The following is a 141,680-nucleotide window of genomic DNA, read 5'->3' as shown; positions in this document are numbered from 1 at the left end:
TGCGCTCCACCCCGTAATCTGAAGGAGGAGGGTACGGACCCGAGTATTTTAAACGGTCCCGCGAGCTGAATTTGTGAGGAAAAAATCCCTTGGATTTGTCCTCGAAGCCTAAAGCTTTGGGCATAGCGCTGAGACGCATGGTGAGAAAAGAAAGCGAGTCTATGAATTTGAGAAGGAAATCGGATTCTGTGAAACATGTAATTTTATTGCCTTGCATGATGAGAGAGGGCGTCATCCCACCCCCCACCAGGTGACTTAGAATTAAATAGCTGTCAAACCCTTTCGCGTTGTGCGCAACGAACGTGGTCTCTCTATATCTTTTCCTTCTGTATCTTTGGAGAAACTTTTCAACACAGTCTACACCGTAAGCGTGCCACTCTTCTCCTTCTAGAGATTTTGTGCACACTAGGTAAGGGACGTGCGCCCCCTCCCTGTCTGGGAAGGTTTCAAAGTCATAAAAGATTATGGAAGCGTTATCAGAGTTTTCATGTTTCAAAGGTTGGATGTAACACAGGTGTTGATCGTTGTCGGGAGGAAGCTCCGCGCGACAGATTTTACATCTGGCGGCTGTGCACCTGTGCATTCCGCGACGGGAGAGGTGCTTGCAGTCCGGACATTTATACAATTGTTGACAAACGCTGAGGTCTGAACCGGAGTGAATTCTAGGTTGTTTGTGCTTTAAATAACACGCACGTGTGCGACATGATCTGTTACAATCCGTACAGATTACAGAGTCCAGAAAGTGAGAGGGGCATGCGGGGTCAAAACAGAGGTTGCAGCGGTTTTGACAAAAGTGTTCCTCTCTTTTATAATACCCGCGGTGACACTCCTCGCAAATGTACTGGATTCCTAAAAATGTTTTTAGATTTTTTATCCCGTAATAGTGATGGTGGAATAAGAATAAGTACAGCGGGTGAAAGAGTTCTGTCCTCGGGCGGGCGGTAAAACACGACGATTTTACGTTTTAGTATTTGTTCGAATTTACCTATGTCGGTGAGAGTTACCTGAGTGCGATCGCTCAACCCCGCTAAACGCTGCAGCTCTCTGCCGCGTTCCAGGGCCTGTTTATCTGTGAAATGAGGTTGAGTGAGGTGAATCAGGTTGATGGCAAAACACAGATTATCGTTTTTGTTTTTTACCACGTACAGACAGCGACGCTTTTTGACTAGAATTTCATCATCTAACATTTTTTGAATCTTTTTACGCGGGTCATTACTGCCACCGCCTCTAGGATTTCTAATTACTTGCACAACAATTTCTAGGGGAGAGCCTGCGACGATCGCTCCGTTTGATTGTATCAGCCTGGCTAGCAGGTCCTCAAAAACCGGTACAATGTTTTCAGCGCTTTCGTCGTCGACGTTAAAAACAGAGTGATTTCGCGCGTGCTCGCTGATGATCTCCAGTTGAACCCGGTCGTTACGACTAACTTCCGGTCTGACCCTATCCGCTAGATCTACAAAATTATCCCTGACGTCGAGGTAAAATTGAGCGAGGTCGCTCGCTTCATCCGGAGAGGGAATGTTAAATACTCGCCTTATTTCGAAATTATTAAAATGTTCGCGGCGAGTCACCGCATCGTTCTGTACCCGAGATCCTCCTCCTTGTTGATGCTCCGCAGGCCGGTCCTCCTCCTCCCTGGGCTGCTGATGATGATGCTGCTCCACCTGCACCTGCTGCACCTGCTCCTCCCCCTGCTGCTGGTCGTAGAGCTGAAGAGCATTTTCTATCGGCTGCAGAGGGTCAAAGTTCAGTAGACCGGCAAGCCGTTCGTTTTCAATGTTTTGAAGGAGGACCTGCAATGCGTTTTCTAAAGGTTGTAGTGGATCGTTTGGTGGTGGGGCTATATTGTTTTCTATCGGTGGGGCTAAATGTTCATCGTTTCTGTTTAATTCTGCCACGGCTTCCAACAAAGCCTCAGGAATGCTGTGTTCTTCCGACATGATTTTCTTTATTTCTTAATTCACAGACTTTTACATGCTTTTACTTTACAGGTCCTTGTGTCTGTATATCGATGCATATGTGCGAACTGTTATGGCGTACATGAAAGCGAGGTTTTCAAGGATTCTCTTCTTATGAAGCATCCGTCGAGCTGTAAGAAAAGACGGACAGAATGTATTTTTAAACCTTACATTTTTTATTTTTATAGAGCAGAGAAGTTTAATAGGATCGATTCATCCCCCCCGTCAATTACCTCTCAGTCTCCTGAGAGGAGCTCTCAGTCTCCTGAGAGGAGGAGGAGCTCTGGACGGTTCCTCCTCCTCCTCCTCAGCCTGATTTTCTTCCGCCTGATTTTCTGTATCGGTCTCTGTCGGTGGGAAATAAAACAGAAGAGATTTAAGAAAACAATCTCCTCCTTCCTATTTTTTGAGAATGAAAAAACTTTTTATTTACCTCGCTCCTCCGCCCGATTGTCTGTAGCGGGGGATTGGTTAGGTATATCCGCAATCTCGGCTGCCGAGAAATAAAACAGAAGAGATTTAAGAAAACAACCTCCTCCTTCCTATTTTTCGAGAATGAAAAAACTTTTTATTTACCTCGCTCCTCCGCGCGATTGTCTGTAGCGGCGGGGGTTTGTATAGGTATATCCGCAATCTCGGCTGCCGAGAAATAAAACAAAAAGAGAAAGATTTAATAAATAAAAACTTTCTAGCACGCTTTATACCACTCCAAGTCGGGAGGGGCGGTATAGCACACTCGGATTACTCCGCCACATCCTGATATTTATCGAAATGACGGATATTGCATCATATTGTTTACCTTTTGGTTTAAAAGGTATTTTCCTGCAGTTCTCCCGGTATGCGTTGACGAAAATAACATCGTCGTCTTCTTCTTCTTTTCGCTGCGGCGGGGTCTGTATATTCTCGATTACCTCTGTCGAGAAATAAAGCAAAACTTTTTTAAAAATCTGCTCCGGGTCGGGAGGGGCGGTATAGCACACTCGGATTACTCCGTCACATCCTGTTATTCAACAAAATGGCGGATAATGCATCATATTGTTTACCTTCGATTTTAAAACTTTTTTCTCCGCGGTTCTCCCGGTATGCGGAGACGAAAATAGCGCCGTCTTCTCGTTCTTCTCTTCGACGCGGCGGCAGCGGAGGTTCTGCGGGGGATATGGCTTCTAATTCGCCGCGGAAAACGGCCGGATTTTCGCTGTTACTCACTGCACTATCAATTGCTTCTGTAAGTATCAGAGCATGGTTAAATCAAGTCTATCTAAACTTATTTAAAAAATGGTATATACTTATTTAAACGTACCGTAGTCCACTTGCGTGAAATCATTGATGTAGAAATCTAAAAGAAAGTAATCAAATTATTGACATCTCTGTTGATATATAATTTAAAGTCGTAAAGAAAAAAACTTACCGGGGTGAGGTATGAACAGTTCTGGCGAGATGGCCCTGGCGCTCTGATCGGCGGTGTTGTTTGAACGGAATGCTGACATAATATTCACGGATTCTTCCTCGCGATTGGTAGAACTGTCACAGTAGGGGCTGAGCAGATAACGACTCCCCTCCCGTTTCTTCTCTCATTTTATCCTAGTCTAGCGAAGCATCTGTTTTTCGCATCTTTCTCTTGACAATACCGATAGTTAGAGAGGGTTGTTTTTTTTTGATTGCCTTCTTGCGAACGCCGTCTGTTTTCCACATTCTGCAACGGTAAAATATGGCTTTGAGACGGGTATTTGTTTTACCAAATGGACAATTGCTGTTGACAAAACTCGCCTCATGGTTGACTCTTTCCCCTCTAAAATATGACTTTGAGACGGGTATTTGTTTTACCAAATGGACAATTGCTGTCTGACCTTGTTCTTGCTGTTGACAAAACTCGCCTCATGGTTGACTCTTTCCCACAGAGGGGGGTGCTTTAATAAACTTATTCGAATATGAGATTTTTTCCACTAAGACTTGTTTTATGGGGAGATGTACGAAATTATTTACCGGGTTACAAGCAATGATAATATCGGATGTTGACTCCTCAGCGTCATCATTTTCTATCTATTGAGAAAACTTATTGTTAAAGTATTGAAGAAAAAAACTCCTCCTTGGCCCGCGGGGTGTGTGTGTGTGTGTGTGTGTGTGTGTGTGTGTGTGTGTGTGTGTGTGTGTGTGTGTGCCTTCTTGCGAACGCCGTCTGTTTTCCGCATTCTGCAACGGTAAAATACGACTTTGAGACGGATATTTGTTTTACCAAATGGACAATTGCTGTTGACAAAACTCGCCTCATGGTTGACTCTTTCCCACAGAGGGGGGTGCTTTAATAAACTTATTCGAATATGAGCTTTTTTTTCCGCTAAGGCTTATTTTAGGGGAGGAGATGTACGAAATTATTTACCGGGTTACAAGCAATGATAATATCGGCTGTTGACTCCTCAACGTCATCATTTTCTATCTATTGAGAAAACCCATTGTAAAAGTACCCGCGGTGTGTGTGTGTGTGTGTGTGTGTGTGTGTGTGTGTGTGTGTGTGAAACAAGATCGCCTGTCGCGGCAATTATGGTTTGTTTTTTCAGTCTCTTGTAAAAAGGACTCTCAAAAGGAAAAGTAGTATTCAATTTTTTACACATAGGCAGCCTGTAGGTTACAAGCGGATAGAAAGTTCTTCTTTTCATCACAAGCTATGGTGTATCTTAAAGGTTTTTTTTTTTTTTTTTTTTACAGCGTCTGTATTATAGGAAAATAAAATACTATTGAAATCTCTACAGGAAGTCACTCTTTATTTCCATTACAAACGCCGGTGCAGCTTAAGAAAGTAAAATTACATCCGCTCTGTCTCTCTATACATCACAGAATCATCTGCTGCATCACCGCTGTGCTTAGGGAACATGACGCAACAGGTCTGAAAATGACTAGACACTTCCGGAGTATTTCCGGTAGGGTCATAAGGTCCGGATCGATGCCTTCCATAGTAAATATGCTGTATTTGAATATGTCATATTCAAAGCCTTCTTCTTTGGGAGAGCAGATCTCATCGGACACAGGACCGCTGTGGGGCTGCAGAAGGAAATCCATCTTGTGTCTGTGCCTTAGAAATTGTGACGGACTCCACCTCTCTGCTTTTTTATTCCCCTCCAACAGATGGCGCGCTTCCGGAGGTTCACCCCTCCTTTCTCAGGATGCGATTCGACACGGTTAGCAACAGATGGCGCGCTTCCGGGGTTCACCCCCCTTTCTCAGGATGCGATTCGTCACGCGGGGGGTTTCCCACCCCCCTTCTCCGGATGCGATTCGTCACGCTCATTACACGCTTCCGGGGGGGAGGGGCGGGAGGTCAAAAGGTCGTGATTAGGGCCATCAATCACTTCGGATCAAATTTTGTCATAAGCTGTATGGGATTATCTCTCTCACACGTGACAGAGATGCCTGTAAGCCAAATTGCAGGGCATCGATCACACAGTCGTTATAAAAACCTGTGAGTCAAAGCGCAGGGCACAGGATTCTGGGGCACAGGATTCTGGGACACAGCTGCAGAGAGGAGGCGGGAAAACAGCGGCAGCAGAAGGAGGAGGGGTGGATCGCGGATTGGCGATGTGACGGGTCAGCGGCACCAAGTGTAACCGGTGTGATTCTGCGTTGTGTCTGATAAAAAAGGTAAAAGAAAGAAAGACCTCCAAGTAAATAATTTGCCCACTCCAGCTCCTCTCCCACAGGGGAATTGTAGAAAAAGGGCTGGCATTTATTTTTTACATTAAACATAAAATATGCATTTACACGTAACATATTTGACATAAGATAAAACAAAAACAACAACATGAAATCCGACATACCTGATAAAAAAGGTAAAAGAAAGAAAGACCTCCAAGTAAATAATTTGCCCACTCCAGCTCCTAGACCAAATACAAACAGTGGGGAAGAGGGTTAGCTCAACCCACCACAGCTCCCAAGCTAGCAAGGAGTATATATTCATGCTAGCATTTATGGCGCCTAAAACACATTTATGATACACACATACTACACACTTATAACATCTTACAAAAACAGGCTTAATAATGACAATAACTGAACTAACATCGCAATCATAAACATCAGGGTGGCTAAATATGAATTATGTGTGTTTCAAGGTGTTGGAAAGAAATGACACCCACCTCTCCCACAGGGGAATTGTAGGAAAAGGGGAGAGGCAAAAGGGGTACACTGTATTTATAGTATTGCACCAAAGAAGAAGAAGAAAAGAATGAGGAGGGGCTCTAACTGATAATGAACACAACTACAGGCTTGGAGGTCCTAAAAGTCCGGTATAAAAGGAGCAGTTTGGGGGTTTAGAACACATTTTGTGTAATTATAACAATGTGATTTATGACTCTGTTACATTAACACATTTCTAAACTCTAAAATAAGCTAAAAACTCCTACAAATCCCCCTTTTTATCTGCCCTATGGCAGATAAAACTAAACTAAATCTCTCACCATAATGTTTTCATACTGTGACTCCCCATTTCCCAAAAGTGGCATCATGGTGTCGGCCTTTGTATCAGATTCTCCCACAGCACGATTGATGAGTCTTACGAACAAGGCTCTGATACAAGGCACACAACAACACCCACATGTCACTAATACTGCAATAAAAACAAACAAAGAAACCATAATTGACATAATGAAACATTTCCATTGCCCAAAGACAGAGGTCATCCACGCTTCCAGCGGGTCATCTAATCCCGAATGCTCCTACATTGCGGTGGACAACGTCTTCAGGCCTTCCAGAACTCGGGTCACAGAGCCGTCAGGAACTGTTATTTGGAATGAAAGTACAATACATATCCCCAAACATCGCGCAAACGCCCCCTTTTTCTCCCAACAACATATCTAACGCCATCCGATTTTGTACTGCCATTAAAAATGTTGGACTCAACTGTTCAGCAAGCCCTTGAATTTAATGACAGCACAAAGATCAAATGTATACCAGATTGTGGACCCTTTAACGTAGTCCAACTCTATACCGCCATAATAATCAAAACACTCATCTGATTTACCTGTTTCACTACGTTTGGTTCGCTTCACCGTGGCCTGTGATGGTGGAGTCGCTGGAATGGATTCAGGTCTGTCTCTGGGCAATTCACTTATAAGAAAAATCACAGTTACAATAACAACAGTCACACCTAACACTACCGTTTCTCTCCAATTCCCCCTCAACCAGCCTAGAGAAGTTAACATAAATTAAATGTAGATAAAAAGGCTCGTCTGTTTACATCTCTCCCTCGCAGAAGGCTTCTCTGCAGAGCATCAAATCTGCATGGCAAAGTGACACACTTTAGGTGATCTTCATCCTTGGGAAAAGTGGTGTCAACTATTTCCCAGTCTCCTAGTATTTGTGCCTTACACAGAATCACAATTCCATCGCTGGACTTCCTCTGCGCTGTCACTTTTGGAGCTTGGCACGCTCTCTCCATCCCTCAGGTTCTCATGTTCCAACGCTGCTGAAGATTTAAGGCAGAGCACGTCGTACACCTTAGTTGTCTTCCTCAGCGTCAACATTGAATCTTTCATTTTATTTAAAATCTTGCTGTTTGAAGTCTCCTCTTGATCTCCTGGAAGCTCAGTAGCACAGCTCTCTGTGTGATGTCTGCTGTGCTGAAGATGATCTCTGATCCTCCTGAAGCCTCTCTCCTGGCCTCAGCTCCCATCTTGTGGACGATCCTCTCAGCCACTCCTTCTCGTCATGGCACCTCATGACATCTACAGATTAAAAAATGACACTCCTCTCGCCACACGGCTTTCACCATGTGTCAACTCCCCAATGAGACATGTACAAGAATGTTGCACATTCTCTCTAAAACAATCTCCAGGGTTTCCCACTTGGAGCAGCCATACTCCAACCTGTAACCCTGTGTAAAAACATTAACCAGCAGTCACATGTTAAGCTTGTTTAACTCCCAGCTCCACCTGGAGCCTGTAACCTGGAAGACAAATCTGTTAAATCAAACTTCACATTTGCAACCAACTATAGATCATGAGAGTGATAAAGTACTCAGCATAACAGACAAGTATCATGTGCAGGTTTTCTCCAATCATTAAATCACTATTATTACCATAATTTGTCCCAAATCATGAATCATCCCAATTTATTCCACAATTTAATCTGTGACTTCCCTTAAGCAATGTCACTCCACCCGTTTTATCACTATGAGTTCAATAGTGGCCAGCTAATGAGCCCATCTTCAACTATTCCATAAACACTGCATCCCTTATTTGTTTTTCTCATGTCACTTGTCTGCTTCTGCTGAATCCTCCACAATGCACTCTTAAAGAAAACAAACATTAGCAACACATGGATCGTGTGGTGGGCAGGCGTCGGCCATCCACATTCCAGAGGTGCCGTAAAAGGCCATAAAATTAAGCCTGCTGTAAAAAGAATGACACTGGTTTCAACACAGGAAATTTCTCACGTTATTCACATCGTCAAAGTAACCTTCAACATTTTCCCAACAACACAGTGTAACAGCATCACCAACTCATAACCTGTAGTAGAGAAACAAACATCCACCGATTGTTCTGTTAGAAATCACATCATCAAATCACATGAAGAACTGTAATGCTGTAGAAAAGAGAATGCAAATGTTAGCGCTGCGCAGGTGTGTACACACTTTCTCACAGTTTCCTCTGTGAGCAACACAAGGTAGTGAATAACACCCCTGGTAGATGCACAGACACAGAAAGTGGCACTTAAAAGGTTAAATCGTCACGCAACCTCGAATGTTGCTGTCATCTTTCTGCTCCTGTAAAAGGAAACACATAAATTCATCCACCCTTTTGTCCTGTCTAGGTGGAGGTTAACCTTGAGTTGTGGTCAAGTCTTGTCAGCTTTTACCAGTCAGTCAGTTTGTTTTTATTTCCATTTCATTCATTCATCCATTCTTTCTTTCTTTGCTGATAGTGGAACTCATCGTCGCATTTAGTTTCCACTCTCAGCAAAATGACGTCATTTCAAAAAGAAAAAGAAGAACTTTAGATCGGATTACATCGCTGAATCCTTTTTAGGCAGGGACTCTCATTTTCTAATTGTCCCAGATAAGTGGCTTTCTCCTGAGCCCATTTTAATGTGGAGAAACTCACTTGCAACAATTTTCTTGACGACGTGTAGCACTTTTAATTCCCGACGTGCAGATCTGCTTAAAGAAAAGAAATTCCCAAACAGAAATCAGTGCACTGTTCAAAAATAAAAATAAAATGACAAATGACAAATAAAACTGAAAAACAAAAGAAAATAAAAAATACAGAAGCCCGGTCTTAGGACTTGTCACAGAATATTCTTTCTCTCATAGGTGAGAAAACACCAAATCTAAAACTTGGTGCCATGGTAAAACCTCCCCCATACTTCAGAAACAAAAACAAAACAAAAAACAAAACAAAAACAAAAAATCTGCTAGTTTCACTCATTCAAACTCTGGCTGCAGGATTCTGTTCACCCCTGCTATCATGTTCCCCAAAATAATACTAATTCAGTCGTCTATGTATCAGTTCTCAACCCACTCAATAAACCAGACAGGATGATGGTAACAGCATTACCTACTTAAAATTGTGTTTGATCTTCATTACGTGTGTGTGTGTGTGTGTTAGTCGGGTTAATACATTTTCTGTTTTTATGTATCCTTTTATGTACCTTCCCCCCTTTTTTCTGAAACAAAACTCCGTTCACTCCAAATTTTGTTTCAGAAACATCTAAATGAAAAACTCTGTCATAGTCAGGCACAGCTAAACCCCAAATGCTTGCAGGTTACCATAGGCAACCACGCTGTGTGTTGTCAACCCCTTCTACAAATGCCCTCTTTTAATGTGTAACACTTTGTGTATGATTTTTTGTTATCTCTGGTGCATATTATCTGCATGTGTGGTGTCACCTTTCCATTTTTCTAACGTGTCACCTTTCCATTTTTCTAACAGTACACTTGCATACCTCAGAGCTTGTCTTCCTCCCCCTTTTGTGGTGGTCTGGACACTGTGTCAATCCTCCACTTCCAGGCAGTCGTTTGTCTCCCCAGATTCCTTAACCTAATTTGATTCCCCACACTAAAGCAGCAGCCTCAGTCCTCTTCTGCTCCTTTTCTTCTCTCCCACTTTTCAGTCCAATGGCAGTCAGTTTTCTTCAGCTTTGTCTCGTGTATCTCTTTGTCCCACTGTCTCTTTCATTGCCATCTCGCTCCAAACATGGCAAATGTCAAGCTCAGACAGTCTTCTCAAAAGTCCTTCACACACAGTGAGGTTGCAGCTTGCTGGAAACGCATCTCCATCCATCCAATCTAGATGGTGGTTCTTCTCTTTCTGATGCCGTTTGCCCACAGTGCTGCTGGACCTCTCTGCTCAGAACTCTGGTATTGTCTCTTGGACTCCTGTCCACTGTTGATGTTCATGCTCGTGCTTCTGAAACTGCACTCGGTGTCTTCAGGGAGAGATCAGCTTCCTTGGAGCTTGCTTGTTCAGGACGAGGACGAGAAGCTGCAAAGCAATTCAGCCAAAAATTCTGGCTGGGTGTTTCTATTTTTTCTAATGATTTTAACCTATAATTTTCTCCCGACTGCTGCCCATGGAGAATTGATCCAGGTCCGTTCCCCACCTGTAATCGACAGACTGAGAGACTTTCATTATTCACTGTGACTGCATATGTTTTCATCACTCCTAAAGCAACACATCTCTACTTATTTTGTTTTGTTCTCTACTGACTTTAAACCCCAAAAATGATATTTCTATTTGGTCTTAACCGCAAACACAAAAATCTTCTTGATGTTGTTGTTAATTATTTTCATCCACAATACTCCAAATTATGTTTTCTTTTGTGTCCAGCAGGGGAAGAAGATGACCTGTAGCGTCACTGCTTCCCCCAGTTGGAGACAATTTCCCACTCACGCTTCCACACTTTTTATTTTCTTTGTTTTCATCATTTTCTTTCTCTCTTTTTTATATATCTGTTTCACATCCCTGAGTCTGTGTTGGTAGTTCAATCTGTGGGTTCCAGTTTTACTTTGAAGGTCTGCGTCTCGTCTTGTTAATTAGGATCAGCTGTGCCTCCCTCTGGTTTGCCATTTTGTGCTCCTCTGTGTGTGTATTTATAGTGTGGGTTGCCTTTACTGGTTGCCTTTTACTGTTGTTTCTCTATGTCTCACTGATTTTCGTTTCAGGTTTGTTCTTTAGTTTTCCCCAGTCTAAGTTTTGGTAGCTCCCCATTCCTCATTTGCTGTTTTTGCCGCTTTGCCACCCCTGTAAATAAATGCTCACTCGCATTACAGCATTTGCCTGCATTTTGGGTCCTTCCTTCACAAACAACACACGAGGTATGTACCAGCTCACTCCCGGTGGCTACCTGGCGGGGCCTGGCACCTGTTGCTCGGTCAGGCCTCCTCCGGGGTGCGGGGGGCCCTCGGGCCTCCGGGCCTGCGGCTCGGTTCACTCTGGCACAGCTGGCTGCTGGCAGAGCCGGCGGGCACGCCGGTGCAGCCCCCTCTAGCTTCTGCTCGGTGACTCCTGGGTGACGCCTTGTCTGGGGATCCTCAGCCCTTCCCATGAGGGTGGCACGGATGCCCCTCCGGTGGTCCTCCTTGGGCTCTTGCACTCTGGGGCCTCTGGATGTCTGGGGCCTGGATCTCCTCCATGCCTGCTTCATGCCCTGGGGGATGGGGCTATGGCTCGCTACATCCTCTTGCAGACCATTACATGTGGAAACCATTTGAATACAAGCGCGCTGATCCACACAGGTGTGCACACGGGTGTTCACTGTTTGTAGACTTAAATTACACCTTTCTTGGCTGCTACTTCAAAGCACATTGTGCGCTGTCTGTCCTGCGTGCTGCACAACAACATTCAATATTTAGTATTTACTGCTGTTTACACTTAGCTAGATTAATGTGATGGTGTTGTGTTTAGTATGTTGCTTTGGGTTTTTTTTGCTTGTTTTCTATTCTTCTTCTCTCAACAGGTGATCCAGGAGATTTTTTTTTCTCCCCCCCTCTCTCACTGTCCCTCTCCCCTTCTGTTTTTCTTTTCCTTCCTCTTTCTTTCTCCCTTTCCTATCCCTCACTCATGTCTGTCCCGTGTGTAACAACTGAAAATAAAATAAAATAAATAATAAAAACAAAGGTCGATCAAGTGTATTTATAGTTGGTGTCTGCCTGTGCTTCTCGTCGCGTCGTCTGTGTTTCTCTGTGAATCTCCCGTGTAGTCTGCATTATTCCATGTTTCTTCGTGTCTCTCTGCTCCTCGCTCCATGTCCTCCATTTTGTATTAGTTTTCCCAGTTTAGGTTTATGTTCGGTTCTGCCCACACCTTGGTTTTGTGCACTGTAAATAAAACCCACTTGCACCTCCGCCATTGTCTGCTATTGGATCCTCCTTTCTCACCCTCCACACGACTGCCACCCCAGCCGTGACAGTTTGTCCCGGACTTCAGCTACAATGAAAAAGACACAAAGCTGGATTTATTCTGTGTCTTTGCTGCACAGCTGCCTCTTCTCCTCTCATCCTCTCCCCCTCCCTCTCCTGTTTCTACTTCAATCATGAATCTGATCAATGATCAGCTGATCGGCTCTCTTGTTTGTTTATTGCTCACTTTGCGCCAGAAAGAGGAAACCAGCGGATGTCGCGCTAAACAACAGCAGCACGTTTAAGCTTGATCAGCTGTTGTTAGAATTTATTTAATATTACTTTCTAGTATCAGCTGATGTTTGCTGGAGCCACAGCTGTAAAGCTGCTGGTCATGATGTCGGTTTGGTTATGTGGTGAGAGGGAAACATGAAGATGAAACCAGGAGATGTCCTTACTGAATCATCAGAGCTGAACAGGTGATGGAGAAACAGGTTTACCTTTTAGGTGACATGAATGAGTTGAAGGGAAGTTATGAACTGTTTCTGAGAGACATAACACCAGGATCCTTTTTTAAGTAGCTGACAGCTGGTAACTGTGCAGGTGCGGATCTAGCAAAGTGTTGCCAGGGGTCCATGCAGGGCATTAAAAGGAAGAGGGGGGCACAAAGAAATACTTTCTTATTCTCATTTAAAATGTCTCACTTTTAAAAAAATAATTATCTGAATCTTACAACAAACGATTGATAGATTGATGCATATATACCATCAGAACAGTGTACATCACTGTCACAACGGCGTTTATTTTCATTCAAAGGCTTTATGATTTTTCCTATAATGGCGGCCGGTCTCTAGTCAAATTCCCCGGGACGATTTTTTTTGTCCCAGTCCAGCCCTGTATGCAGCTCATCTGCAGTCTGGTGTTACCTACATCTTCCTATTCAGAAGGCAGAATTTCAGAGTTCTGAGTACAATCGAAAGCACCACGACTGCAGTTTTTGTGTTGGATGTAAAAAGCAGGCTAGGATAGAATCAGGCGTGGGATTTCTCTCGTGGAAATGTGCACATTATTTTTTCCTTTCTATTGGTAGGTGGCACAGTGCACTTGTGGCAAGTAAGCAAGCTAGAAGACTGGCAATCTTGCTGGGTATCCAGTTATGGAAGCAACACATTAACAAGAGAATTCTGAGTAAAACCAAAGTTACTTTCCCTAGTAACTAGTTACTCTGAAAGTAACGAGTAACTTGAAGTAACTGAGTTACTTTTGATAGAAGTAACCAGTAATGTAACTAAGTTACTAATTTAAAGTAACTTACCCAACACTGGTCTCCACAGTGGTCTCCATTGTAGCTAAACATTTAATAAGTAAAGCAACATTTTGAAACCCCAATTTCCAAGCATGAGTTTTACTTTTACATGTACTGTGACAGAATACGTAAAGATGGATTTGTTGTACAGTGTGTTGCAGACAAGTGAGGTGCAATTCATGGCACTTCTAGTAAGGGCATATATAACTGGAAACATCCTCCTAGGATTTTACGACTGTGTCCCTTTGTTTCGAATTTTGAAAAAGTCTCAAAGTTTGATGTTGTATTATAAAATGAAAATCTTTGGTAAAAAAAAATCACATTTCCTTTTTAGTTTTTTTTTTTTATAAGAACTTTGACATTGAAAATATTTTAAAGAAAATGAAATAATGTCCACAAGAGAGCATCCTGGAGTAATTTATCCACTGCTCTATGAGCGGAGTTCAAACACACTTTAAAACGGCTTGGCTATGTGTTGACTTTGCCATCTTTGACCTGTACATTCCCGCATTAGAAGTTTCTGGTTTGTAACTTCCAGGCATCTCTTTGTCTTTCTGTTCTTCAGTTCTTTGCCCTTGGAAAGAAAACACAAAGAGTTATAAATTCAGCCATTTTATTTAATTTTTTATTCATTTATTTTTTTTGCCTGCCCTGTCAAGATCTGTAACAATCAGAATTATTGTCTGAAGGACAAGAAAAATGCCCAACAGATTTATTTTCCCAAGTGGATCATTATGACTTTTGCTCTACTGTACCACTTGATTGTCATAGTTTATTCAATCTTTATTATTCATTTATTTTTTTTACTTTTAACTCATTACAATCAGAGCGGATAGGACCGGGGGATGGAAAAGAGAAAGAAGAAGAAAAGTCGGGAAGACAATTAACAAAAGGAGAGAGAAAGACAAATAGAGGAGAAGAGAGAGAGAGGAAAAAGACACTAAAAACTAGTTAGATAACCTAGTAAGAATAAGAAAAAACAAAACAGCACAGTAGGGAAATCACGGCAACAACCAACATAAGCATGAGTAACAGTAAATAATAAGTACTGAATGTTACCGAGCAGCATACAAGACTGATAATGCATGATATGTTTAGGGGCAGCAGCCAACCAAGATAGTATGTGTCTGTGAGTACCTGTTTGTACACAGGCAGGTACTCAGGTGTGAGCACCTGTGTTTGTAAGCCCGCTTGTATTCCTATTCCATGGTTCTCAATGTAACTTACAGTTTGTTTAGTTAGGAGACAAACAGTGTTCATTCAACCTCTTCTGAGAAATAGTAAACCATAACTGTGCTCCACATATCCCGACTTTAAAAAAACATGGGTTAAAAAAACTTCATTATGTGGTACCTGAGTGAAGTCCCAGTATATCCCCATTCCTTTCTGCACAGCCTCCTTACAGTTGTACAGGCCAGGCTCAGTTTCTTCTGTGCCTATGTCAGCTAAACAGCGGTTGTCATTGTACTTATGTGCCTTGATGCCACCAATGTAGAGCTCACCCGTTCCACGATAATATGCCAACTTAAAAGATAAAAGAGACAAAGGTCAAAATGATATCAAGATGTAAAAAAGTTAAACAAATGACACAGACAACAGGGTTTCAGACCACAAGGGATGATCATAAGCATGTGTAACTTATGTATGTCTTTTAATATACATAATAAATACACCTAATCTGAATTTGGCTCCGCCCTCCTTGCTTCCAGCAGGACTGCAAAATTAAACATCACTCTCTGGAAGTCCCATTCATTTGTTTTACATTTGTGCCTTTGTGATGGTTCTTGAGCTCAACCAGTGTGTAGCAAAGAAGGAACTTCAGTTTAAGCAACTTTGTGTTTCTGTGGACAAGAAATTATCTTAATGCCACTGCACATACACAAATGCATGTGCTTGGAGTGGGACATCCTGTGCGTGATTTAAAAATACCAGCCGCACTGGAAGCAGTCTCAGGTTGAACAAAGGTTTAAAATGGTTGACTTTTGTTGGTGTTTTTTGTTAGTTTGTTTGTTTTTATCTTAACTTTACGAATGCACCTCTGTTACTCATGATTCTGGACAAACATGTCACTACTTCACTTACTTGAGAAACATAATAGTGGCAGTTGTAGGCAATAGGTGTGTGACCTGGTACTGGACCTTGGTCTAGGCACATGTCAGCATCAAGGTTCTTCATCTGTCAATATGATGGATAAAAGCAAATCATGGAAAAACACAGATTCCCACAAATCCCGCAGGACTCGACTGTAACAAACTTACTAAGCAACAGAGAAGAGTCAACTTACTCCTCCGTATGCGAGGAGGTCGTCCCAGGGATCCAGCTTAGGATACACATTATCCAGGTACCATTTGAAAGGTTTACAGTTCAGCCTTTCTCTGAGTTTCTTCCTCTCTGAAATGTCGCCTATGTCAATTCCATGATTCTGCAGGAACAAAGAAAAAGATGTGAATCGATTCATAGATTGTGACTGAGGAAGAATTTGAAGAAAGATTTTCGTTAAATGTCGATGCTGAAAACACAAAGAGCTCTCAAAGGCCTCATGACTCTATGAACAGGAGAATGAAATATCCTTTAGAGAAAACATAATTTGCTGTTTGTGTCAGTGCCACAAAACACCTCAAATGGGATGTTCCAAGCCAAGTTAACGTTGTGCTTGTATTCATCCATCCAGATCTCTGCAACTCTGAGGGCATTTCTCTTCATGGCAGGACCCAGGTCAGGCATGTAGGGCTTGTGGGCCCTCTCGATGTGGGCGATCTTGGAACATGGAACAACTTCAACACTGCCTCCACATGTCCATACCTACATGAAAAAAAAGTGCACCTTAAAAACAAATACATATTTCATCACTCATGACTGCTCCACAACTCTTCTTTAAAATCATTATTATGAAAGAAAATTTATAACCATGTGGTCTTTACTCACACGAATTCCCAGCTCAACATTTTCTCCACCATACACTTTCATTCCTTCATCAAGGACTCCAATTTCCCCCAGAAACTTTCTATCAGCAACCAGGATCCCCATGACAGATGGACTCCTAAAGTCAAAGAAGAGAACTCCATTTTAACTATTGTACATTGATATTAGATCATAATGATAGAGTTAATATGGCTGTTATATTGTTAAACATTGATTTCACTTGAACTTACTTGCCAGGCAGTGAACCGTCATTAAGTTTGTAATACTCGGGTGTAAAACTCTCATACATGCACCACAGAGCCCAGTCGAAGGCGTGTGCACTGGGATGATATGTAGTAACCTTGAGATCATCAAAGCTGACTTTATCAAACACCGGGGAAACCACCACAGTTCGGTCAGCTTTAATCTGTGTCAGCAGAGGTTCAGCCCTGTATGAAGGAGGGGAAAAAATGATGGTTCAAAAAATGTTACATAATAAGTGGAAGTCACACCCTTAAAGACTTCAGTGGAAGCACACACCCAGCTGTCGCATTTAATGGTCACTTCACTTGATCTCTTTTATTTTTCAAAAGATACACCCACCTGTCAACTTTTAACTGATGCACAGGGTTGGGATGCTGTGACAGTTTGTTCTTTTAAAAATAATTCTTTAACAAAAAGATTGTCTAAGCAGCATCTGCGTCATCACCACCAGCACCATAACACAAGTTAATTACTGTCTCAGTAAATCTGCTCAATGGTTTGAAGACCATAGTGTAGTTGTACAGAGATCACTGCTCAGTGGGTTACTGGGAAGTTGCAACTGTGTGTAACGCTTGTGTGTTTAAGAAGGTAAACATGTTAATCTCAGCAAGTTTATTCTGAAACTATGGCACCAGCCAGCTATCCCATGTGGAAAAGATATATATAAATCTTATAAAGTTTGTATCTGTCTTGTGTGAAACTTGTATGAAAAGCATACAAGAGTGAAAACTAGGGATGGACATAAACGGTAGTAACCAGACCGAAAAGCAGCGCACATTTCGGTGCTTTATTTCCTGAGCTGTGATACACTTTAGATTCTAGCCAATCATTTTACGTTTCCGAGGATAGTAGGCGGGCCCAGGTACGTACGTTCTTTTAGAGCAGAGCTACAGATTAAAAATGCCCAAGGCAAAGTGGTCAAAGTCTGGCTGTACTTCACAGCAAAATATGCAAACTCAGCAGCAACAAGTGCTTTAAGCTGATACTGTGATACTGTCAAAGGAGGTAACACCTCGAATCTGGTGAAACACCTGGCGACGCATAGCGTTTTTTCTAAAAGCTGAGAAATGCGCCGTATTTGATAGCTTGCTGCGAGACCTCACACCGAGCACATCTACTGCGGGTGTGGTGCCTGTTATCAGACCCGGAGTTAGCAACATCCCCCAAAAACACGAAGAGGAGAGTCCTGGCCCCTAGCCCTGCCAGTGTAGCAGAAATGATGATGATGATGATGCAGCAGCAGCCGTTCTTCTCTGCGTGAGTAGCTTAATGTTGTTCGTGTGTAATTTACGTTGAGTAGGCTAACCACGTTATTACATTAATGCATGTAAGGTGAACTAGCAAACATCATCATAGCTACATGCGGCTGTCTTCTTGTTTGATGGCAGATACTCCCTTCACCCTGGCCAAAAAGGCTAAAATGACCAAAGAAAAAGTGGGAAACAGCTGAACATGAGAGGTTTTTGGACAAAGTTTGTGTTTTTTCCATTGTTTAAGCACTGCTTCCAGCCAAGAGTGATACCATATATGCCCCATAGCTGCAGAAAAGGCTAACATTGTTATCTTTTTACAAAAAAACAGCTGAATATGAGAGGTTTTTGGACAAAGTTTGTGTTTTCCATTCTTTAAGCACCGGTTTGAGCACCGTTTAAGCACCGGCACAGTTTCAAAAGTACCGATTTGGCACCGGTATCGGATAAAACCTAAACGATACCCATCCCTAGTGAAAACAGATATAAGATCCCATGAAAAATTATATAAATGAAACTTGTATGTTTTGGATAGTTACTAAAACAATATATGAAAGTAGCCACTTTCATTAGCAAATCATATGAGCCTTATTCACTATATGAAGTAGGCCAAATCTGATGCAAGTCTTTTATAAGTTTTTTTCTATTTCTTTTCCGTATGGGATGGCCTCAAGTCAGTGGTAGAAGTTTGTGATTGGTAAAGATATTTATGTCATAAATATCATATATAAATGTGTTCTATACTGCAATGTTGTAATATAATTAAAGAAACTATTAGAAATATCCTAATAACAGAAAATAAAACACCTAAACAAGTGAATGAAAGCATATATTTCTGCCATGTTCCTACCACATCTCATGGACTTCAATGTGTGCGTCCAGGATGGCCACCACGTCAGCAGTAGCAGCCCTCCACCCGGATACTCTGGCATGAGCGAGACCTCTCTGCTCACTGTGCCTCACTCTCACAATACGGAGATTAGGGTTCTCCTGCTCAAGCGACTTCACATAAACGTCAAGGTCACCCTTCAGATTGTCTGAATGGAAAAGAGAAAATTATTCGTTGTTTTTTTGTTTTTTGTTTTTAGTTTGTTTTTTGTTTTGCTTTTCCCTGAATTTTCGGCTGGGTCAGTCATACTATAGTCAGTGATTTCTATCTCTGCCCTGCAACAGACAGGCGACATGTTCAGGGTGTAAACTGTCTTTAGCTGTATGAAAGTTGGGAGAGGCTTCGGAAGCTTCAACCAAGCACGAAAACTGGTTTGACTACAAACATGCATGACATGCTTGTGAATGATTACAAGTGTTTTGTACATCTAACAAATAATCTTTATTTAGCTTCCAATGATTAATTTGAACTGGTAGACATATACAGGAAAGGAATGTGAGAGGCGTGTACATAAGACAACAGCTACATTGTCAGTCTGCACTCATTGGCAGTAATTTGCATGGCCAATAATTAGAGTTGTTTTTTAAAATAACCAATTTACCATTAGAACTATGGTCATCCACCATTATTATCTCCTTCAGCAGGTTTTCAGGGGTGCGGTCGATGATGCTGCACAGGGCTCTTTGGAGAACAGACAGGGCTTCATCCAGGTAGATGAGCACCACACTGAGACTCGGCAGGTCCTTGGGGTAACTCTTTTTCAGACACCTATTTATTAAAAAGGATTATATGAAATGCCACTGTATTTGTTCAGAAATATGAAATATTTAGCAAGCGATAATCTGGGTGGACTTAGTTATTTGGATTTTCTTTTCTTTGCACGTACACGAGAGAGAATGAAAGATTAAAATCATGAAAAATGAAAGTTGTACCGAGGATCTCTGGTATCTGGAAGAGGTCGATCCAGAGGGAGGCGATCGCTCAGAAAAACATTGTACCCATACTTCTCATACAGGCTCTGAGCCTTTCTTTGGTCATCCTCAGAGAGATCTTCCCCCCATGTCTTGAACAAGTATGACTTAGGGAACAGTTTCTTAGGCTTTTTCATTTGGGCTGCCTTGGTTTGGGCTTGGATATTTGGATCACATTCCTTTTGCTTCTCTGCTTGCTGTTGGACCTCTGCTGATTTTCTGTGTCTGTGGCTGTCTTCTTCTAGCATCTTCTGCATGACATCCTGCTTTTTCTCAAAACGTCTGAGTGCATCGTCTTCGGTAGAAAACAACATCAGCAAAAACATGATCAAGGAAATGGAACAGTTAATATTCCTACTAAACAAAACAAACACTGCACAAAATAATGTGAAAATTACAACATAAAACACATTTATAGTAAAGGTACAAACACCTGTTATAATTTGACCTCATCTGTCGTTAATAACAAAAGTTCAGCTAAAAGCCATTTATTTATTTATTTTAATAACTGTACATACTCTTGTTCCATGACTGCCTTTTGTATTTTTTCTTTCTTTTTATTAATAAATATTCTAAAAACTTGTCACATCTTCAGTACATGTGTAGCCAATACCCTTTACTGCCTCTCAACTTATTTTTAAGATTTCAACTCCTTTTACTACTGGATCTCTTTTTTATTTGTGGTGCAAGTAATATAGGTACCATGAAATCATAATTAATATTAATATGTGACAGAACTCACTTAGATTGCTGATGCTTGCCTCCAGGTTGGATAAACTTTTGATCATATGCAGTGTGTCCAAATCTTTATGGGTATCCACACCAGGTTGGCATCTGTTCTTCAGAAACATGCCTAAAAACAAGAGGCCCACTATGGTCCCCAGTAAAAAGAATGGCCGCTTTGTCCACGCTCCCCTCATAGTGATAATACATAGAATGCCTAACAAGGAAATAACACCTCAGAGAACACGTACAGCAAAGCTCAGCTACTGACCTGACGGGATCGACTAGCTTGTACCTACTTTGCATTGTATAAAACGGTTGGGTTAACTCTACATGGGCAGACTCTTTGGCATCCCTGCCCACCCATTCAAGACACAGGTGATCCTTGTGTGCGCTGATGTCACTGCTCCTTTAATAAAACACCTGAAGTTCCATGTCACACCCTCATTTTTAACATACTGCTCAATGAGTAATAATAATAATAATAATGGATTAGATTTATATAGCGCTTTTCAAGGCACCCAAAGCGCTTTACAATGCCACTATTCATTCACTCTCACGTTCACACACCGGTGGAGGCAGCTACAGTTGTAGCCACAGCTGCCCTGGGGCAGACTGACCGAAGCGAGGCTGCCATATCGCGCCAACACCAGTAGGCAGTAGGTGAAGTGTCTTGCCCAACGACACAACGACCAGGACAGAGAGCCCAGGGATCGAACCGGCGATCTTCCGGTTACAGATGCACTTCCCAACCCCCTGAGCCACGGTCGCCCTGAATAGACAACTGTTGTGAACATACACTTTGAATATATTGTAATTTTCATTTTACTGGCTGTTGATTGCTTGGGTAACATGCAACGTCTGTTGTCTCTGGCCCTACCAGATGGCTGGCCACACCTGAAGATCATGCCACGCACCTGCAGCTGATCGTCGGGGGAGCTATTTAAGACTGCATCGGTAATACCTATTAAAATACTGGAAACGCACGTCCCTCAAACTTGTACCAGACAGAACAAATGTCTAATTAAAATACCCCCCCCCCCCCCCCCCCCCCCCCAAAAAAAAAAAAAAGTTGTATGATCTGTGTTGGAACTGAAACTGAGTAAGAAAAGAACAACATTTTAAAACTGCGATATTCAAGCATGATTTTACTATTATGTGTGTACTGGGACAGAATATGTGAAGGTGTATTTGTGGAAAACAGATTTGCTGTACAGTGTGTGGCTGCATGAGATATGCTGTTGTATTGAAAGGCAATGTAATTCATGCCACTACTAGTAAGGGCATAGGTAATTGGAAACATCCTGCTAGGATTTCAAATGCGTCACTTTGTTTCTAATTTTGAAAAAGTCTCAAAGTTTGCTGCTCTATCATGGACGAAAAATCTTTGGCACAAAATAATTAAATTTTTAGGATATTTCTTTAAAATAACAAATTTGACATTAATTCATTTTGTATAAACTATTTTCAATTTTTCACATTTCATTTTTAGATTTTTTTATGAGAACTCTGACATTGAAAATATTTTAGGGAAAATGAAATAATGTCCACATGAGGGCATCCTGGTTTAATCTTTCCACTGCTCTATGAGCAGAGCTCAACCACACTTTCAAAGGGTTTGATTGTGTTTTGATTTTGCCATCTTTGACATGTACATTCCTGTAATAGAAGTTTCTGGTTTATAATTTCCAGGTATCTATTTGTCTGTCTGTCTGTAGCCATGTAGCCACACTCAGGTCATTCAACCTCTTCTGAGAAGCAGTAAACCATAACTGTGGTCCACATATCATGACTTTAAAAAAACCTCACTTAAAAAAACAAAACTTCATTATGTGGTACCTGAGTGAAGTCCCAGTATATCCCCATTCCTTTCTGCACAGCCTCCTTACAGTTGTACAGGCCAGGCTCAGTTCCTTCTGTGCCTATGTCAGCTAAACAGCGGTTGTCATTGTACTTATGTGCCTTGCTGCCACCAATGTAGAGCTCACCCGTTCCACGATAATATGCCAACTTAAAAGATAAAAGAGACAAAGGTCAAAATGATATCAAGATGTAAAAAAGTTAAACAAATGACACAGACAACAGGGTTTCAGACCACAAGGGATGATCATAAGCATGTGTAACTTATGTATGTATGTGTTTTAATATACATAATAAATACACCTAATCTGAATTTGGCTCCGCCCTCCTTGCTTCCAGCAGGACTGCAAAATTAAACATCACTCTCTGGAAGTCCCATTCATTTGTTTTACATTTGTGCCTTTGCGATGGTTCTTGAGCTCAACCAGTGTGTAGCAAAGAAGGAACTTCAGTTTAAGCAACTTTGTGTTTCTGTGGACAAGAAATTATCTTAATGCCACTGCACATACACAAATGCATGTGCTTGGAGTGGGACATCCTGTGTGTGATTTAAAAATACCAGCCGCACTGGAAGCAGTCTCAGGTTGAACAAAGGTTTAAAATGGTTGACTTTTGTTGGTGTTTTTTGTTTGTTTGTTTTTATCTTAACTTTATGAATGCACCTCTGTTACTCATGATTCTGGACAAACATGTCACTACTTCACTTACTTGAGAAACATAATAGTGGCAGTTGTAGGCAATAGGTGTGTGACCTGGTACTGGACCTTGGTCTAGGCACATGTCAGCATCAAGGTTCTTCATCTGTCAATATGATGGATAAAAGCAAATCATGGAAAAACACAGATTCCCACAAATCCCGCAGGACTCGACTGTAACAAACTTACTAAGCAACAGAGAAGAGTCAACTTACTCCTCCGTATGCGAGGAGGTCGTCCCAGGGATCCAGCTTAGGATACACATTATCCAGGTACCATTTGAAAGGTTTACAGTTCAGCCTTTCTCTGAGTTTCTTCCTCTCTGAAATGTCGCCTATGTCAATTCCATGATTCTGCAGGAACAAAGAAAAAGATGTGAATCGATTCATAGATTGTGACTGAGGAAGAATTTGAAGAAAGATTTTCGTTAAATGTCGATGCTGAAAACACAAAGAGCTCTCAAAGGCCTCATGACTCTATGAACAGGAGAATGAAATATCCTTTAGAGAAAACATAATTTGCTGTTTGTGTCAGTGCCACAAAACACCTCAAATGGGATGTTCCAAGCCAAGTTAACGTTGTGCTTGTATTCATCCATCCAGATCTCTGCAACTCTGAGGGCATTTCTCTTCATGGCAGGACCCAGGTCAGGCATGTAGGGCTTGTGGGCCCTCTCGATGTGGGCGATCTTGGAACATGGAACAACTTCAACACTGCCTCCACATGTCCATACCTACATGAAAAAAAAGTGCACCTTAAAACAAATACATATTTCATCACTCATGACTGCTCCACAACTCCTCTTTAAAATCATTATTATGAAAGAGAATTTTATGACTCTGTGATCTTTACTCACACGAATTCCCAGCTCAACATTTTCTCCACCATACACCTTCATTCCTTCATCAAGGACTCCAATTTCCCCCAGAAACTTTCTATCAGCAACCAGGATCCCCATGACAGATGGACTCCTAAAGTCAAAGAAGAGAAATTATTTTACAACTACTGTATATTGCTGTTATAATAAAAAATAAATTGAAATATAATGAGAGATAATAAGGCTGTTATGTTGGTTACACTGATTTCACTTGAACTTACTTGCCAGGCAGTGAACCGTCATTAAGTTTGTAATACTCGGGTGTAAAACTCTCATACATGCACCACAGAGCCCAGTCGAAGGCGTGTGCACTGGGATGATATGTAGTAACCTTGAGATCATCAAAGCTGACTTTATCAAACACCGGGGAAACCACCACAGTTCGGTCAGCTTTAATCTGTGTCAGCAGAGGTTCAGCCCTGTATGAAGGAGGGGAAAAAATGATGGTTCAAAAAATGTTACATAATAAGTGGAAGTCACACCCTTAAAGACTTCAGTGGAAGCACACACCCAGCTGTCGCATTTAATGGTCACTTCACGTGATCTCTTTTATTTTTCAAAAGATACACCCACCTGTCAACTTTTAACTGATGCACAGGGTTGGGATGCTGTGACAGTTTGTTCTTTTAAAAATAATTCTTTAACAAAAAGATTGTCTAAGCAGCATCTGCGTCATCACCACCAGCACCATAACACAAGTTAATTACTGTCTCAGTAAATCTGCTCAATGGTTTGAAGACCATAGTGTGGTTGTACAGAGATCACTGCTCAGTGGGTTACTGGGAAGTTGCAACTGTGTGTAACGCTTGTGTGTGTTTAAGAAGGTAAACATGTTAATCTCAGCAAGTTTATTCTGAAACCGTGACACCAGCCAGCTATGGCCTCAAATCAGTGGAATGAACAAGTGAATGAAAACATGCACTTTTGCCATGTTCCTACCACATCTCATGGACTTCAATGTGTGCGTCCAGGATGGCCGCCACGTCAGCAGTAGCAGCCCTGCACCCGGATGCTCTGGGGTTCTCCTGCTCAAGCGACTTCATGTACCTATCAAGGTCACCCTTCAGATTTTCTGAATTGTATAAAGAAAAAGATCCTTCGTAGAACTTTTTGTTTGTTTTTTTGTTTTCCCAGGGTTTTTGGGTGGGTCATTGACACTACAGTCAGTGAGTCATACTTTGGCACTGCAACAGACAGGCGACTGTGGCGGGGCGTGGTCTGCGATGCTGCTGCAGGTGAGATGGACGCACCTGCATGGCATCTACTATCATGCCTCGCCAACTTAGAAGTCTTTGCTCAGTTTGAGTTGTTGTGTTGGTGATGTGTGCGGCTGGCAGCAGGAAAGCTGTGCCGGTTCGTGTGTGTTTAACACCACCAGGGTGCAGAGGAGGCTACCCCCCCCCCCCCCCCTGTCCCCTTCTGGCTGCCTCTGCCTCAATTTTATCCCACAACTTAGACATTCACATTATTCACACTCTCATTACACATACATATAGGATCTTGGGGGTGGGCACAATCACGGAGTCCAAATTACCATCAGGGTGTACACCTCACCCCTGGCGTCGTTGCCCACCTCTCAATTTTAAACACACTTAGACATTGAGAGCTATCAGGAGGGACTATGCGCTTACCTGCTGCTCCTTGGCAGGTAGCTCCATGCCCTCCTGGGTTTTAATTGCACCTTAGAACACACATGCATCTACACTACAATGAGCGGGTGGAGGGAGGTTTGGAGTCTTCTCCCACCCCCATTCTCTGAGGCCTGCTGGAGCGGGGGGGCTAGGAGGAGGAGTTGGCCGTCCGACTGCGGTCTGGAGTGTGGGGCCTCCCTGCTGCTGCGGAGTCGGGGCGGTCTGCCTCCCCCCACCGCAGGGAAAAGGGTAACACCACCTGGGTCTGGGTGCAGTTCCCCCCTCCAGGGGCGGGGGCACCTAGACCCGGTTTGTAGAGTACGCTTGGGGAGTGTGATCGTGTGTACAGCGTCTCTTTATGTCTGTCTCCACGTTGGTTGAGTGTGGAGTAAGTGCATATGAGAACATGAGGGTGGGAATGGATGTTTGTGTCTGTGTGTGCCTGTATGTCTGTGTCTATATGTCAGGTTGGGTATCAGACGCCACCTCTCTGGGGACACCTCAGGCCCTCCAAGGTTTGGAGGCCTATCTCCACCCACCACCACTTCCCCTGCCAGTGGCGGACTCCCTCAGGTGTCGGTGCGTTGGTGGTTCTTTGTGTCTGGGGGTGGGCGTCCGGGTACACACCGGCTCACTCCTTGGCGGCCGCTTATCGGGGCCTGGAGCCTGGGGCTCGCTCGGGCCCCTTCGGAGGTGGGGTGCCCCCGGCCTCTCGGCCTGGGGCTCGGTCACTCAGGCACGGCTGGCGGCCGGCGGAGCTCACGGGCGCGTCACTGCAACTCCCCCTGGCTTCTGCTCCGCGGTTGCTGAGTGAGCCCTCATCTGGGACTCTCCTCAGCTCTTTCTGGGACAGTGGCGCGGCTGCCCCTCTGTTGGTCTTCCTTGGTCTCTTGTGTTCTGGGGGCCTCTGGATGTCTGGAGTTTTGATCTCCTCCATACCTGCTTCACACCCTGGAGGACGGGGCTGCGGCCCCCCCACACTCCCTAGCAGATCGTTACATGGAGAAACCTTTGGAATGCAAGCATGCTGATCCACACAGGTATGCACACGGGTGTTCACTGCTCGTAGACCCAAATTACACCTTTCTTGGCTGCTACTTCGAAGCACATCTGTCCTGCGTGCTGCACAACAACATTGAATATTTAGTATTTACTGCTGTTTACACTTAGCTAGATTAATGCGATGGTGTTGTGTTTAGTATGTTGCTTTGTTTTTTGTTTTTTTTTGTCTTTTTTGCTTGTTTTCTATTCTTCTCTCAACAGGTGATCCAGGAGATTTTTATTTTTTTTCTCCCCCCCTTTCTCACTGTCCCTCCCCCCTTCTGTTTTTCCTTTCCTTCCTCTTTCTTTCTCCCTTTCCTATCCCTCACTCATGTCTGTCCCGTCTGTAACATCTGAAAATAAAATATAATAAATAATAAAAACAAAGATCGACCAAATGGACCAATACGGCAATGCCACGATGATCCATTTGGCAAAGTAAATCCATTGGGTATCCTTGTTGGTCTTCAGACAACAATTCTGATGGCTAAAGAACCAAATGGGACAGGCAGAAAAAAAAAATGTTGCCCGGTCTGCCGTGGTTTATCACAGCAGACCTATTCAGAGTGTACACTGTCTCTTGCTGTATGACAGGTGGGAGAGGCTTCAGCCCTCTCATGAAACTGAACTGGATAAGCAAACAAAACTGAATGGCTAACTGGCTGGATTGGTGGATCATTTTAAATGAACCAAGCAAGAAAACTAGTTTGACCACAAACGTGTGACATGTCACAGCTTCTGCAGGAAAAGTGTATTTGCAAAACCACTGTTTTAAAGGTTAACTGATTAGAGAGACCAAGTATGATTCAGTGTTTTGTAATTATCTGTTTGTAAATATATTGTGAATGATTAGAAGTGTATTGTGCATCTAACAGATAATCTTCAGTTACCTTTTGATGATTAGCTTGAACTAGTAGACATAAACAGGAAAGGAATGTGATAGGCATGTAGGGGAGACCGGGGACAGTTGTGACATTTCTGTCTGTATCTTGGAGATCTTTTAAGGTAGTGGATTCAAAATACAATGCAAAGTATTTACATGTCTCTGCTATTAAATAGTGGAGCTATTCTCTCTGCAACGCAGTTGATAATCGCATGGCATCGTCTCAAACACAAAGAGTGAAATGTTACAATTAACCCTATAGTCTGGATTAGTTGTAACATACCCTGGGGTGAGATGTAACACAATGAAACAAGGGTACTGACAAAATCTTAACATGTAATCTTTTTTATTCAACACCTGAATGCACTTATAAACATTTATGTAGCTCTCTCTCTCTCTCTCTCTCTGTGTGTGTGTGTGTGTGTGTGTGTGTGTGTGTGTAGGAGTGTTTGACAGAGTGCAGAAATATAGCTTTTGAACATATTCTAACAAAAAAAGGCAACTTTTCACCGACTGAATATTTCAATCATTTTGTTTGGCCTTCATTGTGTCTGGCCTCATTGGCTCAGTGGGCATTATAACCTACAACTCTTGCACTAACATTTGAACATAATAATGAAGCTGAAAAAAATGTAGCTTTGGACCAGCTTCATCAACTGATCTGCATGTGTTTTTGTCAAGTTTTTAATCACCATCAGATTAATCACCATACATCTGTCACAGTGGTGACAGATGTATGGCACTCCTGGAGTGCAGGCCTCATGAGCCCACAGAGTACAGGCCAGGCATTTAACCCAAGCTTCTTCTGGCTTTGAGTTATCCATGCACACAATACAGAAATTCTCAACAGCATCTGAGGAATCTGTGTTGTCCTGTTCAGTGTTATTCATTTTTAGATTTTTCTTTCGTGATGTGGAAAGCTTGGATTGTTTTAGATTTGTGGAAGTGGATTTGCCTTGTTTCTGGCACAGCCTCTTCTTTGGGAAACTTATTTTCCTTCTCTGGTCTGCTTCAAGGGCCATCTTAACTGGTGTATCGGTGAGTATTGCTGTTTGTTTCCTTTTTCTTCCCGTTAAAAGGGTTTTTCTAGATCCAGCTTTTGGTAAGGGTCGCACATCTCCTGGGTTAAAGCCCAAGAAGGTCTGTGGGTTTTCATCACAGCCTGATGAGGGAGCAGCTTGGAGGTCAGTTAGAAGACTGGAGATGTGAGCATCTGGAGGAGTGGTCATGTCGTCAGCTGTAGGACTGGTGAGATGAGCAGCAAGAAGAGCGGACTGTTGGTCAGCTGGAGAAATGTCCATATGGACTGTTGGAGAACGACAATCTGTGACCTGTGATGGAGCAAAGTCACTTTCCTCAAATATGTTTGGATTGTATGGCCAAATTCCACAGCACTGGAATTCAGCCTGTATATTCTTTGGCGTAGCTGCTGCTGGAAGTGCCATCCTGACGAGACCTGGTATTTCATATATTGTCATGGTCTTTCCTGGATTCATTCTCATCCAGGAATCACTTGCACTGTTCACCATCTTTTTCAGTGGGCCATAAACACTCCTGTCGAGTGGTTGGAGTTTGTGACGCCAGTGAGGGGGAACTGTGAGCATCACAATTCCATTGCTCTTGCAGAAGTCAATGGCTGCAACTGACAGGTGTGAACTGTGGTTATCCATGAGAGGAAACACTTTTTTTCATGGCGGACCTTGGTGTGGTTTGCAAAGTGCTTCAGAAAGATGAGGAACTCTTCTTCTTGCATCCATCCTTATTGATTTCCACTGCCAATACTTGCTACTGGCCCATCTCTGACAAAGTGGTCTGCATAACGTATGTGTGGGAAACATTGGAGGAATTGTGTTGCCAGTGGCATTGACTGCACATACAAGGGTGACCAGTGAACCTCTCTCTGTTGATGTCATTGCCCCAACTTGTTTAGTGCCACGTTTTGCAATCACTCTGTCATTTGCAGTTAAGTTGTGTCTCTTTAGCAATTCATCAAATTTTTTGAAAAACATTGCTACATTGTCCATCCATCCATCCATCCTCATCCGCTTTGTCCGGGGCCAGGTCGCGGGGGCAGCAGCCTAAGCAAAGAGGCCCAGACCTCCCTCTCCCCAGCCACCTCCTCCAGCTTATCCGGGGGAATACCAAGGCGTTCCCAGGCCAGCCGAGAGATATAATCTCTCCAGCGTGTCCTGGGTCTGCCCCGGGGCCTCCTCCCGGTGGGACATGCCTGGAACACCTCACCCAGGAGGCGCCCAGGGGGCATCCTTGTCAGATGCCCGAACCACCTCAGCTGGCTCCTTTCGATGTGGAGCAGCAGCTGCTCTACTCTGAGCCCCTCCCGGATGGCCGAACTTCTCACCCTATCTCTAAGGGAGAGGCCAGCCACCCTTCGGAGGAAGCTCATTTCTGCCGCTTGTATCCGCGATCTCGTTCTTTCAGTCACTACCCACAGCTCGTGGCCATAGGTGAGGGTAGGGACGTAGACCGACCGGTAAATTGAGAGCTTCGCTTTTACACTCAGCTCCCTCTTCACCACGACGGACCGGTGCAGCGTCCGCATTACTGCAGCTGCAGCCCCAATCCGTCTGTCGATCTCCGGCTCCCTACTCCCATCACTCGCGAACAAGACCCCGAGATACTTGAACTCCTCCACTTGGGGCAGGAACTCATCCCCGACCCGGAGTGGACACTCCACCCTTTTCCGGCTGAGAACCATGGCCTCAGATTTGGAGGTGCTGATCCTCATTCCCGCTGCTTCACACTCGGTTGCGAACCGTTCCAGTGCGAGCTGGAGGCCCTCACCCGATGAAGCCAACAGAACCACATCATCTGCAAAAATAAGAGATGAGATTCTGAGGCCACCAAAGCGAAAGCCCTCCGCCACTTGGCTGCGCCTAGAAATCCTGTCCATAAAAATTATGAACAGAACCGGTGACAAAGGGCAGCCCTGGCGGAGCCCATCACCCACCGGGAATGAGTCCGACTTATTGCCGGCAATGCGAACCAAGCTCTTGCAACGGTTGTATAGGGATCGAATGGCCCGTAGCAATGGGCCAGACACCCCATATTCCCGCAACACCTCCCACAGGACACCCCGAGGGACACGGTCGAATGCCTTCTCCAAGTCCACAAAACACATGTAGACTGGTTGGGCAAACTCCCATGCACCCTCAAGTATCCTGGAGAGGATAAAGAGCTGGTCCAGTGTTCCGCGACCAGGACGAAAACCGCATTGTTCCTCCTGTATCCGAGGTTCGACTAACGGACGAACTCTCCTTTCCAGCACCCTGGCATAGACTTTCCCAGGGAGGCTGAGGAGTGTGATCCCCCTGTAGTTGGAACACACCCTCCGGTCCCCTTTCTTAAAGATGGGGACCACCACCCCGGTCTGCCAGTCCACAGGTACTGCCCCTGATCTCCACGCAACATTGCAGAGGCGTGTCAACCAGGACAGCCCTACAACGTCCAGAGCCTTCAGGAACTCGGGCGGACCTCATCAACACCAGGGGCTCTGCCACCAAGGAGTTGTTTAACTGCCTCAGTGACCTCGCCCCCGGAAATTGGCGGGTCATTCCCCTCATCCCCAGACTCTGCTTCCTCCTCGGAAGACGTGTCAGTGGGATTAAGGAGGTCCTCGAAGTATTCCTTCCACCGCCTGACAATTTTCTCAGTCGACGTCAGCAGCGCTCCGCCAGCACTATACACAGTGCAGGTAGAGCACCGCTTTCCCCTCCTGAGACGTCTGACAGTTTGCCAGAATCTCTTCGAGGCAGTCCGAAAGTCTTTTTCCATGGCCTCTCCGAACTCCTCCCACACCCGAGTTTTTGCTTCAGCCACTGCCCGAGCCGCATTCCGCTTGGCCTGTCGATACCTGTCGGCTGCCTCCGGAGTCCCACAGGCTAACCAAGCCCGATAGGACTCCTTCTTCAGCCTAGTGGCTCCCTTCACCTCTGGTGTCCACCATTTGGTTCGGGGATTACCACCACGGCAGGCACCAACCACCTTGCGGCCGCAGCTCAATGCAGCAGCTTCGGCAATGGAGACGCTGAACATGGTCCATTCGGACTCAATGTCCCCAGCCTCCCTCGGAATGCTGTTGAAGCTCTGCCGGAGGTGTGCGTTGAAGATCTCGCGGACTGGGGCCTCTGCTAGACGTTCAGCGTCTTCCCCCGCCACCTGATCCAACTCACCACCAGGTGGTGATCAGTTGACAGCTCAGCCCCTCTCTTTACCAGAGTGTCCAGAACATATGGTCGCAGGTCTGCTGATACGATTACAAAATCGATCATCGACCTACGGCCTAGAGCGTCCTGGTGCCACGTGCACTTATGGACACTCTTATGTTCGAACAGGGTGTTCGTTATGGCCAAACTGTGATTAGCACAGAAGTCCAATAACAGAGCACCGCTCGGGTTCAGATCAGGGAGGCCGTTCCTCCCAATCACGCCCCTCCAGGTCTGGCTGTCGTTACCCACGTGAGCATTGAAGTCTCCCAGCAGGACAACAGAGTCTCCAGGTGGAGCACCCTCCAGCACCCCCCCCCCCCCCCCCCCAGGGACTCTAAGAAGGCTGGGTACTCTGAACTGCCACTCGGCGCATAAGCGCAGATGACAGTCAGGACCCGTTCCCCGACCCTAAGGTGCAGGGAACAAACCCTCTCGTCCACCGGGAAAAACCCCAACGTACCGGCAGCAAGCCGAGGGGATATTAGGATACCCACCCCAGCCCGCCGCCTCTCACCAAGGGCAACTCCAGACTGAGACAGAGTCCAGCCCCTCTCCAGGAGACTGGTTCCAGAGCCCAAGCCATGTGTAGAGGTGAGCCCGACTATATCTAGCCGGTACCTCTCAACCTCACGCACTAACTCAGGCTCCTTCCCCACCAGAGAGGTGACATTCCATGTCCCTATTGCCAGTCTTGGCAGCCGGGGGTCAGTCCGCCAGGGCCTCCGCTCCTGGCCGCCACCCGGCACACAATGCACCCGACCCCTATGGCGCCTCCTGCGGGTGGTGGGCCTGCGGGAGGATGGGCCCATGTCTCCTCTTCGGGCTGTGCCCGGCCGGGCCCCATGGACTAAGGCCCGGCCACCAGACGCTCGCCCTCGGGCACCCTCCCCGGGCCTGGCTCCAGGGCGAGGCCCCGGTAACCCTATCCCGGGCAGGGTAAACTGTTCCCTCGGTGTCCTTTTCATAAGGGTCTTATGCTACCCTACACATTGCTACATTGTGTTTATTAAAACTGGTGGCCCGTGCCAGACTTGTAGCCTCTGCACTTCTAATGGACAAAGTTGGGTTTAGTTTCATGTAGGCTGAGAATTAAGCTTTATCATCACTTTACAGTTTCTGGTCCAAGTTGCTTGGATTTTTTTTTCCTTCCGTAATATGCGAGCTTGTCTGGCGATGTCTGCATTCTTTTTTGTAAGATGTTCATTCAAGTATACTCCGCTTCCTCTCAGCTGTCTGGACTGCCTCAGTAAGTCAGTTTTGTGTTTTCGATTTACAAATCTCATTACCATCGCTGGAGGTGCTTTAACATTCTTTCTGGGAAGGGTATAGCATGCTGCAATGTTGTTACTGTGCAGGTGTAACAGGGTCATAAATCACATTGTTATAATTACACAAAATGTGTTCTAAACCCCCAAACTGCTCCTTTTATACCTGACTTTTAGGACCTCCAAGCCTGTAGTTGTGTTCATTATCAGTTAGAGCCCCTCCTCAATCTTTTCTTCTTCTTCTTTGGTGCAATACTATAAATACAGTGTACCCCTTTTGCCTCTCCCCTTTTTCTACAATTCCCCTGTGGGAGAGGTGGGTGTAATTTCTTTCCAACACCTTGAAACACACATAATTCATATTTAGCCACCCTGATGTTTATGATTGCGATGTTAGTTCAGTTATTGTCATTATTAAGCCTGTTTTTGTAAGATGTTATAAGTGTGTAGTATGTGTGTATCATAAATGTGTTTTAGGCGCCATAAATGCTAGCATGAATATATACTCCTTGCTAGCTTGGGAGCTGTGGTGGGTTGAGCTAACCCTCTTCCCCACTGTTTGCATTTGGTCTAGGAGCTGGAGTGGGCAAATTATTTACTTGGAGGTCTTTCTTTCTTTTACCTTTTTTATCAGGTATGTCGGATTTCATGTTGTTGTTTTTGTTTTATCTTATGTCAAATATGTTACGTGTAAATGCATATTTTATGTTTAATGTAAAAATAAATGCCACGCCTTTTTCTACAATTCCCCTGTGGGAGAGGAGCTGGAGTGGGCAAATTATTTACTTGGAGGTCTTTCTTTCTTTTACCTTTTTTATCAGACACAACGCAGAATCACACCGGTTACACTTGGTGCCGTGACCCGTCACATCGCCAATCCGCGATCCACCCCTCCTCCTTCTGCTGCCGCTGTTTTCCCGCCTCCTCTCTGCAGCTGTGTCCCAGAATCCTGTGCCCTGCGCTTTGACTCACAGGTTTTTATAACGACTGTGTGATCGATGCCCCGCAATTTGGCTTGCAGGCATCTCTGTCACGTGTGAATTTAAAGGGCAAATACGTAGGTGATCATTTCTGTCACTGTTTCATATTGTTGCTTCAAATTATACAGGCACGGATTGTAATTTATTTATTTTTTCTATTGATATTGGCTTTTACAGCCTGTTTTAAATGAGAGGAGAAAACATTTGATTTTATTTTCTATGGTGTTTTGATTCCTTGATGTTTTTTTTCTTCTCCCCACATTTCATTGTTTTGTGAAGTTTTGCATAATTGTGTGTGGGGGTTAGGCTCGTTTTTTTTTTGCTGTTAAACAGTGATATCTCACTTGGGCCAACATGTTAAGTGAGGAAACTGTGGATAGCGCTTTGCCTGATCTGTTCTCTGCGGGGAGTAATATGACCTTTGGTTTGGGGAGGGGTCATCAGATTGCTCCAAAGTGTTTTGGCCAGTAGTCCCGGGTATTGGTGCCCGCACTGTAGACCAGTCAGTGATGCACTCACCATTAACGCCAGCAGCTAGCTCCACACCAGCTGCTTGCGAACGCCAAACACACACCCAGGCTGTCACTAGTGACATGTTAAGCAGCTTGATCACTGACTTAGCAAAGCAAATTGGGGAAAATATCATATCCTCTCTTAACTCTATGCACCAGCCAGCCCCCACCCAGCCACAGTCTCCCCAGAATGTGTCCTCGAGCTGCAATGACCAGTCCCAGCTGAAGGTTGTTGTTCAGTCAGACACCAAAGCTCCACCATACTTCAAGGGTGACAACACAGATCTATTTCCCATCGGTGAATGGGAGGACATGATGAGATGTTATCTGCACAGAATCAGCTGTGACACAGATGAAGAAATGTTTGCCATATTAATGTCTAGACTGACTGGCAAAGCCAGAGATGTGGTCAAGGTGTCACTTCGTTGCCGCCCTGAGTTGAATCGGAATGATCCTATTACTGCTGTGTTTGACATACTGAGGTCTAACTTCAGCGACTTGACATATTCCAGCCTGCCCATGAAAGATTTCTACAGTACTGTGCCACGTCCAGGTGAGAATGCCATGGATTACTGGATCCGGTTGAACAAGTCTATTGACGCTGCTGATGAGTGTCTCCGCAGGCGCGGCAAGCTGGTAGAGGACCCCAGTAGTGAGGTTGTTTCGATGTTCATTAATCACTGTCCTGACCACAGTCTTGCGTTGTCTTTTCAACTGAAGGCTCCTGAGGAGTGGACTGCAGCTGAGGTTCAGAGCCGTCTGGACAACTATGTGAGGAAAATGAGACAGTCTAGTGTTTTGTCTCATAATACAGCATGTCTGTCCATCCCACATCAGAGCCCTGTTGCTGTTAACAGCCAGCCCCACTCCAGCGGTGCTCAAGCAGTCCCAGTAACACATGAGCCAGCCTCGTATCCTATGCCCTCTGTTCCTTCTGCAGCCACATGTCAGCCTCTCTCTTCTGATGGCATGGTAAGTGTGCAGCAGCCCTCTACTTGTCCTCCTTTGACTCCTCATGTCATGCCCCCATCTTTGCCAGTTTCCGGCCCTCCTCCAGCTGAGCCAGGTGTTCAACAGATGGTAGCACTGTTTGACAAGGTTCTGTCCATTGGCACTGCATCACTAGACACTGGTCCTAGGTGCCCACAACCCACAGGTCATTCCCATGGGCACCGCAGTGCTCACTGTGCTTCGTGCAGAGTGTGTGGCTCACATGAACACACAACCCATGTGCATTGTAGGCTGTACAAGCTATGCCACAGCTGCTTTGACCCTGGACACATGAGGCGTGAATGCCCACAGTTGAGCCAGAAACCAAGCATTTCAGTCCCTCCTTCCACCAATGCTGCTTTAAACTAGCCAGCCCATGTAACGAGAGGGGTAGCATGGGCAGTGTTGATGAAACCCTCACAAATGCAACAGACCCAGAAGCCATATATGTTAACTGCTGTAGTAGCCTCTCTGATGAGAAGACTGTTATTATGGGTTCACAAAGAGTTGGCAGGGCTAGTGAGTTGTTTTACACTCCAGTGTCGGTCAGTGGCCGGTGTTCCCTGACAGGCATGCTTGATTCAGGAAGTATGTCATGCACACTAAGTGAAGAGGCTGATAGCAAGCTAAGAGCCGCTGGTGTTGTGTGGCCTTCTCACACAACCGAAATGCATCTATGATTTGGACATTGAAGTATATGGGACTAGGTTTCTTGTACCAACATTTGTGGTTCCTGGGAAAAAAGATGAGCTCATCGTGGGGAGCAATGTGATCCGGCCCATCATTCAGAAGATGAAGGCTGATACAAAGTATTGGGAGCTTATTAACTCCAATTACACTGGCACTGATTGTGAAGACTTCCTGCAGTTGCTGAGCTGTATCTCACGGTGGTCTGCTCCTGTGTTGCCAGATAAAGTAGGTACAGTCAGGTTGTGGAAGAGTGTCACTCTCCTGCCACAAAAAGAACATGTAGTTTGGGGAAAGCTGCCACCTTCTGCCCTTGTGTCTCCAGGAAGTACTGTTGTTGTGGAACCCACGTCAGCCCGTTCCACTCCAAAGAACATAATGGTGTGGCGCATTATAACACCCATGTGGGGAGATCGTTGGGTCCCTGTGAAAGTCCTTAACCCAACAGAGAGCCCTGTGACACTTCGTCGCAATGCTAAGATTGCGGATGTCTTTCCTTGTATTGCTGTAGAGGACCTGCCCATCACTCAAGGTCTCTGCGAGACTCTGACCGACCAGCATACCAGTTTTCCCCCCTCATCGGACTCTGTGCCTGACTCTGCACAGCTACTCAAAGACGCTGGGTTGGCTGATATTGACATTGAGGGCTGTGAAGTGTCAGATGGGTGGAAGAGGAAATTGGTGGAGCTTGTGTTGACTTACCAAGATGTGTTCTCTAGAGACAAACTGGACTGCGGTGAGGTGAAAGACTTTGTCCATCGTATCCACCTCACTGACGACCGCCCTTTCAGGCTTCCCTATCGCAGAGTACCCCCGGCTCACTATCATAAGTTGCGAGAGGTGCTGTCAGACATGGAGATGAAAGGCATCATCAGTAAGTCCACCAGCGAATACGCCTCGCCACTGGTAATGGTTTGGAAGAAGTCAGGTGACTTGAGGATATGCACTGACTTCCGCTGGCTCAATGCCAAAACCATTAAGGATGCTCACCCACTGCCCCATCAGGCTGACTGTCTTGCTGCCCTTGGTGGGAATGCTTTCTTCAGCACCATGGACCTCACATCCGGGTTCTACAACGTTCCCCTCCATGAGTCTGACAGACGGTACACGGCTTTCACTACACCTCTTGGCCTGTATGAGTACAACAGACTTCCCCAGGGTCTATGCAACAGCCCAGCATCTTTCATGCGGATGATGCTCAGCATCTTTGGTGACTTGAACTTTTCCAGCCTCCTGTGTTATCTTGATGACCTGCTGGTGTTTGCGCCTTCAGAAGAGGAGGCCCTAAAACGTCTTGAGATTGTTTTCTCTCGCCTGAGGACCAGCAATCTGAAGCTGGCGCAGAAAAAATGTCACTTTCTCAGACGCTCTGTGAGGTTTTTGGGTCATGTGGTGGATGCTGGTGGTGTCTCGGTTGATCAGGATAAAGTGAGGGTTATCGCCAATTTTCAGAAGACTGACCTTATGGATGGTGACGGTTGCACCCCTTCTCAGAGGAAAGTGAGATCCTTCCTTGGCATGGTGATGTTTTACCAGCATTTCATTCCAGGGTGCTCTCGTATTGCGAAGCCACTCTTTGCTCTAACTGCCGGTCAGAAGAGGACTAAAGGCTGCCATGGGAGTCGGAAACCTGGAACTTTTCGCAAGCTCACCCCTCAAGACTGGACTCCTGCTTGCGAGAAGGCATTTGAGGGACTCAAAGGTGCACTCCTCAGCTGTGCGGTGCTGGCACATCCTGATTTTGAGAGGCCATTCAGCCTTTCAACTGACGCTTCCATGGATGGGCTGGGTGCTGTCTTATCCCAGGTGCCAGCTGGTGAGGAGAGAGCAAGACCTATAGCCTTTGCTAGTAAGTCTCTCAGCCGCAGTCAGGCCAAATACCCAGCACACCGGCTTGAATTTTTGGCTCTGAAGTGGGCTGTGTGTGATAAGTTCAGCCACTGGCTCAAAGGTCATCGGTTCACTGTCTGGACTGATAACAATCCTCTCACATACATTCTGACTAAGCCAAAGCTGGATGCCTGTGAACAGCGTTGGGTCTCTAAGCTTGCACCATACTGCTTTGAGATCAAGTATGTTCCTGGAAAGCTGAACATCGTGGCAGACACCCTGAGCAGGGAACCGTTTGTGAGGCTGTTGGCCCAGCGCCTCCTGTCGGAGCACTACTTTGAGCTGCTAGAGCAAGTCAGTGATGTGAAAGATGCCAGTGTCCAAGATGCCTTCCGTTTGACCTGTCAACCTCAATCGATACGCAGTGCTCCACCCTCCGCTGTGCTTGATGTGTCTCTGTCAACTGATGACGTGTCTTCTCTCATGTCTTCCCTCTGTGAGTGGGAGTCTGCTTCTCGCCAGCGTGCAACATCCCTCGCTGGTCACCTAACCTCCATTAGTCCACCTGACTGTGATGTTACTTATGCGCTGTCCCGTGCTGATCTCCTGTCTCATCAAACAGGGGATCCTGTGATCTCCAGAGTAGCCCGCTATGTTGAGCGTAAGCGCAGACCCTCCAGACGTGAGCGCTGTCATGAGAACCAACATACGTTGCGGCTCCTGAAACAATGGGATAAGCTCACATTCCTCGATGGTGTCCTCTACAGAGTTGTGAGGGACCCACTGACCAAACACAAGAGATTCCAGTTTGTGGTACCTGACTCCCTAAAACAAGTGGTGCTGTCTGGCATACACGACAATGCTGGTCATCAAGGTCAACCTCGCACACTCTCCTTGGCTCGTCAGCGTTTCTTCTGGTATGATATGGAGAAGGATGTGTGCGATCATGTGAGAAATTGCCGCAGGTGTGTTCTCAGCAAGACCCCAGACCCAGCAGCTAGGGCCCCGTTGGAAAGCATTAAGACCTGTGCTCCACTGGAACTTGTGTGCATTGACTTCTGGTCAGCTGAGGACAGCAACAACAAGTCTGTGGATGTCCTGGTGATTACTGACCACTTCACAAAATTAGCACATGCATTCCAATGCCCGGATCAGACAGCTAAGAGAGTTGCTAAAAAGCTCTGGGATGGATTCTTCTGTGTGTATGGCTTCCCTCAGCACATTCACTCTGACCAGGGAGCTAGTTTTGAGAGTGAGCTGCTTGCAGAGCTTCTGGTTTTGGGTGGCGTTGCCAAATCCCACACTTCACCATACCACCCCATGGGTAATGGTACCACGGAGAGATTTAATCGCACCCTTGGAAACATGTTACGGTCCCTCCCCCCCAGATGTAAGCAGAAATGGCCGCAGATGATACAGTCCATGACGTTTGTGTATAACTGTACGGCACACGAGACCACCGGCTTTGCGCCATTCTACCTGATGTTTGGGAGGGTGCCAAGGTTGCCAGTTGACCTCATGTTTCGGGATGTCCTTCATGATGACACCATTTGTGACTATGATACCTATGTCAAGTCACTGATGGATGACCTGCGCTCTGCCATGCTCTGAGCCCAGGAACACAGCACAATGGAGCAGAGACACCAGTCTGACCAGTACAACAGAAAGGTGAAGGGTCTGCCTCTTTCACTAGGGGACCAGGTGTTGTTGGCAAACAAGGGAGTCAGAGGAAAAAGGAAGCTCTCTGACAAATGGGAACCTGTTGTGTACATGGTAGTTGACTTGGATCCTGCTCTTCACATCTGCCGTATCAGAGACAAAGAAGGTCATGAGCGTGTGGTGCATCGCAACCTGCTCCTTCAAGTTAACTTTTTGCCCTTGGACACAACACTGAGTGACAATGCTGCACATCCTGCTGTGAGCGTTGTCAGTGGCCCCGCTGAGTCTGACCTGGATGGGCCTGTGACATCTTTTGGGGGCACAGGAGCTGTACCTCCTGCCACCCGTACTGTGGATTCCGTCTCCAGCATTGGCGAGTGTGATGACCGCACACTATCATGGATCCATCAGCAATCCGCCGCTGACCCGGTCGAAGATGGCGTTCATGAGACCCCTCCTATAATGGGTGTTCCTGATCTTGGTGGGCTGGCTGGTGATGGAGCCTCCCCAGGCTCCCCTGCTGCTTTCCCATCCCACACTTTTCATTCTCTTGAACCCAAAAATGTGGACGTGGATCAAGGACTTACCACACGTTTTGGTAGAATCATTAAACCAGTTCGTCGCTTGATTGAATCAATGGCTCAACTTGAAACACTCCTTGGTGTTGAACCTGTTCAAGCAGCGGTTATTGATGTGTGAATTTGTTTATTTCTGTATGTTTTTCATTGCTATTGTTTTTGGAAAAGAATAATACAAGCACAGAGTTCATTGTATTTTGTCAGTCTGTGCAGTCTGATAGTGATGCCCATAGATATTATGGCCTGTTTTGTGTGGTGTAAATGGCACCTCATTTTGTCTATAGTGTGTCCTGGGATCTTGCTAGGCGCCGAGCGGGTCTCAAGTCTCTTATCCTCCTTGGAGGAAGCTATGTTGCTGATCTAATTCATTGTATATGTAATGTGAATTTGTTTGAGGCCACTGTATCTGTTATTGTGGGTTTATACTTTTTTTTTTTTTTGGTATACTCTTTAAGATTTTGTGTAATTCTTGGGGGGTGAATGTAACAGGGTCATAAATCACATTGTTATAATTACACAAAATGTGTTCTAAACCCCCAAACTGCTCCTTTTATACCTGACTTTTAGGACCTCCAAGCCTGTAGTTGTGTTCATTATCAGTTAGAGCCCCTCCTCAATCTTTTCTTCTTCTTCTTTGGTGCAATACTATAAATACAGTGTACCCCTTTTGCCTCTCCTCTTTTTCTACAATTCCCCTGTGGGAGAGGTGGGTGTCATTTCTTTCCAACATCCTTTGTTCATTCATTTGCCTTTGTTACTATTACCTAATTCCAGGCAGGATCTATACTTAGAATTACATAAAATTAATTACACTCACCAAACAATTTCACCACGCCACCCGCCTGTAGCTGCGCCCGCCATCTATGCCCAGCCGATGCTCTCTCCAAAATACTGAGAGGCACCCCTCGGTCAGTCTTTCTTTTCCATGACCTAGGCATACTGTAATTCAAAGAAAACAAAAAAAAAAAAATTAGTTAAATTAATAGTGGGGTTAGTTGTAACATGGTTGTCACAACTAACCCAGACTGTTGTTGTTACAACTGACCCAGACTCTTATAGCCACAATCTAACTAACATTACAGCTAACGGCTAAAACATTAGCACTAAAGACATGCACAGAATATATCCCCACAGACATACAAATAACATAATTTAAGTTTGATGAGTTTAACTGCAAAGCAAATAATGCTATTAGAAATAAAGTCAAAAAACTACTCTTTGGCTTACAAATTAGTTTTTTTTTCTTCTTAAACTGTCTGTATTTGTCAAAGGCTGCTGATTTTTCACAAGTGATAGAATAATTGAATTGGGCATGTACAGAATGAATCACGTGATTTAAAACTTAGCCCTGACTGGAGAAATTAGAAGTGTTACAACTGACCCACGTTACTATTAGGGGTGGGGGGAAAAATCGATACTGTGTAGTATCGTGATATTTTGTTTGCTAATAATGTATCGATACAGGGACAGCAGAAATCAATATTTTGTTACTAAAAAGGTTTTTGTGCTCAGAGCATGTTGATCCTTTTTCTTGCCTCACAGCAAGAAGGTCCTGAGTTCAATTCCACCATCAGGCCAGGGTCTTTCTGTGTGGAGTTTGCATGTTCTCTCCGTGTTTGCGTGGGTTCTCTCCGGGTACTCCGGCTTCCTCCCACCGTCCAAAGACATGCAGCTTGTGGGGATAGGTTAATTGGATAATCCAAATTGTCACTAGGTGTGAATGTGCGAGTGAATGTGAGTGCGAATGGTTGTCTGTCCCTATGTGTTGGCCCTGCGACAGACTGGCGACCTGTCCAGGGTGTACCCCGCCTTTCGCCCCATGACAGCTGGGATAGGCTCCAGCGCCCCCCGCGACCCTGAAAAGGATAAGCGGAAGCGAATGGATGGATAAAACTTTTTTATTTAATGTAAATTTATATTTTGTTTTAATTTACCTTCAAATTCTTCAGTTGCTGAATGGGCTGCATAGTTTTCATAAATTGCTTAGTTCAGAATAGCTATAATTGTACCAGATGGTTGCATTCAGTTAAGTTGGACTAGACTGTAATACAAACCGTTCAGTTTGTCAACAATAAAACTGACTGAAATGAGAGAAAGACTGAGTGCGAGACTTTGATATTAGATAAAATGAATATTGATAAAGTTTACCTTTATGTACAGAATCTGAATATTGCAAAAAAAAATTTTTTTTAAAAATCGCAATAATATCGTATCGTGCGTTAAGTATTGTGATAATATCGTATCGTGGGATGTATGGTGATTCCCACCTCTAGTTTCTATCCCGGTCTCCCCTACATAAGGCAACAGGTACACAGCAAATTCAAAAGTGTTGGTGGTTGGTGTTAGTAGTCTTCTTGCAAAAGTAGAGTTAATTTTACTCTAAGTAGAGTCACATTCTTTTAATGTAACTCTGAGGTGTAAAATGATAGTAGTTAAAATCGAGTGTTAAAAATGAGTGTTTCTCTGTCAAATCTCGAGGTGTTACAATGGAAACATTAACTCTTGACCTCTTAACTCTGAACTCCTACAGGGGCTATGACACCAATAGGGTAAATTCACAGACTCCGCCCCCAGCACCATAGGCTCCAATCGAAGCTGAAGTGAAGCCGTTTCAGAACATTTTGCTCTACATATTTGAGTTGTTTGCCATGCTTGGTAAGTCATTTTTTTCAAAGATTGTTTCAATTATTATTATTAGCTTTTACTTCTGTGGCTTTTTGGAGTTGAGACAAAGCTGTGTGAAAGGCATTAGCCATGTTGCTCGCTGATAGCATAATATTCTGTTTTAGCTAGCTGAAAGGTATTGTTTGCTGGCAAATAGTACAGCCTTGAAAAAAAGCTTGCATGTGAATTTTCAGTCAAACCTTTGGTCAAATACACCTAAAACAATGTCTAGAATGTGAAATGTTGGTATAATGGTGCTGCTTGAAGCCTGAAAACGATCTCCCATAAAAAACTGTCATGGTCCTGGGTCGGTGACCCAGCGCTTTAAGTTTATTATTATCATTTTCCAATTTATTATCATGATTATTATTGTTGTTTGAGTTCTACGTGTTATATTCGGTCTGCCTCTGAGTCTGCGTCTGTATCTGTCTGTCTATGGTGTCACCCCTTCTGTTTGTGAATCTGTCTGTTTAGTTCAATGTCTTGTCTGGTTCCATGTGTCTGAGTTTCCTGTTTTATTGTGAAGGTCTGTGTCGTATGTGAGTGTGCTCAGTTTACGTTTCCCCTGTCTCGTCAGCTGTGATTTCTCCCAGGTGTGTTCCCCTCCTGTCTCTCATCCCTTGATTACTGCTATCTGTGTATTTAAGCCCTGTGTTTCTTTGTGTCAGTGTCGCGTCGTACCCTCAACTTGCTGTGTGTTTGTAATGTCCTGTCCTCCAGCACCTCGGTTTAGAGTTTTGTTTTTGTAAGTTTTATTTCGTGAATCTTTCCTCCAGCAATAAAGCTGCGTTTTCAGTTTATTCCCATCTCCAAGAGTCCTGCAATTTTGGGTCCACCACTTCTGCTTGCCTGCCACACAGCCAACCATGACAGAACGACACGACCAGTACATGGACCCAGCGGACTCATCCCGGGAGCGCGATCCCGCCCGCGTCATGGCCCTAATGAAGCGGATTTCCCACACAAAGGATACTAAGGCGATGGCGATCGGATTAAACGCTATCGGAACAATCCTCGAGGGGAATCCACATCTCTGCCAACTCAAGGGATTCATGAGCTTAATTGACGAGATGCACGAAGCCCAGGAGGTTCTTCAGGCTCGGGAGCTAGCGGCCTTTGCTCGTTCGCAGTACTCCACTCCGAGGCCTCCGCAGCAACAGCAGCAGCGGACAGAGCGCGCCGCGAAGCAGCAGCCGAACACGGAGCCTTCTGCGACACCACAGCGATCGCCGCGGCAGGATATCAACCCCTTGCCGCTGCCACCGAGTGAACTACCGACTCCGGTCTGCTCCGACTGTCGCTCGCTAGCCTCTTTCCTTGCGGCCATGTGGGCGCAGGATGAGGAGTCGGTCTCTCAGCCATCGCCATTCTCCTCTGCAATTTCCACTCCCACTTCCAGGAGGAAACGGCACCGGCACCATCACCATTCCTCGCTACAGCCGCACTCCAGCCCCTTCCCAGAGCAATCAGCAGCTGTGAGTAACCACGACAGTTTTTCCCGCACTCCTTCTGGGAATGTCAATAAAAAGGACTATGTTTCTTCTGCTCCATCTGACCCTGTTAACCCCGTATCAGCTAAAGCTGCGGCTTCCACCCCGGAGACAATTAACCTCAGCTCTGAGAACATTAAGACTGTTTTATTCTCTGAACTGCCACCTCAAGAGACTGTTCAGTGTGCGCCCGAATGTTTCGTTTCTTGGGCTACTGGCACTCGTTTAAAGACTTCAAGCGGTAATGTTGTAGATATTGACACAATCTCCAGGGCCTCCCCAGAGTCTGCGTGTCCTCCCTCAGCAGACTCTGGACCGCTAGAGGCTGAAGAGCCAGCATTTCCCGAGTCTTTTAAAAACTCCACTGAGGTAGTGCAGTCAGCTGCCCAGCAGTCATCACACTTCGCAATCCAGCAGCCCTCAGTTCGCTTAGCTGCCCAGCCAGCTCCGGTTTCAGCCTCGTCTGGTCCAGCCGCAGTGGCTTCTTCCACACCAGGTCCGGCTTCAGCATCTGGTCCTGCCTCGTCTGGTCCTGCCTCGTCTGGTCCTGCGGTTGCCACACCATCATCAGTTCCAGCTCGTCCTGTTCCACCTCGTCTCTGCCGGCCACTTTCCTGGCCTCTACACTCTAAAAAAAGATCTGCTGGCTTAACGTAAAAAAATTAAGGTAACAATTTGCATGGATCTTTTTAAGTTACTTCAGCTTAGCCACTATAGCGTAAATGCCACAAGAGTTCTCTAGTTAGGCAAACTCTATTCCTTACGTACAAACAACATGATTTGCTTTGTCCTCTACAAGCTTAATTAAGTTGAACCAACTTAATTTTAATTGTTTAAAAAATTACTCCATTTAGTTATTAAAACTTATTTTTTAACTTTTATTCTACTCAGAAATATCCATGCAAATTGTTACCTTAATTTTTTTGAGTACTAGTAACTTACAATAACTTATAACTTACAATTATACAATAAATTACACATTGAAATTCCAGTTTTATGATCAAACTGTTTATTAGAACACCAGTCCACCATTCCAGACTCATTGACATTTCAATAGCAGACAAAATTGTTGTCTCCATAAAATAAATGACATAAAACACCCCTGTAAATCTGTCTCAAAAAGACTGAACATTTTGACAGTCATGCTCTGATTCAAGTTTGTTTGTGTTAAAGTGATAGTTTAGGTTTTTTTAAGTATGAAGTACATTGTGAGTGTATTACACACAGTAGACAGCAGTCAGCACATTCCTGCCACCAACACGCACGATAGGCTCAGTTTGTTTGTGTGACTTTGGTAAATCTGAACTAACCCGAACTAACACCAAAGTCACCAAATAACACAATTACACTTACTGATCAAGGCAGCAGGAGACCAGCAACTCCTGTGTGCTGTCAGGTAAAATTGCTGTTTTTGTCCATGGACGCTGGTGGGCCAGAGCGATTGAAACAACAAGCAGTAGAACTTCTCTTTCCTCACAGAAAAGGCTGTCTGATAGCAAAATAAAGCAGTAAACATATTCTTGATATAATGTACATTTAAACTGACATCAGTTTTATTAGGATGGAGGCTCATCTTGCGTGCCGGTGGCCCCGTCTGCTTCTCCGTAGGTGGAGCTTACTGACTGCCATCTACTGTGTGTAATACACTCACAATACATATGTACCTCATATACAGCCTCACTTCAAAAGACCCGAGCTATCCTTTTAAAGTGCATTATTTTTAACTAGGTGTACTTAATGCTCAACGCTCAACTTTACACCTACTGCCTACTGTAAAGTATGTAACACAACACATTGCAAACAACAGTGGAACATTTCCCGTTTAATTTGAGGATAGCCTCACTCTTCACATTTTTTTAGTACAACAGTTTACTTTTTAGTGACATTACCTTAGGACTGGCTTTCAGATCATCCAGCTCGAGGAATATCTTTTGAAACACTTCAAAAGTGTTTTTCAAAAGTGTTTTTCAGTTCTTTTGGGTAGCTGAGGTTGAGTGCATATATCAGCCCCATTAGCAAGGCACAGGCTCTGGGTACATCCAGGTCTGCTAGGACTTCTGTTCCTTCAAGTATGATCCTTGCGCTGGCTGGATCAGACGTTGTGGCACCTCTGGTTACAATCTTCATCACTTCATTGGTAATATCCCCGCCACCATCCTGGTAGATCAGAATCAATATAAATGTTTTAAGTAATCATACTTATACATGAGAGTAACACAAAATAGGGCTGCAACTAACAATTTTCTCGATTATCTGATTATGTCTGTGAAGGTTCTCTTTGCAAGCTCCTTTGACGATTATCTGATTAGTTGTTTGGTCCAGAAAATGTCAGAAAATGGTGAAAAATGTCAATGTTTCTCAGAGCCCAATATGATGACCTCAAATGTCAAACATATTCAGTTTGCTGTCATAGAGGAGTAAAGAAACCAGAAACGATTCACATTTATGAAGCTGAAACCAGAGAATTTGGACTTCTTTTTCTAAAATAATTACTTAAACCGATCAATCAATTATCAAAATAGTTGCCGATTAATTTAGAAATCAATTAATAATAGATTAGATCGTACCTCTAATACAAAGTATAGTCATGTCTGATTTACCTGCTCTTTGAAGAGATCCTCCTCCTTTTCCCTGAGATACACCACTAAGCCACGGATAGCGACCTCTCGCCTTCTCTCCACAGAATCGTCCTGTGAATAAGAAAAAGAATGTCGAACTGTTCTTCGAGGAGGATGGGTTTTTGATAATTACATCCAAAAAAAAAAAAAAAAAAAGGATTGACTTTATATGGCCTGAACTGTACCAATTATAGATTTCCAGTGATAATCAAAATAATGAATTGATCATTTCTCTGAAATGATCAATTCATGAACTTGAAAAATCCAGGTAACAAATAGAAAAACTGCAAAATCTTGCAAATTACTCTGCCAATCATGATCCACATCACCTATAATTTGTTTTATTATTAAGTATTTATAGTTTTAATTGATATTTGTGCCTCAAGCTCTAAACAATAATTTGACATAGTTGAGTTGTAAACAGCTACCTTTTAAGACTCAATATCACCTATTGGAAAAAAAAGTGGATTATCCTATTTGAAATAAACTACATTTCATTCATTCATACCTCTAGCAGCATGTTCTGGATGCGCCGAATGCGCATTTTTGCAGCCCCTCCTCTTGAGGACAGCAAGGACATTATTTTCTGAGAGTACTGGTCCAGCTTTGCCATGAATGTTGTCTCCAGGTTAACAGTGGTGATCCTTCTGAATTCTTGGTTTATCTGTATAAAAAAAAGGCACAAATAGGCACAACATGTTAATGTATACAATTTACTTTAAAAGAATACATACTGCAAATTATCTTATGGAAAAATATTTACCTGAACTGCATCAAAAAGAGCAGGCCATCTTTCTTTCAGGTCATTGATTTTTGGTGCTTGATTGACAACTTCCTGCCTGCGAATGGAGAATGTTATGTTATGTTTCCAAATCAAAGATATTTTTTCTTAAGTGATACAACTGCGCTTATGTATCTGCAGTTAACACCCAAAAGAGCAAAATTATATTTTATGTGCTAATGCACACTCAATGTAATGTCATTAAAACAACTAGTTTATGAATGTTACTTAAGATCTTTCCTGTGGCGTTTCTACAACATGGCGTTCGCTTCCTCGCCCGCGTTTTTTGACTGAACTTTGACACAGGCTGTTCTTCAGCTAGGGCTCAATTAACAAACTTCAATCTCACATAAAAATAACTCTAGGACTTAAACATCAAAATGCATCGATGTTAAACCGAATGTATACTCAGTAACCTACATTTGTTTAGTCATGAATGTAAAACGGCCCAGCCTTTTGCTGGTCAAACCTTCATCAACGCTGCAACGATTTCAAAGTAGAAAGAAGAAAAACATGTATTACCCTGTCTTTGCAGAGTTAAAACTACTGCTACAGAAGCTCAGTGTCAATTAACACCATTTGGCTGCCACCGTAAAACAAAACTTAACAAAGACTAATGTTACGGTCGAATTACTTCACAAGTTAGCCAGAAGTGTAAGGTTACTAGCTTATCACCACCACTCGCCGAGGAAGAGTTTAGTGTTGTGTAAAAAGGATTTCTTGCAGTGCGTGTTGATAGAGTTAAACTTAGAGTTATTAGCTGCTGTGAATAAAACAAGGCAAAAAATTGTACTCACCACAAAGCTTTAACGTTTGATAATGTTCCGTACAAAATGCCGCTTCTCTGCTTTCTCTCTTTGCCTCCGTTTCTTTCGATCAGTGGTCTGAGAGCACAACATGTCCGGGCAAGTCAGCCTTGTACTCAGCTTTTAAAGGACGCTTACGAGATTTTTAAGTTGTATTAACTGAATACACTTTCATGTTAAGTTAACACAGAAATGTCTGTTCAAAATCGATATATTACTGAGCTAAGACTGTTTTCTTTATTTTCATTTCGACCAACTCATTAAATTAAGTTATCAACTGATTACAATGTGTACATGCAATAAACTTAATTTTTTATGCAGAAAAAGCTATTAATTTTAAGCTTTACTTACTAACCCCATGAATCATTTTTTAGAGTGTAGTTGGGCGTCGTCGCCGCTGTGGACGACCTCCTGAACGGCACCACTGCCTTGCGTCTTTTTAGTAAATGTTTATTTCCAAAAGAAATTTCTAGAAGTTCAGAACAGGAAAATTCCCGCTTTTTAGAATTAATTAGAAGATAACTCTTACGCAGTTAAACTAAAATACTCTTTGAGAGTTAATATATAAACTCTTAACACCTAGTAAGTGTTAAATTATCAACTCCAGACAGATTTGGTGTTTAACACTAAATCAGAGTTAACGTACCAACTCTCCAAAAAGAGCTAAATTAACACTCTCTGGTGTGGACCCATATAGACACTTTAATAGTGGTGAAATCAAGCATGTCCACATTGTTAATGTGGACATGCTGGATTTGCTGTGTACATTATCAGTCTGCACTCTATAATTAGAGTTTGTTTTTAAAATAACCAACTTAGAAACTAAGAAAAGACCAGAAATGGAGATTCAGGGAAACTACACACAAAATGCAGGGAAATACACAGACGAACCAGCAACGCACACAAGAAAACACAGGGCTTAAATACACACAGGGCAATCAGGGAATGGGAGACAGGAGGACATGGCACTGCCAAAATAAAACAGGAAGTGACATGAACACAGAGACACAAAACTAAGACAGTACAGAAGGAACACAGAACCCAAACCTTCAAACTAGCAAATCTTAATCAGAATTAAATCAAAACAAAAGATAATAACAATCAAAACAAAACCACTGACCCCACAGACTCAGGACCATGAAAGTCTTCTTCTAACATCTTCTGCATGACATCCTGTTTTTATTCAGAACATCTGAGTGCATCATCTTCAGTAGAAAACAACACGAGTAAAAAAACACAATCAAGGAATTTCAATAGTTAATGTTCCTACTCAACAAAAGAAACACTGCACAAGAAAATACTGAAAACTAGAGCATAAAAAGCACATTTATAGAAAAGGGATAAACACTTGTGTTATAATTTGACCTCGTATGTCATTAACAAATTGCAAAAGTTCAGTTAAAAGCCATTTCTTTCTTTCATAACTACACATACTGTTCTTCCATGAATGTTTTTGTTTGTTTGTTTGTTTTATCACACCTTATTGTCATGTATTCAATACATGTGCAGGCAATACCCTTTACTGTGTCAACTTGTTTTTACGATTTAAACTCCTTTTATTACTTGATCTCTTTCCCTTTCATGGTACCCAAATACTATGGGTACCATGAAATCATAATTAATATGTGACTGAACTCACTTAGATAGGTTGGAAAAACTCCTGATCATATGCGGTGTTTCCAAATCTTTATTGGTATCCACACCATGTTTGTATCCGTTCTTCAGAAACATGCCCAAAAAGGGGATGACCAGTATGGTCCCCAGTAAAAAAAAAAGGCCTTGTCCACATTCCCCTGATGGTGGTAACACACTGACCTCCTAGTCAGATAATAAAACTTCAGAGACACTAAGCTACTGAACTGCTGAGATCGAGTAGTTTGTACAGACTGGGGTTCATGTAAATTCAACTGAAAATGACCCCAATGACCCCCAAGAAAGAACAATAGCCGGTTTACCCATGAAACCCTTACAGTGACAGCTGATAGAATGCCTAAAAAGATAATAACACCTCAGAGGACACACACGGAAAACTCACCTACTGACCTGACAACATCTACTAGTTTGTACCTGTTTTGCATAGCATAAAACCTCTGGGTTACATTGACATAGGCAGAGTCTTTGACATCCCTGCCCGCTCATTACAGGCACAGGTGTTCCTCGTGTGTGTTGATGTCATGGCTCATTTAACAAAATACCTGAAATTATTACTAGTAATTATTATTAAGATTGCTATTATAATCTTCAGTTTACTGGCTGTTAATTGTCAATCGTGTGGGTAACATGTAACTTCTGTTGTCTCAGTACTTGATGTCTGAGAAACTTAGGTGCAGAGCAGTAATGTAGAGCTAACCATAGCTGTCTAAAACATTTATGTTAAACTCATCCAATATCATAGTTCACGGACAGGACGTGTATGCAACAAAGCTATGTAAGGACATTTCACATCACTCTTTTCACACCCTACATGATCTGTCATCAGTTGACATCCTGTAGGACAGCCATTCCCAAAGTCAAGCTCTTCAGAATAAAAGTAAAAGAAATGTTTATTAAAGGGTAAGTGTGTTCAGATATCTGTTTGTCACAGTTAATTTGGAGTGAAGTCACATCTGAAACTCTGAGAATGTTATTACCCCTTCTAAAGTCCATGTTAAGCTACCTGAGTTTACCCAACCTTAAAAATGTGTACAAATGGATTTGTTTAACCCTATAAGACCCAACCCATCAAAAAATAGCCAGAAATTCAGATTTTTTGGAACTGAGATGTTTATTAACCTTTATAACAAAATCCTTCAAATTTTCTGCTATATTATGCAATATATAACATATATTTATTATATATTTTTTGTATTGCATTGGGAACATTGCGTGTGTTTTTGAAACTTTTTGCTAACAACAACAATGTTAATTTTAGACTAGCAAAAGAGTTTTGTCCATAACATTTTGAAATTATGGCAAATATTGATCATGTTGATGAGATAGAGGTCTCAGAAACTCATGTATCAAATCAATCATCTACGATACAAAGGGCATTAAATGTATATAATATTGATGTAAATGTTTCACAGCAGAAGCTATGCGGACCAATCTCTTGCAACGGTTGTAGAAGGATCGAATGGCCAGCAGCAATGCGCCAGACACCCCATACTCCCAAGCACCTCCCACAGGAAACTCTGAGGGACATGGTGAAATGCCTTCTACAGGTCCACAAAACACATGTAGACTGGTTGGTCAAACTCCTATGAACCCTCAAGTATCCTCAAGAGGATAAAGAGCTGGTCCAGTGTTCCATGACCAGGACAAAAACCGCATTGTTCCTCCTGTATCCGAGGCTCGACTAATGGACGGACTCTCCTTTCCAGTACCCTGGCAAAGACTTTCACAGGGAGGCTGAGGAGCGTGATCCCCCTATATTTAGAACACACCCTCCGGTCCCCCTTGGGTGGTACCTCTGCCAATCCTGAAGTGCCAGAATCTCTTCGAGGCAGTCCGAAAGTCTTTTTCCATGGCCTCTCGGAACTCCTCCCACACCTGATTACCGTCATGACAGGCACAAACTATCTTGTGGCTGCAGCTCAATGCAGCAGCTTTGGCAATGCGACCTAGGGTGTCCTGGCGCCACGTGCACTTATGAACACCCTTATGTTCAAACATGGTGTTTGCTATGGACCAACGGTGATTTGCACAGAAATCCAACAACAAAACACCACTCTGGATCAGATCCGGTAGGCCTTTCCTCCCAATCACGCCCCTCCAGGTCTCACTGTCATTGCCCATATGAGGGCAAAGCACAGACGACCTTTTCCCCGATCCAAAGTTGCAGGGAACAAACCCTCTCGTCCACCAGGAGAAACCACAAAGGACAGGCAGCAAGCCAAGGAGATACCCTTGTCTTCCGCATCTCACCAATAGCAACTCCAGACTGAGACAGAGTCCAGCGCCTCTCCAGGAGACTGGTTCCAGAGCCCAAGCTGTGCGTTGAGGTGAGCTCGACTATATCTAGCTGGCACCTCTCAACCTCATGCACTAACTCAGGCTCCGTCCCCACAAGAGATGTGAAATTCTATATCCCAGTTGTGAGTCTTGTTAGACGGAGATCGGTCCACCAGAGCCCCTGCTCCTGGCAGCTGCATGACACACATTGTACCCGACCCCTATGGCAGCTCCTGCGGGTGGTGGACCTAAAGGAGGATGGGCCCATGTCCAGTCTGTGCCCAACGGGGAACAAAGACCCAGCCACCAGACGCTTGCCGTCGGGCACCCTCCTCAGGCCTGTCTCCTGGGGGGGGGCCCCGGTCACCCTATCCTGGGCAGGGTAAACTGTTCCCTTAATTGTATAATCATACGGGTCTTTTGAATTGCTGTTCGTCTGGTCTCTCACCCAGGACCAATTTGCCATGGGGGCAAAAGCCCCCCCCCGACAATATAGCCCCTGGGATCCCTGGGACACACAAGGTAGCGATTCACGGAGGGGGGAATGTTGTCTGTCTGTCTACTGTAGAAAGTTTTTGATTTAAAATTGAAACAGGCAATGTGGAGTCGGTATGAACAGTGTAATGGAGCACCTTTAACCGAATGGGATCTGCTTAAAAGTAATGGGAATCAGTTACACTGAAGCATTAGGAAAAAATAAATGAGCAGTTTTATTCAGGACTGTGTGTTTGTATTAGTTTTTCATTATGATGCACTACATTCCAGAGAACTCTACAAAATAGTCAGACATCTGTTCCCTTTTAGGCATGCATCCTGATGTTAGTCATGTTTAAATTAAATATTTAAATTATATTATATTTCAGTTGAATGATATTCCGTCATAGGTCTTTACCACATTTATTTTTCATTAGTAACATAACAGACATAAGATCTATAAAATACATTTCAAAATCTTTTAACTACCCACTAGTGCCAACAGGACTGTGATGGACTGAGTTGAAAAACAGGAGGAGTCCCAGGAATTATTAGAAAAATATAGTTTCCATTTATTTAACCCCCCAAAATTATATTTACAAGAATAATAAATGTTGAGCTCATAAAAGGAGGTCAAAGAAACAAAACTGAACTCAGGCAAAGACTGCAAACGTGTCAGCGGTTGGGTGGAGGCGAGGAAGAAGGAACCCAAACGCAGGACTCGCAGGTAGGTGACGATTTATTATAAGGAGTGGATGAACAGAACAAAGGGAGAAAATGGCTGGCTGGACGACTGACTGAAGCACTGACTGACTAACTGAACATACAGATGGAGAGACAACATCACAATAACATCAATGACACGACATTGGACTGGTTGAACTGAGGGACATAAATACACAGGCTGAGTGATGAGAGATTAGAACCTGGTGAGTACACAGCTGAACATAATGAACTAATGATAAACTGGAAGAGGACGGAACATAATGCACATGGACCAAGGCTAACACAATAAAACAGGAAGTGGAACAGGCAGAAGATAAACAGAACGTGAACTGAAAATACTGGGTCACCGACCCAGGAACCCTGACAGTACCCCCCCCTCCAAAGGCCGGCACCCGACGGCCAAAAGAGAAAGAAAAAAAAAAAAAAAACCCAGAACAGGGCGGGCGGAGGGGGCCCAGGACGGAGGGACGGAGTCCACACCGAGACAGTTCAGGTGGGCGCCCCCGTGGCCCGTGGCCGAGACGAGACAGTGCAGGTGGGCGTCCACGCGGCCCGTGGCCGAGACGAGACAGTGCAGGGGGCCGACCGTGCGGACGGCAACGGCGACAGCACTGGTCCGGGGGCCGACCGCGCGGAAGGCAACGGCGGCGACGTGGACACAGTTCGGGAGGCCGGCCGTGCGGAAGGCAACGGCGGCCACTCAGGCGAAGGCGGTCCGGGGGCCGGCCGTGCGGAAGGCAACGGCGGCGGCGAAGGAGACGACGGAGCAGTTCAGGGGGCCGACCGCGCGGAAGGCAGCGGCGGCTCTCCAGTGTTAGGCGTGCTGGCCATGGCCTGGTGGGCACAGGACCAGACGAGGCAGGACCAGGCGACGGCGGGGCCGGGCCAGGCGAAGCACAGGCTGGAGCTGCAGCAGGCGAAACAAAAGCCGAAGACTCTGAGGCTGGGCCAGACGAGGACGAAGACAGGCGGAGCAGCAGCAGAGGCCGACGCCAGACCGGGCGACGTTGAAGGCGATGCAGAGGCCGGACCGGGCGTGGGTGCAGCTGAGGCAGAGGCCTGACCAGGCGAAGCAGGCGCAGAGGCCGGACCGGGCGTGGATGCAGCTGAGGCAGAGGCCTGACCAGGCGAAGCAGGCGCAGAGGCCGGACCGGGCGTGGATGCAGCTGAGGCAGAGGCCTGACCAGGCGAAGCAGGCGCGGAGGCCTCTGGCTGGAGACAGGCAGGGCCAGTGGGCGCGGAAACCCCTGGCTGAGGAGCAGGAAGGCTCACAGCTGGCTCTGGGTGCTGTGGCTGCAGGTCCGGGAACTGAACAGGATGGTAGACCGGCGACTGGGAAACAGGGGGCGACTGGACTGACTGGAGGACAGGAGGAGACTGGAGGACAGGAGGAGACTGGAGGACAGGAGGAGACTGGAGGACAGGAGGAGACTGAGCTACAGGAGGAGACTGAGCTACAGGAGGAGACTGAGCTACAGCAGGTGAGGGAACTGACTGGAGGGAAAGCTGAACAGCAGGTGAGGGAACTGACTGGAGGGAAAGCTGAACAGCAGGTGAGGGAACTGACTGGAGGGAAAGCTGAACAGCAGGTGAGGGAACTGACTGGAGGGAAAGCTGAACAGCAGGTGAGGGAACTGACTGGAGGGAAAGCTGAACAGCAGGTGAGGGAACTGACTGGAGGGAAAGCTGAACAGCAGGTGAGGGAACTGACTGGAGTGGAGATGCTAAGGGAGGAACAGAGGCAGGCGTGGCTGCTGGCTGAGCTACAGATTGAGCTAGTGACGGAGATAAAATTACGGCTTGGGCTCGTAAGGCTGGTGCCTGGGCAGGGGACAGTTCAGCTAATCCAACTAGGGATAGTGCGAGGGCGTGAAAGGCTGGGTCAGGAGGTGGATGAAGTGGTGAAGTAGCAGGTGGACCGGTTAGCTCCTCCAAGCCTCCAGGGAGGTCAAGCTGGGTTCTGGTTGCCCTCAACCTGGGCGCTGGGACGGGCACGGAAGGTGGCTGGACACCAGTCACCCCCACCTGAGAAACAGAAGCGGGTGTGGAGGTAGACCGGGTCGCAGCTGCCCTCCTCCTGGGAGCTGGCACTGGTGTGGGCGTAGACTGGGCCCCTGTGCTGGTGGGAAATGGCTGAATACTGGGTGTGGAAATAGTGACGGTGTGTGTGTTACTGGCAGGTTTATTGGAGATTGTTCTGATTTTTCTGCCACCACTATTTACAGTCTTTGGGGGAGCAGAGCAGAACAAATCTTCCCAGTCCACAGAATCCTCCAGGAGGGAAACATCCCATGAATGAGAGATGGGTTTATTGTGCGTTTTAAGTGAATAATCAGATGGTGAGTGCGAAAAACAGTCACTGGAGCTCACCATCGGGAGTGGCTGAAAGTAGTCCATTCTATGGCGGCGTGTGCGCCGCTTTCTCTGGGAAGCGGAAGCGGCCGGGGAAAACAGCAGAGCCTCTGGCGCGGTAGCCTCCGTTGAGCCGAGGTGGGAGGCGTAGCCGTTGTGCCGCGGCGATGGTGGAGGTCCGGCGGATGAGGCGGCGGGTGTGGGAGCGAGGAGCGGAGTGGCGAGAGAGGGAGTGGCCGAAGCGCGGCGTGGAACGTCCACTCTCCACGGCAAATGCTCCGGTACAGGTGAGGCAGCAGGTGGGGGAACGCGGCGTCTCCGAGGCCCGCCCAGAGCCAAGCGAGTGCCCTCGAAGACGTGCTCTCGCTCCGCGAAGAGCCGCTGTCTCTCCTTGAGCTTTTCCGCCCACAAGGAGAGCGCTACCTCCTGCCGCTCGTAGAGGTCCGAGTCCGCTGGGTTCCAAACGTGTCTTCGTGGCACGGGTCGTGTCATTCTGTCAGCGGTTGGGTGGAGGCGAGGAAGAAGGAACCCAAACGCAGGACTCGCAGGTAGGTGACGATTTATTATAAGGAGTGGATGAACAGAACAAAGGGAGAAAATGGCTGGCTGGACGACTGACTGAAGCACTGACTGACTAACTGAACATACAGACGGAGAGACAACATCACAATAACATCAATGACACGACATTGGACTGGTTGAACTGAGGGACATAAATACACAGGCTGAGTGATGAGAGATTAGAACCTGGTGAGTACACAGCTGAACATAATGAACTAATGATAAACTGGAAGAGGACGGAACATAATGCACATGGACCAAGGCTAACACAATAAAACAGGAAGTGGAACAGGCAGAAGATAAACAGAGAACGTGAACTGAAAATACTGAGTCACTGACCCAGGAACCCTGACAAAACGTAACAAACCAAATGACTGCTGCAAACATACATAATTGACCTAAACATGAAATGACATACAAGGGTACATATAATGGCTGATCAGACCATTGTGACACATGAGGGGTAACAAACAAAACACAATCATAAATCACAAACGATGCAGTACAATCTAGTTTGTTAATAAACTAAATACTAAAGAAGAAAATCAAAAACCCCATTAAACCCTAAACTCAAATATTTAATTAAATACAAATACTTTGTTTTTAAAGTAAAGAAAACACACATTCTCCCCTTCAGCAGGAAGTGGTGGTGTGGTCCAATTATCTTCCTTTGCATTTAATGGTTTCAAACCCTGGCTACCATCTTTTGTCCAGCAACTCCCAGGGATTATGGCAGGTAAGAAATAAAAAGACAAAGGTTAGTCAGAAAGCAAAGAAATGAAGTAGTATGAATACATAAGTAAACTAAATGTGCGCGCTTACAAATAGAACAAATGTATCCAAACCAATCAATAAAGTTATTGGAAACTAAAATGTATTACTATGTTCAAATGAAGAATGAAAATACAAAAGTTACCAACTTTAGAGTGTGGCCACGGGTTTGGCCATCACAAGGACAGATATGAATTATAGATTTTGCTATGGTAACTACCGTTAAAATACTGGAAACTCAAGTCCTTCAAACTTTTAACAGACAGAGCAAATGTGTTATTAAAAGATATTATTTTATGGTCTCCATTGTAGCTGAAGCTTAATAAGTAAAGCATCACTTTAAAACTGCAATTACCAAGCATGAGTTTTACTGGGACAGAATATGTGAACATGGATTTGCTGCAATTCATGTCAACTCTTGTACAGACATATAATTGGCAACACCCTGCTAGGATTTCACAACTGTGTAACTTTGTCTTGAATGTTGAAAAGACTCAAAGTTTGTTGTGCTACTCTAGACTGAAAATCTTTGATACAAAACCTATTTAATATCTAAGGTATTTTTACAAATATCTTGGCTTTAAAATCTGTAATACACACACACTCACATTAAAAGTATTGGAAGCAAAAGTAAATGTATTGTCCTCAATAGAGCACCCAGGTGTAACTTATCCACTGCCCAATGAGCAGAGCTCAAACACACTTTAAAAGGGTTTGATTATGTGTTGAATTGTCCATCTTTGACCTGTACATTCCTGTATTATAAGTTTCTTGTTTATAATTTCCAGGCATCTCTTTGTCTGTCTGTTCTTCAGTTCTTCGCCCTGGGAAAGAAAGCAAAGTGTTAAAAAAAAGGCAGCTAGTTTGTTCAGTTTTAAGACTAACAGTGCTCATTCAACCTGTTCTGAGATGCAGCAAACAACTTTGTAGTACCTGAGTGAAGTCCCAGTATATCCCCATTCCTTTCTGCATAGCCTCTTTACAGTTGTACAGGCCAGGCTCAGTTTCTTTTGTGCCCGTGTCAGCTAAACATCGGTTGTCATTGTACTTATGTGACTTCATGCCACCAATGTAGAGCTCACCCGTTCCACGATAATATGTGAACTTAGAAAGGAAGAAAGAGAAAGAGACAGAGAGATACAGAGGGCAAAATGATATTAGGATGTTAAAAATGCTAACAACAGACAATAAGGAACAATAATTAACTTCTTCGATCTCTGTGGACTGTGACATTCATTTCAGATGGAATTGCACGCACAAATGCTTGTGTTTTGAAAGAGACATCCTGGGTGCGATCTAAAAATACCAGCTGCACTGTCAACAATCCTGAGCTTAACAAAGAGACAAGCTTAAAGACAAAATTACTCAGTTGTAACCCTTTAAAGCTTGAACCATGAAATAATTGCAAGAAAGGTTTTGAAAATAGAAAATAGAGTGTTTACCATTAAAAATTTTAAAAATATGAGTTCCAAATTTATTTTTTCTTCATTTTTTGCTTAAACTTGTGTTGTGCAATTTGTTGAGGTTGTTTGGGGGGGAGGGGGGGAGTCTGAAAAACTCCCAAATTTGTATCAAATATGATACAGTATGCGTTAAAAGATTTAATCAATTTATAGTGTTTTTCGTTTTGATTTTTGTTTTTTACAACTGCACTGCCTTATAATCATGATTATCAACATAATTACAAGGTGCTTCACTTACTTGAGGTCCATAGTAGTAGCAATTGTAGGCTATCGGTGTGTGACCTGGTACTGGACCTTGGTCTAGGCACATGTCAGCATCAAGGTTCTTCATCTGTCATCAGGAGAACATTATGAATATTACAAATGGAAACAGGCAAATCATCAAACACAGATTCCCACACATTGTGCAGGACCTCTCTGTACCAAACATACTAAGCATCAGAGAAAAGTAAACGTACTCCTCCGTATGCGAGGAGGTCGTCCCAGGGATCCAGCTTAGGATACACATTATCCAGGTACCATTTGAAAGGTTTACAGTTCAGCCTTTCTCTGAGTTTCTTCCTCTCTGAAATGTCGCCTATGTCAATTCCATGATTCTGCAAAAAGCAAAATAAGGTGTTAATCAGCTTATAGTTTCATGTGACTGAGGAAGAATCTAAAGAGAGGTTTCCTTTGAATGTCAATGTAGAAAAAGCTAAGAGCACTCAAAGTCTCATAAAGTTGTTAATTAACCAATGTTTTTTTGCGTCATGTAAGTAAACAAATGAAATATCCCTTAAAGAAAGTGTCATTTGCTGTTTGTGTCAGTGCCACAAACACCATGCCACAAAGTTTCTTCCTCTCTGAAATGTCGCCTGTGTCAATTCTATGATTCTGCAGGAACTAAGAAGAAGATGTGAATCGATTCACAGATTGTGACTGAGGAAGAATCTGAAGAAAGATTTTCCTTAAATGTCAATGCAAAAAAAGCTAAAACTCAAACACACAAAGAGCACTCAAAGCCTAATATGTACCCATAACTCATCTCCTCATGACTCTATGAACAGGAGAATGAAATATCCTTTAGAGAAAACATAATTTGCTGTTTGTGTCAGTGCCACAAAACACCTCAAATGGGATGTTCCAAGCCAAGTTAACGTTGTGCTTGTATTCATCCATCCAGATCTCTGCAACTCTGAGGGCATTTCTCTTCATGGCAGGACCCAGGTCAGGCATGTAGGGCTTGTGGGCCCTCTCGATGTGGGCGATCTTGGAACATGGAACAACTTCAACACTGCCTCCACATGTCCATACCTACATGAAAAAAAAAAGCACAATAAAACTCAGTCACTATTCTTTCCATGGCTAAGATATAACTTTGGACCTCATCTCCTTGTTTGTATTACATAATTCATTTACTTGCTACCTGCACCTTCAGTTTCTATGGTATGTTTATAGCCATTTTAAATGATCTGCAGATTCGGACACCTGTGGTGATTATAACAAAATCCAGAAGGTCCATCTGCACAAATATTCTATATAATCTGATGGCAAAGACACTTATGTTTGCTTTACTATGGAAGAGAATTTATAACCATGTGGTCTTTACTCACACGAATTCCCAGCTCAACATTTTCTCCACCATACACTTTCATTCCTTCATCAAGGACTCCAATTTCCCCCAGAAACTTTCTATCAGCAACCATGATCCCCATGACAGATGGACTCCTAAAGTCAAAGAAGAGAACTCTATTTTAACTATTGTACATTGATATTAGATCATAATGATAGAGTTAATATGGCTGTTATATTGTTAAACATTGATTTCACTTGAACTTACTTGCCAGGCAGTGAACCGTCATTAAGTTTGTAATACTCGGGTGTAAAACTCTCATACATGCACCACAGAGCCCAGTCGAAGGCGTGTGCATTGGGATGATATGTAGTAACCTTGAGATCATCAAAGTTGACTCTATCAAACACCGGGGAAACCACCACAGTTCTGTCAGCTTTAATCTGTGTCAGCAGAGGTTCAGCCCTGCATGAAGGAGGGGAACAAAGAAAAGGTGGAAAAGTTAGTCAACTAATGTGTACATTTCATTAATTGCTGACATGTCTGGGTCAACACTCTTCAATCACACTATGCAGCATGACTATGGCAACTGGTATAAACTGGAATTATGTGTCACAGTCTGGCTGGCAGACCGTGGGGATGTGGGGAAAGGAGGACCAGATCACCAGACATGTAAAGTGTTTGTATGTGAGAAAGAAAAACGTATTACTCTCAGCAAATCTGTCGTGAAACTTTGACACATCCATGGCCTCAAAAAATCACTGATGGCAATTTATATTTGGTAAACTTGTAGCTAATCTCATGAAGACAGCATTGATATGTTCTTTAACACAATGTGGTAATATAATGATAAAAGAAAACAGAAAATATAAGACTTAAACCAACAACTGAATATATGTATTTCTGCCATGTTCCTACCACATCTCATGGACTTCAATGTGTGCGTCCAGGATGGCCACCACGTCAGCAGTAGCAGCCCTCCACCCGGATGCTCTGGCATGAGCGAGACCTCTCTGCTCACTGTGCCTCACTCTCACAATACGGAGATTAGGGTTCTCCTGCTCAAGCAACTTCACATAAACGTCAAGGTCACCCTTCAGATTGTCTGAATGGAAAAAGATAGTTATGTTTTTTTCTGAAGGAAGTGTGGGTAAGGAAGTGATACCAGCAGATTCAAACCATCTAAAGAAGAAAACTAGTCCCAAACATGTGTGATGTGATAGTCTTCACTCAGCTTTTGATGATATATTTGAATTGGCTTATAACCAATCGTTTGTATCCAATTTACCATTAGAACTATGGTCATCCACCATTATTATCTCCTTCAGCAGGTTTTTAGGAGTGCGGTCGATGATGCTGCGCAGGGCTCTTTGGAGAACAGACAGGGCTTCATCCAGGTAGATGAGCACCACACTGAGACTTGGCAGGTCCTTGGGGTAACTCTTTTTCAAACACCTATTTATTAAAAAGATCAGAAATTTGAAATATTTTAGCAAGAAATAGACTGGATAGAGTAATTTTTTTTTCTTTGAATGTACAGGAGAGAGAATGAAAGATTAAAATGAAAAGTTGTAAAAGTTGTACCGAGGATCTCTGGAATCTGGAAGAGGTCGATCCAGAGGGAGGCGATCGCTCAGAAAAACATTGTACCCATACTTCTCATACAGGCTCTGAGCCTCTCTTTGGTCATCTTCAGAGAGATTTGCCCCCCACTCCTTGAACAAGACCGAGTTAGGGAACAGTTTTTCAGACTTTTTCATTTGATCTGCTTCATTTTGGGGTTGGATATTTGCATCATCTTTCTTCTTCTCTGCTTGCTTTTGAACTGCTGGCTGTTGGACTTCTGCTGATTTTCTTTGTTTTTCTCTGTCCTCTTCCAATATTTTCTGCATGATATCCTGCTTTTTCTCAAAACCTCTGAGTACTTTGTCTTCAGTAAAAGAGAATGTAAGAAAAAACATGATCAAAGAAATGGAATGAGTAACTTTCATACATGCACTCATCTTCTACATTTCCTACCTCTGTTTACATGCATACAGAAGGATAAAAACAAAAGCATAAATAAAAATACACTGCACGTTCAAAAGCTAAAATTGCAGTATTAAACACTGTTAGATTTGTGTTCTCATGAGTAAATATATTGATTTATTTTATGTTGGGAGAGACGTTTTTTCTGATTGTCGTTTTCTGATTATCATTTTATTTTGAAAGAGATTTTACTTTGGTGATTGTTTTTTCATTTCCTCTTCCTGTTCCGTGTGTGTGTTCAGTTGGCGCGAACTGCAGCAATGATGTATCTCATTCCCTTCCTGTGTTGCTAACAATAAAAGAAACGGGCAAAGTAATCAACCAAGTGAGTGTATTATTAAGAGAACATGGCCGAAGAAGAAGAAAACTCTTCAAGCTCAACAGGTTATGGGCCCAGGCGTGACACAACAGGAGGAAGATGGCAGAGGTTAGTGTTCAACGGAGACGAAAACAGTTACGAACTTTGGGAGGCGAAGTTTCTCGGCCACATGCGGATCATTGGCCTAAAGGACACTATATTATCAGTCACTAACCCAGATGCAGAGAAGAATGCTGAATGCTACGCTGAACTGATACAGTTTCTCGATGATAAAAGTCTGTCACTGGTAATGAGAGATGCGGCTGACGACGGAAGAAAAGCTTTAAAAATACTACGTGACCACTACGATAGTAAAGGCAAGCCCAGAATCATCGCACTGTACACAGAGCTGACGTCTTTACAGGAGAAACCAGATGAGACAGTGACAGATTATATTATCCGAGCTGAAAAAGCAGTGACCTCCCTAAGAAATGCAAAAGAAGTCATCAGTGATGGACTTATTATCGCTATGATTCTAAAGGGGCTTCCTGAAACTTACAAGCCATTTGCTATCCACACAACTCAAAGCAGTGAAGATTTAACATTCACACAGTTCAAAAGCAACCTACGAAGTTACGAGGAAACAGAAAAATTTGACAACAAAGTAAAAGTGGATAATGTGATGAAGGTTGATTTAACATCAATCACCTGCCATGGATGTGGAAACAAAGGACATTTTGTAAAAGATTGTCGCCAAAAGGGAACACCTAAGTGGTGTAACTACCATAGAAGCTCGACACACAGTGATGAGACATGTAGAAGAAAAACCAAGTACAGAGATGACGCAAAACTAACTGTAGTAAAACTAGAGGGCAAGAAAGAAGAGCAGACTTTTGTATTTAAAGTCAGTCAAAGACCTCTGACTACTGACATAATGAGAGAAGGACTAATGGTGGACTGTGGTGCGACTTCACACATCATTACGGAGAAGAATAAGTTCATAAAGTTCGACGAGACCTTTGATCCTGGGGAACACTACATGGAGCTCGCTGATGGATCCAGGACAAACAACGTTGCACTCAAGAGGGGAGACGCGAACGTCTCTCTACGAGACACACAAGGACACTGTACTACCATCACACTGAGAGATGCCCTGTTCATCCCATCCTACCCTCAGAGCATATTTTCAGTGAAGGCAGCTACAAACTATGGAGCACAGGTGATCTTCAAGAAGGGACAGAACGAACTAGTGAACAAAGATGGGACAGTCTTCCCCATCGAAGAATACAACAGACTCTACTATTTGAAAACGGTAAACATTGAAACATCACTCAATGACATAATGTCCTGTGATACTGTTAATCTGGCTTGTGATGTAAAAACATGGCACGAAATTTTAGGACATTGTAATGTTAGCGATGTGTTAAAACTACCTGATGTTGTAGATGGCATGAAAATCACAGGCAGTGGGATGCTAGATTGTAATGTGTGCACAGAAGGGAAATTCACTAACAACAGAAACAGACAAAGCGACCCAAAAGCGAGTGAACCATTACAGTTGGTACACACTGACCTAGCCGGCCCTATTGAACCAAGTGGCCAAAGTGGTCATAAATACGCTATAGTATTTACCGATGATTTTTCAGGGGCAGTGTCAGTTTACTTCCTAAAACAAAAAAGTGACACGACAGAGGCCACAGCAAAGTTTCTAGCCGACTGTGCACCATACGGCAGTGTTAAGTGCATTAGATCGGATAATGGCACAGAGTTCACAAGCAGTTCCTTTCAGTCTCTTTTAAGGGAAAAAGGCATAAAGCATGAAACATCTGCACCATATTCTCCTCATCAAAATGGCACAGCTGAGAAGCAATGGAGAACTCTCTTTGAAATGGGGAGGTGTCTCTTACTAGAAAAAGAGCTGCCAAAAGAATTATGGCCTTACGCCGTTCAAAATGCAGCTCACACCCGCAACAGATGCTACAGTAACAGGACTAAAAGTACACCATATCAAATGTTAACAGGGAAAAGACCAGATCTCTCAAAACTGTGGATATTTGGATCAGACTGTTATGCATACACACATAACCACAAGAAACTTGATCCCAGATGTGAAAAAGGAATATTTGTGGGTTATAGTAAAAATAGCTCAGCATACCTGGTCTATAACCCTCGCACAGGAAAAGTGTCAAAACACATGCTTGTGAGATTTATCAAGAAGAACACTGTTGAACAACAAACACAGACTGATGAATATGACTCAGAAATTCAGACTTATGAGTATGTAGTACCCTCAAAAGAAAGTACAGGACAACAAAACGAAAATGCAACAGAGAACAGACCCCCTAGAGATGAGGAAACCACCACAAACGAACCAAACCCTGACATAGAAAGACATGAGGATGATGAGCAAAAACAAACTGAGCGCTATCCTAACAGAGAAAGGAAACCTCCCAAATATCTAGAGGATTACACATCTAACTGCAAAGATTTAACAAATGTAACCTCTGTGAGTGTTGATTACTGTTACAGAGCAACCTGTGGAATCCCCCAAACCTATAAAGAGGCGCTGAAATCACCAGAAGCACCAAGGAGGAAACAGGCAATGACAGAAGAAATCAACCCTCTGAAAGAGAATGACACATTCGAACTGACTACTTTACCTACCGGTAGAAATACCATTGGAGGAAAATGGGTCTACGCCCTCAAAGAAAATTAACAAGGACAAATATTCAAAACCAGGTTTGTAGCAAAAGGTTACAACCAGACACAAGGGATAGACTACCAAGAGACATTTGCACCAACAGCAAACATGACATCTGAATGCAAACCCAGATCCACACCGTGTGATCTAAAAACGGATACTACCACGTGTGGAGAAAATGATGGAAATGAGACTGTTAACTCAAGAGAGTATAGAGAAATAGTGGGCAGCTTGATATATGCCATGACGTGTACGAGACCAGATATAAGCTGGGTTGTTAGCAGACTATCTCAAACACTAGCTCAACCCATGAGAGAGGACCTAGTAATGGCAAAGCAAGTCCTCAGGTATCTGAAAGGTACAAATGACTTTGAACTGATCTTTAAGAAAAGCAGTGAGGATCTAGATCTAATTGCTTACGGTGACTCTGACTGGGTATCCTCTGTAAAAGACAGACGCAGTACAACAGGCTACTGTTGTGCACTTACTAAAGAGGGACCAGTAATATTTTGGAAAACAAAGAAACAGCCTACAGTGGCACTCTCAACATGTGAAGCTGAATACATTGGTCTTGCAACCACTACTCAGGAGAGCATGTATTTAACCCAACTGTTAAACGGCATGGACAAGAAAAGATACACATGCACGAAACTGTTTGGGGACAACCAAGGGGCCATTGCTTTGAGTAAAAACCCTGTGAAGAGACAGAGGTCCAAACACATTAAGATAAGATAAGATAAGATAAGATAACTCTTTATTGTCATTGCACAATCATACATAGTACAGTAGTACAATGAAATTGGAAAAACTGTCCTACGTCGGCACTACATATAACACAACACGACACGATATGACACATCACAACGTAACAAACAACACAACACAGTATATTAACTTAGTATAAAAAAGAAGAATAAGTGTATGTGTATTGCACACTGTTATTATTGCACATTAATTATTATTGCACCTTGTTATAAATATAAATATTATTGTTATCGTTTTAAACATTGTTACCTCCCCCTAAAAAGTCCAGGGAGGTATCCAGTCAGGTCAGCTATTTACATTGATCAGGGCTGTTGCCCTGTTGTAAAAGCTGTCCTTGAGTCTATTTGTTCGGGACCTCAGCAGCCTGAACCTCCTGCCAGACGGCAGCAGCTTAAACACCCGGTGTCCTGGGTGTGTGCAGTCCCGTAGGATGCTGCGTGCCCTCTTGAGACAGCGAGTGCTGTACAGGTCCTTCAGGGAGGGAAGAGGATGTCCAATGATTTTTTGGGCCATGTTGATGACCCTCTGGAGTGCCTTTCTGTGTGCTGTGGTGCAGCTGGAGAACCACACACCGATGCAATATGTCAGCACACTTTCAATGGAGCAGCGGTAGAAGACGGTCAGCAGCTCCTTCAGGTCCATTTTTCTGAGGATTCTCAGAAAGTGGAGACGCTGTTGGGCCTTCTTTAAGACCGCAGAGGTGTTAGAGCTCCATTGGAGGTCTGTGTCTATGTGCACACCCAGAAACTTGAAACTGGAGACCCTTTCCACGCACTCCCCGTTGATGCTGACAGGCTGCAGCTCGGACTTCCTCCTTCTGAAGTCAACTACCAGTTCTTTTGTTTTGGTGGTATTGAGGTCCAGGTTGTTGTCTGCACACCAATCTGACAGCCTCTGAACTTCAGCTCTGTATGCAGTCTCATCTCCCCCTGAGATGAGCCCCACCACAGTGGTATCATCTGCAAACTTGATGACTGTGTTGTCTGGGTGGGAACTAACACAGTCATGTGTGTACAGAGTGTACAGTAGGGGACTCAGTACACAGCCTTGTGGAGAGCCGGTGTTGAGGCTGAGGGCTGAGGAAAGATGAGGCCCCACTCTAACTCTCTGTACACGGTCTGAGAGGAAGTCTCTGATCCAGCGGCAGGTGGTGGAAGGAAGTCCAATTTCCAGCAATTTATCTATTAGTCTGTCCGGGAGTATCGTATTGAAAGCAGAGCTAAAGTCAACAAAGAGCAGCCTGGCGTAACGGCCCTGCACTTCCAGGTGAGAGATGGTGGTGTGGAGCGTTGTAGCAATGGCATCTTCAGTTGATCTGTTAGCTCTGTATGCAAACTGGAGCGGGTCGAGTGTGGGTGGCAGGCAGGACATGATGTGACGTCGGACCAGTTTCTCAAAGCACTTCATTATAACAGGTGTTAGAGCAACTGGTCGGTAGTCGTTGAGGCTGCTAATGTTAGTACGCTTTGGCAGTGGGACAATTGTGGCTGACTTTAGGCACGGCGGGATGCAGGACTGGGACAGTGAAGTGTTGAAGATCTTAGTGAAGACCCCAGCCAGCTGGTCTGCACACTCTTTTAGGACCTTTGCGGTTACCCCATCTGGTCCGGTGGCCTTCCTGGGGTTCACTGCCCTCAGTGTGCGCCTCACCTCATATTCCTGCACTATGAGGCTTGGGCTGCTGCTGTCCGATGTTTTTGCTGCTGCTGCCTCTGGTCCCTTCACCTCAAAGCGTGCGAAGAAGTGGTTCAGCTCCTCTGCAAGCTCCGCGTTACCCTCAGTCAACGTGGTATTGCCAGGTTTGTAGTTGGTTAAGTGCTGAACTCCCTGCCATACCTGATTGGCATTGATGTGAAATATCACTTCATTCGTGAGGCGGTAAATGAAGGGAAAATCTGCATTGAATACTGTCCATCAGAAGAAATGACTGCAGACATACTAACAAAACCAGTCACAAGAGTGAGACTCAGAAAGTTTCAAAAATGGTTCTTTGGAAATGCATAAGATGCTATGGGTTGATAGCATGAGAACAAGGGGGGGTGTTAGATTTGTGATCTCATGAGTAAATATATTGATTTATTTTATGTTGGGAGAGACGTTTTTTCTGATTGTCGTTTTCTGATTATCATTTTATTTTGAAAGAGATTTTACTTTGGTGATTGTTTTTTCATTTCCTCTTCCTGTTCCGTGTGTGTGTTCAGTTGGCGCGAACTGCAGCAATGATGTATCTCATTCCCTTCCTGTGTTGCTAACAATAAAAGAAACGGGCAAAGTAATCAACCAAGTGAGTGTATTATTAAGAGAACATGGCCGAAGAAGAAGAAAACTCTTCAAGCTCAACAAACACTTTAATTGAACAGGGACATAAACTTGTGTTATCATTTTATCTCATTTGTCAACAATAAACTGCAAAAGACCTATTTATTTCTTTTTATAACCATACTAAGGGTGCTTTCATTAATGTCTTTCCCCCTATACTTTTTACTAATAAATCATTGGCGGGCATTGACTTAATGTCATATCTTCAATACATGTGCATGTAAAACTGCCTCTGAATTTAATTGATATTTCGCTTAATTTTATTACCATATTTAACTTTCTTTCTTGTATAAAACCCACGGGTAGCATTTAATCTTAATAATAATAATAATCATCTAAAAGAGAAACTTTAATCTGACTGAACTCACTTAGATCGCTGATTCTTTCCTCCAGGTTGGACGAGGTCTTCATGCGCGGTGTGTCCATCTCGTTTTTAGTGTCCACGCTATGTTGGTGTCCATTCTTCAGAAAGATGCCGAAGTACAGCATGACCCCCACAGCTCCCACTAACAACAACAGCCGTTTTATCCACGTTCCCCTCATTCTGATAACACACCAGCCTCCCAGCCAGACAATCCAACGTGAGAGGACACAAAGAAGCACACACACACACAGCTCATCTACTGACTGGACGAGATCAAATAGCTGATAACTTCTGATGTGAATGCTATTAAATCGTTAGTTGAGCAGACACGTGAAGATCGCTACCCGCCCATCGCGGCAGGTACGCCCTGCAGCAAGCAGCGTCAGGGTCATGGGCGGGCCCTGTGCGTCCAGACCTGCCCAAAAAAGTGACTGTGCCTCGTGAATGTAACAGACAATAAAAGATATATTGTATATTTAAGAATTCTTTGTAAGAATAGTGTGTTAATAAACATGGTCCAGCCAAATTAATTAAAAACAACTCTCATCTCCTCATTGAATAGCTAACCAGTCAATTAGCCTGTAGTCCAAGCGGGCAGAAATCTCAGACTTGATAAGTATCCCTCACGCTTCTTTGGGACTAAAAAGAGGTCTGCAGAAAAGTCTGCAAAGACCAAAACACCACCATATTACCAGATGACGAGGGGAGGTGCACAACAGACTATCACACAAAAATGACTACATTCCTCAGTGGCTAAAGGATAAATCTAATGACAAAAATCAACTCCTACTTCATCTCATTAATATTACGAGTCCACAAGTAAACTGTGTCTTTTCTTTTTTATTCATATTTCTAAGTATGTGTGAACCCTGAACCCTGAATATTTCTAAGTACTGATTGTAAGATGTGACTGGATTAAAGAAAGAAATTATGGTGAAATGATGACTGAGAGGCTGTACATTTCTGCATTTATCATACTGATAACATAAACGTATGTCTAAGTTTTACATATAAGGACATATTAATGCCGCTGTTGTTTACCAGGACAGACTCATATGCAAACCGATGACCTCGGACTTCTTTTCTTTATTTGAGTCACAGATGATGAAGGTCGGTTCTCTGAAAACCTTTTACTGTATTTTAATCTATCGACCTGCTGGACCTGCTGGGGTCTTTCTAACTGAATTTAACGACCTTCTGACATCGATCATTAAACTGGAGAAGGTTGTAATATTGGGAGACTTAAACCTTCATATTGATGACGCTTCCTGTAACACTGCTGCTGAGCTCATCACTATCACTGAGTCTTTTAACTTTAAGCAGCATGTTTCTGGCCCCACACATACAAAGGGCCACACACTGGATCTTGTTTTCTCCTGGGTTTAAATATACATGATGTATGTGTGGAAGATGTCCACATGAGTGACCATAGTTGTATATTCTTTAATTTGTCATTTTACGTGGATCCTTCACCTCCTAAATTGATGATCCAAAGGCGGATTATAAACCAGGATGCTGCTAGAAGGTTCTCTGCCATGTTTGACCCTCGCATGGCTCAAAATGATATGGATTCACTTATTTTGTCTTTTAACAGTCAATGTAAATCTATTTTAGATACGGTGGCACCTCTGAAACTAAATGTTGTCCATTCTTCAAATTTCTGTCCTTGGATAAATGAAAATATTCGAAATTTTAGGAGATATTGTCGCAAATTAGAACGTTTATGGAAGGCTTCCAAGCTTGAGGTCCATAGGGTACATCTCAAGGAATCAATTTCCTCACTTAACGACATGATAAAAAATGCCAGAACTGAATATTTTGCTAATCTAATAGCTTCAAAAAAGAAAAATCCCAGAGTATTGTTTGATACAATTAAAAACATTGTCTCTCCTGATATTCCTCATGTACCAGTCTATACTAAATCTGATTGTAATGAATTTTTAAACTATTTTATTAATAAGGTCGCTGCCGTCAGGTCTAATATTTCTCCATCATCCTCGATCGGGGCGATCGTGGCTCAAGAGTTGGGTGTTCGTCTTGTTCGTCTTGTAATCGGAAGGTTGCCGGTTCGAGCCCCGGCTCGGACAGTCTCGGTCATTGTGTCCTTGGGCAAGACACTTCACCTACCGCCTACTGGTGAGGGGCCGATGGCGCTTCTGTCAGTCTGCCCCAGGGCAGCTGTGGCTACAACTGTAGCTGCCTCCACCAGTGTATGACTGGGTGTGTAAAGCGCTTTGGGGTCCCTAGGGAGGACTAGTAAAAGCGCTATACAAATACAGGCCATTTACCATCCTCTCAGTATCACACTGACACGTTGCTGATATCTGGTCCTCTTTTACTCCTGTTACCTTACAGGACATCAGTGCTCTGCTTGGTCAAATGAAACTGACTCAAGCCACCTTTATGTACGTCCTCCATCATTTTTCATTAGTGTGTTTGACTCTATTGGCCCCTGTATTCTGGAAATAATTAATACTTCTCTTTATACTGGCTCAGTTCCCAGCTAACAAGCTATTGTTGAACCAATATTAAAGAAACCAAATATGGACCCATCTCTTCCAAGCAGTTACAGGCCAATATCAAAATTAGCATTGGTGTCAAAGATCTTGGAAAAAACAGTTGCAGAACAACTTAACAACTTTTTGGAGAAGAACAATGTTCTGGACATTTTCCAGTCTGGTTTCCGCAAATTGCACTCCACTGAAACCGCTTTGCTTAAAGTGTCTCTGATGGCAGCAGACACTGGAGAGAACACCGTTCTGGTTCTGTTGGATCTCAGCTCTGCTTTTGATACTGTTGATCACAGCATCATGATAAATAGGCTGAAGGACTTGTTTGGGATTACTGGTGTCGTTTTAAAATGGTTTATGTCGTATCTATCTGAGAGATCCTTTACTGTCTGTATAAATCATGTGCTGTCGGAAACATCAGTTCTGCCTTCTGGGGCACCTCAAGGATCTGTTTTAGGTCCTATTCTCTTTTTGCTGTATATCCTCCCTCTAGGCCACATTATCAGACGTTACAATAATATTGCTTATCACCTCTATGCTGATGACATTCAGTTATACTGTTCTTTCAAAACTTCTGAGTTTTATAAATTGTCTTGTTTAAATAATTGTCTGTCAGAAATCAAACAATGGTTAAATGACAGTTTCCTTCAGTTAAATGCAGATAAAACAGAAACCTTGATTGTTGCACCTGATCACATGCTCTCAGAAATTAGGCAGCATATCAGTTTTTTAGACCCTTAGAAACGTAGGTGTTATATTTGACAGTTCGATGTCTCTTGAGAAACACTAAACAATTTGTCCGGAACTGTTTTTATCATCTAAGAAACATTTCTAAACTCAGGCTACTTGTGTCAAAGGCAGAACTTGAGATGATTCATGCTTTTATCTCTTCTCGTTTGGATTATTGTAACAGTCTTTTTTACGTGTCTCAACAAACCAGCTCTGGATCGCCTTCAGTCTGTACAGAATGCAGCGGCAAGACTTTTAACTGGTACAAACAAGAGGTCACACATTACTCCAGTTTTGGCTTCTCTTCATTGGTTGCCTGTAAATTTTAGGGTTCATTTTAAAATTTTAGTTGTAACTTTTAGAGCTCTGCACGGTGAAGCTCCCCAGTATAACTCTGACCTGTTGAAACCTCATGCTTCATCCCGAGCACTTAGGTCTTCAGGTCAGAGGCTACTGGTGGTCCCACGTACCGGGTTTAAAACACGTGGGGATCGAGCTTTTCAGGCACCGAGGCTGTGGAACTCCCTGCCGTTGTCTTTACGCTGTCTAGACTCTACTGACTCCTTTAAAAAGCAGCTGAAGACATTTTTATACAAACGGGTTTTTAATTAATTTTAACTTGTATGCCTGATCTTATTGTGAAGCACTTTGTGATTTTTATCTGTGAAATGTGCTATATAAATAAATTTTACTTACTTACTTAATAATAAAAAATAATCGAGTCCTCCTCAGGTTTTAAAATAACTTTATTTTACAATCCCAGATGAACAACATGTGACCTGTTATACCTTCTCGTTATTGGTTCAAAAATAACAGAAGCAGTGTGTAAACTAAGTAGACCCCATAATTCAATACTTTTTAGCACCAATAAGTTAAAATAATTCTTCCCTCTCATGCCATTATGGAGGAATCTTGTCCAACTCCTCTTTGCAAAATTGCTCCAGTTCATTGAAGTCCTTGGGCATTTGTGTGTGCGCAGCTTTCTTTAGAGCTCATTCAGCCTTTTAATTGGCTTGAATGTGGTCTGGACATTGACTGGGCCATTGCAACAGCTTTTTCTGCCATTCTGTTTTAGATTGACTGGTGTGTTTGGCATCATTGCTCTGTTGGTCAAGTCCGACAGATGGACTCACGTTTCACTCTAGAATACTTGATGTACAGAGGCGTTCCTGGTCAGCTCAGTGAGTGCAAAGTGCCCAGGTCCTGTGGCTGCACAACAAGAATAAATTGTTACCCATCAACCACTCTGCTTGACAGTTTATGTGCTGCGTTTGATTTTCACCAATTGTGGCACTGTGCACCATAGCTCAATATCATAGTTTGATTTTGTGTGTGCAAAATACATTTTTGCAGATATCTTGTGGTTCAGATACAATTTTCCAACCCTAGCCTGTGCTGCCATGTTCTTTTTAGAATTTAGAGGCTTTCTCCTGGTAATCCTTCCAAACAAGCGAGTCTTGTTCAGTCTTTTTCTTTGGATACTTTCATTAACTTGAATATTCTAATAGAGCCCTGTAGAGTCGGCGATGTGCATTTCTTTTCCAGTTTCTCTGAACATTGCACAGTTTGACCTTCTGGTGATGTTGCTGAGATGTCCAGTCCTGGGAAGATTGGCATGTGTCTGACATTGTTTTCCACTCGTGAATAATCTTTATCGGTGTGGAATGATGAACTTCAAAGTATTTGAAACTTGTAACCCTTCCCAGACACACACCCAAATCCTCCAGACCTTCTAAAGATCAGATGATATTTTGTTTATGTTTCTTTTATCCTTCTTTCTTTCTTTAAATTTAAATCCTAATATGTAAAAGCTTGACAGTGAAAGAGTGTAAATATTGATTAATGTTGTTTTCAAAACTGCCTTTGTGGTCTTTCATACTTTGCATGTCTTGGAACAAAAACCACAGACACACCCAAGGTTAAAAGTATAATGTTGTCAGGGTTGTTACGGTTCCATTATGAAACAGGTTACATTTATCAGCAGCATGTCTTAGACCACCCATATCTTTCAATTGAGCTGTAAATTTCGTGTCAGTGACATACCTGTAAAGTTTCTTAACTTCATCTTGAGTTTGTGTGACATTATTCCATTTAGAAATTCTGTCCATAGCCAGACAGGGAGGCACATGCATAGGTGTGTGCAAAAATAGGTGCTCCAGCTGAACACATCCCTATTTCCTGTACCTTTTTCCAAGTATTTATGAGTCACATCCAACAAAGTTTTAAACAATGGCTTCACTTTGATGGCAACTACACACCTAGAAACCTTCCAGACTACATTTGACTTTTAGTAGTCAATTGAGTGCATACATTTACAGCAAATTGTTGTTTTTGGTCATAGTTTTTCCCTTTCGAGCCAGACGTTAATTGATTTAGTGAGGCTGTTGTGGCAAAGGATTTGGCGCACACAGCAGTACAAGGTAAATGCATGTTTATTCACTGTTGCTTTTTAAGCTGTTTGTTCTCTGCAGCTGAATATGTGCTTAGAACAGTTCTGTCCTGTTCTCTCTATCTTCTCTGGGCTCCAGCAGTTACTCAAATAGGGAAGGCTTAATAACACAATGCCTGCCAGGACACCACACACCAGGACCCACTGGACCACCCCTCCACTGCATCTGAGATACATATCACACCATCACCTCACTCATAATTTTGTTAAAATAAAATAAAAAATTAAAATTGCTCGTTAATCTATAGTCAATCTATAGTCAGTCAAAAAAGAAGGAAAACAAAAACCTAATTTGTCCTTAAAGTTGGGAAATTACTGTTACACCAGTCAAAACATGAAAAAACCCACAGCTTAGCTCTTGGTCCACTTACATAAAGTGGACCAAGAGCCCTTTTATTCACTCACAGGTGACGTCCAAGCCGTACAGTCATCATGCATTCCTGTTTTTCTTGCTGCAACTGTTCAATGTCAGTTCTGTGAAAGATAATTCTTAAAAGGTATTATCTGTGGATCTGTGTATTGACAAAGACTACAGGTCGTGACTACATTTAACCGGAGCAATAAAGCTATTTTTACTTGTGGCTATTTGCACAATAGAAGGGGTAAAAAGAGATGACACACCAGTCTAATGAACTTGAATGCTTGCACCTGCACACCTGTGTTTTTCAATATTTTGCACAACACTATATCATAATTATTGTATCACAACATATGGATATATTATACTATATTTTCATGAATCAAATAAACCTCTTTTCAAAATGTCAATTTCTGGAATTTGCACATTAGCTGTTCATTATTATGTCATAACTGTTCAAACTCCAGGAAAGGTAGAAAAATGTGTACTCTAGTTATTTGTAGTGAGCACTGTAGAATTGCAAACATTTTCCAGGGTAGTCAGCGATGTCATTGCAAAAACACGCTTAAATGGTTTTGACCTTTTTTTAAAAAAAAGAAATGTATTTTAAATGAGATCGAGTTTGAACACACTTTAATATAACAGACAGTCATGTTAAAAACGGCACTAAAAGCTTGTGACGAGATGCTCGATCCTCCAGCTCTGCCCACTGCACTGCTGAATGATGAGTTCATAGTAAAAGTTTGCTCCCTGGGCGATTTCAAGGCATCTGTTTGTTGCTTTGTTTATGATTGCTTGGCCCTGCCACAGTTTGAGAGAAAGTATGAGGCAACAGTGCACAACAAGTGTTTGTAAAAAAAAACATTGGAGTATGTCAGTAGGAGCATCTGAACATTTTTGACTTTAGCACCTCCCACCAGTGGCACCTGAAAAGACACTATACAGGGACGCCATTTAAACATTACCATGATTGTTATCGACCAAGATCTTACTTGTTTGAAGTCCCAGTGCATGTGTAGTTCATTCGTTTTTGCCAGTGGACACTCCTGCAGGGCGGGAGAACTTCCAGAGCCTGGATCAACCAGGCAGCGATCACTGTTATAATTGTGAGATGTAATCCCCCCAATGATTATTTCACCATCTGTGTTGTAGTAGCAGTGCTGTTAAAAGGAAAAGTAAAAATTTCAGATTATTTTTTAGTCATATTTATTATCCTGGTAGTTTGGTACTCTACATTACCTGTGGTTGTTGGAAGTTGCATCCATGCAGGATGGGGATATTTCCTGGAACAGGTCCTTGGTCCACACAGTGGCTCTTATGAAGGTCGTTCCGTAACTGGAGTGTCAAAATTGCTTAATTGCTTTGTACTGAATCATATACTCACTGTGTGGGTACAGTTTCTCAAAATATATATTTAAATCTCCTGGGCTTTGCTACTACATGTTTTTTTAAACTTTTTTTTTTTTAAATTTACCACATTTAGAGTCTTAAATCATGGAAATCCTCCTGAAATACAACTGAACTTTTAACACAACCACATTTCTTATCTTGAACTTACTCTAATAGATATTTTTGTCCTTGTGACAAAGTGCTCAAAAAGCAAACTAAAAAGCCACTTACCACACCATAACCCAACATGTTATCCCATGTTGACAGACTGGTGTAGACATTTTCCAAGTACCATTTGAAGGGTTTACATTTAAGCGTCTCTCTGAGCTCCTTCCTCTGAGACACATCACCAATATCGACCACGTGATCCTGTGTGTCAGATGTCACACCAGAAAGCATGATTTCCACAGTAACATTCTTATTTCTGATGATATTTCTGATCAATAAGAAGAAAATATTGTATAGACTTTATTGTATTGTATAGACTTATACAGTGAACTTTTAAATAGAACAATATATTTAGGGACAAAACAGCCAACCACTAAAAGGAAGCATCTCTCCTGAATAAATAGGACAAATAGTATGCCAGGTACAAAAAAAGTTGAAGAAAGACATTCCTCGGTTTAAGCTTGTAATTGGTAGTGTAAGCTAATTTGCATTATAAAGTAATTTATAATATAGGCCAGGGGTCGGCAACCTGCGGCTCCGGAGCCGCATGCGGCTCTTTAGTCCTTATAGTGTGGCTCCGCGTGGTTTGGGAAAATAAATTAGAAGTATTTAGCTGAAGTGTATTTTATTTGTCTTTAGTTCTTTTTTAACTTGTAGCTCTAAATTGGAAGATTATTGTGATATTGAAATATAAAAATAAAATTATATTTTATTATTTTTCATCGCTCAAAATAAGCATCACACTCGCGGAAGCCGGTGTACCCGCCGAAACAACGTGCATTTATCGAGACTTTCAACCCCAGGTAGGCCAATTATGGATCTTCGGATCCACATTATGCCAGCAGCTGTTCTCCACTGTGAACTATGTTAAAAACAAACAGCGCTCACACCTTACAGATGACAGCTTACAGTCCTTCGTAAAGATGAAAGTGACTTCGTACAGCCCCGATTTGCAGACGCTGTGCGCAGAGGTTCAGGAGCAGAAGTCCCATTGTAAACATACCACAGCAGACCCGACGATGTTTCCATGAACACACTTTTCAACATCTCAGGTAAAATACATATTTAGGCAGAAATTAGCAAATATCTATTTTTTTTAGCAGCATGGTGCTTTTTTTCCAATTACTTTTTAAAAGTCAGGTCAAGGCTCCAAAAGCCCAAAGGCGATATGAGGGGGCGGCTCACAACAGTTTTTGTTTGCTGGATCATTGTAGTTCAGCTTTCCTTTTGTTATATTTCTTTAAGAGTTCAAAATGTGTTAATTACATAAATAAAATGTAATTTTCTCTGTAGCACTTCATGGATTTCACAAGCAGCACACCTTAGTTGCTCTGTGGATTCTTTTAAAAAGCAGTTAAAAACTTTTCTTTTCAAACAAGCCTTTTGTTGATCCACGTATTTTATATTCTTTACATTATTTACATTTGATCTTTTACATTGCGTATAATGTCTATTGATTGTATTGTTTATTTTAATCTTTGTGTACAGCACTTTGTGACTGCCTGTCTGTTAAAAGCGCTTAACAAATAAACTTTACTTACTTACTTTAGTTGTTCACACAAAGCATAAAGGTAAAAAACAAACAAACAATATATGCAGTGTTATCTTCATTTTAGGTGTCAAAAAGTATTTGCGGCTCCCAGTGTTTTCTTTTGCTTGGAAACCGGGTCCAAGTGGCTCTTTGGGTGTTAAAGGTTGCTGACCCCTGATATAGGCTATACATACTCAGCTGTGATGATCCAGATCTGTCCATATAGAAATAAACTTTATTGGATACCTACTTTTCTTATGTTCGGGTCCATATCTATATCCTTGGACTCTGTTAGAGTAGCCTTGCAAGATTTGCAGTTTGTGTTTGTGTGGGTCTCAAACTTAAATGAGCTGTGGGCCCCTGCTGGCACTGTCATGTCATGTGAGGGACACTTTAGTGTTCAAGTAGTACAAAAAAACCCAACCAACCAAACAAGAAAACACTCACAAATATTTCTGAAAATGTAGTCTTTCAAATACTGTATAACAAGACAAAATTGCAAACGTGAACACAACTTTTTTCCCTCCCTCTTAACTAACTGAAGTCTTTCATTGAAGTACCAAATCAGGGCTTGCAAAATTTCAAAATCTCTGGTAGCCCTTCCGGCAGACACTCTTCAGTTTTTGGTAGCCCAAAATAAATTTAAGTAGCCTGAAAAAAAAGAGGACAATTTTTTGATTGACTTAAAAAATTGTTAAAACACAAATTACAACAACTGTAAAAGAATACAATCATCAACTCAAATATTTGGTTCTAATTGAACAGAAATTTCTATGAACTTGTAAGAACTGTGTAGAACATGAATCAGTCTGTGTCAGATCCTGAATCTGACATTTCCACTGAAGTCACGGGTAAGAGGTAAGTGGAACCAAGATCATTTGCTTTGTTTGCAAAGGCTGCTACATTGTGCCAAAGGTAGTTCACTCTTTGCAGCATCGCGCTGTTCTAAACAGCCTTTTCTTCTGCGTTTCTTCTGGACTTCTTGTTGTGCTTGGTTTATTTTTAGTAGTTTTTTTGCAATTGGCGTTTGTTCTGGGAAAGATACTGCAGACTGAGCAATAATGCATTTCTTGCATTTCTCATGGGTTCTAATGGGGTCTTTCTTAAAATTACTGGTCCCAGTAACAAAGGTGCTTGTCGACTCAGAAATCGAGGGAAACAAGACACACCCGGCAGAACATGATGTTATTTAGCTCGTCATATTCCAGCCACAGAAATTCTTTTGTCCATGAAACCAAAAAAAGCTGCGCTTTTGTTTTTGCCTCATAGCCTGATTTGTCATATCTTTTCCGTTTTGTGATCGGCTTTTCTTTGGTGGTCCCTTCTTCACCCTGACCTGTCTTATTTGGCTCTGCAGAACTAAAATACCTGCGTAAATCCATCTGCTTTTACACAGGCACTTGCATAATGATCAGCGATTCTCTGCGCAATCAACCTGCATCACAGGTTTAAGCTTGCTGCGGGAGATTTCACTTGTCACGTTTGAATAGTAAGCTAATGAGTGATAAGACGATGTCAGAGGAACTGGTGCGCAACTAATCTGTCACTCACCAGTCAGTAGCTGCCGCTCTCTATTCACAGTTTGCGCCATCGCAAAGTGAAAGTGAAGCAAAAAACAAGCGGAAATTCAAACGCAATTTCAATATGTCACATACTGACAGCTACGTTTGCCAAAGAATGCAAAAGCATTGACATATTTTTTTCTTCCTATGACAACCTGATGGGCAGGGCTGAGATGGATTTTGGTAGCCCGAACAGAAAAATCGCTAGCCCCTGGACGTCGGGCTAGCGATTTTGCGAGCCCTGCAAATAAACACTTGGTCCTCTCTTTCTGGCCAGACATGTAGCAGCACTTCTGCTATCATTTGGCTTCTATTTAACAAAATAAAAATGCAGAAATAAGTGTACACATTAGTTTTTGACTCTGTCACTGAACTAACACAGCCAATCCCTCAACATGTTTCTCTGCTCATATTGCCTTCATATTAACTCATTTTTAACATTGTACTCAACAACAAACAAATCCAAGAAAAAATTTCAGGGGCCAAATTGCATTATATTTCTTCACGTCTATAAGTACCACAAGTAGGGGTTTGAGACCCCACCTACAGCAGACCATGGAAACTAATACCATTAAGCTCGTGGCACACTGATCTTAATGCCAGATGAGGTTTGAAACTCTCCAGTTTCTGAGTCACCAGTGTTGGTGGCTTTTACACACTATGTGTCGTCCTATATGGTGACTCCACCAATAACTTTATACAGCCTCACCTTTTGTCTGAAGTAACATGTTATATTTTCCATTAGACTCCCCTCCCTGAAAGCCCACTTTCGATTGATTAGCTACCATTTTCTTATCAGAACTCAGTGCTTGAAAACCCCGCCTCCTCATGTCTGCAGTGACCATATAAGGAAATCTGTGCCAAACTGACATAATGTTAGCACAAGACTGGAAACAAACATTGCAAATTTGGATATCTGCCGATACCGATATGAATCCGATATAGTGTGTTTTTTAATCAATAAAACTGTTTTTTAATATCTTGCTGCTTTTTGTATAAGTTCATACTCAAGTTAAAAACAAAACACTAAAGCTATTCTGTTATACCTGTATGCAAAAAATACACTGCACCCAAAAAATTTCATAGTTCAGCAAAACTGATCAATCTAATAAACTTAAACCTGCTCCATCCTCCCTATTCTGGTATTTTAAAGAGTAAGCATCCTAACTAATCGGGCTCTAAAACTCCCAGCAAAAAAAAAATAGGGAACCCCCTCCACCTCATGATGCTTAATCGATGTAATCAACTTTAATTTGATGCAGTGTGAAAAACAATGCACAGAAATCAATTATTTTTCAAGAATAATTAAATAGATTCAACATCTTTCTTCAACAGAACTGCAGAGATGGTACTTTCCCAAAGGAAAAAGTACTGTACTAGGGTATATTAGACTTAACAGTTACTATATACAGTTATGGACTTCTATACATTTTACATCAGATTAAAACTTTGGGTGTAAGATTCAGATAATTATTTATTAAAAGCTCGACATTTTAAATGAGAATAAGAAAGAAAAGTATGTCTTTGTGCCCCCTTCTCCCTGTTAATGCCCTATCGGCCCCCCTGGCTAAACTTTGCTAGATCCGCCCCTGCACAGTTACCAGCCGTCAGCTGCGTAGAAAAAGATCCTCGAGTAGAAAGTAATATTAAATAAATTCTAACAACAGCTGATCAAGCTTAAACGTGCTGCTGTTGTTCAGCCGCTGGTTTCCTCTTTCTGGCACGAAGTGGGCCAAAAACAAACAAGACAGACGGACTCGCGACAGAAAAGCCGATCAGCTGATCATTGATCAGTTTCACATTGAAGTAGCAGCAGAAGAGAGAGAGAGAGAGGCAGTCGCTCCATATATCGGTTGATAAGCTTAACGCTGGAATGCTTTACAAACATTCAGAGATGAACTTACACACTTGCTTTACTTCTCTCTGGGGTAACTTCCTCGGAGGTGAAATGCTGGTTTGGTAGCGAAGCTCCAAATACTCAACCAGACCGCCGACAGGTCTCACACGCCACAACCGCTCTATCACATGATGCATACTGCTCCAAAGTGCTACAGTTATGAGGCGAGTTACGGCGTGTCGCAAGTTTTGTGAGGTGCTTTTTTGATATTTAATGGATCGGATTACATTTTTTATTTCGCTCCGATCCAGTAATTTACGTCAGTATCGGACCGATACCGATACGTAATATCGGATCGGTCCATCTCTATACTAAACATAAACTTTAGATTATAAATCATCATACAAACCTCCAGTGGGACGTTCCACGCGATAAATACATTTTTCTTGTATTCATCTAACCAGATATCTGCCACCCTCAGAGCATTTCTTCTCATGGCAGGGCTGAGATCAGGTGCATATGGTTTATGGGCCCTCTCGATGTGGGCTATCCTCGAGCAGGGCACAACCTCTATACTTCCTCCGCACAGCCACACCTGAGTAGACACAGATCAGACGGCCGTGATCGGCAAATCTTCAATCTTAAATAGTTTAAAAGCGTGGACTATAATATTATTACTAATAACTTACACGAATTCCAAGTTCAACATTTTCCCCACCATAAACTGTCATCCCACCATCCAGCCCACCAATTTCTCCAAGAAAAGCTCTGTCTGCTGCAAAGATTCCCATAACAGAGGGACTCCTGTGCAAAAACCAACACATGAGTTTTTTTCCCCAACAATTCTCTACCTATATTGTCTGCAATCCAATGTCACTTGAGATACATTTTGTGATGCTGTCTCTATCGCCTCTTTGCTTGCACGCTTCACGTACTTCCCCGGTTGTGATTCATCCATCTTCTTTACCCACTCAGAGCTAAAGTGCTCGTATGTGCACCACATTGCCCAGTCAAAGCCATGAGAAAATGGGATATATCTTTCCACATGTAGGTCATCAAAATGGACCTTATCAAAGACAGGGGACACTACAACAGTCCTGTCAGCTTTGATCCTGTCCAGCAAAGGTTCTGCCCTGCAGAAGAGGAACAAATAAGACACCAAGAGAACTTTCCAGTATGTCATTTTTCTGTTCATAAGATTTCATCCAAAATTACTGTTTTTATCTGAACTTGAAGCGCTAGCAAAAGAAATAATTCATTAAATAAGGAGGGAAACAGGTACTTCATTGGTGGAGGATGTGTTCCTCGACTTCCTACTTTACTCTTGTTTTCCTGGGGGGAAAAAACAAACCATAAAGTTAAAACATGTACTTACCATCCTTCTGTGGCTTCAATATGGGCATCTAAAATGGCCACAACGTCAGCTGTGGCATGCTCCCAACCGGATATCCGGGACTGTGATAAGCCCATTTGTTGCGTATGTCTCACTTTCTTCAATAATCCGGGCATCTCTTTGTTAATTTGATCTATGTAGTCTTGTAAGGGTTTTCCAAGGTCATCTGGAATTGAAATAGAGATCTGTGACAAAGCTGATGTAGTTCAAAATACTGAGTGACATTAGCGAGGACTATCTTTGTAAGCTTACTGTAATTGCTGTAGTCATCCACCAGAATGATTTCTTTCAGCAGCTTCTTTGGAGTGTGGGTGATTATACTTTGTATTGCTCTCTTAATGACAGACAGGGCCTCATTTATGTAGATGAGTATCACACTGATGCTCGGCAGATCTTTGGGATATTTCTTTGCCAGACATCTAAACGGCGTGAGATGGTGTGTATTAGATTAATGTTTTAGTAAGCTCAAACAGACCATTAGCCCAGCCCCGTTTTTCGAGGTTTACTTGGGAGTAGTGAGATAGTTTTAAGCTCTTCTAGGACAAAGGATGACAACATTGGAATTTGCAGCAGAAAATAAATAAATAACTAAAAATACTTGACCGTCATGGATCTCATTAATAAAATGTACCTGCTGTCTCTTGTGTCTTGAAGCTTCCTGTCAAGTGGCAGCTGGTTACTCAGGAAGGCATTGTATCCATAAATCTGAAACAGACCTTCAGCTTCCTTCTGCTCTTGTTCTGTCAGGCCATCGCCCCACTTGGTAAACAGGACGGAGTTTGGGTATAACTTTGGCATAACGATCTTCTCTTCTTCTTTGTCCACATTTCGTAAAATGGAATTTGTGAAATTCTTTTGACCTAAAACCTCGGTTAGCTTTGCTTTTGTGGAGGTTAAAAAACAGAAGGATGAAAACTGTTATTCATTGTTGGGGCAAAAAAAGAAGAAATTGGCAGAATTGTTTCGACTTATCAAGTGCTCTTCAAAAATTCGTCACACAGATCAAATCTAGCATGCATCTTTCCCCCTTTGGGTTCCTAACATTGAAAAAGAAAAAAAATGTACAACACCACCTTCATCATGGCCATATTTATATCTATATTACCGAATTTCCCAGGGGAACCCACCCGAGGGATTAATAAAGTTTTATCTTATCTTATCTTATCTTATTTGTTATGATTAAATACAACAACCAAAACATGAGCAGGGTAAAGCAATGTCTATAGAAATGAAAAATGGATGAATATGCTTGAAGACCATATGAGATGGACCAAGCTGTGTTTAACAGCAACATTCGCCAAGAAAACTATACACAGGAAACCTTAGTGGACAATTCTTTTTTTATGCAATGAATAGCATTAAAGAAAAAGCATTGAAAGGAGATTTCTCATTGGTTGCAACCCTTATAGTTAGCAGTCTTGGCTTGCTCTGTCTCATTCAGTTCTGCTTTCAGGTAATGGTAGCGGTGGTGGCGATGTAGAATCCCAATAGCATTTTGCTCTACACTGGAAGCACATCCTCCAGACCAACCACCAACCAACACCACCATGACTTAACAGAGCAACTATTCATAAAAAGAGAGCCATGAGATTGGGAGTACACATTTACTTTTGACACACATACATTTCTTGTGAATGGTGGATTTTTACAATGTGATAGCTAATAATAGGTTAAGCTATTTCACTGAAGGGTAACTTTATCAATAATGTTGAAAAGAAGTCAGCGTGTGAGAATGTGAACTTTGAAACTGATACTCACTCAGTTTGTTTAGAGTCTGTTCGATCCTCTCCAGTTTTCTCTTTAAAAGTTCTTGATCAGCTACTCCCTCAGGAATAGATTTTCTGGGTGTACAACTTCTATTTGTGTAGATGATGAAAATGTATAGTGACAACAGAAATGATCCGATTATTCCAACTCTTCGTATGTTTAGCTTCATTGTGGTTTCTCACAGAGGATCACAGTGTAATTATGTCCTCTGCAGCATTTCAGCTTTCTGTGTCCGTTTGAACAGGCTTTAAAACTCAAGCTGTATAATAAAGCACATCTTATCTTAAAGTTTAAACATTTCTGAAAGAAAAAAAACTCACACAGCTATTAAATAGCATTTTACTGACGTAAAGGTGCAGAGGTGATGCCAACAACCGTTATCAGGCTAACAATAAAGGTTTCAAAGTACACACAGTAAATTTCATGTGCTTGTAAAACTTACTCAGCCTCCTTTCTTTTACATGAATTCACTGTGGTTGTAATTGATGTAAAAATATTAGCACATTTAGGATAAATGACAGCCTTGAAGCATTAAATATTACAGATAAGATTATGCTTGTTGTCCATTTCTATTTTTCTCTCTTCTTTCTCTCAACCAAAAGTTGAACACAGTAAAGCAATAAAATGTGTGTGAAAATAAAAAGAAAGGTCAGATGGTTATTGTAATAGCACCTCAGTGAAGGACGAACACCTGGAAGCAGGAATTCTCTTCACCCAACATGCAATTTATTTACAGATGCTGACAACAAGGCAGGTTGGTGGTATGAACCACAAAATAAGAAAGCTGCAAAATGCAAACTTACAACTCCATGGCTCTTAGTCTACTAGCCAGCACTTAATCCTACAGTGCCATCTCAAACTCTCCCTCAGGATCATCAACCAGGCTTATAAAACTTAAACCTCTTCACAGAACAAACCAAGTAAGCAATAATCCGTTAACTGTCATAATAGATGTTTTGCAGAAAAGCGTGGCAAAGACGTTTCCATATTTCCTATGAATTTTACTTTTATGTGCACCGGGATAGAATATGTGAAGTAAAATGGATTTGTTGTACAGGGTGTGCATGTGTGGCTGCATGAGGTATGGTGTTGTGGGTAAATGCAGTGCAACTCATGCCACCATAGTAAAGACATATACTTGGCGAGACCCTGCTAAGATTTCACAACTGTGTAATTCTATTTCATATTTTCTGACAGCCTCAAAGTTTCCGAGTACTAGAATCTGTAGTAATATAGTTTTTGTGGCTTATTGTAGTTTCTGTTTTATCCCGGCGTTGCGGAGAGGGGTGTTCGAGTTATCTCCACCAGTGAGAGTATAGCGCCTCTGGTCCTGGGGTAAGCCGTTAAAACTACTTTTATTAGCATTCACAATTACCGGAGGCTAAGGTTATATTTATCTGTTGTTTTAGGGTTTGATTGCTGCCTTCACATCTCTGTGGCAAACTGCCCGACCTCAATCGGAAGAGTGAAACACCTTCCCAGCTGCTGTTGTGAGGGCTCCTCCTCAGTGGAGCCTGCTGTCTTGTCTTGTCTTGTCGTGAAACTGTTTTTATTAAGTAGGCTTACCTTTTTCTGGTTCACCTGGTTTTATTTTATTCTGGATTGCTGCTTGTACCCACGCCTCTGTGATCGGGCTGGAGTGATCCTCTGCCCGAGTGTCGTGCTGCCTCGGTGTGCATCCTTGAATGTGTGCGGCCTCTTTTTATTCCTTTTATCTATTTTTCTTAAATATATATTTCCTGGGGGTGAAATTCCCCTAGGTGGCGTTGTCAGAATAATAGAAGAATAAAATATCCCTTAAAGAAAGTGTCATTTGCTGTTTGTGTCAGTGCCACAAAACACCTCAAATGGGATGTTCCAAGCCAAGTTAACGTTGTGCTTGTATTCATCCATCCAGATCTCTGCAACTCTGAGGGCATTTCTCTTCATGGCAGGACCCAGGTCAGGCATGTAGGGCTTGTGGGCCCTCTCGATGTGGGCGATCTTGGAACATGGAACAACTTCAACACTGCCTCCACATGTCCATACCTACATGAACAAAGTGTAACTTAAAAATTATAAAATTGCACTTTGCAAGGATAAAAAATGCAACTACAACTATAGTCCACAATACGCATTTTCTTAAAAAGTAGATGACAAATACAGAAATCATAGTTACTTTACCATGAAAGAGAACTTCATGACTCTATGATCTTTACTCACACGAATTCCCAGCTCAACATTTTCTCCAACATACACTTTCATTCCTTCATCAAGGACTCCAATTTCCCCCAGAAACTTTCTATCAGCAACCAGGATCCCCATGACAGATGGACTCCTAAAGTCAAAGAAGAGAACCATATTTTACAGCTGTATACTGATATAACAATATTTAATAAACCAGTTAGATTGAAAAAAATAAAGTTAATAAGGCTGTTGCATTGGCTAAATGCTGATTTCACTTGAACTTACTTTCCAGGCAGTGAACCGTCATTAAGTTTGTAATACTCGGGTGTAAAACTCTCATACATGCACCACAGAGCCCAGTCGAAGGCGTGTGCACTGGGATGATATGTAGTAACCTTGAGATCATCAAAGTTGACTCTATCAAACACCGGGGAAGCCACCACAGTTCTGTCAGCTTTAATCTGTGTCAGCAGAGGTTCAGCCCTGTATGAAGGAGGGGAACAAAGGAAATGGTTCATACAATTTCACACAATAAATTTTCTCAAATGCTGGTGAGATGTCTTGTTCAATACTTTTCAATCACGTCATGATGCTTGATTGTGACTTCTGGATGGCAGCTAGGGCTGCCACAAACGATTATTCTGATAGTCGACTAGTCACCGATTATTTTTGCGATTAGTCGACTAATCAGATCATCATCCATTGGACGTAAAACTACAGCTTATTGCACCAGCAGCATCTGCTCTTATATAACTATCATTAGCTTACAGCTTTAAGCGTTTAAGGTGCTAACTAAAAATAAAGACAAGATGATAGTTTGTTAAATTTAAATGAAATTTGCAGATTGTTTCAGTGGAGTTTAATAAACTCCTTGCTATCTAAAATATAACAGGACACCGGAGTAAATTCTCGAGCATCTTAAATCTCTTTTCAACTTTAATCTCAGCCAAACAGATTTACTCAGGAACAAATAAAATACTAAAAAAAGCCAAACAATAACATTTTTAAGTTATCTAAGTGACTCATATGTCATGTTTAACCTGAGTAGTGAAAGACGGCGGTGGGTTTGAAGACGATTTGCTGGGAGTCTGGTGTTCTCACGGCTCTAGTGAGCCTAGCCCCCGGCTCGCTATCGAGCTAGTGGGTAACAGACGTCTCCGAAAACGTCGGAGCGCTTTTGAAAATATGTGGTGTCCTGATAAACTGAGCAGATATTTGAGGTTTACACAGCTACATTCTCGCCTGAAAATATGTTAAACGTTTATTTTGTGACCCAGAAAGAATAATAAGAGTAATATTAAAACTAACTAGCTGCCGCCATTGTTGGAAACTGAGCTGGGCCGCGCTATGAATTCTGGGACACAGCTGCTTCTTCTTCTTCTTCTTCTTCTTTGGGGTTTAACGGCAGCTGGTTCCTTGTACATGCAGTGCTGCCATCTTCTGTTTCAGTCCGTTATTACACTCTTAAATCCTACTACTTATTCCTGCGTCTTTTGGGATCTTACAAAGCGTCAAACGACGTGTCGACTATTAAATCAGTCGTCGACGATTTTGATAGTTGACGTAATCGTGACTAGTCGACTAATCGTGGCAGCCCTAATGGCAGCTGGTAAATATTGGTATTAAGTGGAAGTCACCTGCACTTGGTGTCTTTTACAATTAAAATACTACACCCATGTTCAGCTTTTAAATTATGCAAAAGCTTGGAACACTTGGTCACTTTGTTGTTCTAGAAATCAGTCTTTGACGTAAACCTACGCATACAGATTAGTATTTAAGGTTTGACTCTCATCATCCACTGGAGCACAAACTGGGTGTCATCAAAATGCTACAACACAGAGTGAACACCAGTTTTCACAGATATGTATATAAGCCGTCCAAACAAGAAAACTAGTCACAAACATGTGACATGATGATCTTCACTCAACTTTTGATGGTTTGTTTGAATTGGCAGATGTGAACAGGAAAGGAAAATGAGAGGCGTGCACATAAAACAACATGTTAACAGCCTGTATTGACTTACAATAATCTGCATGCCCTATAATTACTTTTTTTTGTCACAGATGTTCTTTCTTTATAACCAGCCTACCATTAGAACTATTGTCGTCCACTATTATTATCTCCTTCAGCAGGTTTTTAGGAGTGCGGTCGATGATGCTGCGCGGGGCTCTTTGGAGAACAGACAGGGCTTCATCCAGGTACATGAGCACCACACTGAGACTTGGCAGGTCCTTGGGGTAACTCTTTTTCAAACACCTATTCATTAAAAAGAATTATATGAAATACCACTGTATTTGTTTAGAAATTTGAAATATTTGAGCAAGAAATTAACTGAGTGGACTAAACTGTCTGGATTTTTTTTCTTTGTATGTACAGAAGAGAGAATGAAAGATTGAAATCATATAAAATGAAAGTTGTACCGAGGATCTCTGGTATCTGGAAGAGGTCGATCCAGAGGGAGGCGATCGCTCAGATAAACATTGTACCCATACTTCTCATACAGGCTCTGAGCCTCTCTTTGGTCACCCTCAGAGAGATCCTACCCCCATGTCTTGAACAAGGCCGAGTTAGGGAACAGTTTTTCAGACTTTTTCATTTGGGTCTCCTTGTTTTGGGTTTGGATATTTGCATCATCCTCTGTCTGCTTCAATGTCTGCTTTTGGACTGTTGGACCTCTGCAGATTTTCTTTGCTCGTCTCTGTGCTCTCCCAGCATTTTTTGCATGACATCCTGTTTTTGCTCAAAACGTCTGAGTGCATCGTCTTCAGTTGAAAACGATAACAAATTGGAGACATCAACAAAGTTTTAAAATTACAGTATAAAACACATTTATAGAAGACGGACAGAGACCTGTGTTGTAATTTGATTTCATCTGTCATTAACAAACTGCATTACCATATGTATCTTTATTTGGTTTAAAGTCCCATGGTTATCATGCAATAATAATAATAATAATAATGAGGAACATTAACCCCTGACTTAAATCACTGAGATTACTGATCATTTCCTCCAGATCGGAAGAGCTCTTCAAATGCCGTGTGTCTATCTCTTTATCAGTCTCCTCTCTATGTCAGGGCGACCGTGGCTCAGGGGGTTGGGAAGCGTATCTGTAACCGGAAGGTCGCCGGTTCGATCCCTGGGCTCTCTGTCCTGGTCGTTGTGTCCTTGGGCAAGACACTTTACTCTACCGCCTACTGGTGTTGGCCAGAGGGGGATATGGCAGCCTCGCTTCTGTCAGTCTGCCCCAGGGCAGCTGTGGCTACAACTGTAGCTTCCCCCACCAGTGTGTGAATGTGAGAGTGAATGAATAGTGGTATTGTAAAGCGCTTTGGGTGCCTTGAAAAGCGCTATATAAATCTAATCCATTATTATTATTATGTTGGTTTCCATTCTTCAGAAAGCCAAAGTACAGCATGACCCCCATAGTGCCCACCAGTGTTGGTCAAGTTACTTGAAAAAAGTAATTAGTAACTAATTACTGATTACTTCCCCCAAAAAGTAATCCCGTTACTTTACTGATTACTTATTTTCAAAAGTAATTAGTTACTTAGTTACTTTTTAAAAACATGATTTACAACCTGAATAGGTGATAAAGCGATAGATCTTTCAGCCCAATTCTACTTTTTCTACATAATCCATCATACAAAATGTAATCAAATGGAAAAGTCTCTTTTTAACTTGTTTTATTAGTTTTAATCTTTTAACTTTATGCATCAAGCAAAAATTTAATTATCTGCAACATTCTCTGACTGGAAGAAATTAGTTTAACATTTAAACCTATTTTCTGCACATTCCAGCACATAAAATAAAATATTTTTTGTGTTTACACTCAGTCTTTCAAATAGATGCAAGTAAAACACAGCAGAAAATAAATAAAGTCAAAGACTCAGCGGTCCTGTTGCTCTATTTTCACCTGTAAAGCAGGACTACGGTAGGCGGAGGTTTACCCTGGTGCAGGTGTGCCGCGGTCAGTGGAAGAATCCGCGAGTTTCTCTGTGAGTTTCCCATCACGTCGTAGCTACTCGGTGCTTGTTGGAAGTTTAGGGGTTTTTTCGCTGTAAAAAGAAGTTTTCTTCCCACGCACAGCGGACACTAATGTTTTTGTCACTTTTTATGGAATCAAACTCAAAGTAAGGTCAGTACTTCCACGCTTTAAACGCTGCACGCTCATACTCTCTCCCGCAATCGATATATTATTCATTGTTGATCTGCACACAGCTGTTGCCACGAACCACTGTCATGAGACATTCTCGCAAAAAAATCACAGTTTTAGTAACGCAGTAACGCAGCGTTCCTACGGGAAAGTAAGTTTTTGCGATAGTAATCCCTTATTTTACTCGTTACTTTAAAAAAGTAACGCGTTACTGCCCATCTCCAGTGCCCACTAATAACAATAGTCGCTTTGTCAATGTTACCCTCATTCTGATAACACCGACTTTCTAGCCAGATAATAACACGTCAGAGGACACACAAAAACACACACAGTACTGACCTAACTGACACTGTAACTCCTGATGTGAATGTCATAAAATCGTTAGCTGAGCAGAGGCGTCAACATCCCTCCACTCCCAAAAAAGTGACTGTGACCTCTCACATATTTTCTCTGATGAAAAGCAAAACTGAAATGTCTGAACAGCCTAAAATTAGCTTGAAACTGGTCATAAAAGAGTCATCAATGTAATGGACAAAAAATATATACTGTTTTTAAATCTCTTCAAAATGTTCAGTTATTTGTTCATGATTATGTCATTCAGCCTGAACTGTTTAAACTCCTGGAATCATGCAGATGCTTCACAGGTGGAAAATGTGCAGCCCAGTTATTTGTAGTGAGTACTGTAGGAATTAAAACATTATTAGTGGTATTTAGAAATAATTTTGATCTTTATTTTGTTTTAATCTGTGAAAAGTGTTCATAAGATCAAGCTTGAGCACACTTGACTATAACAGATGTTCATGTTAAAAACGGCACTAAAAACTTGTGATGAGATGCTCGATCCTCCAGCTCTGCCCACTGCACTGCTGAATGATGAGTTTATAGTAAAAGTTTGCTCTCTGGGCGATTTCAAGGGATCTGTTTGTTGCTTTGTCTATGATTGCTTGGCCCTGCCACAGGTTGACAGACGTTATGAGACAGTGCACAGCAAGTGTTTCTAAAAACAATATGTCTAGGCCAAGATCTTGTTTGAAGTCCCAGTGCATGTGTAGTTCATTCGTTTTTGCCAGTGGACACTCCTGCAGGGTGGGAGAACTTCCAGAGCCTGGATCAACCAGGCAGCGATCACTGTTATAATTGTGAGATGTAATCCCCCCAATGATTATTTCACCATCTGTGTTGTAGTAGCAGTGCTGTTTCCTGGAACAGGTCCTTGGTCCACACAGTGGCTCTTAAGAAGGTCGTTCCGTAACTGGAGTGTCAAACTTGTTTGCTTTTTATTGAATCATATACTCATGTGGTATGTGATTGAGTGATTGAGTTTCTAAAAAATATTGTATGATTTTATTTCCTCAGGGCAGCCCCTCCATGAACTGCTCCAGGACCACATTTGTCAGAATGCGTGCCTCCAGAAAAACCTGAGGGTCATTGTCCTCCCTCATCTGGTCCATTGCCACCGCCAGCAGAGAGCAGGGAGGCGATGTGGCGACCTGACGAGCCACTTCAGCACCTACGTCTGCCACTCTGCCTGGTCCTGCAGCTTGTCCGGTTGATCGCTCTGGGTGTCAAGTGCTGTGTATGACAGGCAGGAATGGTGGATCCAAAGTGTGGACTCCAGAAGGCGAAAAATGCACTCACAACAGCTTTGTTCCTGAACATGAAAATAACTAAACTGAAAACAGAAATAAACTAAATAGGCAGACTTGTTTTCAAACCTTTTCCACCACAATTAACAGGTTGTGAAAGGACAGTCTTAGCGGTCTCTGAATTTACTAGACGAGGCTTAGCTAAGATAGGTTTTAAATTTTTTCCACCGTGACGAGCAGTCTGAGGAAAAACAGTTCAAGCAAACAGACTCGGGGATGAGAGAACCTCAATTAACAAAACCTGAATTGATGGTCTTTGAAAAATTATTGTCTTTTACCTGCTTGAGAGGTGCAGAACAACACTGAGACAGGGAAGGCATATAAACAAAACCTACAATTGGAAATCAGGAGATACTAAAGGGAGCTAGAAATACAGAAACTAAATAATAGAAACACTAAGTCACAGAATATAGACAAACAAAATCAAAACCACTGTGTCACCAGACCCAGGTACCATAACACTGGGCCGCCACGTGCTCACGTTCCATGGCCGCCATCTCAGCCAGTTTTCTTTATTTATCGACATCAATGTTCGGTCCTCTGCGTCAATAAAAAGGGCCCAATGCCTCATCAGCACGATCATCTTAATTTAAAATGCCAGAGACCATTTTCTACCTTCACACAAGGCCCATTATGCATGTGCGTGGGTAATGCTTCCAAAAATATCCCATAGAAAGTATTATTAAAATCATTTCTGCTAAAATGTGAGAAATTTGTGACAAATTGCAAAACACCTGGCTATGTCTTCACTAAAACCTCTGTAACTTTGCTCTGTTTCACTTCAGCAGCATCAATTTTTGCACAGATAATGTTCGTTTGTTGAACGTTTGTTCTGAAATTTATTGTGTACTGCACCATATTTTCAAAGGGGTTACATGCGATAAAAATACAAAAAAAATAGGCGATGAAAAAAAATCTTCGTATTTTTCTATGTTCCAGACTCAGTTACTTTGACACAGTAACGTCTGCTGTAATATTTACACCTCTGTTGAAGCGTTAGCTTTATTTTGATACCAAGACTGTTTGCACAGAGTTTTAGTTGCAAAGAAATACTAATGACAGAACTTCATTTATCACACTGATGCTCGGCAGGTCTTTGGGATATTTCTGTGCCAGACATCTGTGAGCTGGTATGTACTGTGAGGAAAACCTTTGCACTTCTAAGACAAAGGGCGACAACACTGACAGTTACAGCAACAAAATAAAAAATAAATCTCACTAATAGCGGATCACGGATCTCATTAATAAAATGTACCTGCTGTCTCTGGTATCTGGATGCTTCCTTCCAAGTGGCAGCTGGTTACTCAGGAAGGCATTGTATCCATATATTTGAAACAGACCTTCAGCTTCCTTCTGCTCTTGTTCTGTCAGGCCATCGCCCCACTTGGTAAACAGGACGGAGTTTGGGTATAACTTTGGCATAACGATCTTCTCTTCTTCTTTGTCCACATTTCGTAAAATGGAATTTGTGAAATTCTTTTGACCTAAAACCTCGGTTAGCTTTGCTTTTGTGGAGGTTGAAAAACAGAAGGATGAAAATTGTTATTCATTGTTGGGGCAAAAGAAGAAGAAATTGGCTAGAAGGATTGTTTCGACTTATCAAGTGCTCTTCAAAAACCTGTCATACAGATCAAATCTAGCATGCATCTTTCCCCTTTGGATTCCCCACCACAACCCCACAACAACACACACACACTGCAACCTTTTGAACAGGCTTTAAAACTCAAGCTGTATATAAAAGCACATCTTATCTTAAAGTTTAAACATTTCTAAAAGAAAAAAAACTCACACAGCTATTAAATAGCATTTTAAATAGCATTTTACTGACGTAAAGGTGCAGAGGTGATGCCAACAACCGTTATCAGGCTAACAATAAAGGTTCCAAAGTGCACACAGTAAATTTCACGTGCTTGTAAAACTTACTCAGCCTCCTTTGTTTTACATTAGTTCACTGTGGTTGTAATTGATATTAAAATATTAGTACATTTAGGATAAATGACAGCTTTGAAGCATTAAATATTACAGATAAGATTATGCTTTTTGTGGTCTTCTGTATCACCTTAACCTCCCCATTAGAATCAGAATCAGAATCAGAAACTTTATTGTCATTGTCATGAGAACAACGAAATTAAGAATGGTCCCCGATCATTGCATCATCCCTAGCAATATCAAAATATAAATAAAACAATAAAATTCAATAAATAAAATAGATAGAATACTTAAAATACTAATAAGATATAACAGTAAAACATTCACATACATTCCCACACACATGCTTCAGACCGTGCATAGATTAACACAAGAGTGGCGTGATGGACATTTTTTTGTAGTATTCAGATGTGTTATTGCAGTTGGATAACAGCTGTGTTTGAGTCTATTAGTCCTTGCTCTGATTGCCCTGTACCGTCTGCCTGAGGGCAACAGTTCGAACAGGGAGTGGCCAGGATGTGAGGTGTCTTTTATGATGTTTATGATGTTTAGCTTTATACTTTATTACTTCGTCTACTGACATTTAGACCCACCATACATTTTTTTACTGTCCAGATTATGAATGTTCTGAGGGGTTAGTACTACCTCATCACACGCCACCTTAATAATGGCCATACTTTCTATGATTAAATACAACCAAAATTTCAACATAGCAAAGCAATAAAATGCGTGTGAAAATAAACATTTAAATTCAAGTCACATGGTTATTGTAAGAGGGCCTCAGTGGAGAAAGAACACTTGGAAGCCGGACTTCTCTTCACTCGGTTTATTTACAGGCGCAGATAACAAGGCAGCTCAGGTTGGTGGTATGAATGACAAAAGAAGAAAACTATACAAAAGCAAACTTACAGCCAAAGCCAAGCCCGTGGCTCTTAGTCTACTAGCCAGCACTTTAATCCTACAGTGCAATTTGAACTCTCCCTCAGGAGCATCAACCAGGCTTATAAAGCTTAAACCTCTTCACAGAACAAACCAAGCAAACATTAGTCTGTTAACTGTCATAATAGATGTTTTTACACAAAAGCAGGACGAAGACATTCTAGGTATCAATTCTGTGGCTTTTACAAAAACAACCACAAACATAAAAGTTTGCTTAGAGTGACTGAAAGGTTGTTTGAGCAGACTGAAAAACTCCCCCTGCTGGTCAAAACCTTTATTGTCATTTAACTATTCGTGATGGCCACTCGACTCCCTCACGACAGCGTCAGCACTGAAATAATCAGTGCCAGGAACAGAAATAAAACACAGTAATTTGATTTTGTGTGCATCACTCATTCATCTAATGTTTCTGATGAATGTGTAGTTAATACAACAGGTCTGGATATATGTAAGGTGTCTATTAGTTATCAAGGTAGTTATCTCGTTGATGTCAGACGTCAGGAGAACAGACAGAGTATTTTAAACTGACAGGAAACCCAGAATACAAGGCATGCAGAAGAGCACCTGAAGATGGAACACAGATGGTCTACAGCATCAGAAGACCACGCCAGGTGCCACACCTGTCAACTGTTTCACATGCACTCACCAAAACTGGACAATAGAGCGATGGAAAAATGCTGTACTCCAGCAACATTCACAGTCCAGTACAGCACGTTTGGGATGTGGTTGAAGGGGAAATTTGGATGTGCAGCTGACAAATCTGCAGCAACTGTGTGATGCTATGATGTCAGTATGGAGCAAAATCTCCTGTGAATGCTTTGAGCACCTAACCGAATATATGCCATGAAGAATTGAGGCAGCCCTGGAGGCAAAAGTGGGTCTAACCTCCACGTTGGTTGAGTGTGGAGTAAGTGCATATGAGAGCATGAGGGTGGGAATGGATGTTTGTATCTGTGTGTGCCTGTATGTCTGTGTCTATATGTCAGGTTGGGTGTCAGGCGCCACCTCTCTGGGGACATCTCAGGCCCTCCAAGGTATGGAGGCCTATCTCCCCCTACCACCACTTCCCCTGCCAGTGGCGGACCCCCTCAGACATCGGTGCGTTGGTGGTTCTTTGTGTCCGGGGATGGGCGTCCAGGTACACACGCCTGGAGCCTGGGGCTCGCTCGGGCCACTTCGGAGGTGGGGTGCCCCCGGCCTCTCGGCCTGGGGCTCGGTCACTCAGGCGCAGCTGGCTGCCGGCGGAGCTCACGGGCGCGTCACTGCAACTCCCCCTGGCTTCTGCTCCGCGGCTGCTGAGTGAGCCCTCATCTGGGACTCTCCTCAGCTCTTTCTGGGACAGTGGCGCAGCTGCCCCTCTGTTGGTCTTCCTTGGTCTCTTGTGTTCTGGGGGCCTCTGGATGTCTGGAGTTTTGATCTCCTCCACACCTGCTTCATGCCCTGGAGGACGGGGCTATGGCCCCCCCACACCCTCTAGCAGATCATTACATGAAGGAACCTTTTAAAATAACAAGCGCGTCCATGCTCACAGGTGTACACACGGGTGATCACACCCACAAACTACACCCTTTTTGGCTCCTACCTCAAAGCACACTGTGTTCTGTTGATCTTATGTGCTGCACAATAATGTTTAACATTTAGTATTTACTGTCATATTCCCATATATCATTGTGATGTTGTTTATTCTATTACTCTTGTTCTCTTCTGCTTGTTTTCTTTTTTCTTTCTCAGCAGGTGATCCAGGTGATTGATATATGCATTTTTTTTTCTGCCCGTTCTGTTGGTTTTTGTCTTTTGCCCTTCTCCCCCGTCCCTCTTCTCAGCTGTTTCTCTTTCCCTCTTTCTTTCTCCCCTTCTTTCCCCCAGTCAAGTCTGTCCCGTATTCAGTAAGTGAAAATAAAATAAACAATAAAAGGAGAATCAAATGGACCATTACGGCAAGGCTGGGATGGTCAGTTTGGTAAAGTAAATCCGTTGGGCATCTTTCTTTGCCTTTAGACAACAATTCTGAGGGCAAAAGAGCCAAACGGGACAGGCCAAAAAAAAAAAAAAAAAAAAAAAAAAAAAAAAAAAAAAGTGGGTCTAACCTTATATTTGCAAGGTGTAACTAATAAAGTGGCCGATGAGTAATTATGTCAAGTTATCTTTATTTATATAGCACATTTAAAAGACATCAAGTGTCGGCCAAAGTGCTGAACGCAGGGATAATATATATATATATTAAAAAATGTGTATATGAAGTACTTTGATTGAAAACACTGATGTAATTCCGTGACATGTTGGAACTTGAGAGATCTGTGACATTAACAGGAGAAGTGCATCACCACAAATATCTTTAGCAGTGAAGTAAAAAAAAAAAACAGCATTGTGTATAAAAACAATTTAAGGTAAAGATTTAAAAATGCTGGCAATCAACACAGCTGATTTAAACGGCTAAATGACCTCCTCAACATGTCATGAAGTTCTCCAGAGGCCTGGTAATGAACTAATCATTTGATTCAGGTGTGTTGACCCACGGTGAGATCTAAAACCTGCAGGACACCGGCCCCCGAGGCCTGGAGTTCCCAACCCCCGACCTGTAGCATCAACATGAAAATCCACCTTTTTCCTGAAATTATTGCATTCAGATTTTCACCCACGGCATGAATTTGAAACTTTGTTCTCGAGTTATCGCATTTACAAACATGCAGGGTGGCGACAATACCCGATCTGCCTTTTCCACTGCAAGAACTCTTAAAAGTGTATTTGTCTCATTTCTAGGACCTGGATCTGCAGAACTTTCACTTGTTCCATTGGCAGATTTTTTCACTTAATACAAGATTTTTGCCTGAAATAAGTGAAAAATCTGCCAATGGAACAAGTGAAAATTCCCCAGATCCAAGATTCACTGTCTAAAAACAAGTTCCTATATCTCACTGGAATGTTACTCTGTAGCTCAGGGGTGCCCAATCCCGGTCCTCGAGAGCTACCGACCTGCAGCTTAGATGCATCCTTGTTCCCACACACCCGAATCAAATGAATGGCTTGTTATCAGGCCTTTGCCAAACATGATGGCATGCTGAAGAGGTAATCAAACCACTTGATTCAGCTGTGTTGGAGTAGGGATGCATCTAAAAGCTGCAGGATAGTAGCTCTTGAGGACTGGGATTGGGCAGCCCTGCTGTAGCTGATCGAAGTGTGATGAGATATTTCAACTAGAAATTAGACAAATATACTTGGTAAGACTTTGAGTTTTTGGAGTGTACAGCAAGGGATAAAAACTGCAGATGAAATGACTTTTCTGCTGTGAGAATGTTTTTATCCATTTCTGTATGTTAGTAGTTCATCTTTTAATCTTGTGTTGCCTTAACTTCCCTATTAGTTGTAGCTTATGCTTCTTGAAACACTAACACTGTTTTTGTTGCACTGGCTGTTTGTGAGCAGAGATGGGCGTTACTGTAATCCGATTACTTTTTCAAGTAACGAGTAAAGTAAGGGATTACTATTGCAAAAACGGTAATTAGATTACCGTTACTTTCCCGTAGGAACGCTGCGTTACTGCGTTACTAAAACCGTGATTTTTTTTTTTTTGCGAGAATGTCTCATGACAGCGACGTAAGCGAGTGCGACGTTCGTGGCAACAGCTGTGTGCAGATCAACAGTGGATCATATATCGAGTGCAGAGAGAGTATGAGCGTGCAGCGTTTAAAGCGTGGAAGTACTGACCTTACTTTGAGTTTGATTCCATAAAAAGTGACAAAAACATTAGTGTCCGCTGTGCGTGGGAAGAAAACTTCTTTTTACAGCGAAAAAACCCCTAAACTTCCAACAAGCACCGAGTAGCTACGACGTAATGGGAAACTCACAGAGAAACTCGCGGATTCTTCCACTGACCGCGGCACACCTGCACCAGGGTAAACCTCCGCCTACCGCAGTCCTGCTTTACAGGTGAAAATAAAATCAAAGACTAGCGGTCCTGTTGCTCTATTTCTTTTCTGCTGTGTTTTACTTGCATCTATTTGAAAGACTGAGTGTAAATACACACACACAAAAAATTATGAGCTGGAATGTGCAGAAAATAGGTTTAAATATTAAACAAATTTCTTCCAGTCAGAGAATGTTGCAGATAATTACATTTTTGCTTGATGCATAAAGTTAAAAGATTAAAACTAATAAAACAAGTTTTAAAAAGAGACTTTTCCATTTGATTACATTTTGTATGATGGATTATGTAGAAAAAGTAGAATTGGGCTGAAAGATCTATCACTTTATCACCTATTCAGGTTGTAAATCGTGTTTTTAAAAAGTAACTAAGTAACTAATTACTTTTGAAAATAAGTAATCAGTAAAGTAACGGGATTACTTTTTTGGGGAAGTAATCAGTAATTAGTTACTGATTACTTTTTTCAAGTAACTTGACCAACACTGAGTACTGCTAAAATGTATTTTTTTTTTTACACTGGGATTTACTGCAGTAGCACTGCTTTTAGTCCCCCTGCTGTCTGGATTGATAACAAACCTTCTGAGTACTGCCACTAAAACACTCCACCTTCATCACAGTCATACTTTCTATTATTAAATACAACAACCAAAACATGAGCACGGTAACGCGACGTCTATGAAAATAAAAAAAAGGGTGAATACGCTTGAGAAGCATTGTCATGTCAGACACATGCTTTGTTTAATGAAAATATTTACCAAGAAAACTAAACTTGAGACACATTAGGGGATAATTCTTTATTTATGTACAGAATACAGTTAAAGACAAAGCAAGATTTCACATCGGTCGCCTTAATAGTTGACGGTCTTGGCCGGCTTCGTCTCATCCAGTTCTGCTTCCAGGTAACGGAAGCGACGGTGGCGACGCAAAATCTCAATAGCCTTTTGCTCTACACTGGAAGCAGTGATGCCGAGATCCTCCAGACCCGGGAGTCCCGGGTACTTCATGTCTGTTGTGTGAAACTAGAAAATGAGAGCACATTAAAGGATTTTCTTATCGATTATCCTGAAAAAGCACCTTGGTACAAGGCTGAGGGGGGAATTCACACCAGCCTTCAGGCAATGTCAGATACTTGGCAGTCTTACCCTATTCACTTTGTCTGGGGTTGTCCAGGGCTCAAAAGGATTCATTGCAAACAACTGGGCAGCCAGGCTGGAAAATGAGCAAACCATCATTTATAACACTAGCAAACAACTTTTGATAACTATACTTCAACATAGCATGAAGTGGTTGTTCTGTATCTTTATTGTCCTAAATTAATCTGGATGGCATTACTTTGACCTCCAGTAATATTGTGAGAAATCTTGGAACAATTTTTGGCCATATGGATTCAACATGCGCACGAAGCATTTATGTGGTACAGCTTTCCTTCATTTCCACAATCGTTATATTCACAATCATCAGGTCCTGTCATATGTTAAAGATGATAATATCCAAATATGTTCTCAGACTCTTATCTTACTTGTGGTTAGTTTTTAAAAGTTTAATAAAAAGAATTTCTTTTTGGTAACGCTCACAGTCGGGATCAGGTGAGCCTTAACCATCCCTCAGTTATACTGCTGGGCACTTCCTACGATCCACTGAACATTTCTCCTTCACAATCTATATGTTTAAATACCAAACCATATATATTGTATTTCTTCATTAGTAATTATTAAACTCGGTCCTCCATCGTGTATCTTCTGTCCTTCCTTTTCTCTTTCACCTCACCCCAAACTGGTTGCAGCAGATGGCTGCCCCTCCCTCAGCCTGGTTCTGCTAGAAAGTTTGCTTTTGCCACTGTTGTCAAACACCATGGGTTTGTCTAATTGTTGTGTTTTCTCCCTGACATGGATAGTCTTTACCTCGCAGTGCAATCCCCCAGAGGTGACTGCTGTTGTGTTTGTTAAAAAAAAGAAAAGAAGAAAAAGTGAAACTACTTTGGATGCAGATGCGGCTCTCAGCAGGAGCTCTGCATGCGTGCGGATCAGTAATAAATCACACTTGTTGCATATTTTTTTAAAACAGTTTTAAGCTAACTCTGATCTTGCTTTGTGCTCCAAATAGTCTGGGTTATTACTAGATAATGAATAATAATGAATACTTTTCAGGATCCACTGTTTACGTGACTGAATCCTTGAAGTATTTACCCAAATAAGACGACTTCTTTTAGGAGAATATTGAACCCTGAACATAATATATGAGGTGCTTACTGAAAAAGTGGGCGAGGCAAAGGGTAGGGCACAAAAGGTCTGTGCGCCACGGCGTAAATGTACTCCACCAGGTCATGAAGGAGGTAACGATTGGGTCTAGACAAAAGAAAACAGGAGAGATAGAACGAGAGAAAAATGTTTATCATGCACACCCATGGTAACAAAGGCAGGACTCGAGCCATTGACAAACATGTTGCAACAGACTTATCGTACAAATGACTTGATTCAATTTGACAAGTTAAGCACAAAATTAACCTTAGTCATCTTTCTTCAGTATGCTTTTACAAGTACTTTTTCTAAATAAGTTATGAATCAGTTACACCAAGCTGTGGTATGCCAACTTGGCAGCTGAGGCGGAGGGCAGAGACTGGAAGATCAAGGCGTGTCTGGTGGAAGTGGGGTGCAGCGGCTTTGTTGCCAATACAACAGAAAAACTGCTTAGATTGGAGTCAGAGGACAGGCGCAACGGCAGGCTATAACAGAATTAGCTAACACTGCTGAGAGGACCAATCACTGGCTATGGCTGAAGAGGGCTGACATCACTTGGGCAGCTAAGACAGTCGGCTAACTGCGAGACACACGGTTACATCCTGTGAGGCTGTGGGAGTGTGTGGGTGGGGTGTTTGCCCGCTCTCCCCGCCTCCTCCTCTCTTGCCACTCCTACCCCCTCTCTCTCTCTCTCTCTCTCTCTCTCTCTCTCTCTCTCCTCTCTCCCCAGGACACAGCTGCTTTTGATTAGCCTCGTTTGCCACCTGACTCCAGTCAGCAATCACCTATGAGGCTATTTAAACTGGGGATGAGCTGTGAGCAGGGTGTTTTTTTCCGTCTGTGGCTCTACACGGTTTTGTGTTAGGTTTTGGACAGACAGCCGCCTTCTGACTAGTGAGTAGATGGGCTTGTGGGCCCTGAGAGTGTCTCCCCGTGGTGAGGAGTAGGGTAGGAAGTGCCTCCCTTTTTTGTTTAGTAGTCTTCTTGTCTTTTGTTGCTGCGAGTGTTTCCTTTGTTTCTTTGGCATTATTGGTAAAACGGCGTTGCCGGCTCTTTAAGTTAATGTTGTGATGATGGCCGAAACACCCGATGAATCCAAGGTCGACTACTGACAATGTGTCCCAAAATCGTAATATTATAATCTAGATCAGATCTCTAATCCCTAAACGTAACCAAGGAAGATAAAAAAGGAAAAATGGCAGAATAGCTTGTAATAAAGGGCAGAACACCTTCCTCATAGCAGCCATCCCTCATAACCTTCTCCATTTGAAGCAATGCATTACCAGGGATTGTAACATCTAATCCTTTCATTGAATTGATGTGGTTTTTTTTTTGTTTTGTTTTTTTTAACTGAATTTAACACCACCTAAAACATATCACATTAAATTATACATCTCCATTATAAATCTGTTTTATTTTTTAGTCCAACATTTAGGAACTTTAAAACCCTCGTGTGTTCTTCTGCTGACGTACTGTTTCTGGCAATTTCACAGTACATTAAAAAACTAAAGAAGACATTGAAGAAAAAGGGTGGGTGTGGGTGTAGGGTTTTGAAGAAACACCCTACAGCTATGTTATGATTGTTGATGTTGTACAATTTGTCCACCAGAGGGCACTCTGGTGTTACAAACAAACGTTACAAACAACAACAATCTGATGCGAGCAATCAGGAAGTGTGTAAATGGGTATAATGGCAGCTATAAATTTGAACTTTTAAACATTTCAATATTTGTTGAACTTTCTGGCATAAATACATTACAACATGCTAACTTTGCTAACAAATTAGCCCACTTACCCAACAAGTGCATATGTCTTTCCATTAGCATCAGGGTCTCTGATAGCACTGATGATCGCCTTAGCCACATCCACCACCTGAAGGGGAAAGACGGTGCGTTTAGTTGATTTTGTTTACAGTTTTTGAAGCATTTAGTCAAAGAGTGGTGTGGTCATCCACAGTGTTTTGCAACCACATGGCCCAGTGATAAATTAGGTATGCAACAATGAATCAAACCAGTGGAGCCACTTAATCATAGCTGCAGTGGCAAGTGTGGCTCTCACAAAACAGCAGATGTGATGGAAACCATTAGCCACACTCCAACAAAATACAAACAATAACGTTCAATTTTTTTGTGTGTTATCTTAAAAGGGAAATAAACTGATAGATAAAGCAGTTAATAAAATCAAGCACTGCTTAGCTTTTAAATCTTACATGAACAGGCTGCTTCACCGTCTTTTTCCCGAGGGCAATAAGAGGAACGGCATTTCCAAACCAGCGCATATCTGAGGAAGGTTTACATCACACAGTTACACCAATTATCACTCATCTTCAAAGATGAGGAACAACAGCTCTGTGTGAAATTAAAGAAAGGAAACACTGTAGCTAACATGCAGGACAAAAGAAACCACAATTATAAAACTGTAATGAGCTTTTGCTGACATTTACACGACACAGAGGTACAGCCTTCTTACTTGCGTAATAGTTGAAGAATCTGTCCTCCCTCCCAAACATCTCAGAGGGCTTCATGATGATGGCATCGGGAAACTCTTCCCTTACTGCAGTCTCTCCCACAGCCTACAGTTAAAGAATGAGACACACAAAGATCTGTTAATAAACATTAATTCTGAACTGTAATATAAATGTACCAAAATTCGCTTAAAATTTCAACAAACCCATTCAAAACATAGTTTGACTTTGACAAAAAGAGGTCCAGTCTGTATAGAAGCTGTTCCTGACCTTGTTCCTCAGGTATTTGGATGGGCTGCGGATGTCAGCGTTGAGGTGCGACATGTGGACGAACTTTGTGATGCCGGCTTCTCTGGCTGCCCTGGCAATCTGCTGTGGGATGGTAACATACACATCCTCGAAGCGAAAGTTCCTTCACAGAAAGAGGTGGAAAAACCTTAAATAGCCAACCTCAAAGGGAACTTTAGCACAAACCAGCTTCATGTGAACACCAGAGCCTTTTTCCAGGCAAATATACCTCGTCTCCCACTCTCTGCCCACCAGATTGATGACAACATTTGAGTGCTCCATAGCCTGTTTAATGGAGTCTTTGTTCCTGGCATCCCACTCCTTTAACACAATAAACAAAGACCAGGTGACTGTCATATCCACTGATGTTCTGCATTCATGGCCGTATGCACTTTAAAGAGTTTCTTCAAGAGAAATTTGCATCTATAAGCAGCTTACCAAAAAGAGGATTTGCCCAAGATCACCCATGGGCCTGAAGTGCATGAGGTCATACTGATCACAGCGATGAGGGATTATAATCTGAGACCCAATCCGACCTGAAAACACCACATGAAAACATTTTAACTTCCCCTAAACAGTGTGTACTCTGTAATCCAGCATTGCAGTATGTATACGTACTAGCTAATGAGCAAATGCACATTAATATCAGCATTTTCCCCACTTTTTCTCAACTCACCCAGCCTATTGACGACGTATCGTCCCAGGAAACCTGTGGCACCAAACACCGTGGCAGCTATTCCGCTAAAAGAGGAGCGTCCTCCTTTCCCTTTAGGGATGAGAGCATGATGCAGCTTCCTCTGCTGGACTGTGGTGACAGATGCAGCTGACAACAAGGCAGGGTAGGAGTTGCCTGCTAGGGGGTGTAGAAAGGCAAGTAGCAGTTGGATTTAATCATAAGGTGAGATGCAATCAGTTACAGACTTAATTGGAAAAGACCATAAAGCTGAATGATTGGCACTTCAAAACTGTAGTAAAGCTTACAATTTAGCCTCATTCATCTGGCAACCGAAAGCCACAATAGAGTGTGCATGGTATTACATATTAGAGTAATGCATTTTACTAAAGTTAAGTTAGTTTAATTTAAACACCACAGAATTTAGCCCAAAGTCCTTTACAAGCACTGTTAAACGTTTCCATAGCAAATCCTGATCACCTTTAGTTTTTAGGCAACAAGGGGCATTGAGAGAAATGTATATGTTATAATTATAATGTTGTTATAATAATGACTTCATTGAATTGGAGGCAAATTGTGAAATTAAAAGACCTGTAAATTACTGTGAAGCTAACTCATAGACGGCTTTAAAAGTAAATAACATTTTGAAACATTTATTAAAAACGTCACAGGCAGCCAAAGCAGGGGAGCTAAAACAGAAGTGACGTGCTGTCTTCTCTTTGTGCCGGTTAAGAGCCGAGCAGCTGCATTTTGAACCAATGTCAAACCAGAGAGTGGAAATGGGAAATCCTATATACGGGGAGGCTGCAGATGACAGAAGCGACAACATTGTCCTTGATTTCACACTGGTTCTCAGTTTGTAAATGCATGAAACTAAAAATGTCAGCTAATGTGAACTACAGGGCAGACTTGGGACTAAAGCTAGTTCAGTGTTTCCAGAATTATATAATTATATCATCCCACTTCGGCAGTTAGTCTAAAGACAGCATCCATTCTGTTAAGCAACAAAAATGTTGTTTTATTTTGCAGTAAAACAAAAAGAGAAACAGGAGATGCTAGCAGTCTGCGAAACATACGCTACAGCTGCACAGAGGAACCAGCTCGACCCAACATCATACTTCACGTCTTTGATATATTAATCCACAATGGGACGCAGTCGCCCAGATTCAGCAGTAGCTCATGGTAAAATACTTAATTTTACTGTTCTTGTTTCCTACTAGCTACCTTGAGCTCTTGCTAGCGGGTGATTGGCCGAGCCCGTTAGCAAGGTCACCCGAGCCGAGTGTCCCGTCTCCGTGTGATCTTGTTATGGAATCGCACAAATGTAGGGATTGGCTATATGAATCTGTAAAGCATACATCTACACATGCTCTGGCGACAATTGTAACGGTACTCACTTGAAATCTTTGAAAGGACACTCGCAGGACGGCTAACCAGCACTACGGTCGCCATCTTCCCAACTACGGCAAACCCTGTCGGCCAAAATACGAGCGCTACCGCACGAAGAAGGCGTAAAAACCATAATATACTGTATATATATATTTACAGTATATTGTATAAAGAACCTTTGTTTTCTGGGCAGTTTGTCTTAATTTTAGCTTTTCCAGGCTTGGACTTGATATAACTTTATTTGTGTCTTTTTTATTATTTTGGTGCCAATAAAAACTAAGCACTAAAATAAATAACCACAAATTTATTCACACTTTCAGCTTTTTATTAGCATAAACTGATAAAACACTACTTATATAATTATACATTTCGATTAATGGTATTGTCTCGTTTCTGTTTTATTACTTAATTGTATATTCAAATATTTATTTGCTGTTTCGTCGTGGCCTCATGTCTGCCAACTTGATGGTTATTATACCCGTTAAGACGTTAATTTGCTGAGTATTACATCATGAAAATACGAATTACACCAATAACACATTAACTTAAAAGATTAATTAATGTACTAGTAGTGTAGTCCAAACTGTATGACGCTCACAAAGTGATGAACATGCCTCGTTTTTATCTCTGGTTGAATAAAAAGGATTTATCAAACATATGGTTTCTGAAACAGCTTTTTTCTCGTCTTTTATTCCGTCATAAAAATGATTTATCAGGACTTTTATTTCAGCTACAATCCTTTATTTCAGCATTCAGCCTTCTTAGCGAACACAAAGCGAGGGCACGGGCTTATCTGCAATTTATGTCAGATCTTTTATGGCGACTAAAAAACCCCAAAACAAAACAAACAAACAAACAAAAAACTAATAAAATGCAAGTTTTTTTTTTCAATTTCTTCTGTAACATTATATAAGATATATGATCTTATAAAATAAAAAGGATCCTGGCAGGTTAAATCAAATTCGGGTAAGAATTCAGCAATTTCAGGTGTACACACAATATTAAAGTGCAAGATTTCTAATACTGCAAGGCACAAACTATCAATAATAGGATTGTCTTTTTGTATCTAATATAAAAAATGTTGGTAATAACACAGACATACAAAATTTCTTCATACAGTAACAAGACAACAAGTAAAACCTTGTCTAAGTCCCCCACAAGTATCTGAAATATTTTCTCATAATATGGTCTGTGGTTGACATGTATAAGAAGTTACAGCTGAAACATACATTTATATATATATATATATACAGTAAATTCTGTTACAAATCTTTAATGTTTGTTGAATTAAACTGTTAAACAAATATGAAACAAAGGGTCAAATATATTCCACAATAAACAGCGATAAAGTAATTAATAATCAGTATGTCATTGACTTCATACTATAATTAAAATGTACATGAGAAATATTTCTTGAATATCACAACTGAAAAAAGAAAACATTTGGCTCAGCCTTTATTGCACCACACAGTTCTTCAGATCTTTTTTTCTACAATGTTCTTTTCTTTTTACATCAGCTCATCTTTTCAATGCACAGCAAAGATTTTTGGGGTTCATAAACAGTAAGAGAGTTTATGCTGTATCATCTGTACATTGTTGTGTGGCAGACAGTTTGTGACACATTTAGACAAACTAACAACTGCATCTCAACTTCATTCAAAAATGCAACTGGTTGATTGACTTCACTGTCATAAAAACTCAAAGATTCACCAAACAAATGATAATACACTACGACTGAATAGTTTAAACAATAAAAACGATGTCTGTCTTTGCTGTTGATTGTTGTTTCTACTCCATACATCAGTGTTTTCTACACGGCACGTGGAAACGGAGACGTTTTCTGTGTGTGAGTGTAAATCACACATTTCTGTTACTATCAGTGGTAACGTTTCACTGACTTTGTGAATGTGCAGGGTTTTCAAAATCAGCTTTCTCAATCGTGTTATTTGAATGTTCTCTGTTCCCATTTGTCATGATTGTAGCATGTTTATCTCCGTTTGTTAGACAGCAGGTGACAAATCCTGAGATGGCTCCTGAATATCTTTCCTCTCTGTGTCATCTTCCTCTTGAGGTTTGATGATGATGTGTATGGGCCTTTCTCCGCTGCATTCCTGTTGCTTGGTATCTGTGGACAGCTTGCCTTCACGTTCACACACCTCCTCTTCTGCCGAGGCCCCAATGGGACGCAGACGCTCTGCGGGAGCCATCTTTGTTCCGGTTTCTGAACTGTCTCTCTTCAGCTTGTCGCTGCTGTTGCTTTCCGAGCTGACCTTCTCTGCTGCGCCGTAGAAACAAAGCACATTAGATGTCAGCTCGCAGCAATTACAAAAGAATTTAAAAAGTGACATGGATATCAAGTAAAGTAATTTCGATGTGGTAAATATCATATTCTCACCAGGATAGCTGTTAGCTTGTTTGTCTGTGCTGGTCGAACTGTCTGATGTCTTCTTGGCTGCAGGCTTGGTTCTGCTCCGGACTTTGTTGAAATTTCCTTGTAGGATCCACTCATGCTGTAACCCCTCATCAGGAGTCATGCGCTTACTTGGATCCCAGCTGAAAAGCGCAGACAGTTTGAATTTAGATGAATTCATTTATGTGTACAAGTAATAGTCATGATCTACCAGCTCAAGTCAGAGGAAGCAAAATGTAATTGTGGTCGATTAAGAAAGACAAAGAAAAGAATCATAATGTGACCTATGAACAAATAAGCAGAAGTGTACCTGAGGCAGCGTTTGATGAAGTCTAAGAAGACAGCATCATTCGTTTTCAGCACAGCTGAAAGCTCTTTGGAACTCGGTCTCCGTTTCTTCCCCTTGCTGTTAGTGATATTTCTTGGGTTTCCTTTAGAGTCTGCACAGATAATACCACACAGATTTACCAGAGTTATCACTATCTCTGAAGAGTTCTAAAAACACATACTTTACATAAAATAAAACATATAAATGATTATAAATTATTAGAATCTCACCAAAGAACAACCTCCTTCTCGATGCTGACTGAACAAAATCATTTGGAGGCATTCCAAGGACCTATCAGGTCAAATATCACAATAAGAAGGAAGCAATTACACTTGCAAAGCATGAACAGTAATCTCTGTATACAGAACAGGTTATTTCCTTGTCATACCTCCATTATGCAAGCTATCTGCTCCACTTCACTCTCTCCAGGGAAGAGAGGATAGCCTGTGTAAAGCTCAGCTAGGATGCAGCCCAGGCTCCACATATCAATGGCCATGCTGTAAGGGTGACCCAGGATGACCTCTGGAGAGCGGTAGAAGCGACTCTGGATATATGTGTACACTAAAAGAGGGGAATGAGTAGGGAAACAAGAACATTTCTGTCACCTCCCTAGCGTGATATTACTTAATTGTACATGTGCATCAAACCACTTCTGCCTTCTTACCTCTTTGTTGTTCATAGCAGCTTGAGCCAAAGTCGACCACCTTGATGTTGCCTGGCCCTCTTTGAGAGAGAAGGATGTTCTCCTGTTGAAAAGAAGAAGCAAACTGTCAAAAAACTCACCAATTTCTATAGTACCAGTGCAATACTCTGATGCACCACAAGGTGGAGCACAATCTGCAAAATTGTTCTGAGTAATCCTTGCAAAGCAATCATCAACAGCAGTACAGTTTTGATTGCTTCACTACGTTTCAATCAGTCGAATATTATTTTTTTATCTTATGATGCAGGTCAGTACCGGTTTGAGGTCGCAGTGGATTATCTTCTCCCTGTGCAGCATCTGCAGGCACCTCAGAAGTGCATGAGCGAAACGCCGGATAAGGGCGAGGCTGAAGCCCTGGAAGTTGTTTTTTTTTATGAGCTCGTACAAGTTCACCCTAGATGAAGGAAGAACGTGTGACACATAAAGAAGCTTCGTTTAGCTGAACGTTTTTATGAAAATACTTTGTCCATGTCCAAGTGTACTCAATGTGGATTCACTTATAAAAAGATGCTCCTCAAATAAACCCCCCGAAAAAGAAGGCTGCTCATTTTGATGTCACTTGACACCTACAATAAAACATGCACTGAGTCTTGAGCGCTTACTTGGAAATAATCTGCGATTGTGCCTCCATTCATAGGAAGACCGATACAAAAACTTTATCCCCCTGCTATTTCTGAGCATGAATTTCTTTAGACTGTGTAACCAGATCCTTCACACATGAAGCAAGAAGGGGTAAGAGATAGGGCCCCAATCAAGGCCTTAACTAAAGGATTTGGTGACAGTAATGTTAGACAAGGTAGCAGCTCGAGACGTCCCGTAAAGGTCATTGAGCCACAGTGACACACAAAGTTCTCTCTCCTCAAATAGATATCAGTAGTGACCCATACTAAAACATGGTTGGCTGGAGGTACACAGGTAGTCAATTTACTCCTAATTGATTGCAGTTACTTAGAAGTAAAGACCAGAGACATGCGAGAACTGCCTTTGATAAGCTACACTGTCTTCACACCGTGCTATTGTACCTGGGAAGGGTGACTGACGGCGGATCCCCTCGATTAAACGCTTCATTATTTAGTGTGTTTACATTCCTGCTTTCTGAATGTAGGTAACATACTAACCCCAGAAGCTCAAAGGAGATGCAAAGGTGATTTCGGAAGTAGAAGTACTCCTTCATGTGGATGACGTTGTGGAGGTTGTCTTTGTCTTTCCTCTTTATCACATCCAAGATCTTCAGCTCCACAAGAGCCTGGTGATGAAACCTACAGACAAATTTACAGCTGACACTTAAATTCACACCAAGAGTGATTTGATTCATTACTCATTTCTATATTTTAATAATACAAGTGCAGAATAAAGATATTCTTTTCTATAAAGGGAGAAGAGTCATTAAATAAATGAGGATCTGTATTTGTACAAGCTTTATTTCTCTGATTGAGATGCTTTTCAGCACAAAAGCCTCCTGATATCTCTGGATATTTCTTTATATCCACTGCAGAGAAATCAGATCTAAGATAGCCATCTGACACAGCTTAAAGTTCTTCTGTTCCAGGTTGCACCTATTTTGTTTTCTGCATTATTGAAGTAGCGGTAGGACCCAGTGGCTCCTGCATCTAACCTACAGGACTCTGGCACCGCAGCCACTGTGATCCTCAGTTAAGAAGGACAGGTAAGATAATACCATTGGGGTGCCGACTTCTACCATGCTAAGTCAGGTCTCTGCTATTTGGCAGTGTCCTGAAGTGTAAAGTGATCAGGTTGCAGACATGTGGGGGAAAAAAAACTCACAACGGGGCATGAGATCTCAAATGACTGACAAAAGTTAACTTCTTCAGTGTCACAAATAACTTATTCCATAGAGCAGTGATTCCCACCCAGAGGTAGCCCAGCGACCACGGGCCAGTTGTACCTGGACAGGCAATGTGACAAAACCCGAACACAATTTAATTTAGAATTGAGTAGACGTAGACAGGCTTTAGCAGGAAAGATAACAACTACTTGAAAGTAAGTAGTAGAAATTTGAAGTAATAAAAGTATATTAAAAGCTAAAACTGGCAAGCAATTGAGGCAGGTAGATAAGCAGTTAAAATTATTAGGCGGTCTGTCATAGGGAGTCAGTGAACAAAAACTACATTGCCAAAAGTATTCAGTCATCCATCCATATTATTTCATTCAGGTGTTCCAATCACTTTCGTGGCCACAGGTATAAAATCAAGCACCGAGGCACACAGACTGCTTCAGGAGCTCAGTGAATTCCAGCGTGGATTGCATCGATGCAACAAGTCCAGTCGTGAAATTTCCACAACTATTCCACAATTGACTGAGTGGTATTATAACAAGGTGGGAGTGATTGGGAACGTCAGCAACCCACATAAAATTGCAGACCTTCAGATCAGCTCAAGAACAGTGTGTAGAGAGCTTCATGGAAATTGTTTCCATGGCCAAGCAACTGCATCCAAGCCTCACATCACCAGGTCTAATGCAAAGCTTGGATGCAGTGGTGTAAAACATGCCGCCACTGGATGCTAGCCGTGGAGAGGTTTACTCTGGAGTGACAAATCACACTTGTCCGTCCGATGGACAAGACTGGTTTGGACGGAACGTATTTGTCTGCCTGGTTTGTGCCGAGCATAAAGTCTGGTGGAGGGGGGATTGTGCTGTGTGGTTGTTTTTCAGGAGTTTAGGCCATTAGTTCCTGTGAAAGAAACTCTTAATGCTTCAGCATACCAAGATACTTCGGGCAATTTCATGCTCCCAACTTTGGGAGAACAGTTGGGGATGGCCCTTCGTCTTCCAACATGACTGTGCACCAGTGTACAAAGCAAGGTCCTAAGAACATGGGTGAGTGAGTAGCCCTATGGATTAAGAATGGGATTTCACTCAAGTTCATATGCATGTTAAGGCAGATGAGCAAATACTTTTGGCAGTTAGTGTAGCTGAATAAGAATAGCTGATACCAGAGTAGGTACTAAAAGTAGTGCACTGGTGGGTGAAATATTAAGCTAATAGTTGAGACTAAATAATTCAGATATAGACCAAATTTAGTTTGAAATGAGTTCAGTGGGGGTTTAATGTCCATCTGACAGCGGTGTGAGGGCAAGTCCAAGGATAAAGGTCGGGAGCTGTAAAGCTTTACTTCACTTGCAATTTTAAAACAAGAAGTATATGAAGATAGGAAGTGTTTCTTTTTTTTTTTCTTTTTTTTAAATACAAATTTCAGGATCTTTTTTGATTCTTTAGTGAATTGATCACAAACAAAAAGAAAAAAATAAATCATATTACATTTTCCTGTCATTTCTCATACCTTTTCTTATTGCGGATTATCTTTATGGCTACAAGTTCATTGTTCTTGTGATCCAGGCATTTTAGGACCTGCCCGAAGGAGCCTTTCCCGATCACTTCCAGCACTTCGAACCTGTAGGCAATGTGGTCATGCAACACCTGAAAGAGCAAGAGAGAGGAGAAGTGAGGATGTGAGACTACTGTGCACTTTGTCCTTGCACTAAAACAAATCTTTATATCACAGTAAAAGTAAATGATGTAAAGTAATATCATGATTTACTAACGTAACATTATATTAACTTGGTGATATTAGTCTTAGAATACAGGCAGCATTCTCTTCTTTGTACACATCAGCCACAGTGGCTTTCCTGTAACTGTCAGTCAGCGCTGTAACAGTGAGATGAGCCTCAACAGACATATGAGAGTCTAAACAACGGTCAGTCACTCAGCCTTTAACAGCTCATTCATTGCATATTGTCTATTGACACACAACTGTCCATCACGTGTCTGATTTATACATGGTCAGATTGAACGGTGGAGTGGTGCCCGCAGCTGCTGGAGGTCGTTTGGTCACATACTGTTTTCATTGGCCAGCTTGTTGGTGCATAAATGAATGGCACAAATGTCTTTTACATAACGACTACTACTGTTGCATACTACATGTGGGTTCTCTATCATATCGAGACTATCTCTCCACTTGTACGGAGTGGAGAGATAGTCTCTCACTCAGAGAACCACGGTTACAATGTAACCGCACGATATGTGGATGTGCTTGTGAATGGAGTCACTTAAACTCTTGACAAACTGACCCAACCTGATGGTGACCTCATCATAATTAATATTTCTTTCCTTTTCTATTTCAAAGAAACTTCTAGAAACTACACTCGGGTGTTGACTGCACCTTTTGTTAGATGCTACCATATGATTTCTTCATTAGGCCTGTTTATTTAATCTAACTGTCAGTCTTTGCTGTGTTAGGTCAAAAATATAAGTTCCTGCAGGCTGTAAAACCTCGGCATCAACACAGATGAAGCCTGATGGTTATAATCCAGTAAAACTCTAATGCTTGCTCTGAAACATTACCCTGATGTAGCTTCCGTGTTCATCATCGTATCCTGAGTTCTGTGGAGCTCCTTGGGAACCCTCGATTTTCTGGGAACCCAAACCAAGGAACCAGATCTCAGAATAATCCATGATTTCTTCCTTTTCAAACTCTGTCAGCCGATCCTGGAAGTTCTTCAATGCTTCTGCAACAGGAAGCATGAGGAGGAAGACAGGATGAGTCAGTATCACGTTGATCTGCCAAATGCAGAGGATTCTGAAATATCGCCTTCCAATGCCAGCATGCTATTTTCATTCCATCAAGGCAATGAAAAATATTAGTTACGTGTTTTTGTTGGAACACCCACAATATATTCAAAATATGAAATAACGTTTCCTTTATGATTCACTTGTGTTGTATTCTGGTTGACACCAACATACCTACAGGTGACATGGGTAACCTTTGACCCTCGTATGCTTTCTCTTTCTCCAGCTTGTTGATGAAAATCCTGCTGTTGCGAGACACTGCCACTTTATCGACTGTTGTACCAAACCGTGTGGTGAACTGCTGAGCGGGCTTTGGCCTCTCATCCTGTTAAGTAACACATAAAAGAGTCTTTTAGCATTTTGGGAGATGAATAGTAATGAAGGATCCTCATTACGTTTTCACAGTGATTCTAAAACTACAGCGCCATTTCTCAGCTTTGAGTTAAATAAACTAGCTGACGGCTTCTACTTCACCATGTTATGGATGCCTAGTCAATAACAGCCTTACCGATTGTGTCTGATAGTTGTTTGGACCCCCTTTGTTGGCAATTTGGGGCAAGATGCTGTCTGACTGCTGCTGCTGGTTTTTGGCATTGCTAACCATCACCTGGACCACTGGTGGCTCGAGCTGAGGCAGAGTCCCCACACTGGAATTGAACTTCTGTGATTCAGATAAATTGTTATAGAAGTGTATTTGGTAAGTGCATTCAAGACAAAAAGGTGAAACATAAATGGAATAAGAGTTAGAAAAGAAAAGCAAAGTTTTATCAGATCAGTTTACCAAACTCGTAAAGCTTGATTTTTGAAGAAAGTGAAAAATAAAATAAAACATAATAACAAAATTATTATAAAATAGGCAATTTAGGTCAACAAACAAGCTAGCTCTGGGACCTCTAAAATGATATTTCTCTACACATTCTACATTTTCATATGACAGAATGAAACACACAGGCATCTAAACAGACAGCTGTAAGAAGACGACAAATTAATTGGATGAAAATATGGCTGCAAGTGTGATATCCAAATATTCATTTTAAATGCTTGTTGCAGCGCCTTTCATTTTTTTTCATGAGAATGTGCAAACTGCACCTCATCTGTTTTGCTTCATCGTCCCTTCATGCATTTTGTCGGTGGAGGCTTGGGTGACCGGGACCTCCAGCTGATAGCGTCTGGAATTACCGGTCAGGGTGAAAGAAAAATGGGGGACAAAGACCCATGAGTCTGCGCTCTGACAGACTCTGTCAGTGGTGGCTTTGTAGGAGGGTGAGGTGCACTGACCTGCTTTTCTTAGGCTGCCACCCTGATTGCTTCGAGAGCATGATTACATGTGTCACTGCCTTGCAAGGCTCAATCCTGGCAGTGATGGTGCAAAATTAGACATCTGTGCTTTGCCAAGTCCTCTTGAGAACATCCTGCAGAACCGTCTGTGACAACAGGGTTTTTTTTCTCACGTTTTTATGTATTGAACTCAGATGTCACGGAAAACAGAGATTCCCTACATCCATAGTGATACTGCATCCCCTTTAGCAATGGATGGATGAAAATTAAACTCTTACATATTAATTATTGATAACATTCCATAAAAAAGCACTTTCATAAATTCTGATATTTCATCTCACGTGTTAAGAGCTGCTGCAAGATCTGCCAACTTGGTTATGACGCATAGAGATAAGCTAAATATAGTCACAAGCACCTGCCACAACAGGCAAAGGAAGCAAACACAGTTACATGCCTGAACGTAACTGGGGGGCCATGTTGTTTAAATAACGCACACACACACACATATATATATATATATTTAAAAGAGATGAAAGTAGTGGCTGTAGTTTATCTTTTTCTTTGTTTGTCTTGTAGAAATTGTTAGAGTAGGTCAGACACAGCACATTAGTTTGAATGCAAAAAGAAAAGGTTGGCATCAGTGGAGGATAGACTTGGCTAAAGAACATGTTCTGGTCAGCTGTTAAGCATCATTCGGTGGGAAAGCACTGACCTGTGAGCAGGGCCGATTTGTTCCAATACGGTTGCCTTCTGCTGGGAGCCTGTGAGGGTGAGGAAAGGCCTCTGGCCGTGATGTCTGTGGGAGGAATGAGAATGATTCATAAAATGCCCTACACAAAAAGTGAGAAATAGCTGCCTTTTATTCCCAACAAGCTGGAAATAAAATAGATACAATGGGTAACCACATTTTTCTCCTGCAGTGACTTATTTTTACAGCGTGATGCAATTGGACAACGTGTCCAAGTCAAATAAAGGAATCCCTTTACACCAAAAAAGACAGATTAAAGCAGGCATGTAAGATAATAATTAAGTGTCTACTTGTGCTGGATTCCCCAGTCTCTTCAGAAACACACAGCCTCTAGGCAGCTGAGCGGGGCTGAAACCAGACGAGCTAAAATAATGCACTGTGATCCTAAAATAGATCACATCTGCAAAAACCCAGCAACACCAAGCCTCTCACTTTAAATTTCCCTTTGTGCATAGTTTGTGTAAGCATGTGCTCATGTGCACATCCATGTGCTCTGCAGTAGGTGTGCACGTGCTTCCGAGCCAGTCCTCACAGGAGAATCATTGGACTGAATGCATTACAGGGAAGCAATAAACGCTGTTCTAAAAAAGTACCACACACGTTTGGGATGATTCTGTGTGCGTCGCTTCATCACCAAGCCAGCTTACACGTGCCTTATTAATCAGCGGTTGAGCTCACAACTGTGTCGAATGACACCATATGGGTGAAATAAAGCTTAGCTTCATACGGGGATATGTGTTAAACTCACAGGCCAGGTTGGGTTGTTGTCTGCAGGTGCTAGATGGAAAACAGCTTCCAGATCACAATCTTAATCTGTATCATTGACTCAGAAGCAAATGCAACATCAAGTCAGCGTCACCACAGAACTGTCTACAGAGTGAAGAAGGTGAATTAACCCAACTAGCTGATTCGACTTTTTGTTAAAGCTTAACTGGATACAGGCGCTCTCTGGGTTCTCCCTTTACATTAAAGTCAATACAGTTCTTCAGGTTAACACTGACAAGGAGTAGGGTACAATAATGTGGTCATGTTACAATGTTGTGAGTGAGTGACAGCTGGAGCCATGTAGGTCACTGTGACAGGTTGACTTCTTAAACATCACCTGTACAGGTGTGCTGTAAGCCTGGCTAATGAGTACTGAGCCACTGGAAACCCAGTGACATCACAATAAGGCAAATGTGACCTGTGACCTTTTATTCCACTGTTATAGATGCATATACATCAGCTGACACTGAATAAGTAAATGAGCACATTTTGTTTTCACTTTTTTTTCTTAAAAACAATAAATTGAATTCTGTTTTTGGAACACAGTGGATGAACTGTAACACTGTAAGACTTGGACAAACTTTTATTGTACATGCAATAAACGTGTGCTCCCTTTGCCCATGTAAATCCATAATCCATTAACACGAAGGTCGGAGGGACCATATACAAAAAGGATATTTGCTCTCATCCCAAATAAACAATGGACCTACAATCAAGACAGCAAAAGCCATGCCTTTATTGATGTGGTTAAGTCTTAGCTGGATGTAGGATCATCTCAACAGGTGTATGAGAGCAGGTTGACCTTAAAACCGTCCACCATTAGGGTCAACTGGTTAAAGGGTTAAAGCAAAGCAATAAAACCAGGAGCCACTGAGGTAAACACCAACAAACTAAAACCTGCTGCTCATGAACACTGTCATCTGTCAGACATGTCTAATCATGCTCTCCATTTATTTTGTATTGCACATCGCATGCTGAATGTGAGCACAAGGAAGAGGATGGATGTAAAGTGGTGGTAAATAGTCATCAAACCATGTGATCACAAATAGTGCTAGTCCTTAGTTTTAGACATAATTTGTAAAAAGGAATTTTGCATTTTTTCACTCATGCAGGAAAAAAAGGCTACAATTCTTTAAAGTGCCAAAAACAGCAAAGGTTAAATTTATGTCAGTTCCCATGTAAGGTGTGAAAAATATACCAGAACACATATAGACTTACAGAATCTGTCAGCACAACAAACACTGAAGTAAGTAGGCTAAACAACGACTGAAATAGAAATGGATCAGATTTTTCACCATAACTTGGCATGCACTCAGGGGAAAGGGAGTGGACTGCGAAATAAGCACTCAAGTAGGATAGCTTATGAAAGAGAAATGGAAATCATTTCAAAGTTACGTTTAATATTCTTGGAATGAGTTTTTAAAAAAGTGAATACAATAAAAATGGTAGATTTTTACTATAGTTTCATTATAAAAGTTTACCTGTTAGAGGTCTGTCCTACAATTATCAGGGATGTTAGCCCTGTGTCAGAGCAAAAGTCATCTAAAAATGAAGATAACACATGCTCTGGCACTGGTGCCAGTGGAGATAAAGCAGTGATAATATTAATATTCACAGAACATATTCATATTGTCTGTATCATAACAATATAACACAGACAACATTATGATCCCATAAAATAATCCCAGGAAACTTTTATGAGTATCGTCAATTTGTTTTTGTAATTTTCCAATGAACTGCCTGTAAACTGGAATATTGATCCCTATTCGATTAAAAAGAACTTCCTGCTTTGCTACCAGACAGTCAGTCTAGTATCCAGCGAACAAACAACTCCTCACCTTGTTATTTATTTCTGGCAGCATGCTGTGTTATCAGCCTTGACAATCCAAAAACAAAGGAGAAATTACGAAATCCAAGTCATTGTATCCAACTCTGTCCGTCCAACCTCAAAAACAAGGCGCACTTTCCAAAAGTCCAACTTCGTGATAAACACTGAATCAACACTGATGAGGAAAATCCCGATGACTGATCAGATTCCCGCAACCCAAAGCTGCCGTACTCCCGGTTTTACGCGCACACGGTAAATGCACTGTCGTCAGAGAGGAGATTAGCCCGCGAGACAAGCTGTTGTGCCGTGACGCGTTCTGCTAAGACACCGGAGGAGCCACCTGTTCAGGTTTCTGCCGCTGACAGCTGGGGCTGTCCCGATATAGATTTGTTGGTTTTTTTATCCGTTTGCTGTCGTCCACCTACACCATGCGGTGTGACTGATGCGCTCTCCAACACCGACGCTGTGCAGCGAGGGCTACACTAACGCACGCACGTACTGGCCACAATGCTTGAGCTCACTTCAGGTACTGTAAATGTTTTGTAGACTATTTTCAAAGTGAGGTCCAGAAACCTCTGCGCTGTCGAAAGCGCGCAAGTAACGCACGGTCTCACCGTCGTTCTTCAAGATGAGTCTTCATCTTTAAGTGACACGCACACGCGCGATGTGTTTTCCACAGTAGCTACATTCAGATAAATCCAGCAGGTTTACTGGATTAAAACTTTTCTTATTCCTTTTGTGTCTTTCTGCCAACATTAATTAAAATTAAGCAGTTCTGCTAAAATCTGCCATGTTTTACAGTCCTGTGCCATTTGTGTGTGCACTGCAGGGTCAAGTAGTTGATAAAAATGAACTAAAATCTCAGCTCCTTGAGCAAGATACTAAACCTCAAATTGCTCTCTGATTATCATAGTGTGAATGATAGATACGAAGCAATTAGGCTTGGGTGAATGAGTGGAGTTGTACCAAGCCCTTTTAGTGTTCAAGTAGAGCAGAAAAGTGCTATATAAGAAGTATTCTATAAAACAGAATGTCAAAACAGTGATTAATGCACTCAACGCATTTCAACACATTTGTTAGCCTTAGCACACTTTAAAAGAACTTCATAAAACTAGGGCTGCCACGATTAGTCGACTAGTCACGATTACGTCGACTATCAAAATCGTCGACGACTAATTTAGTAGTCCGAGACCGAGAAGGCCGGAAGTGTGAGGCTTAGGGATGGGTATCGTTTAGGTTTTATCCGATACCGGTGCCAAATCGGTACTTTTGAAACGGTGCCGGTGCTTAAACGGTGCTCAAACCGGTGCTTAAAGAATGGAGAACACAAAATTGGTCCAAAAACCTCTCATGTTCAGCTGTTTTTTGTAAAAAGATAACAATTTTAGCCTTTTCTGCAGCTATGGGGCATATATGGTATCACTCTTGGCTGGAAGCAGTGCTTAAACAATGGAAAAAACACAAACTTTGTCCAAAAACCTCTCATGTTTAACTGTTTTCCACTTTTTCTTTGGTCATTTTAGCCTTTTTTAGCCAGGGTGAAGGGAGCATCTGCCATCAAACAAGAAGACAGCAGCATGTAGCTATGATGGTGTTTGCTAGTTCACCTTACATGCATTAATGTAATAACGTGGTTAGCCTACTCAATGTAAATTACACTCGAACAACATGAAGCTACTCACGCAGAGAAGAACGGCTGCTGCTGCATCACCATCCTCATCATTTCTGCTACACTGGCAGGGCTAGGGGCCAGGACTCTCCTCTTCTGGTTCTCGGGGGATGTTGCTAACTCCGGGTCCGATAACAGTAGATGTGCTCGGTGTGAGGTCTCGCAGCAAGCTATCAAATACGGCGCATTTCTCGGCTTTAAAAAAAACCGCTATGCGTCGCCAGGTGTTTCATCGGATTTGAGGTGTTACCTCCTTTGACAGTATCACAGTATCAGCTTAAAGCACTTGTTGCTGCTGAGTTTGCATCTTTTGCTGTGAAGTACAGCCAGACTTTGACCGCTTCGCCTTGGACATTTTTAATCTGTAGCTCTGCTCTAAAAGAACCTACGTACCTGGCCCCGCCTACTATCCTTGGAAACGTAAAATGATTGGCTAGAATCTAAAGTGTATCACAGCTCAGGAAAAAAAAGCACCGAAATGTGCGCTGATTTTCGGTCTGGTTACTACCGTTTATGACAGAACTGGTGCCATCATGGCACCGGATACCGGTACCCATCCCTAGTGAGGCTTGTCAAATGGGACGGTCTAACCTTCAGATTTGCGTCACCGCTGTGTCGGTGGAGTTTAATAAACGAACTAAAATATAACAGGACACTGGCGTAAATTCTCGACCGTCTCACACTTCTGTTTAATCAGTTTTCTGTTTGACGTTTATTCAGCTGTGTGAAAATCCCACAGGAAACCACCTGATGGATTAATAAAGTTTTATTTAATCTAATAATCTAATAACTTTGATCTCAGCCAAACTGATTTACTCCGGAACAAATAAAACACCGAAAAAAGCCAAACAATTACATTTTTATGTTATCCGAGTGACTTATATATGATATTTAACCCTAGTAGCGAAAGACAGCGGGGGTCTGAAAACAATGAAGCCAGGAGTCCGCTGCTCTCGCCGGCTCGAGTGACCATTGAACCCCCCGGCTAGCTATCGAGCGGGTGGGTAACAGACGTCTCCAAAAACGTCGGCGCACTTTAGCAAAGATGCGATGTCTTGATAAACTGAGCAGATATTTGAAGTTTACACAGCTACTTTCTCACCTGAAAATATGTTAAAAGTTTATTTTGTGGCACAGGAAGATTAATAAGAGTAATTTTAAAACTTAGCAGCAGCTGCCATTGTTGGAAACTGAAATTGGCTGGGCCGCACTATGAATTCTGGGATATGGTGGGCCACGAAGGAAACACCCGACCCATCCTTCAAATTCGGGAAAATGAAGGACGTATTTGTCGGCTGCATTTGAAGGAGTCGACGAATTGGGACAGCCTTCGTCGCCTGGCTGTGACGTAATCGGCCTTCAAATGCAGCCTCCGAAGGATGCAGCCGACATTTTGGGACACAGCTAATGTATTTGAGTGACACGGTTAGCGCCCAGTTAGCTCCTAGCATTTCTCAACAGCTCTGCCTCCTTTTCGACTGCCCGGGACATTTAAACAATGGATAATCCGTATACAAACAAATTCATGCTTTTCTCCTCAACAGAGAGCGTCCCCCGATTATAGACTTAATAATACTGACTTAGTAATATGTCACATGAAGATTCATCAGCCAGGTTAAGTGTTTACTGACAATTGACAATTATAGCGGACATCATCATCACTATTCCAACAATCCTCTCCACAAACATAAACACTCGATAACCACAGTTGAGTACGTGTTTGTAATGACACTAGTTCAGTTTACAATAGGGTTCATTTGCTCGGTCAGCAGGTGGCGGTATCCCCGTACACTGGGGAGTAAACTGCCATTAAACGAAACAGAAGAAGAAGAGAACATCTGCACATGCGCGGTACGGATCGGGGAGTCCTGATCCGTAACTATCTTTTTATTTTTCGTTTTTGTCTACATTATATTGAAATGTTTCATTATTGCAAACATTTTAAGAGATACTTATTATTCTTAACATCTCAACAGATAATCTGACCGTAACCATCATAAAAGGCTTCGAGCGGAAGTAGTGGCTTTTTGCACGTGCGTGGTACGGATCGGGTAGTGACAGTGCCCGCATTTGGAGGCCGATTACGCTACAGCGAATCGACGAAGACTGTCCAAATTCGAAGACTCAGACAAATGCGCCCTTCATTTCCCCAGATTTGAAGGATGGGTCGGGTGAATACTTCGTGGCCCAACCTATCCCAGAATTCATAGCGCGGCCCAGCTCAGTTTCCAACAATGGCGGCAGCTAGTTAGTTTTAATATTACTCTTATTATTCTTCCTGGGTCACAAAATAAACGTTTAACATATTTTCAGGCGGGAATGTAGCTGTGTAAACCTCAAATATCTGCTCAGTTTATCAAGACACCACATATTTTCAAAAGCACTCCGACGTTTTCGGAGACATCTGTTACCCACTAGCTCGATAGCTAGCCGGGGTTCAAGGCTCACTAGAGCCCGTGAGAACACCGGACTCCCGGCCAATGGTTTTCATTTGTTCCTGAGTAAATCGGTTTGGCTGAGATTAAAGTTATAGTTTTTACACAGCTGAATAAACCTCAAGCAGACAGCTGATTATCAGAAGTGTGAGATGCTCGAGAATTTACTCCGGTGTCCTGTTACATTTTAGATAGCAAGGAGTTTATTAAACTTCACCGAAACAATCTGCAAATGTCATTAAAATTTAATAAACTATCATCTTGTCTTTATTTTTAGTTAGCACAGACCTTAAACACTTAAAGCTGTAAGCTAATGATAGTTATATAAGAGCAGATGCTGCTGGTGCAATAAGCTGTACGTTTTACGTCCAATGGATGATGATCTGATTAGCCGACTAATCGCAAAAATAATCGGTGACTAGTCGACTATCAAAATAATTGTTTGTGGCAGCCCTACATAAAACCCAGAAGAAATAGCAATGAACTTTCATTTCACCTTGACACAACAGTTACGTGTTTTGAACCCTGACTGACATATGAAACACACCTTACCCTTCAAAGTCATATTAGAGCATGGGGCCCTTTCACAACAGCCATTCTGACAGTTTATGGCCAGGTAAACTCAGGTGGAACTATCATTTATTACACTGAGCCAAAAAAGACACAATTAAAATGTTTAATTACCTTTGTTTACCCTGCTGTAAAATGTCAAAATGGCTGCTGTTTACAACAAAACAAAACCTATTTGCATCATGTGATGCAAATGTAAGACGAGATTATTTGCTTTCCAGTGACTAATCCACACTGCAGGAGGGAAACAACTCAGTGCTCCATGTGCTGATTAGCCCGGAACCAGTACAAGAGATGAATATGATAAGACGACAGCAGTTATGCAACAACAGTGGCTACTTCAGTAATCAGCTCTGGGAATGAGCATCTATTGAGGAAGCTGCTGCTACTACCCTCATTATACTCTTATCTGTTCTCTTGTTCTCTTATTTCTCTTGCTGTATTTGTTTAGTCAGACATACAATCCTGTTTCCAAAGACGTTTAAATGCTTGAAATTAAGCCGGCAATGACAATTGGAAAATTAGATAATGCAAAGCTCACAAATTCAGATTTCTAGGCAGAAGGTTAGTAACATGACTGGGTCTATAAAAGAACAATAACAAGGGGCTATGTATGAAAGAGCCAGGGTAGCATCTGCGATACTAGCAGGTAGCTAAAATTCTATATAAAGCAATTATTTAATATACTAAATTCCCAAATACCTAGAGTGTAGTTCAAATAAAATGTCATGCAAGACAGTACAGAAAGATGCTCTTATCCTCACAATCTGCCTTTCACTTTAGACAGTAACCTAGCATCTCATTTTGAAATCAAGCTGTATGATAAATAATGCTGAATAATCTTGCAGCATTATTTTTGGACAATGACCAAATATGAAGAAGGTGCTACCAATGATAAGTTAAGGTTTAGAGCTGAGCCACTGAGAGTATTTGTCCCCTGTTGGTGGAGAAGCCATCCAAGAGGGAGGTGAACATAGTGACAGTGAGCACGCGGTCCTCTCAGAGGTGGAAGGACTCCTTTAAGTCTCATTAATATTGACAAAACTCATTACCATGCATCTATACTGCAGCATGACTGGAAAAGGGGGGTTAGATGAGAATATTGACTTCTCTCTCATGTGCATGCTAAAAATAAAAGCAGCTTAGCCAAGCATAAAGACTAGAAACGAGATGAAACAGCTATCTTGACTGCACATAGAGGACTGTAAACCTTGCCACACTTATCCTGGAAGAGTATTTAAGCAGCTTCTGTTTTGTCACCCAGGTGACAACACATTAGACGCCGCATGAGAGCACCTGAAGTAAAAAACTCAGATATGGAGTATAGAAACAATGAGAACAGAAAAATCAAGAAACAAAGGATCACAGTTTATTGACGGGTGTCATAGCACAAAATGTAAAGCCTGTGAGCATTTCTTTAAAATAAATCAATAAAAACAAAAATAAATTCTAACTAAAAACAGATAAGTGGGTGTGGCTGTCTGGAGAATGGAAACAAATGATTGCCTTTAGTCCCATCTAGGCAGTCCTGTTGCTAAATATACCTCTGGGTTGACCCTCCTGTTCCTACCCCAGCAGCAGCCATGGAGGAGGCTAAAACCACAGCAGGCAGGTGAGGTCCCGTCTTCCCACATAGCACATCTCCTCCATGCTGTCACAGCCGCAGCCTCAACGACATCTCAACCTCTAGACACTATTTCCATCCAGAGGTGCCGTAACGACAGATGGCCTCTTGTTTGAGGAGCAAATGAAAAGATTATGATTGCAGTGATGATACCAGGCCTGCATTTCCAGTAGGTTTTTGGTCTAGTTGAGCTCCATTTGTTAAAAAACAAAAATTTCTCCAACTTGACAGAACCTCGATGCTACAAACCTAAGCGATGATAAGTTTCCATAAACGATAAGTTCCCTGAAAACTTCTTGTGACTCTGAACAGTACTCCTCTACAATCTGGACCTTGCTTCATCAAGTTATTCATTTAGACGAGGTTATATTCCAAACCTCTGTGGTTTCTTCTCTGTCAGGTTTCTGCAAAGTATTTTTCTCTGCCCCAGGTTTTATCCAGAACAGAGAGGCAGACTGCCGACAGACACTGAGAGGATGCTATTGCTTTGTGCGGTTGCTATTATGAGTGAGGGAGTGCTCTCTGTCTGCTGCTGCCAGTGACGTATGGATGGGACTTGACTGGGGACCCATCCTGAGCCGGAGACAAAGCAGCAGGGGCCTGGCACTGACTTTGCCATAAAAGAGGCCTCTGGGAGTGAAGGACAGGGGGTGGGAAGTGGTGAGCTGGGACTAGGCAGATGAGAAAAGACAGGTACAGAGCTCATCATCCTCCCAGGTGGGCACTTCGTGGGGAAGTCAGATGGGGAGGTGGTGCAGCTCTAATGGCCCTCCCATGTGGTTCAACAGATGCCTGCAACTTTCCTCTTCCTTCTCACTTGTCACTGTATCCTGGAGACAAAGACAACGGGGATGTTATATCCCCCTGCCTGCTTCTCCTTATCCACCCCTCCATCTCTTCTACTCTTCTACACCTCTTTAGCTGCTTTACTTGCTGCACAAACCCCTGTGAGATGCTACAGTCTTGCTAACAAACAGCTTAGCCACCCCACCCTCCTGTAGCTACCCCTGGCCTCCTGCCTGCTACACACAACAGCAGAAACAGCAGAGCCCACAGCAGGACAGGAGACAAATGCTGACTATAGCTTTTTACTGCAGATAGTCATTGGGTAACCAAGTGTTGTAATTATCTCTCTGTATTTCTTTTTAATTTATTGCCGATGATTAAATAATTTATCGGAGGAGCTCTCTATTTAAAGTCCAGTTATTAGGGAGGTAAGAGTGCAACAGTTAATATTAAATGTTGCAGTCATACCAAAGACCAAAGGACACGCTGTCAGTAAGCACAAGCACGCTGCGCTCACACAGGTTCCACCCCTCCACTAAAAATAAAATCTGTAAATCACCATGTTTTGGTGACAGGAAAAATGTTGCTATTCCTGTAGCATGAAGCACCAGGGTACTGTATTCCATTACTGCTCAGTCAGCCAGTTGAGACACTTGAGGTACAGTAGCTGCTGTATCACTTCTCTCATCCTGTATTCTCTTGTCCTGTATTATTTAATTCATTTGCTCCTCAACCAGCTGGATCAGTCATATAACTGGGCTATACCTTTTTAATGTCTCTGATCTGGATAGAACGAACAGTAAGTCTGTTAAGTCATGAGCAACCTGCCACCTCTGAGAGGACTGCAACCTGGTGCCTTACATGCTGTTGGGCCTTTGGCTAATTGCTGCCAGGTGCAGGCAAATTGAAAGAAGATGGGTTATCGGCCAAAACAGACCGTGTCAGTGTCCCCTCCCACATGGCAGAGAGGTATGTGGGTAGTGTGACCCGGCTGGCAGGTGCAATGCAGCATCTGCAGTTTAAAATGCACAGCAGACGTCTCAGTAACAGCATGTCACCATGTGCAATATAGGTCAAGTTCACAAGGTGGCACAACCACATACACTTTAGTCACACAGGTGATTATAAACTCACTTGTAACATACATTATATGTAAACAGTTTTTGTGCAAAAGTGCAAATTTTGCAAAGGTGTTGTGGCTAAGATCCCCAGTCTGTTAAACCTACTGTGGAAATAAATGAGTTCATTTCTGAAGAACAATAACGATGTTGTCATTGAGTCGCTGCATTAAAAGAGCATCTGATAATCTGTTTTTATTAAAGTAATTACAATCAAGCCACATTCTGAATATTAGCCCGCTCAGCCCCATTCTCTATAAGGAGGTCTGTGTGCTTGTATCTGTGTGATTGCATTCATGTTTGCTATGTTAGTGTCTGTGTTTCTTTATTTGAGTAAAGCTGAAAATTAAGCAGTTCCCAGGCAAGCGAAATCTTATTAGGCACGTGGAGAGGCTCTCTCCAGCAGGGTGAAGACGGTGAGACAAAAACAGGCAAATAACCTCAAGTCGACTTGTGTCCATCAACAGAAACACAAGCCACCGTTTGTAGTAAAACATTGTCTAAATTTGGAAAAGTATCTGCCCTGTTTGACAAAAACATCCTGCAATCAAAGTCAACTGAGCAGATTTGTCCTGATGAATAAATTAATGAATTGATTTATAATAAGAAAATATCAATGAGGATATTTTCCAATAATGGGGACATTTTGTGGTTAGCACTGTTGCTTTAGACCAAAGTCTTGTTTGTTGTCCTGAGTGGGATTTCTGGCTTTCTCCCAGAGGTGTTAGGGTCCCTGGGTCGTTGACCCAGTGTTTTGTGTTTTTGGTTCTTTGATTTTGTTATTTCATTATATTCTAGCTTTGCTTTATGGGTTTTAGGATCATTCTTAGTTTAGGTTCTCTGGGTGGGGTTGGTTAGAGTTTTAGTGTTCTGGTTTTCTGTCTGTGTTCCATAGTTGCTGTCTTCCCTGTCTGCTGTATCCCCACATCCAGTCAGTGTTTGTGTCTGCCCTGGTCCCACGTCTCTGTTCCCTCTGTAGTGCCTGCATGTGAGTCTGTGTTATGTGTTTCCTGTTTTACTTTGAAGGTCTCTGTCTTATCTCAGTGTGTTCAGTTTATGCTTCTTTGGTCTCGTCAGTTCTGATTTGTCCCAGCTGTGTTTCCCTCCTGTTACTCATTCCCTGATTGCTCCCTCTGTGTATTTAAGCCCTGTGTTTCTCTGTGTGGCGATCTACTGTTTACTTTGCTGTGTGTTTTGTCAATCCGCTGGTGTTAGTTTGTTTTTTTGAGTTTTTCCAGTTATGTTATGTTTGCGTTCAGCATTAAAGCTGTTTTGGTTTAAGTTCTGTCTCCGGAGTCTGCACCTTGGGTCCTATTCCTGCCTGCACACAGCCACACCTAACAAGAGGTTCGGTTAATTACCAGTTTTAAATAGACTGAAGGTGTGAGGTGCTACCTGTCTACCTGCCCCTCCTCTCACCCCTCGACAGCTGGGATACGCCGCAGCTCCTCCAAACCCTGAACTGGATAAGCCTTTAAAGCAAACCAGTGAATATTTTCTAATGTTTAAGTTGTAACGTATGTCATAAAATAGCAAATAAAAGCAAAATCAAAGACAAACATGAAATTAAATGGCACTATGTGATATGATTTCATGATATGATCTGAGGCTAACAAAGTGTGATGAGTCAGATTTCTAAAAACGAAAGATTGTGACAAAAAGCTGCTGAACTCTCTTCAAACACATAATATTTATTTTACTTCAATATTATATTGTTGTGATTTATGTTTGTGTGGGGTGTTCGATGGTTGTGGAGGCTGACCTACTACTTCATATTTGTGTCAACTGTGCTGGCCCGTCGGGACCACCTACATGTATAATCCTCCCATGCACTATAATACAATCTTCACCATTTCATGTACTGTAATAACCACAAACAGATATACAAGAGCTTCCTGTCTGCCTCCTTTATCAGACAGACTGTCACAGAAAACACCAGAATTGGGCCACAGGTCATTTTTCTGTGGCCTTGATCGGGGGTTGATGGGGCTGTGGTGGAATTATTATACTTCCCCATCGTGGCACCGACAGATAAACCCCTCACTGTTTGAAATTAATCCAACATACAGACTGAATGCTTGCTACCCGTTGCACCCTTGTTGAATGCCTCAACACAGAAAGAAATCCCAAAGATTTTAACTGTAACTAAAATAAAATGTTATGTGGTCATAAAAGCTCTGTGATTCAGTCAGAAAATAGTCTTTTTTTAAACATTTTGCGTTGCTATTTCTTCACCTCTCTTAATCTTTTGAGCTGCAGTGAGACACATAGTCAACAGCCAAAAGTACTCCTGCAGGTCTAACTGTTCTTCGCACTGCATCGCTGTGCAGCTATTCTCTGAAAACCATTAAAAACACGCTGGAAGTCTTTTCTGTTTGTGAAATTTTAAAAGGCCAGGAAACCGATTGTACTGATGCCCTACAACTACAAGAATAAAAACACAAAACATATTCTAGCTCAATAACAGTCGATAGCCTGGCTGGGTTTAGTCTCATCAACATTGATTGGATCCAGCTTTGGATACTCCGAGCTCTGTTGTTCTGTTCACATCAAAACTAAATATTTTGGAGATATTCAATGCATTCAAGTTAAAAGTCATGTCTCTACAGCAGTTCTACTGATACAATCTCTAGTAAGACACCATAGCCTATATTTATCTTATTCTTTCTAAATTAATATAGAGCTGGAAGTCTTACCTCATGAATTATTCTTTCATCTAAGATCTGCGGCATTCCTTCCCTGGAATGAGCCCTGACCCAGGGCCCCATGTCTGGCTCAGACCGCTGCACTGTTATTTCAATAAACCCAATAAGATGAAATTAATTGGCCTGCTTGTGAGGCAGCTGAGGCGTAAAATGTTTGCAGGTGCATGTGTGTGTCAGAGTTCAGCTCTATAATCAAAATGTGTGTGTGTGATATGTTTCACTGCTAAATATGTTTACAACACCGCAGGATTTACCCCCTGTCGTGTGCGGTGCGGGCGCTGACCTAAATGCCCCAGACTCTGCCCTGCCAGGTTTGAGAACCTGAGGATGGAGTCGGCGCGCTTGTGCCATCAGACCTGTGTGAGTGATGATGGCCTGACATCTCTGGCAGCCCTGTGACCACAAACCTTGTCTACAAATGGGTCTAATGTTGCGCCAAGTGAGCTATAATCTCCAGGCAACACAGCATTTAATTTTCCATTTTCAGCTTTCCTAGAAACCATCCCCTCCTTTACTTTCTAATCATCAGTTGGCAAGCTAAGTTATGGTAACCCACCAACCAGCCAACCTTTTTGCGTCCCAGTGGTGGGACAAAGTTGAGCCTTATCACCTAGGTAAGATCAACTGTCCACTTCTGACCCCAAAGTACTTACTCTCCTGTCACCTACCACAACAAGCCTTTGCACCACCCGGGTACGAAGCAGCCAATGTTTGAGCTAGACAAAGACAGACAATATACAGCCTTCAAAGTGTATCATTAGCACAAATTGCAGGATTTAATCTCATGGCTCGCATGATGGATGCAAACAATGAAGAATGAAACATTCATTGAGTCCTTCCCCATTTCTACAGGTGTATACTGACACACTCTGGCTAGCACAGGCGTGGCTTAAAGGTAAATCCTGATTAATGTGATCCTGATTATGTAATACAATTACAAGCTTTCATGAGAGGAAGTGCAATTATAATTACATAAATGATCATCATAGTAAAAGACACAAATACTTATTATTAGTGGGGGGGTTTTAAAACACTTTTCATTTTCAGCCAACAGTGAAGTTTGAATTTGCTGCTTCAATCAAAACTGTGCAAAACTACTAGATGATTTAAAGTAGTCACATCTCATATTCTTAGATATTGCATTATACTGTAAAACTGTGTAGGAATCAGTGAACCAATCGCAACAAATGTGTCCTTTTATATAACGATATTTTAGATTAGACCAGATTACACAACAATTCTCCTGAGCCTATGGAGATGGAACGAAAGGGTGTGATGGGGGAGGACGTTGGCATACCCTGCAGCTCGGTACTGCATGACTCACTGTTAAAGGAAAACAGACACTTCATGCAACTAAACCAGACACTCATTAACTAAACTCCCTGGGTGGCTGTTTACACAGCATTCTTTGTAGATCCAATTAATGTTTATCGGCCGAGGAGTGTTCTGGCCTCTTGATCCTCTCCGGGGCAGCATCGCTACACCTCCTCACCATTGTGAAATTTAGCCGTGACATGGTGGCCTAACCAGGATCACACCTTGGCAGTATGAGACCTGCCCAGCTTGCAGGAACCAGTGGGAGGAATAGCAATCGCTGGCAGAAATGAAAATGTTGCTATGGCTGGAACTATTTTGGTGATCATGGAGATTCACATGTTGACACGAGTGAGAGCCATGTGACAAACAAGCCGCAGGCCGTTCAGTTGGCACACACAACATCTTCCATGCATAAACATAAACTCGAGGGAACACAGTGCAGGAAAGCAGATCCGCAAACACGCTCGGAATGAGAAACAAGAAACGATCGTTTGATTAGGACATGATTAGAATTAAGCTCATCGTACTTCAGATGTAATTTACGCGCAGAGTCAACTTTGCAGTAAAGTGACAGTGTGAACTCTGTGCTCACTGACATCGATATCAGCCTGTCATTCAGAAGAGGTGAACCCTATGTCTCTCTAAATGACCGGCTTTTATTCAGGGGTCCGGTGTCATCAAGGAACAAAGCAGTGATGAGAAACTCTATCAGGGGCAAGGTTCATTAGAATAATAGGGTGGCACACTCCTTATTCCACATTCTGTGGAGGTGGCTGACCAGGTGCAATGCAGTGAAGCATGTCAAGAAGTGCAAGAAATATAATCAAGGTCTTAATCTAACGTAGTCTGCTACTGTGTTTTTATACAAGCTTTTATAAAACTTTTATGCAGGCATTTCAGTGCTAAATTTAAACTGCAGATCTGCTATTCCAATTACACTATTTAATGTTACAACTTTATTCAGCTAATTCATGAGCCATGGGGTAAGAAATCTCTTAACATAGAGATGTGCACGTGCATGAAGCTCCCAGTATAAGGCAAACATTGAGCTTCAGTAACGGGATGAATGTCCATATGTAAGTCATATATAGGGTTGCCAACTCCCTGAAAAATAAATAAGGGACACCTCGTTGCCAGGGCCGGGCAACCCAGTTGTCTTCACCCTTCCCAGCAAGGCTGGACTGGGACAAAAAATCGGCCCGGGCATTTTGACTAGAGACCGGCCCACCAGGATAAAGATTGAAATGTGACGTCATTCAGGGATAAAACCGCAAAGGATTCTGGGAACTTGTGGCAAGAGGTACTAGCGCACGCAGGCTTTCAATTGAACTCACTTACACAGCGATAAAAAGAAACCCAAAAAATGGCAAGAAGCTGTTGTATTATTAACTGCAATAGCCGGTCGCATGACAGCCACGGGAAGCCGATGGGTAAAGAGGTCGTTTTTTTTTATCGGATTACGTCGTTGAAGTGAAAATTTTTAAGCCATGTTTCCGAAGTAAGAGCCGACGGATGGTCTGGATATACCAAATATAACATCTCAGAACACTCCAGCTCACATGTTAGTCTGCTCCAAGCATTCCCACAAAGGTCAGAGTTTTGTAGTAGTTAATGCGTCATTTTTCTTAACATAATTGGTGATATAGGTTACAAGCAAGTCTGGCGCTGAACAGAAATTGTCGCGCTATGCTCCTTTGTTTATTGTGCATAAATAGTGAATTGTCCTGACACAATATTGCGTTTCGCTTCTGTTATAACCATGGTACACTGACAAAACCATGTACTTTTATTCACAAGATAAAACAGTTGTTTTGTATCACTAATTGTCCATTGCGATTACAACATACAATATTATTGTCACTGCTACATTTCTGTAATGCTACTGTAACCGGTTTCTGCTTCATCCCGCTGCAACAGTTCGGCCCAGACTCCTCGACTCTGCGTTGTGTAGTGTTTTTAAAAAGACAAGGAGTCTCTGATCGATCGTTGCCACTTTATTTCCTGAATGGAAACAACGGTGTATTATCAGTGCACAGGCTCGCCACACACCACTCCGCACAGCACACTACGGCAGAACATCTCATTAGCATTCCGCTTTAGCATGCAGTTTCACACATTAATAAACAAATGAAAAGTACATAAAACTGGTGTTGGACATGTGTCCACTAAGCACTTATTACACTCGGTGCTCTTCAGCTAATCAAACATGTTTTATGTGTCTGTACTACTTAGCTATATTGTGTGCGGAACAATACAACTCACCTCTCGTATGGCTACGGCAGACTGGCAGCGATTACTGCAGCCAGCCACACCGAGAGGGGGGGCGCTGTTTCCCCATTACACTGATATTTGTGGCAAGTGGAATAATACCACATAAACACTGTTACACTACCAGAAATTATTTCCACTACTAATTAATTACCGTTGAGCTCAAAGGTCCTATTAATAAACTGTTAATGAATGTGTATTTATGAAGACGATTTGTGAGACTGGTAAACTTATGATATGTACAATAGTCTTTCGTTCTACACGGTGCGTTTCAAGGTCCTGTCCGTCGGTAAACTGTACCTGGGCTTGTTGCAGTGACCTGAAGTTACTAAACTTCATGAGTGTATGCACTCACTCCAAGAAGCGTATAATTATAAATCTGAGCGTGGTGAAAGTTGGGCAGCACGCTGACGTCTTTTGTCCACTCTTTCACTCCTTTGATTTTGTCCTCGTATCTTTTCTTTGTCTTTTCGTCGAGTCTGTCTTTGTACGGACCGGCATTGTTCTCCTTTTGTTTTGTACATTCCTTTTTTGTGCGGCAAAGAAAAAAAAGAAGGTATTGGAACCGGAGAATGAACGTTTTGCGGTGCTGCAAATGTTTGCATTTGATGCGGTACTTGGATTGTTTTGCCACGAGTTCCCGGCATGCAATGCGCGAAAATCACGTGATTGCTAAACAAGGGGGAGGGTGCATCCAGCCTCCTCGGCTGTAATTGGTCCAGCCCAGAGTCGATCATGACCAATTGGCCAATCCAACACCTTTCATTATATATACCCTTCCTAAAAAAAAAAAAAAAAAAAAAAAAAAAAAAAAAAAATCCATCGGCCCATAAAAACAAAAAATCACCAGCGGCCCACCGGGCAAATGCCCGGTATGCCCGATGGCCAGTCCAGCTATGCTTCCCAGTGTGGTAGCTCTTTTTTTGTGTGTGAAATTATTTTTTTAACCATTTGACTTGAAGTTGATTTAAGCAGATGCATATTCTTTGTGATATGAACACATGTGAAACAAATGATCATTTAGCCATTTATTTTTAGCTCAAAATGACAACATTAACACGATAAAACAGGTCTCCTTCTTAAACAGAAGCCTGTCATGCTTAACTTTTGAGAATATAAGTAAATCTTTCTTTAAAAGAACTCTGTCCTGCTTAACTTAAAATTATATAAATTAATAGAAAACAATAGAAAGAAAAACATTCTTGTAACTGTGCACATATAGTGCATTTAGTACAATTGGCTTCAGCTGAGGTATTATTTCAGCTTTTCTAATGCTAATCAGCTGCTCCTGTTTGTAAACCCGCTTGTTCCCATGATTACGCATCATAACTCATCATCATTATTCATCTATGTATTACTTTTATGTATTAGTCATCTATTTGTTGTAATCATCTATCCTTGCAGTTGTTTATTACACAAAATAAATTATATTATCACACTTCTGGCCACATAGCGCTGATATTCACTGCACATGCCCATATTAACTTTTCCCAGCCAGGTGTTTTCCTTTTCCCATTCCTCCCTGTGCTTTTGCAGCCTATTTTTCTTTCTCTGAGCGAACAAACATTGCTGCTCTAATGCTGGGCTCACACTGTGCGATTTTTGGCCCATTTTGAGACGATTTCTGAGTCGTGCGACGGATTTGGTGATCAGACCGATTTTGGCCTTCATCGTGCGTCGTGTAGTATACGTGGGGTAACGAGAAGCGATTAACACCTCACGACCAGCTCCCGATCATCAATCGCTCGTGAGGGTGTCACCGCAGCCGCTCACACTGCGCACGCGCAAACACGTAAACGTCGGTGAAAAAGACGGAGCAGCACGGCTGTGCAGCGTGTGATCTGGACACAAGCCATGGAGGCACAACTTGTAGAACTTTGGAAAGCTCATCCGAGCCTTTTCGATGTGGCATCACAAAATTATCACGACCACAACAACCGTGAAAACAGTTGGATTTACATGCTGCTCAATCACAGCTGCCTGATCATGTTTTCCATTAGCAATTTAGCAAAGTTGATGGTGGTGGTGTGTCTGTGTGAGTGAAAGACGGAGAGAGAGAGCGACAGATTTTCTGTTATAACCTTCATTTTATGGAGGCACAGTGTGAGTACTCAGGTCGCATCAGAGCATCGGGCCGTATAGTGTGAGACCTGCATCGTGACCTACCAACTTCTAACCCCTGCGAGTCAATCGTGCAGTTTGAAAATCGCACAGTGTTTGCCCAGCTTTAGGTGTACTGTCATCCGAGACTTGCACCGCAGTGTCGGCGTTTGTTTCCCTGTTGGCCATGCTTGTTGTTGTGGTCATCTGTTGTCTTCCGGTATTTTCTCTGTAAGCGACCTTTCCTCGACCAATGAGATGAGCGGTAATCTGAATTGTCATACTCGAATTGTCATAAGTGTGCTGTCAGCTCATTGGTCACAAAGCAGGAGAGGGGCTGGGAATTATGTTTTCAAACAAAGCGTTAATTCCATAAACATTTATAGACTACTTTTGATTCTCACTGTATTACGGGACAAAGTGCGTCCCTTATTAGCTCAATACGGGACGTGTACTTTTGTTTCTAAATACGGGACGATTCCGTATTTTAAGGGACGGTTGGCAACCCTAGTCATATATGTCCAAGTACATGCATGAGTCACTGTGAGATATAAAAAGCATTCTTAAATGATCAAGTGGACTTGAGCAGTGAGTCATAATATACGAAAGCTGCAAACTTGAAAAGACACTGCCTGCTCCAGTCTCAGCAAGCATCTGTTGAGAGCAGCTGCTTGCGTCCGTATTTTGCAATGACGCAAATGCTTCGCATCGATAGCCTAACTTAGAAAACCAGAAAAATCTTTTGAACTGACACCCTAACCATCCATGGCAGCTTCAAATGATGCCTCAGCTACCACTCTATCAAATATCTCACTGATGATCAAAGATTTTTCAGCCTTCTTATGTTGGGCATCTTTTAGCTCAACAACCTGTGGGGAGTTCTATTGCTAATTAATAAGGATATCTGTTTGAGGGCCTTTTTTAAGTGTTGGGATCAAAGAATAAGAGGAGCCATGATAGGATTAAACAAGGATGCGTTTAGCTGACCCATTCTGCAGTATGCAGTAATCCACATGGAAGACACAAACCGAGCTTGGCTTGGTTGTGCTGTTTTAAGTGACGATGGGCTTTCTTATTGCTGTGATTTGGCCCTCTCCACAGGTCATTAAATTCCCACTCTCTCAAACCCAACACACACACATGCAATATCAATCTGGTGTCCCCAATTCCCCAAATTCATATGTTCTCTCGTTTGTTTCTCCACCTTGCTCATCTATTTTCTTTATCAAAATATCCCTGCTTTACTTAAAAATAGTCTGAATGACGCTGAACCCAGGATGCTTTACAGAAAGACAACAGTGAGCATGATCTTTGTTGCATTAAAGGATGCAGTAATTTCTCCTCCACTGGTCTTTGTCCACTATTGGCAAAGAGGTCCAAACTGTATTAAAAGTTTAATCAACAGTAACTATAAAAGTGTCCGATAGGAGCTCAGCGAGGGAGGTCTCAGGTGCTGTGAAACACACTAATCCCATCATGCAGAAGGGAGGGGGTGGGCGAATCAGTCCACCCCTGCATGAATGTGTCCTTGCAGGGCACAGTTTAAAGCTGTGGAACCTTCCAGGAAGAAGAGATGATGGGGTTAACACAGGTGTCCGCGCGGAAAGCTTCAGATATGGGACGCGTGTAACGTCATAGCTATTCGCCATCGAGTAGTTTTGCTCTTCCCAGCAAATGGGAATAGAGCACATCTCTCAGATGCTTCCATGGTGCAGGCCAAGAACTTTACAAGGGAGAGCATGTTCCCCAATAAATCACTTCTGCTGAGAGCACACAATCACCCAAATAACATTTATTTAATGGCCTGCAGATGAACTCGGGGTGTTTGGTTACTTGGAGGCCTTCCGTCACCCCACAAAACCTTGGCAACAACACTAACTTATGTAATACATTAAGCTTTCATGATGGCACAATTAAAAGAAAAAACCCCTCTCAAGATTTAGTATACAGTTGAAATAATAAAGCACAGTGGTAAGACGAATTGCTGTTTCCATACCTTGATCAGAAGGGGAAATGTGCATTTTCTCTCCTTTAAAAGCTTATCCAGCTTATTTTTGGGGCCGTTTCTGTTCAAAGAAAAAAAAGATAATAGTATAACAACATAAACCTGCTGCTTTATCAACTGCAGATTAAACTACTCTTCAGTTATGCCAACGCATATTGATTCATCTTTCAGAAGCATAAGTCTTGCACTAATTATTGTCATCCTTGTTGCCAACATTACATCTGCATGCGGTTTCAGACTGAAACCACATGCAGATGTAATGTTTGCATACTGTGAAGTTTTTTTCTTACAGCAGACACAGACGCGGACTCTTCCTCAGCAGCTTACTGCGTACACTACACTGACACCTTCTGGACACAAGTTTGTCTTTTATTAAACACATTCAACTCTTCATCCAGTCCATTCATAAAACTGAAAGTGTCACTAGGATTAAATAGCTTTATCGGTAAACAGGGAATGTAAAGAAGAGACTCTAAATCCCATTACGAACTAAAAACGTCTACGTTAACTCTTCATGGGCATTTATTTACTTCTTTATATATTTCACTAAATGCAGAGTGCACAGCATTACATACCACAAACTTCTAAAAGAGGACCACACAAACCTTTTCTCCGAAGACTTGTTCGGCGCGCTCATGTTGACGTGATCAGCAAGGTGGTGTTGATGAAGCGGTTATGCGCGGCATGCCCGCTAGTCAGGTTTTTAGGCGGTAATAACAAACGGCTGGCAGCCTTCGTGCTGTCGTAGTTACCACCACCGGCTTATCCCAAACACAATGGCCGTTGTACACCAAGTGCTCACTGACAGTGTTGTTCTCCCTTTTTTCTGACGTAGGCGCTTAGTTGCACGAGTGTGCCCGTGTGAGAGAGCACGAGACAAAGGGAGAAGAGGACACCCGCTGAGCTACACGTTTCCCACATATTGCAGCACTCAGTGACCACACCGGCAACAGAGACGTAGCACGGCGTAAAGGAGGGCCCGCATACTTTCATATTTCTACAAAGATACAAATTCTTTCTAAAAAGATTCCAAATTTCAAAAGAAACTAGTGCTGCTAATGTTAACCTGGTTACCATTTTTCGTTTTAGCCCTTTGAATAAAATATTAAAATATTAAGTAATGTGATAAATAAATAGAAAGAATAATGCAGAATTTGTCTCTGTAGTTCAGAATAACTCTCTTCATTCAAAGTCCAAACAGAGCACTTCTAATAAGCGAGCAGGCGCTAGCATAAGCCCACACCTGCCGCCCAGTACAAACATGCAGACACCCAGTCTACTGAAGACTGGTGGCAAAATCGAGCATTCTTATTTGCTAGCAATGCCATGTTTTCTTGAAATTTAATTAAAAACAATTTTTGAAATTACTTCTTACGGGCATACAGGGAGTGCAGAATTATTAGGCAAGTTGTATTTTTGAGGAATAATGTTATTATTGAGCAACAACCATGTTCTCAATGAACCCAAAAAAATCATTAATATCAAAGCTGAATGTTTTTGGAAGTAGTTTTTAGTTTGAGCTATTTTAGGGGGATATCTGTGTGTGCAGGTGACTATTACTGTGCAGAATTATTAGGCAACTTAACAAAAAACAAATATATACCCATTTCAATTATTTATTTTTACCAGTGAAACCAATATAACATCTCCACATTCACAAATATACATTTCTGACATTCAAAAACAAAACAAAAACAAATCAGCGACCAATATAGCCACCTTTCTTTGCAAGGACGCTCAAAAGCCTGCCATCCATGGATTCTGTCAGAGTTTTGATCTGTTCACCATCAACATTGCGTGCAGCAGCAACCACAGCCTCCCAGACACTGTTCAGAGAGGTGTACTGTTTTCCCTCCTTGTAAATCTCACATTTGATGATGGACCACAGGTTCTCAATGGGGTTCAGATCAGGTGAACAAGGAGGCCATGTCATTAGTTTTTCTTCTTTTATACCCTTTCTTGCCAGCCACGCTGTGGAGTACTTGGACGCGTGTGATGGAGCATTGTCCTGCATGAAAATCATGTTTTTCTTGAAGGATGCAGACTTCTTCCTGTACCACTGCTTGAAGAAGGTGTCTTCCAGAAACTGGCAGTAGGACTGGGAGTTGAGCTTGACTCCATCCTCAACCCGAAAAGGCCCCACAAGCTCATCTTTGATGATACCAGCCCAAACCAGTACTCCACCTCCACCTTGCTGGCGTCTGAGTCGGACTGGAGCTCTCTGCCCTTTACCAATCCAGCCACGGGCCCATCCTGTTAGGTGTGGCTGTGTGCAAACAGGAATAGGACCCAAGGTGCAGACTCCGGAGACAGAACTTAAACCAAAACAGCTTTAATACTGAACGCAAACATAACTGGAAAAACTCAAAAATAAACTAACACCGGCGGATTGACAAAACACACAGCAAAGTAAACGGTAGATCGCGACACAGACACAAAGAAACACGGGGCTTAAATACACAGAGGGAGCAATCAGGGAATGGGTAACAGGAGGGAAACACAGCTGGGGCAAATCAGGCCTAACGAGACAAGGGAAAGCAAAACCAGACACATTAACATCAGACATGGACTTTCAAAGTAAAACAGGAAACATAACACAGACTCACAGGCAGGCACTATAACAAAGGGAACAGAGACGTGGGACCAGGGCAGACAAACACTGACTGAACACGGGGAAATAGGAACTAAGGATACACAGAGACGCGAACTAGACAAGGGGATACAGGTGATAGGGGAGACAGAGCAACTAAAGAAGACAGAGACATAAACCATAAGACAGAACTCAAAGAAGCCAAAGACTAGAAAGTATAAATAATATAATAAACTCAAAAACCCTGGGTCAACGACCCAGGCATCCTAACACATCCAGCTGGCCCATCAAGACTCACTCTCATTTCATCAGTCCATAAAACCTTAGAAAAATCAGTCTTGAGATATTTCTTGGCCCAGTCTTGACGTTTCAGCTTGTGTGTCTTGTTCAGTGGTGGTCGTCTTTCAGCCTTTCTTACCTTGGCCATGTCTCTGAGTATTGCACACCTTGTGCTTTTGGGCACTCCAGTGATGTTGCAGCTCTGAAATATGGCCAAACTGGTGGCAAGTGGCATCTTGGCAGCTGCACGCTTGACTTTTCTCAGTTCATGGGCAGTTATTTTGCGCCTTGGTTTTTCCACACGCTTCTTGCGACCCTGTTGACTATTTTGAATGAAACGCTTGATTGTTCGATGATCACGCTTCAGAAGCTTTGCAATTTTGAGACTGCTGCATCCCTCTGCAAGATATCTCACTATTTTTGACTTTTCTGAGCCTTTCAAGTCCTTCTTTTGACCCATTTTGCCAAAGGAAAGGACGTTGCCTAATAATTATGCACACCTGATATAGGGTGTTGATGTCATTAGACCACACCCCTTCTCATTACAGAGATGCACATCACCTAATATGCTTAATTGATAGTAGGCTTTCGAGCCTATACAGCTTGGAGTAAGACAACATGCATGAAGAGGATGATGTGGACAAAATACTCATTTGCCTAATAATTCTGCACTCCCTGTATATTGCCTTATCTTTTATTCTCTTGTGTTGTTTATTAATGGAAATCACAGGCTCTAAATATAAATTGTCTTAATTTAAGGAAATGTTTGTCCAGCGGGGGAGTGGTGACCTTAACGGCCACCTCCACAACCACCACTACCACTGGCTACCTAACACTGGGGCTTTGTAAAAAGACCCACTGGGTCAGAAAGTGTTCAAGCTTGTTTTTACAAGCTGACTGTGGATTTGTATAACTGCACAAACATTACATGTTTTTGTGCTAAAGAACGCAAATATTTCTGTTCTCTGTCATGAGCAAGATGGGGAACCAAATCAGTGCCATTCTTGCAGAAGTTGTTTGTGCAAACTTCCAAACAGTTTCAAATGCAATGTGGTCTAAAGCACTTATTTCAGCTACAAACTGAGGCAGCTCATTTGAAAGC

The 141,680-nt window shown here is 42.3% G+C and overlaps 9 protein-coding genes across 14 annotated transcripts; all 9 read right to left on the bottom strand.

Moving 5' to 3' along the window:
- Positions 1-1,985: 1,985 nt before the first annotated feature.
- Positions 1,986-3,445, bottom strand: LOC147324298 (uncharacterized). Its single transcript, XM_086302327.1, has 8 exons — positions 3,367-3,445; positions 3,259-3,294; positions 3,002-3,181; positions 2,758-2,871; positions 2,535-2,597; positions 2,392-2,451; positions 2,192-2,305; positions 1,986-2,089 (listed from the first exon to the last, which is right to left on the bottom strand). Exons 1-8 carry the CDS (start codon positions 3,443-3,445, stop codon positions 1,986-1,988), a joined length of 750 nt encoding a protein of 249 aa, XP_086158453.1.
- A 10,582-nt stretch (positions 3,446-14,027) lies between these two features.
- On the bottom strand, positions 14,028-21,581 carry LOC147324297 (putative polypeptide N-acetylgalactosaminyltransferase 8). Its single transcript, XM_086302326.1, has 11 exons — positions 20,609-21,581; positions 19,828-20,161; positions 19,497-19,663; positions 18,857-19,043; positions 16,744-16,941; positions 16,517-16,631; positions 16,208-16,393; positions 15,876-16,013; positions 15,674-15,766; positions 14,945-15,115; positions 14,028-14,165 (listed from the first exon to the last, which is right to left on the bottom strand). The coding sequence occupies exons 1-11, from the start codon at positions 20,784-20,786 to the stop codon at positions 14,046-14,048; spliced, it is 1,887 nt and encodes a 628-aa protein (XP_086158452.1). The 5' UTR covers positions 20,787-21,581; the 3' UTR covers positions 14,028-14,045.
- Positions 21,582-23,646: 2,065 nt separating this feature from the next.
- LOC147324296 (putative polypeptide N-acetylgalactosaminyltransferase 8) lies at positions 23,647-24,373 on the bottom strand. Its single transcript, XM_086302712.1, has 3 exons — positions 24,243-24,373; positions 24,001-24,115; positions 23,647-23,877 (listed from the first exon to the last, which is right to left on the bottom strand). The coding sequence occupies exons 1-3, from the start codon at positions 24,299-24,301 to the stop codon at positions 23,647-23,649; spliced, it is 405 nt and encodes a 134-aa protein (XP_086158838.1). The 5' UTR covers positions 24,302-24,373.
- A 21,141-nt stretch (positions 24,374-45,514) lies between these two features.
- LOC147324295 (uncharacterized) lies at positions 45,515-48,951 on the bottom strand. 2 transcript variants are annotated; one of them, XM_086297962.1, is made up of 5 exons: positions 48,654-48,951; positions 47,839-47,914; positions 47,584-47,739; positions 47,058-47,147; positions 45,515-46,614 (listed from the first exon to the last, which is right to left on the bottom strand). In XM_086297962.1, the coding sequence occupies exons 3-5, from the start codon at positions 47,686-47,688 to the stop codon at positions 46,399-46,401; spliced, it is 411 nt and encodes a 136-aa protein (XP_086154088.1). In that variant the 5' UTR covers positions 47,689-47,739; positions 47,839-47,914; positions 48,654-48,951; the 3' UTR covers positions 45,515-46,398. The 2 variants fall into 2 exon arrangements, with proteins under 2 accessions (XP_086154088.1, XP_086154089.1); XM_086297963.1 differs by lacking the exon at positions 48,654-48,951 and having other exon boundaries at positions 47,839-48,492.
- Positions 48,952-58,180: 9,229 nt separating this feature from the next.
- Positions 58,181-69,160, bottom strand: LOC147324294 (putative polypeptide N-acetylgalactosaminyltransferase 8). The gene is made up of 11 exons (XM_086302325.1): positions 68,971-69,160; positions 62,076-62,421; positions 61,780-61,946; positions 61,410-61,596; positions 60,759-60,956; positions 60,532-60,646; positions 60,047-60,232; positions 59,398-59,535; positions 59,178-59,270; positions 58,410-58,580; positions 58,181-58,300 (listed from the first exon to the last, which is right to left on the bottom strand). The coding sequence occupies exons 1-11, from the start codon at positions 69,143-69,145 to the stop codon at positions 58,181-58,183; spliced, it is 1,896 nt and encodes a 631-aa protein (XP_086158451.1). The 5' UTR covers positions 69,146-69,160.
- A 3,842-nt stretch (positions 69,161-73,002) lies between these two features.
- LOC147324293 (putative polypeptide N-acetylgalactosaminyltransferase 8) lies at positions 73,003-84,881 on the bottom strand. Of its 2 annotated transcripts, XM_086297960.1 has the most exons (11): positions 84,651-84,881; positions 83,524-83,773; positions 83,145-83,311; positions 82,875-83,058; positions 82,435-82,632; positions 82,189-82,303; positions 81,909-82,094; positions 76,633-76,770; positions 76,252-76,347; positions 76,005-76,172; positions 73,003-75,813 (listed from the first exon to the last, which is right to left on the bottom strand). In XM_086297960.1, the coding sequence occupies exons 1-11, from the start codon at positions 84,826-84,828 to the stop codon at positions 75,679-75,681; spliced, it is 1,815 nt and encodes a 604-aa protein (XP_086154086.1). In that variant the 5' UTR covers positions 84,829-84,881; the 3' UTR covers positions 73,003-75,678. The 2 variants fall into 2 exon arrangements, with proteins under 2 accessions (XP_086154086.1, XP_086154085.1); XM_086297959.1 differs by having other exon boundaries at positions 73,003-76,172.
- A 1,587-nt stretch (positions 84,882-86,468) lies between these two features.
- On the bottom strand, positions 86,469-87,169 carry LOC147324292 (putative polypeptide N-acetylgalactosaminyltransferase 8). Its single transcript, XM_086297961.1, has 3 exons — positions 87,111-87,169; positions 86,862-86,976; positions 86,469-86,687 (listed from the first exon to the last, which is right to left on the bottom strand). The coding sequence occupies exons 1-3, from the start codon at positions 87,167-87,169 to the stop codon at positions 86,469-86,471; spliced, it is 393 nt and encodes a 130-aa protein (XP_086154087.1).
- A 13,009-nt stretch (positions 87,170-100,178) lies between these two features.
- On the bottom strand, positions 100,179-106,567 carry ndufa9a (NADH:ubiquinone oxidoreductase subunit A9a). 2 transcript variants are annotated; one of them, XM_086297957.1, is made up of 11 exons: positions 106,474-106,567; positions 105,080-105,256; positions 104,842-104,939; positions 104,633-104,724; positions 104,386-104,527; positions 104,121-104,223; positions 103,861-103,931; positions 103,447-103,523; positions 101,664-101,759; positions 100,557-100,623; positions 100,179-100,433 (listed from the first exon to the last, which is right to left on the bottom strand). In XM_086297957.1, exons 1-11 carry the CDS (start codon positions 106,526-106,528, stop codon positions 100,263-100,265), a joined length of 1,149 nt encoding a protein of 382 aa, XP_086154083.1. In that variant the 5' UTR covers positions 106,529-106,567; the 3' UTR covers positions 100,179-100,262. The 2 variants fall into 2 exon arrangements, with proteins under 2 accessions (XP_086154083.1, XP_086154084.1); XM_086297958.1 differs by having other exon boundaries at positions 105,080-105,253; positions 106,474-106,549.
- A 241-nt stretch (positions 106,568-106,808) lies between these two features.
- On the bottom strand, positions 106,809-138,537 carry dyrk4 (dual-specificity tyrosine-(Y)-phosphorylation regulated kinase 4). 3 transcript variants are annotated; one of them, XM_086297955.1, is made up of 15 exons: positions 138,315-138,537; positions 137,701-137,770; positions 116,484-116,567; positions 115,002-115,154; positions 114,668-114,818; positions 114,269-114,432; positions 113,208-113,344; positions 111,025-111,165; positions 110,162-110,300; positions 109,868-109,949; positions 109,592-109,764; positions 109,434-109,494; positions 109,186-109,315; positions 108,861-109,018; positions 106,809-108,740 (listed from the first exon to the last, which is right to left on the bottom strand). In XM_086297955.1, the coding sequence occupies exons 1-15, from the start codon at positions 138,344-138,346 to the stop codon at positions 108,466-108,468; spliced, it is 1,950 nt and encodes a 649-aa protein (XP_086154081.1). In that variant the 5' UTR covers positions 138,347-138,537; the 3' UTR covers positions 106,809-108,465. The 3 variants fall into 3 exon arrangements, with proteins under 3 accessions (XP_086154081.1, XP_086154080.1, XP_086154082.1); XM_086297954.1 differs by having other exon boundaries at positions 106,811-108,743; positions 138,315-138,532; XM_086297956.1 differs by lacking the exons at positions 137,701-137,770; positions 138,315-138,537 and adding an exon at positions 119,123-119,652 and having other exon boundaries at positions 106,812-108,743.
- Positions 138,538-141,680: the final 3,143 nt, after the last annotated feature.

This window comes from Aulonocara sp. 'chitande type north' Nkhata Bay, linkage group LG7 (assembly GCF_057382095.1).
Source record: "Aulonocara sp. 'chitande type north' Nkhata Bay isolate Kocher_YH1m ecotype deep benthic linkage group LG7, A_spYH_male_GT1.1, whole genome shotgun sequence".
In the NCBI taxonomy this organism is placed as follows: domain Eukaryota; kingdom Metazoa; phylum Chordata; class Actinopteri; order Cichliformes; family Cichlidae; genus Aulonocara; species Aulonocara sp. 'chitande type north' Nkhata Bay.
The sequence above is the reverse complement of the archived record's forward strand: the minus strand, read 5'-3'. Positions and strand labels throughout refer to the sequence as shown.

Excerpts from the sequence above, each read along its gene's own strand:
- LOC147324298 (XM_086302327.1), bottom strand. The coding sequence starts at position 3,445 with ATGTCAGCATTCCGTTCAAACAACACCGCCGATCAGAGCGCCAGGGCC. Across the intron at positions 2,598-2,757 it reads AATACCTTTTAAACCAAAAG|CCGAGATTGCGGATATACCT; the intron begins GTAAACAATATG and ends ATTTCTCGGCAG. Across the intron at positions 2,306-2,391 it reads CAATCGGGCGGAGGAGCGAG|AGACCGATACAGAAAATCAG; the intron begins GTAAATAAAAAG and ends TCCCACCGACAG.
- LOC147324297 (XM_086302326.1), bottom strand. The coding sequence starts at position 20,786 with ATGAGGGGAGCGTGGACAAAGCGGCCATTCTTTTTACTGGGGACCATA. Across the intron at positions 16,632-16,743 it reads GACGGTTCACTGCCTGGCAA|GAGTCCATCTGTCATGGGGA; the intron begins GTAAGTTCAAGT and ends CTTTGACTTTAG. Across the intron at positions 16,014-16,207 it reads CTTGGAACATCCCATTTGAG|AATCATGGAATTGACATAGG; the intron begins GTGTTTTGTGGC and ends TTGTTCCTGCAG.
- LOC147324296 (XM_086302712.1), bottom strand. The coding sequence starts at position 24,301 with ATGTATGAGAGTTTTACACCCGAGTATTACAAACTTAATGACGGTTCA. Across the intron at positions 24,116-24,242 it reads GACGGTTCACTGCCTGGCAA|GAGTCCATCTGTCATGGGGA; the intron begins GTAAGTTCAAGT and ends CTTTGACTTTAG. Across the intron at positions 23,878-24,000 it reads ATGTTGAGCTGGGAATTCGT|GTATGGACATGTGGAGGCAG; the intron begins GTGAGTAAAGAT and ends TTTTTCATGTAG.
- LOC147324295 (XM_086297962.1), bottom strand. The coding sequence starts at position 47,688 with ATGGCAAAGCTGGACCAGTACTCTCAGAAAATAATGTCCTTGCTGTCC. Across the intron at positions 47,148-47,583 it reads TCCAGAACATGCTGCTAGAG|GACGATTCTGTGGAGAGAAG; the intron begins GTATGAATGAAT and ends TCTTATTCACAG. Across the intron at positions 46,615-47,057 it reads AGGATCTCTTCAAAGAGCAG|GATGGTGGCGGGGATATTAC; the intron begins GTAAATCAGACA and ends CTGATCTACCAG.
- LOC147324294 (XM_086302325.1), bottom strand. The coding sequence starts at position 69,145 with ATGAGGGGAACGTGGATAAAACGGCTGTTGTTGTTAGTGGGAGCTGTG. Across the intron at positions 62,422-68,970 it reads GGAAAGAATCAGCGATCTAA|ACAAAGTACTCAGAGGTTTT; the intron begins GTGAGTTCAGTC and ends CTTTTACTGAAG. Across the intron at positions 61,947-62,075 it reads CCAGATTCCAGAGATCCTCG|GTGTTTGAAAAAGAGTTACC; the intron begins GTACAACTTTTA and ends TTTAATAAATAG.
- LOC147324293 (XM_086297959.1), bottom strand. The coding sequence starts at position 84,828 with ATGAAGCTAAACATACGAAGAGTTGGAATAATCGGATCATTTCTGTTG. Across the intron at positions 82,633-82,874 it reads ATTGAAGCCACAGAAGGATG|GGCAGAACCTTTGCTGGACA; the intron begins GTAAGTACATGT and ends CCTCTTCTGCAG. Across the intron at positions 76,173-76,251 it reads GCAACTTCCAACAACCACAG|CACTGCTACTACAACACAGA; the intron begins GTAATGTAGAGT and ends TCCTTTTAACAG.
- LOC147324292 (XM_086297961.1), bottom strand. The coding sequence starts at position 87,169 with ATGTATGAGAGTTTTACACCCGAGTATTACAAACTTAATGACGGTTCA. Across the intron at positions 86,977-87,110 it reads GACGGTTCACTGCCTGGAAA|GAGTCCATCTGTCATGGGGA; the intron begins GTAAGTTCAAGT and ends CTTTGACTTTAG. Across the intron at positions 86,688-86,861 it reads ATGTTGAGCTGGGAATTCGT|GTATGGACATGTGGAGGCAG; the intron begins GTGAGTAAAGAT and ends TTGTTCATGTAG.
- ndufa9a (XM_086297957.1), bottom strand. The coding sequence starts at position 106,528 with ATGGCGACCGTAGTGCTGGTTAGCCGTCCTGCGAGTGTCCTTTCAAAG. Across the intron at positions 104,940-105,079 it reads ATACGTCGTCAATAGGCTGG|GTCGGATTGGGTCTCAGATT; the intron begins GTGAGTTGAGAA and ends TGGTGTTTTCAG. Across the intron at positions 104,725-104,841 it reads TTGGGCAAATCCTCTTTTTG|GAGTGGGATGCCAGGAACAA; the intron begins GTAAGCTGCTTA and ends ATTGTGTTAAAG.
- dyrk4 (XM_086297954.1), bottom strand. The coding sequence starts at position 138,346 with ATGAGCGCGCCGAACAAGTCTTCGGAGAAAAG. Across the intron at positions 116,568-137,700 it reads CATTTCCCCTTCTGATCAAG|ACATCACGGCCAGAGGCCTT; the intron begins GTATGGAAACAG and ends TTCCTCCCACAG. Across the intron at positions 114,433-114,667 it reads GTTACCCATGTCACCTGTAG|AAGCATTGAAGAACTTCCAG; the intron begins GTATGTTGGTGT and ends TTCCTGTTGCAG.